The 138270-nt window shown below is 33.3% G+C and overlaps 9 protein-coding genes, 1 long non-coding RNA gene and 9 other non-coding genes across 32 annotated transcripts; 15 read left to right on the top strand and 4 right to left on the bottom strand.

The window, feature by feature from the left end:
• Window positions 1-24258: 24258 nt before the first annotated feature.
• On the top strand, window positions 24259-28054 carry LOC146940343 (protein neprosin-like). Its single transcript, XM_085754017.1, has 7 exons — window positions 24259-24706; window positions 24958-25044; window positions 25148-25360; window positions 25888-26052; window positions 26310-26363; window positions 26466-26612; window positions 27375-28054. The coding sequence occupies exons 1-7, from the start codon at window positions 24344-24346 to the stop codon at window positions 27747-27749; spliced, it is 1404 nt and encodes a 467-aa protein (XP_085610143.1). The 5' UTR covers window positions 24259-24343; the 3' UTR covers window positions 27750-28054.
• Window positions 28055-31170: 3116 nt separating this feature from the next.
• Window positions 31171-35017, bottom strand: LOC146940342 (2-oxoglutarate (2OG) and Fe(II)-dependent oxygenase superfamily protein). Of its 2 annotated transcripts, none has more exons than XM_085754026.1 (9): window positions 34710-35017; window positions 34246-34425; window positions 33505-33667; window positions 33262-33379; window positions 32858-32927; window positions 32688-32768; window positions 32457-32513; window positions 32242-32353; window positions 31171-31904 (listed from the first exon to the last, which is right to left on the bottom strand). In XM_085754026.1, the coding sequence occupies exons 1-9, from the start codon at window positions 34935-34937 to the stop codon at window positions 31429-31431; spliced, it is 1485 nt and encodes a 494-aa protein (XP_085610152.1). In that variant the 5' UTR covers window positions 34938-35017; the 3' UTR covers window positions 31171-31428. The 2 variants fall into 2 exon arrangements, with proteins under 2 accessions (XP_085610152.1, XP_085610153.1); XM_085754027.1 differs by having other exon boundaries at window positions 34246-34418.
• Window positions 35018-37553: 2536 nt separating this feature from the next.
• LOC146940341 (short-chain dehydrogenase TIC 32 B, chloroplastic-like) lies at window positions 37554-40823 on the bottom strand. 3 transcript variants are annotated; one of them, XM_085754024.1, is made up of 9 exons: window positions 40553-40823; window positions 40239-40377; window positions 39261-39492; window positions 39056-39135; window positions 38806-38959; window positions 38648-38726; window positions 38416-38503; window positions 38272-38318; window positions 37554-38036 (listed from the first exon to the last, which is right to left on the bottom strand). In XM_085754024.1, the coding sequence occupies exons 1-9, from the start codon at window positions 40598-40600 to the stop codon at window positions 37854-37856; spliced, it is 1050 nt and encodes a 349-aa protein (XP_085610150.1). In that variant the 5' UTR covers window positions 40601-40823; the 3' UTR covers window positions 37554-37853. The 3 variants fall into 3 exon arrangements, with proteins under 3 accessions (XP_085610150.1, XP_085610149.1, XP_085610151.1); XM_085754023.1 differs by having other exon boundaries at window positions 38800-38959; window positions 40553-40803; XM_085754025.1 differs by having other exon boundaries at window positions 38800-38959; window positions 40645-40749.
• An 8077-nt stretch (window positions 40824-48900) lies between these two features.
• On the top strand, window positions 48901-49070 carry LOC146940340 (small nucleolar RNA Z112). The gene has a single exon (XR_015033853.1). It is a non-coding gene; the product is annotated as a small nucleolar RNA Z112 (small nucleolar RNA).
• A 29-nt stretch (window positions 49071-49099) lies between these two features.
• Window positions 49100-49255, top strand: LOC146940339 (small nucleolar RNA snoR2/U65). The gene has a single exon (XR_015033882.1). It is a non-coding gene; the product is annotated as a small nucleolar RNA snoR2/U65 (small nucleolar RNA).
• A 38-nt stretch (window positions 49256-49293) lies between these two features.
• Window positions 49294-49384, top strand: LOC146940338 (small nucleolar RNA snoR77Y). The gene has a single exon (XR_015033648.1). It is a non-coding gene; the product is annotated as a small nucleolar RNA snoR77Y (small nucleolar RNA).
• Window positions 49385-51115: 1731 nt separating this feature from the next.
• Window positions 51116-51688, top strand: LOC146940337 (uncharacterized). Its single transcript, XM_085749868.1, has one exon. The coding sequence runs from the start codon at window positions 51116-51118 to the stop codon at window positions 51686-51688; it is 573 nt and encodes a 190-aa protein (XP_085605994.1).
• Window positions 51689-54317: 2629 nt separating this feature from the next.
• On the top strand, window positions 54318-56897 carry LOC146940331 (10 kDa chaperonin, mitochondrial-like). Of its 7 annotated transcripts, none has more exons than XM_085754015.1 (5): window positions 54318-54365; window positions 55162-55246; window positions 55603-55663; window positions 56022-56270; window positions 56386-56897. In XM_085754015.1, exons 4-5 carry the CDS (start codon window positions 56026-56028, stop codon window positions 56432-56434), a joined length of 294 nt encoding a protein of 97 aa, XP_085610141.1. In that variant the 5' UTR covers window positions 54318-54365; window positions 55162-55246; window positions 55603-55663; window positions 56022-56025; the 3' UTR covers window positions 56435-56897. The 7 variants fall into 7 exon arrangements, with proteins under 7 accessions (XP_085610141.1, XP_085610136.1, XP_085610142.1 ...); XM_085754010.1 differs by having other exon boundaries at window positions 55603-55701; XM_085754016.1 differs by lacking the exon at window positions 55162-55246.
• LOC146940336 (small nucleolar RNA Z112) lies at window positions 54572-54741 on the top strand. The gene has a single exon (XR_015033852.1). It is a non-coding gene; the product is annotated as a small nucleolar RNA Z112 (small nucleolar RNA).
• Window positions 54783-54943, top strand: LOC146940335 (small nucleolar RNA snoR2/U65). Its single transcript, XR_015033883.1, has one exon. It is a non-coding gene; the product is annotated as a small nucleolar RNA snoR2/U65 (small nucleolar RNA).
• Window positions 55029-55118, top strand: LOC146940334 (small nucleolar RNA snoR77Y). The gene has a single exon (XR_015033688.1). It is a non-coding gene; the product is annotated as a small nucleolar RNA snoR77Y (small nucleolar RNA).
• LOC146940333 (small nucleolar RNA snoR2/U65) lies at window positions 55340-55505 on the top strand. The gene has a single exon (XR_015033880.1). It is a non-coding gene; the product is annotated as a small nucleolar RNA snoR2/U65 (small nucleolar RNA).
• On the top strand, window positions 55605-55696 carry LOC146940332 (small nucleolar RNA snoR77Y). Its single transcript, XR_015033662.1, has one exon. It is a non-coding gene; the product is annotated as a small nucleolar RNA snoR77Y (small nucleolar RNA).
• LOC146940330 (small nucleolar RNA snoR77Y) lies at window positions 56835-56925 on the top strand. The gene has a single exon (XR_015033701.1). It is a non-coding gene; the product is annotated as a small nucleolar RNA snoR77Y (small nucleolar RNA).
• A 7382-nt stretch (window positions 56926-64307) lies between these two features.
• LOC146940329 (uncharacterized) lies at window positions 64308-66525 on the bottom strand. Its single transcript, XR_015033490.1, has 2 exons — window positions 66394-66525; window positions 64308-64561 (listed from the first exon to the last, which is right to left on the bottom strand). It is a non-coding gene; the product is annotated as an uncharacterized LOC146940329 (long non-coding RNA).
• A 7190-nt stretch (window positions 66526-73715) lies between these two features.
• On the top strand, window positions 73716-81269 carry LOC146940328 (FKBP12-interacting protein of 37 kDa-like). 2 transcript variants are annotated; one of them, XM_085754008.1, is made up of 15 exons: window positions 73716-73904; window positions 73988-74027; window positions 74104-74171; window positions 75571-75638; window positions 75738-75774; window positions 76171-76258; window positions 76397-76461; window positions 76555-76632; window positions 77387-77434; window positions 78072-78125; window positions 78874-79035; window positions 79243-79312; window positions 79829-79884; window positions 80747-80929; window positions 80960-81269. In XM_085754008.1, exons 1-15 carry the CDS (start codon window positions 73878-73880, stop codon window positions 81026-81028), a joined length of 1113 nt encoding a protein of 370 aa, XP_085610134.1. In that variant the 5' UTR covers window positions 73716-73877; the 3' UTR covers window positions 81029-81269. The 2 variants fall into 2 exon arrangements, with proteins under 2 accessions (XP_085610134.1, XP_085610133.1); XM_085754007.1 differs by having other exon boundaries at window positions 80747-81269.
• Window positions 81270-83069: 1800 nt separating this feature from the next.
• On the bottom strand, window positions 83070-87805 carry LOC146940327 (D111/G-patch domain-containing protein). 4 transcript variants are annotated; one of them, XM_085754002.1, is made up of 10 exons: window positions 87625-87805; window positions 87298-87403; window positions 86595-86754; window positions 86363-86420; window positions 86162-86283; window positions 85888-86076; window positions 85272-85544; window positions 84756-84976; window positions 84389-84604; window positions 83070-83543 (listed from the first exon to the last, which is right to left on the bottom strand). In XM_085754002.1, exons 1-10 carry the CDS (start codon window positions 87705-87707, stop codon window positions 83421-83423), a joined length of 1551 nt encoding a protein of 516 aa, XP_085610128.1. In that variant the 5' UTR covers window positions 87708-87805; the 3' UTR covers window positions 83070-83420. The 4 variants fall into 4 exon arrangements, with proteins under 4 accessions (XP_085610128.1, XP_085610131.1, XP_085610130.1 ...); XM_085754005.1 differs by having other exon boundaries at window positions 83070-83516; XM_085754004.1 differs by having other exon boundaries at window positions 84389-84601.
• A 6163-nt stretch (window positions 87806-93968) lies between these two features.
• LOC146940326 (galactinol--sucrose galactosyltransferase) lies at window positions 93969-98093 on the top strand. The gene is made up of 3 exons (XM_085754001.1): window positions 93969-95449; window positions 96651-97196; window positions 97461-98093. Exons 1-3 carry the CDS (start codon window positions 94187-94189, stop codon window positions 98022-98024), a joined length of 2373 nt encoding a protein of 790 aa, XP_085610127.1. The 5' UTR covers window positions 93969-94186; the 3' UTR covers window positions 98025-98093.
• A 16340-nt stretch (window positions 98094-114433) lies between these two features.
• On the top strand, window positions 114434-121298 carry LOC146940325 (tryptophan aminotransferase-related protein 2-like). Its single transcript, XM_085754000.1, has 5 exons — window positions 114434-114850; window positions 118339-118642; window positions 119644-119924; window positions 120381-120682; window positions 121022-121298. The coding sequence occupies exons 1-5, from the start codon at window positions 114600-114602 to the stop codon at window positions 121207-121209; spliced, it is 1326 nt and encodes a 441-aa protein (XP_085610126.1). The 5' UTR covers window positions 114434-114599; the 3' UTR covers window positions 121210-121298.
• The last annotated feature ends 16972 nt before the right edge of the window (window positions 121299-138270 follow it).

Below are 138270 nucleotides of genomic sequence, written 5' to 3'. Positions count from 1 at the left end.
TTTCTTTTAAAGAAAAAACATTTTGAGAGAATAAATCTATGCAATTACGCATATAATATCTGATTTTATACCCAAAAAAAATCGTGCACCCTGATTTTCTATTTTTTGAGAAAAAAAATACCATTTATTACTTAATTTTTAATCTTAAAGCGGTTATTTATTTTATAAAAAACAAAGTTTATTTTGTACATTCATAATGTCGGTATCAACACTTTTCACCAACTTTCATTAGTTATCAGATTTTATGTATGTTAAATAGTACATTAGGGCTATGACATAGCTTTTTTCGTTACAGGGCTATGACATAGCTTGTGACCAAGTAAATACTAAGATGGAAGGATAGGTGAGGTTAATTGTCTCTCCAAGAAAAAATGATGATCTTAAAAATGTGTGTATGAGTTTCGTCGCTGAATTCTTTCAAAGAATAATATTTTACAGAGATTAAATCTATGTAAATATGCTCATATCATATCTGATTTAACCAAAAGTAATGTTTTTCCGTAATTTTCTATTTTTTTATGAATAGACTTTTCCATTTTTCGAAAAAAAATACACTTTATTTCTTAAATATCTTAATTTGGTGATTTATTATTTAAAAACAATCTTCTTATATTCATAATGTTGGTCGCGTCATCGCTTTTCACCAACTTTCATTAATTATGAGATGCTATATTGGTCAAATGAAACATTTGGTATGAGAGGTGGCTTGTGACCAAGTAAAGATTAAGATGAATGGATCCATGATAGTAATGTCTTTAAAGGAAAAAATTAAAGATCTTAGAAACGTTTATTTGAGTTTGTTGCTGGGCTCTTTCAAAGAAAAAAACCATTGCATAGAGACTAAAAATATGTACTTGCGCCTTTGATATCTCGTATTATACAAAAAAATAACCAGTTACCCTGATTTTTCTATTTCTGTATGAATACATTTTTGTTACATTTTCAAATAGCAGGCCTAACTTTCATCGACGTTTCTAAGATCTTCAATTTTTCCCTCAATAAACTTCACCATCAATGATTCATCTATCTTAGTCTTTTCTCGACCACAAGCTTAGATCATAGCCCTAATGTGTCCTTTGACCGACATAAAAGCCGATAATCAATGAAAGTGGGGGGTGGGGGGGGGAGGGGTGGTGATGATACGACCAACATTTTGAATATACGAACGAAACTTAATTTTTTAATGATAAATCACCAAATTGAGATTTAAATTTAAGACTTCTTAAGAAAAAGATTTAAATTTAAGAAATAAAGTGTGTTTTTTAAAATACAAAAATGTATTCAGGGAGCGTGTGATTGTGTTGATGTCGAATGGAATAATATTTTCCTTGAAAGTGTGTTTCCAGTTTCCATGGACCACTTTGGGAATATTAAAAAAAAAGGTAGGGAAAAGAGAATTTTCATTATTAAATGGTACTAATGACCATTTTATAATTGTCTTTGTGAGAATTCGAGCTCAGCACATTCAGATTACAATGAAAGTTTTTTCCATTGCGGTAGCACCTCAAGTGTCATTTTGGGAGCATTTACTTATGAGTTTATCGATGAAGAAATGCATGTGTTTTGGATTTATTTACGGTGATATGTGTGTGGATAGTGGTCTCACACGTATATAACTCAATGGGGGGATGATGTATTGTTTGTTAAAGTTTGTGATGTGTCAAATTTAGAGGCACGATTTAATACGACATTATTTAATTTGTTTAAGGATTATTGCATCCATTTTTGTTTGTGGTATTTAAAATATATGCTTATGTTTTTTGTGTAACTAATAATGGTACGTGACTACATATAAATTATCAGATGTTTTTAGTTGATTTCCACCATTGCAAGCGTTTTGTGGACATGGAGAATAAAGAAAAATGACTCATTATCCAATTAGAGTGTAAAACTGATATTTAGATTTTTCATAAGGTTTTACTCGTTGTAAGTAGCATGTGGCATGATGCATTTAGATGAAACTATATGAATATGACAAATAAGATGTGAAAGGCGTAGCCAAGTCCAATGTAGAGATATAGTTGTTTCTACTCCACTTGTATCTTATTCTGACTTACTTATTGAGCCTGCTGAAAATTATGAAAAATAGGTAGGCCCAAATTAATGGATAAGTAGTGGAGTTGAGGTCCAAACTGGTTGAATTGATGTTTGTAACGCCCTCCTTTTTATTTAATTATTTTAATTAGTTTTAGAATATATTTATATATTTATATGATGTATATGAGGGATATATGATTTGTTGAGATTAGATGTCTTTTTATAATTTAGTTAATATATTTTGTTGAGTGATATTTTGTTATGTTATATGTTGGTATTTAATAGCATAATATATTTGTTAATTGTTATAGATATATATTTGTGATTTGGTGTATTATTATATATTTAGTAGAGAAATATTATTTATTAGAATGTGAGGATTATTATTGTGAGTGGATTTGGGGGTTAGAATAGAAAGAAGAGTAAGTTGTTGGGCCTAAATAGATTTGGGAAGAATATTTTAGTATTATAAATAGAGAAGCTTAGGTTAGAAAGAGTTTACCCTAAAACCGCTTTTTTGGAAAAGAGGTGAACAAGAAAGAAGAGAAGAGAAGAGAAAAGTCAAGAGAAGAGGAGAAGACCTTAGGAAAGAAGAACGCTGCTGCTGATTCAGGAATTAATCTAAGGTGAGGGTGAGACTATCTTGCATTAATATTAAGTTGTTAAATCATTAGATTGCATCTAACAAGTTGGGGAAGTTTGTGAGAATTTGAGAATTAGGGTTTTGAGAGAGATTTGATGATTAGATGATGAAAACTTGTTGAATTGATGTAGAAATTGTATACAGTCCTTAGATAACCCATATGATGATTATTGGATGTAGTTTTGAGGTTAGAACCATGGAATTGGATGAGATGTTGGTGAGTTTAAGAATTAGGGTTTAATAATTGTAATAGGTTGTTAATAGATTTGAGAACCCTTTGAATTTGCATACAGTAAGTTGATGAATAATTAGTGTTCTAATGATAGGGTAATCATAGGGTAATGATTAGGGTCAAGTTTGGAGAGTATTGGATCGAATACGAAGTGGAAAAGATTTCCCCAAAGCGAAATTGCAGCTGAACTGCGATTTTGCTGTCAATGGGCAAAACGCGTTTTTATTGTCTCAGTTTGACAAGTTTAAGTTCCGAACTGGGTTTAGGTGTAAACACGAAAGTTGTAGGTATGGATGTTAGCTTTCTAATGCCGTTGGTCTCACATCAATAGGATTTATATAACTTGAGTTATGGTCAAATTACTGCACGTAGGTCACAGTGAATTTTTATGGACTTTCAGTACAACTTTTCCGAATTTAAAATAAAAACTGGTACTGATCGATACATAATTGGTCTTAGGCGTAAACATGAAAGTTTTAGACAATTTTGTTAGCTTTACAGTGGCTTTGGTTTGACGTGAAAATGATGTTTGGTCTTTGAGTTATGATGAAAATACTATAGGGAGGTCTTAGCGAAATTGTACGGTGACAGCCTTCTCTGTTTCATGTTTTTGCGTTTTGTTCATATGTTTCTGTTTTGAATTGATCTTTGTTGTAAACATGAAAGTTGTTGATATTTGTGATATCTTTCCAATAGATTTGGTTTGACATGAAAATATGTTGTGGATAATTTATTATGTTTTTACAAAAATACATAGTGAATTATTGTTGATGTTTAAATACGATGTTATATGAAGTTGTTTATGATTGATGAATATGATATTCAAGCACTGTTATATGCTGTATTTGCCGCTGTTTGTTTATGTTGAACCTTGATTTAATGTTATAAGTAAAGTGACGTTGTTATAAATACATTAAGTAAATACTTGTGATGCTTAAAGTTAGTGTAATGCATTCAATGATGATAATAGGTTGTGAGCTGTCTATACGCTGTCTTTGTTGCTGTTGAGTTTTAGTGAAGATGTATAAGTCGGTCTAAGTTGTCATGATTTAAGAAGTTGTCCATTTTAATGGAATTGTATAAGATGTTCACGTTGTTGTCCAAGTTGTCGGAAGATTGTGTTGTTGCATAGTCAGCGATGGGGGCTTAATGCCCGACAGGTTCTTGATGACCATAGCGATGGGGGCTTAATGCCCGACAGGTCCATATATGACCTCAGCGAAGGGGGCTTAATGCCCTGGTGGTACCATATGCATATTGAAGTTGTCGAAGTTGTCTAAGTTGTTGTCTAAGTTGTTGTCGAAGTTGACTAAGTTGTTGTAGAAGTGGTCTAAGTTGTTGTTGAAGTTGTTGTTGCATTGTAGAGTCGTCATAACTTATATTTAATGATATGATTTGATAAGTGATGTTCGATGATGATGTTTGATTATGTTTTGATGATGATGTTGTTTATGATTGACGATGATAATAATATGATATTAAATGAATATTAATGCTGATGTTATGATGTCTTGAGTTGTTGAATATATGATGATACTTGGTTATGATTTAATGATGATGTTTGTTTAAGAAGTTGATTATGAACTTAATTATGAAGTTGTTTTTGATAAATGCTATGTTTTGATAATGATACTTATGTGAATTACATATTGATGCTTATGATTGATATTGATGCTATGTGATGATTGTTGGTGACTATTATTTGACGTTATATAATGATGTTTAAGATTAGTAATTGATGATATATGAAGATGTTCATGATTAGTGTTATGATAGTTTATGACTAATGTAGGAAGATTAATGATACTAGTTAAGGAAGTTTAAGTTGTTAGATATGATTAATGAGTTATAAGATGTTTAAGTTGTTGAATGTACTTTATATGATTTATATGTTTAATATTTTTGTTTTGAGAAATCTCACCCCTCTGCTTGGAAATGTTGCTCTTCGTATGGGTAACTTGCAGGTAATCAAGATTAGAGGCGTCGTGAGTGGACTCCTCACATGTGTGTCTAGGTGCTCTGATACGTAACGGGATGAGACTTTACTTCTATTCCTTACGTATTGTTTATGAACTTTTATGAATAAATATTAAACGTGCCAAAGACTTTTTATGTTGAATGAACTAATTCCGCTGCGAAGTTTTGAATTACTTATGTTAAATGATTTTGAAGAATAAATTGTTATTTATTCACTTTATGAATTTTTAAGAAGTGTAGCATTCCGTTTAAAGTTGAATTACTCTGATTTTTAATTATGAAATTTTTAGGTTGGGAAAACGGGGTGTTACAATTGGTATCAGAGCAGGTCGGTCCGTCCGGCCAAGTAGATGAGCGTTGTGTCGTGTCGTCATGTTTTCTAGTTAGTAGTTATGTTTTTTATGTGATCATGTTTAACTGACTAACTTGATGTGGTTTTTGTGTTTTGTTTGAAGAAGTAATGACTAAATTTATTTTCTATTGTGCTTGAATTTCGAGGACAAAATTCTTTTAAGTTGGGGAGAGTTGTAACGCCCTCCTTTTTATTTAATTATTTTAATTAGTTTTAGAATATATTTATATATTTATATGATGTATATGAGGGATATATGATTTGTTGAGATTAGATGTCTTTTTATAATTTAGTTAATATATTTTGTTGAGTGATATTTTGTTATGTTATATGTTGGTATTTAATAGCATAATATATTTGTTAATTGTTATAGATATATATTTGTGATTTGGTGTATTATTATATATTTAGTAGAGAAATATTATTTATTAGAATGTGAGGATTATTAGTGTGAGTGGATTTGGGGGTTAGAATAGAAAGAAGAGTAAGTTGTTGGGCCTAAATAGATTTGGGAAGAATATTTTAGTATTATAAATAGAGAAGCTTAGGTTAGAAAGAGTTTACCCTAAAACCGCTTTTTTGGAAAAGAGGAGAACAAGAAAGAAGAGAAGAGAAGAGAAAAGTCAAGAGAAGGGGAGAAGACCTTAGGAAAGAAGAACGCTGCTGCTGATTCAGGAATTAATCTAAGGTGAGGGTGAGACTATCTTGCATTAATATTAAGTTGTTAAATCATTAGATTGCATCTAACAAGTTGGGGAAAGTTTGTGAGAATTTGAGAATTAGGGTTTTGAGAGAGATTTGATGATTAGATGATGAAAACTTGTTGAATTGATGTAGAAATTGTATACAGTCCTTAGATAACCCATATGATGATTATTGGATGTAGTTTTGAGGTTAGAACCATGGAATTGGATGAGATGTTGGTGAGTTTAAGAATTAGGGTTTAATAATTGTAATAGGTTGTTAATAGATTTGAGAACCCTTTGAATTTGCATACAGTAAGTTGATGAATAATTAGTGTTCTAATGATAGGGTAATCATAGGGTAATGATTAGGGTCAAGTTTGGAGAGTATTGGATCGAATACGAAGTGGAAAAGATTTCCCCAAAGCGAAATTGCAGCTGAACTGCGATTTTGCTGTCAATGGGCAAAACGCGTTTTTATTGTCTCAGTTTGACAAGTTTAAGTTCCGAACTGGGTTTAGGTGTAAACACGAAAGTTGTAGGTATGGATGTTAGCTTTCTAATGCCGTTGGTCTCACATCAATAGGATTTATATAACTTGAGTTATGGTCAAATTACTGCACGTAGGTCACAGTGAATTTTTATGGACTTTCAGTACAACTTTTCCGAATTTAAAATAAAAACTGGTACTGATCGATACATAATTGGTCTAAGGCGTAAACATGAAAGTTTTAGACAATTTTGTTAGCTTTACAGTGGCTTTGGTTTGACGTGAAAATGATGTTTGGTCTTTGAGTTATGATGAAAATACTATAGGGAGGTCTTAGCGAAATTGTACGGTGACAGCCTTCTCTGTTTCATGTTTTTGCGTTTTGTTCATATGTTTCTGTTTTGAATTGATCTTTGTTGTAAACATGAAAGTTGTTGATATTTGTGATATCTTTCCAATAGATTTGGTTTGACATGAAAATATGTTGTGGATAATTTATTATGTTTTTACAAAAATACATAGTGAATTATTGTTGATGTTTAAATACGATGTTATATGAAGTTGTTTATGATTGATGAATATGATATTCAAGCACTGTTATATGCTGTATTTGCCGCTGTTTGTTTATGTTGAACCTTGATTTAATGTTATAAGTAAAGTGACGTTGTTATAAATACATTAAGTAAATACTTGTGATGCTTAAAGTTAGTGTAATGCATTCAATGATGATAATAGGTTGTGAGCTGTCTATACGCTGTCTTTGTTGCTGTTGAGTTTTAGTGAAGATGTATAAGTCGGTCTAAGTTGTCATGATTTAAGAAGTTGTCCATTTTAATGGAATTGTATAAGATGTTCACGTTGTTGTCCAAGTTGTCGGAAGATTGTGTTGTTGCATAGTCAGCGATGGGGGCTTAATGCCCGACAGGTTCTTGATGACCATAGCGATGGGGGCTTAATGCCCGACAGGTCCATATATGACCTCAGCGAAGGGGGCTTAATGCCCTGGTGGTACCATATGCATATTGAAGTTGTCGAAGTTGTCTAAGTTGTTGTCTAAGTTGTTGTCGAAGTTGACTAAGTTGTTGTAGAAGTGGTCTAAGTTGTTGTTGAAGTTGTTGTTGCATTGTAGAGTCGTCATAACTTATATTTAATGATATGATTTGATAAGTGATGTTCGATGATGATGTTTGATTATGTTTTGATGATGATGTTGTTTATGATTGACGATGATAATAATATGATATTAAATGAATATTAATGCTGATGTTATGATGTCTTGAGTTGTTGAATATATGATGATACTTGGTTATGATTTAATGATGATGTTTGTTTAAGAAGTTGATTATGAACTTAATTATGAAGTTGTTTTTGATAAATGCTATGTTTTGATAATGATACTTATGTGAATTACATATTGATGCTTATGATTGATATTGATGCTATGTGATGATTGTTGGTGACTATTATTTGACGTTATATAATGATGTTTAAGATTAGTAATTGATGATATATGAAGATGTTCATGATTAGTGTTATGATAGTTTATGACTAATGTAGGAAGATTAATGATACTAGTTAAGGAAGTTTAAGTTGTTAGATATGATTAATGAGTTATAAGATGTTTAAGTTGTTGAATGTACTTTATATGATTTATATGTTTAATATTTTTGTTTTGAGAAATCTCACCCCTCTGCTTGGAAATGTTGCTCTTCGTATGGGTAACTTGCAGGTAATCAAGATTAGAGGCGTCGTGAGTGGACTCCTCACATGTGTGTCTAGGTGCTCTGATACGTAACGGGATGAGACTTTACTTCTATTCCTTACGTATTGTTTATGAACTTTTATGAATAAATATTAAACGTGCCAAAGACTTTTTATGTTGAATGAACTAATTCCGCTGCGAAGTTTTGAATTACTTATGTTAAATGATTTTGAAGAATAAATTGTTATTTATTCACTTTATGAATTTTTAAGAAGTGTAGCATTCCGTTTAAAGTTGAATTACTCTGATTTTTAATTATGAAATTTTTAGGTTGGGAAAACGGGGTGTTACAATTGGTATCAGAGCAGGTCGGTCCGTCCGGCCAAGTAGATGAGCGTTGTGTCGTGTCGTCATGTTTTCTAGTTAGTAGTTATGTTTTTTATGTGATCATGTTTAACTGACTAACTTGATGTGGTTTTTGTGTTTTGTTTGAAGAAGTAATGACTAAATTTATTTTCTATTGTGCTTGAATTTCGAGGACAAAATTCTTTTAAGTTGGGGAGAGTTGTAACGCCCTCCTTTTTATTTAATTATTTTAATTAGTTTTAGAATATATTTATATATTTATATGATGTATATGAGGGATATATGATTTGTTGAGATTAGATGTCTTTTTATAATTTAGTTAATATATTTTGTTGAGTGATATTTTGTTATGTTATATGTTGGTATTTAATAGCATAATATATTTGTTAATTGTTATAGATATATATTTGTGATTTGGTGTATTATTATATATTTAGTAGAGAAATATTATTTATTAGAATGTGAGGATTATTAGTGTGAGTGGATTTGGGGGTTAGAATAGAAAGAAGAGTAAGTTGTTGGGCCTAAATAGATTTGGGAAGAATATTTTAGTATTATAAATAGAGAAGCTTAGGTTAGAAAGAGTTTACCCTAAAACCGCTTTTTTGGAAAAGAGGAGAACAAGAAAGAAGAGAAGAGAAGAGAAAAGTCAAGAGAAGGGGAGAAGACCTTAGGAAAGAAGAACGCTGCTGCTGATTCAGGAATTAATCTAAGGTGAGGGTGAGACTATCTTGCATTAATATTAAGTTGTTAAATCATTAGATTGCATCTAACAAGTTGGGGAAAGTTTGTGAGAATTTGAGAATTAGGGTTTTGAGAGAGATTTGATGATTAGATGATGAAAACTTGTTGAATTGATGTAGAAATTGTATACAGTCCTTAGATAACCCATATGATGATTATTGGATGTAGTTTTGAGGTTAGAACCATGGAATTGGATGAGATGTTGGTGAGTTTAAGAATTAGGGTTTAATAATTGTAATAGGTTGTTAATAGATTTGAGAACCCTTTGAATTTGCATACAGTAAGTTGATGAATAATTAGTGTTCTAATGATAGGGTAATCATAGGGTAATGATTAGGGTCAAGTTTGGAGAGTATTGGATCGAATACGAAGTGGAAAAGATTTCCCCAAAGCGAAATTGCAGCTGAACTGCGATTTTGCTGTCAATGGGCAAAACGCGTTTTTATTGTCTCAGTTTGACAAGTTTAAGTTCCGAACTGGGTTTAGGTGTAAACACGAAAGTTGTAGGTATGGATGTTAGCTTTCTAATGCCGTTGGTCTCACATCAATAGGATTTATATAACTTGAGTTATGGTCAAATTACTGCACGTAGGTCACAGTGAATTTTTATGGACTTTCAGTACAACTTTTCCGAATTTAAAATAAAAACTGGTACTGATCGATACATAATTGGTCTAAGGCGTAAACATGAAAGTTTTAGACAATTTTGTTAGCTTTACAGTGGCTTTGGTTTGACGTGAAAATGATGTTTGGTCTTTGAGTTATGATGAAAATACTATAGGGAGGTCTTAGCGAAATTGTACGGTGACAGCCTTCTCTGTTTCATGTTTTTGCGTTTTGTTCATATGTTTCTGTTTTGAATTGATCTTTGTTGTAAACATGAAAGTTGTTGATATTTGTGATATCTTTCCAATAGATTTGGTTTGACATGAAAATATGTTGTGGATAATTTATTATGTTTTTACAAAAATACATAGTGAATTATTGTTGATGTTTAAATACGATGTTATATGAAGTTGTTTATGATTGATGAATATGATATTCAAGCACTGTTATATGCTGTATTTGCCGCTGTTTGTTTATGTTGAACCTTGATTTAATGTTATAAGTAAAGTGACGTTGTTATAAATACATTAAGTAAATACTTGTGATGCTTAAAGTTAGTGTAATGCATTCAATGATGATAATAGGTTGTGAGCTGTCTATACGCTGTCTTTGTTGCTGTTGAGTTTTAGTGAAGATGTATAAGTCGGTCTAAGTTGTCATGATTTAAGAAGTTGTCCATTTTAATGGAATTGTATAAGATGTTCACGTTGTTGTCCAAGTTGTCGGAAGATTGTGTTGTTGCATAGTCAGCGATGGGGGCTTAATGCCCGACAGGTTCTTGATGACCATAGCGATGGGGGCTTAATGCCCGACAGGTCCATATATGACCTCAGCGAAGGGGGCTTAATGCCCTGGTGGTACCATATGCATATTGAAGTTGTCGAAGTTGTCTAAGTTGTTGTCTAAGTTGTTGTCGAAGTTGACTAAGTTGTTGTAGAAGTGGTCTAAGTTGTTGTTGAAGTTGTTGTTGCATTGTAGAGTCGTCATAACTTATATTTAATGATATGATTTGATAAGTGATGTTCGATGATGATGTTTGATTATGTTTTGATGATGATGTTGTTTATGATTGACGATGATAATAATATGATATTAAATGAATATTAATGCTGATGTTATGATGTCTTGAGTTGTTGAATATATGATGATACTTGGTTATGATTTAATGATGATGTTTGTTTAAGAAGTTGATTATGAACTTAATTATGAAGTTGTTTTTGATAAATGCTATGTTTTGATAATGATACTTATGTGAATTACATATTGATGCTTATGATTGATATTGATGCTATGTGATGATTGTTGGTGACTATTATTTGACGTTATATAATGATGTTTAAGATTAGTAATTGATGATATATGAAGATGTTTATGATTAGTGTTATGATAGTTTATGACTAATGTAGGAAGATTAATGATACTAGTTAAGGAAGTTTAAGTTGTTAGATATGATTAATGAGTTATAAGATGTTTAAGTTGTTGAATGTACTTTATATGATTTATATGTTTAATATTTTTGTTTTGAGAAATCTCACCCCTCTGCTTGGAAATGTTGCTCTTCGTATGGGTAACTTGCAGGTAATCAAGATTAGAGGCGTCGTGAGTGGACTCCTCACATGTGTGTCTAGGTGCTCTGATACGTAACGGGATGGGACTTTACTTTTATTCCTTACGTATTGTTTATGAACTTTTATGAATAAATATTGAACGTGCCAAAGACTTTTTATGTTGAATGAACTAATTCCGCTGCGAAGTTTTGAATTACTTATGTTAAATGATTTTGAAGAATAAATTGTTATTTATTCACTTTATGAATTTTTAAGAAGTGTAGCATTCCGTTTAAAGTTGAATTACTCTGATTTTTAATTATGAAATTTTTACGTTGGGAAAACGGGGTGTTACAATGTTAGTGTTGAATAGGGGGCGGACAAGTTGGGTCGACCCACCCGACCCGTGAGAGAAAAAAAAGGACAAACGTTTGGTACGAATTTGTTTGGGCGGTTGGGAGGGGAAGGAAACGGGTTCTACCGAGTAATCATGGATGGTAACGGGAGAAGTAGCACTGTTACAAACCAAAATCGACTCGTAACATCACTCCATCATTACAAAGTATCGGGCTAACCTAGTTTGGTGTTGCCTTAAGCCCAAATAATTTAGCTTTTCCCCAACTCAGCCTAACACAAAAAACCCTACTACTAGTACTAAAATTTTCTCAAACCCTAATACTTTATCTTCATCTTCATTTTGTTGCGCTGTTTCTTCTCTCTTGCCCATACCTTCATGTAAACAATTATCTAGCTTTCTGGATTTGTATATTCTCTTTCAAGTCTCCAAAGACAAAGACACAACCACAAACGTAGCTTCTCTCTGGCTAATGCTTTCTCTCTAGATAATAATTCATATTACTTCATGCTTCTCGATATCTAACCTCATCTTCTTTGCTCAAATCTTTGTTGTTTTTATATCCATTTCACCACAAAGCTTCTTCCTCCACCTCTATTTATTTTGCACTGTATTTTTTTTTTTTAAAGTTTTTGCATAAGATTTTGTTTGATCCACAACCGACACAGTCCTCCCGAACCACCCCCGAAACCGCCTAACCACCACCCGTTGAAACTGGAGACTCATATGGACGGAAATGAGTTGTGATATTGAACCCGTCAGTATTGGGAGGATTGACATTTTGAACCCGAACCCCGCCCGAAATTGGCCGTTGTCCACCCCTAGTGTTGAGGATTAAAGTGGTGTCCTTAAAGGTGATAGCCACAAGAAGATTATGACTAATTCTTCTAGCAACGATGACAATGCAATGAACTACATTTGTTGGAGACTCTAGTGATTAAGATGTGAGAATTATTAGTTTTATAAAAATTGTGGCCTATAATTAACTTTGTGATATACAACCTATTCCATTTAAAACACTTTATAGAGACTAAATTTACGTTCTTGTGCTCATAATATCCGATCTATAACAAAAAATAATATTTTATCCCAGTTTTCTTTTATTATTATTTTATGATTAAATTTAAAATTCGTCTTTTTTATAAAATAATACATTTTTCTCTTAATTTGTAATCACAATTTGTTGTTTTTTTATGAAAGAATTTCACATATTCATAACGCCGGTCTTCTTATCAGGGTGTTTTACAGCTCGAGAGTTTACCTCAACTCGTTTTGCCCAGGTAAACTCGACTCGAGAATGCGAACGAGTTTACCTAAAATTAGAATTAAATAAAATTTATTATTTGCATGACATGTGTAAACTAATGTAATTTTGTAAATAGTCCAATAATGCAAAATATGACTAAATTATAAAGGTTTTCAACCACCATAATAAAGCATTATGTTCAACTAAACATCAAAATACAAAATAAACTTGCAAAGTCACAAGTCTCTTAGGTCTTAACCATCCAAAAAGGCAAGTTTCACAAGTTCCTAAAGTTGTTAATAAAACTATTGATAAGTGCCAGGAAGTAGTACTTTTAATGTTTATTTATGGCACGTTTGTTACTTGTTTCACAAGTTATCCAGGGAAAAGCCGAGAGAAAAGTGAAATTTTGACCTTTTACGCTTTAGTCATCTTACTCTACCCATTTGTGCAGGAATTGAGTGTCCAAACATCAAGCAAGTGCAAAAACAACAAATTTGGGCAAAGGCCAGCTCGCCATGGCGAGCCAAAGGCGGGCTAAATGGCGAGGACTTCCAGAGAGCACCAGGCCACTTCGCCACTGAGATGGCCATGGCGAGAAATTTCGCCAGGCGAAGTTCTGGCGAGGTAAAAGGCGAAGAAAGGCGGTTTGATCTGATTTTTGGTGACGTGGCAGAATCCCATTGGTGAAGAAAACTGAGCTCGCCATGGCGAGCAATATTCTGCCAGGCGAAATTGGTTTTTGCAGATTTGTATAAAAGCTCATTTTCTCTCATTTCTAATTATTAAGTTAGTTTTTATCTTAGTTTTTCTCATAGTTTTCAGAGGTAGATATTTCTTAGGGAGAAATAAGGTAGATCATATAGAGTGAGAGTGATTTTGGAAGTTGGATCTTTATTTCTTTGTTGAGACATCACAAGTGTAATGAATCCTTCCTTTTCAATCCATCCTTGCAAGGCTTCCATGATGATGTGTAGCTAAATACCCTTTGTTGGGATGTGAGGTACTTGATCTTGCTAAACATGTAATCTTTTGATCTTGCAATATATGATTCTAGCAATTTATATTCAATATTGTTGTTATTCTTGTGTTAATGCTTTCAATAAGATTCAAGATGATTTGGACACAAACTCTTGAATCTAGAGCTAGGGTAGCAACATATCTTAGGTTAACTTCTTTGACAACTTTGTTAATCTTGTGATAATCACCTTAATCAAGAGTTTAATGCTTTCGGATGCTTAATCAGGCTGGACACGGTCGATTAAGTTATCCGATCGACTTTGTTATCGTTTAAGGAATTTGGACACGAATGTTTAAACGATAACTTAGAAATAATTATATCACTTTGGACACGAAGGATAGTTTAGAATTGATTGTGATAATGTTGTTTATAAAGCTAGAATTCGTATGGATCATTAGTTTACGTGTGACGCTTGGTTAAGGAACGCTACTCCTAACAAGTTTCAATCCTTATTAATCTCATCTTTTACTTTTTGCAATTAGTTTAGTTAGTTACCTTTCAATTCAAACAAACAAGTACTCTTAATACTTGGAATGATAGTCGATGTTAAACTGTCATTGATAACGCACTATTCCCTGTGGAGACGATACACAAATACTTATCTTGTTTTTGATACAAAATTACTTCATCAAAATGGCGCCGTTGCCGGGGAATGGTGTTTAGTTATCATAGATAGTACTATTGATTTATCGCTTTAAGTATTTGTATATAATCCGTAAATAGTTTTCTTTATTTGATAGTTGTTTGTACTTACCCCTTGTTGATAAACATAGAAAAGTTTCTTGTTAGTTGTTTCCGTTTTAGGATCACCACCTAGCCAAAATCATGGCTGATCATGGTTACTTCAACTTCTATACTCCACCCGAGTATGAATCCTATCCACAGTATCAGCAACAGTCTTATGAAGATGAAAGATATTCGGTGATTGAAAATACTTTGAACATCTTCATGCAACAATCCATGATAAACATGCAAGATACCAACCAAAGATTGAAGACTTTATCACTTCAAATTGGGTTGATTCAAGCACAAATCATGGATAACCAAGCCAACAATCAATCCACTCTTGGAGAACAAGAAAATAATCCAAACATGTTTGAGAGAGTCGGAGAGATTGTTGAAGAAGTTGTTGTTCAAAATGAGGTAGTTACAATTGTTGATATTGAAGAAGCAACGGTGGTTGAGAAAAAGGAACGGTTACTAATCAAGGAAGATTTAATGGTAACAAGAGGGAAGAAGATGAACAAGGTAGAAATCGATCGAGTCATTGATGAAATTAACGCCTTGTTCAAACCAAAGCTAGGGAGGTCATGGACTCCAAATCTTTTGTTTCTAAAGTTCATGGAATTCCTCCCAAAGCGTAGGGTTTCAAAGCATGATGTGCTATCCGTTTCATTTTGGCCACCCTAACGAAAAAGGCGTCGAGCTAACGACGTTAAACAAGCGCTAGTTGGGAGGTAACCCAATTTTGTAAGTCCATTTATTGTTTTATTGCATAAATAAGTTTAGAGTCATATGCATAACAAAGCTAATCCAAAGCAGAAGCAACTTAAAAATTTTGGTCTAAAAATGTCATTTTCGCCAGGCCAAGAATATTTCGCCTGGCGAAATTTACAGGTCATTTGACCTGCTTACCAGAAATCTCGCCATGGCGAGATCATCCTCCGCCTGGCGAAATTGCCAAAATGGCAGTTACGTTTTCCCATGCCACTAACTCACCATAACTCCTCCCAACCACCCATTAACCCTCATTATCTCAAAAATTTCGGTTTCTTTTTCCTCTCTCTCCACTAACCCATTTTCCTCTCTTCCAAACCCTAAACTTACAAAGAAATTGTCCACACAAATTCCATTCAAGTAATATCAAGTCAAGCTTTCAATTTTGCATCAAATCTGCATTTGATTTACTCTGAACAACAGGTTTGTGATTCATTTGTTTCATTGCTTATTGTAAATTGCATGTTCTAGAACAAACCCTAGGTTAGAAGACAAGAACAATGTTGATTCTCTCTTATTGTAGTTTTTAATCCTTAAGTAACAGAGATGAACGAAAATCAAAGTAATATCTGTGTTCATTTCATACTCAAATCACAACTTTGAATCTTTAACCCTAGTGTTGTAAATTTTCGCATAAAAAGGGTTGTTGTGACAAAACTTTGATTTAATTCATCTCTTAGTCATGATTAGGGTCGAAAATTGTTGATTTAAGTTAGAACAATCATGCAATAGGAAGAAACAAGGGAGAGCTGTTGATTTTTTTTGAGAAATAGGTTGAATTTCAAAATCTGGGTACGCTCGCCATTCACCTCGCCATGGCGAGGTGTTCTTAAAAAACCCAGAAAATTTTAACCAATTTCGCCATGGCGAGCTAAGCCTTCGCCTGGCGAAATTCACTGGACCCAGAATTTTTTTTATTCTGCTTTGACTGTAATTCTTTCTAATCTTTTGTTCTGTGAATTGTATGGGTTTCCTGGTTGTGTTTTCTTACAGGTATGGCTCCTAAAAATTCTCAAAAGGCATCATCTTCCGCTAAGGGAAAAAGGAAACAATCTGAAACTGTTGAAGCTTCAAGGCCATATGATGAGCACAGGTTCTTTAGTGCTGACCATCAGGAAAGGTTTCAGGAACTCTGCAGCCGAAAGATTTGGCATGACAAGCAGTTCCAAATCTCAGCTCAAGGGAAATACAAAGTGTTGGCTGCCATCATTCAGAGGAGAAAATGGGAGAAACTGGTTGCCCCACACCCTCAACTCAACACTGACATTGTGCGTGAGTTCTATGCAAACGCCATGCCTCTAGAAGGAGAGGGTTTTAGCTTTACAACCATGGTAAGGGGCAGGGTGATCACCTTTGATCGCGAAGGTATCAATGATTACCTTGGGAAACCGTACAAACTTAAGACCCCAGATGAACTGTGTCCCTTCCACCTCCAACAAAACAAAGGGGATTGGGATCACTCAGCCATTCAAGAAACAATTCTACAACCGGGGAAGGGGTATGAGAAGAGTGTGACTGGGAGGGATACCGTAAAGAAGTGTAACATGACCCCCATTGCTCAAACCCTCTTGAAACTGATCTTGTTCAATGTCAAACCCAAAAGTCACCTCTCTACTTGCACCATAGATATCCCACCCCTCTTGTACTACATTCTCACCGATCAACCGGTCGACATTGCCCGCATCATTGCTGAAGAACTTAAAGATGTTGCTTTAAGCAACAAGGATAGGGTCCCTTTAGCCTTTCCTGGATTGATAATGGGGTTGATCATTAGCCTCCGCATTAAAATCCCTAGCCATGTCCATGAGGAGCTGCAGAATCCAATCACTGATGCTATCATTGCAAGGCACAGTGACAAAGAGAAAAAGGGTAAGAAAGGTACCGGAGCTTCCTCATCGCACCAACCTCAAGCTCCAACTTCAGCTGATGATTTCTCACACATGGACCCAGCTCAGAGGCAGTGTTTTACTTACACTTGGGACTACCTGGATGCAAACAAGCGGGCTATGACATCATTGCATGACTCTATGTACCGGATGCAGCTACATGCCGGTTACCCACAGGTAGCAGACCATCAGGTTCCTTTTCCAGAGGCTTTTCAGGCTTATTGTGCTTGGCCTGGGGACAGGCCATTTGTCTATGGAGGGGGTGGTTCTTCAGATATGCATATTGATGATCCAGCTGATGATGATCAGGGTGGGGCAGATTTACATGATCCGGATGCGGTGGTGAGTGCAACAAATTCTAGTGAAGACACTCAGAGTTACGAAGAGGAGGAGTTTTAGGGAGCAGAACTTGAAAGCACATCTGAATTGAGAACATTTGAAGATGCTTTCAGTCAATTCCTTATTTCTAGAACTCATCTTTTATTGCTTTTTGTTAATTACTCTTTGAACTATTTGCTTCTGTTGATGTTTACTTTGTTATGTATGACTTTAGTACTTTGGGATATTTTGAATTATGTATTGTTCCATACTATGGGATTATGTATTGTGTTATTGTTTTAGACAATGTGTTTAATTACGGGTTGTTAGTATTGTTTTAGTAACGTATTGTGTTATTTTATTTTTGTGAATGTATTTCATTTTGAGCTATTTTTTAAAATTTGTGGAAGTTTATTTTGGTTATTACTATTGCTTGTTTGAAAGAAATTGAAAAAATGCTCAAAACTTCAAATTGCAATGTGCTTGAAAGATAGCCAAAGTGAGCATATCTCAGATGATTAATAATGATTCATTGTTGTGATTAAAGCGCATAGCCAAGGTACAAGTTTCCGGTTTTTCTAGATTTTTACTTGAATGTGAAACGGGTACTTTGCACAAATTTCACGTAATTTAGTTCTTTACAATAATTTATTTGTTTGTGAACCATGTAATACTAGCCTAAAGTGAGGAAACCTCAAATGTTTGTACATATGCAAGGAGACCGGTTTTCATTGTTTAACTCGGTTGTTTTATGTTAAATCCAATAATTGTTTTAAATTGTGTGAAGGCATGGAAGTGATCAAGGCACATTTTTGTTATTGAGTGAAACGTACTTGACCACAAATAGCCTACCTTGTGAGAAGAGCGAGTACTTGCTAACCCATTTGAGCCAAATGAATCGGAGTCATCAATTATGAACTGTCAATTCATAAGCACAATGCTTGATGAAGTTGCCTTTAAATTTTTCAAAATTCAGTTCATCTTTGACGCACTTTAGGACTCTGATATGTTTTTAATTGTTGAACCCTAAAATTTCAATGTTATTTGTCCCTTTTGCCTTAGAGTAGAGGAACATTCAATTAGGGTATTTGTTGATTCAAGTTGGGGAGAGAAGGTAGATGTAAATCTTATGTCAAGTACTATGGTGTAAATTTATCTTTGATCAAGACAACATGTTGTTGTAAATACAAAAAGGAAAGAAAAGCAATGTGTACATGAAAAGAAAAAGAGAAAGAGAAAAAGAAAGAAAAATCCAAAAAGAAAATAAGTTGTCAAGATCAAAGTGCTTCATGTTTAAGCACCAAGGGTTTGTAATGATTGGTAGGAAAGATTGTGAATTTTAATGGTTGATACAAGGAATGTTCCTCTTTGATAGGCTTTTTGATTTCAATTGCCCCACATATGACATTTCTTTTGTAGCCAAGCCAAGTTATAACTCTCAAAGACCTTTTGATCCATGTTTTTATGCCTTTTGAAACGATTTTTGGATGGACACATAACCTGATTGGAATGTTAGCTTGATTGCCGGATGTGTGTTCATAACCCTCATTCACTTGATTTCAATTGTTTATCTACTTTCATAGAAGTGTGTTAGGAGTGGTTCGTAAATAAATATATTATTGTTTTGAACTATTTGACATGTACTTTGTGTTTAGAACTCATTTCACATTTGCAGTGGATTGCCAGATAAGTCGGAAGCTTCAGACTTGCCCGCGCATATTTGTCAAATCATTCACCTGTAAAAGCTTTCAAAGTCTTTCTTACTTGTGTCTTGGCGTTGCTTGTTATGTTTTTGATATTTTGTTTGAGGACAAACAAAGAGTTAAGTTGGGGAGAGTTTGATAAGTGCCAGGAAGTAGTACTTTTAATGTTTATTTATGGCACGTTTGTTACTTGTTTCACAAGTTATCCAGGGAAAAGCCGAGAGAAAAGTGAAATTTTGACCTTTTACGCTTTAGTCATCTTACTCTACCCATTTGTGCAGGAATTGAGTGTCCAAACATCAAGCAAGTGCAAAAACAACAAATTTGGGCAAAGGCCAGCTCGCCATGGCGAGCCAAAGGCGAGCTAAATGGCGAGGACTTCCAGAGAGCACCAGGCCACTTCGCCACTGAGATGGCCATGGCGAGAAATTTCGCCAGGCGAAGTTCTGGCGAGGTAAAAGGCGAAGAAAGGCGGTTTGATCTGATTTTTGGTGACGTGGCAGAATCCCATTGGTGAAGAAAACTGAGCTCGCCATGGCGAGCAATATTCTGCCAGGCGAAATTGGTTTTTGCAGATTTGTATAAAAGCTCATTTTCTCTCATTTCTAATTATTAAGTTAGTTTTTATCTTAGTTTTTCTCATAGTTTTCAGAGGTAGATATTTCTTAGGGAGAAATAAGGTAGATCATATAGAGTGAGAGTGATTTTGGAAGTTGGATCTTTATTTCTTTGTTGAGACATCACAAGTGTAATGAATCCTTCCTTTTCAATCCATCCTTGCAAGGCTTCCATGATGATGTGTAGCTAAATACCCTTTGTTGGGATGTGAGGTACTTGATCTTGCTAAACATGTAATCTTTTGATCTTGCAATATATGATTCTAGCAATTTATATTCAATATTGTTGTTATTCTTGTGTTAATGCTTTCAATAAGATTCAAGATGATTTGGACACAAACTCTTGAATCTAGAGCTAGGGTAGCAACATATCTTAGGTTAACTTCTTTGACAACTTTGTTAATCTTGTGATAATCACCTTAATCAAGAGTTTAATGCTTTCGGATGCTTAATCAGGCTGGACACGGTCGATTAAGTTATCCGATCGACTTTGTTATCGTTTAAGGAATTTGGACACGAATGTTTAAACGATAACTTAGAAATAATTATATCACTTTGGACACGAAGGATAGTTTAGAATTGATTGTGATAATGTTGTTTATAAAGCTAGAATTCGTATGGATCATTAGTTTACGTGTGACGCTTGGTTAAGGAACGCTACTCCTAACAAGTTTCAATCCTTATTAATCTCATCTTTTACTTTTTGCAATTAGTTTAGTTAGTTACCTTTCAATTCAAACAAACAAGTACTCTTAATACTTGGAATGATAGTCGATGTTAAACTGTCATTGATAACGCACTATTCCCTGTGGAGACGATACACAAATACTTATCTTGTTTTTGATACAAAACTACTTCATCAACTATACAAAAAAGAAATTAGACTTACATTCAGATTTTACTCAAGTTTACACGATTTTACCCGAGTTTACCGAGTTTGACCGAGTTAACTCAAGTCAAACTCGTCATACATTCCGATTTTACCAGAAATCGCGTTTACCTCCGAGTTGACACGATTTTAGTACCTAAAAACGTAAACTCGGCGAGTTAACACTCGATTTGTGGAACATTTTCACCCACTTTATCGTTTCTCTGTTTTTGTGCATAAAATGATATATTTTGAGTAAACGATCAAATTGTTCATTGTTTTTGTAAGTCATTCTCAAATTAATGTGTGACTCTATTAATATTTCAAACAAGTCATTGTTTTTGTTAAAAGTTTATCAATTAAGTCTCTATCTTTATGTTTTTGTCATATGACTAGGAAGAGAAAGATTTATTGTGTATCTCTCTTCAATCCTCTTCTCATACTTCTCCCCCTCCCTTCTACTTCTACCCTTTATTCTCTCTACTATGTCTCATCTCCCTCTAAGAGGGGGGCAAACGGGGGAAAGGTACATGATAAAAATTAGGCTTATTAGATTCATGGGTCCTTTAAATAATTTCAAGTTTTCATTTTGGTCCCACAATTAATAAAACGTACGTTTAAGTCCCTCACTTTTTCCTCCGTTTGCCAAATAAAATCCCATCCGTCAAAACAATAGTCTTTCCGTTAGTAAGAGCCCACGTGGCAAATCCTAAGTGGCTACTGTAATTTTTCTTTTCTTCATCTTCTTCCTCACTCTAGTTCATCATGTTCAACATCACAGTCAACAACATCATACAAAACCCAGAAAAAATTCAAAAACAACCATCAACACCACTTCTAAAACACCACTGTACGATCATCATCAGTTTTGGTTCCCGTAAAGAAATCATCGCCACTATACCAACTTAAAAAAAATCCAGCAAATCATTTTCGGATGAATCTAGCAAAAAACTCAAAGAAAAATAAATGAATCATTACACCATCAATGGAGAAGGATTGAAACTAATCCAATTAGGAAGATGATACGGGAAATCAGAAAATAAAAAACCCAAATAAACTCAAATCAATCCCAAACAAACTCAAATCATTGTTTGATCCTTGCTTTGTGCATCTTTCTGGATTTTGACGGAAATAGGAAAACGCAACAACAACGCCAAAGACGAACTCAACGACGGCGACAGTTACCGCAACGACAACAACGACAACCGCACGGTGACAAAAATTTCAGATATGTAAAAAGGAGAGAAAACCGCACGGTTTCTGGATTTTGTATCATTGTTTGCAGCTTCAGTAACAGTTCCCATGAGTAGTAGCAACTACACTGATTTTTTGTTTGTTTTTTTTACTTTGGTATGGATGACGATTTTATGAATTTGAGTGGAGACAAGAACTGGATGAAACTCGCTTCTTTTTTATTTAATTTTTTGTGTTTTAATTTGTTTTTTCTTCTGGCAAGTGTACATCAATATAAAAGAAAAGTGAAATTAATTAGATGATGTTGTTTTTTTGTTTTTGTTTTCTGGGTATGTTGACGAAGATGGTGATGGTGTTGATGAATGTGATGATGAAGAAGCATAGGAAAGAAGATGAAGAAAGGGGAAATTAATTAGATGTTATTGATTTACTGTAATATAAAATAGACCCGCGTAATCCAACGATCCTCCTTCAAAAGAAAAAATCTAACGGTTTAAATTAAAATAATTAATAAGATCTATGGTAGACCACACTTAAGGTTGGTCCACCATAGACATTTATAGTTAAAGTTAACAGTCGGGATTTATTTGGCAAACGGAGGAAAACTTGAAGGACCAAAACGTACGTTTTATTAATTGTTGGACCAAAATGAAAACTTGAAATTATTTAAGGGACCAATGGATCTATTAAGCCTAAAAATTATCTCTCTCATGCCTCCTTCTCTTCTCTTTTCTATCATATCTACCATCTATCATCTCTCATATCGCTCCCTCTCATCTCTTCTCTCCTTGCTAGTGTCTCTTATCTTTCTATCTCTACCCTCTTCTAATGTCAATATATATTATAATGTAGGTTTCTAAATAATGAATTTTCAAAATTGTCTCTAAACTAAAAAAAAAATATCAAGGAAATATTATACTATTTTTTTTAAAAAAAATATCAAGGAAATATTATACTATTTTTTTTAATTAGGTCCCTTCATTGAATGTGGGTTAACGATTAACTATCATAAGTGTAACAAAAGTATCTAATAAAAAAAATATTATTTTAGGGACCTAGTTACACTTTATTTTAGTTTATGGATCTATTTAAAAATTACAAAATAAGTTAAGAACCTACAAAATAATTAACCTTTATAATAAACATTGGAATTTCGTTTGACTCCACTCTTATTATACAACTGTTTTTTTTTTGTAACTGTTTTTTTTTTGTAGTGGCCGGGGTTTGAACCTCGGACCTTGCATATTTTTATGCATTGTCCAACCAACTGAGCTAAGCTTACGAGGACTTATTATACAACTGTTGTTAAAACTTAAAAAGTACCCTTAAAAAAAAAGTGTTGTTAAAAGTAAAAGGCTAACACTAAAAAAAGAAAGTAAAAGGCTATTATTTTGGTTGTTGTCGTGCGTAAAGCCGTAAAATATGATTTTATTTTTTAAATGAGCAGTAAAATATGTTGTAAAACAGGTTTTTTCTAGGTTAACCCTTCATGATTGGGGTAACTTATCCCTTTTAAAGAAAATTTCTATTTTTTTCATCTTTATTCTTATAATTAGTTACTATTTCTATTTTAAAAATATCAAATTTTTTCATCTCATTCATTCAACATGTGATCTCTATCTCTTTCGTTCAAGAATGAAATCATACTTGTCATTATGGGTAACTTACCTTCAATTCATCATGAGATGACGTAAGCCTCATCGATATGTTTTTTTTCTTCTTACAATCAATTATTATTTTCATCTTAATAACATCAAACTTTTTCATCTCTTTCGACCACTAACGTATGCCTTACCTGTAAAACACGAATCACGAAAGCTCATACATTGTAGTATTTGAAGCCGTAAAATAAAAATTTATTTTATTTAAAAGAACCAGACATTTTGGAGTTCAATTCCTAAACATTTGTGCATAAACTATATTACTTTTTTTTTGACAAGATAAACTACATTACTTTGTTGGTTTCAACTATAAAATTTATTTATAACGACAATATTTATTAATATTTCAATCTATTTATGTTTAATTCTATAATAATGACATGTAAAATTGTATAAAAAATAATAATGACATGTAAAACACAGGCTAGAAGAGAACAGGAAACAAGAAAGTACAGCCCTACCTTAATAGTAGATTCTTACTCTATTTTATATGTTGGTGTGATGTATGATCATAAAATTCAAACCACTACTCTCTCTCTCTCTCTCTCTCTCACTCACTATCACTCACTTCTTGGTAATTGTTCTGTTTAGAATTAGAATGGAAGCAAAGGAATACTCAGTTTCCTTGAAAAGACATAGGAAAGAACCATATTGTGTAGCACACCACACAAAAAGACAACACCATACTGCCTCAAAACAAGCATGTACACAAAACCATTCTCTCATATTGTCCACTTCTCAAAACACTCCACCTATGCTACCTGTTTTTGTTTGTTTGTTGTTACTTCTTCTTACTTCAACTACACCAGCATTGTCTCACTCTCATCACTCCATTGTCTCAGATTCTAGCCACCCCTTGAAGACTAACCAGACTTATAAAGCAGGTTCAGAGTTGCGTAAGTTAATAAGAATCAGAACTCACCTCAAAAAAATCAGTAAGCCTGCTGTGAAGACAATTCAGGCATGCATTTTTCTTTTCTCTATAACCAGTGACATTGTTACTGACATTGAGTATGTTTGGATTCTATTATTTGAGTTTATATATTGTGAGAAGCATTTGTGAGACTAAACAGTTTATGACATGTTTATAAAAAAATTCTGAATAAACTTATTTCTATAAGCTCTCCATGATCGTTCATGAAAACAATTTATAGCTTATATTAACATTTAACATAGTTTGACTTTATTTTATCTTTTGTTATTTTGTATCAGAGTCCAGATGGTGATTTGATAGATTGTGTTTTATCTCATCAACAACCAGCTTTTGATCATCCTAAGCTTAAAGGGCATAAACCACTGGTAATAATTTCAATAACTACTCAACCATACAAAATTTATAAATCAGGCATTGAGATTTTTAGTTTATTTGAGAGACAGAAAGTAAGAGGATTAAGGTTTACAGGATCCACCAGAAAGGCCAAAGGGATGCTACAACAATGGAGAAAAGGTTAATGAGAAGTTTCAGCTGTGGACTGATTCCGGTGAAGAATGTCCAGAAGGAACTGTTCCAATCAGAAGAACAACAGAAGATGATATTCTAAGAGCAAGTTCTATCAAAAGATTTGGAAGGAAACCAAAACCTGTACGAAGAGATTCAACTAGCAGTGATCATGAGGTCAGTGCCTTAAAATTCAATATCAAAAAGTTTAAGATGTTTAGAAAAGAATAACTTCAATAGCATTTTTACAGTTTACACACAAGTTTGATGATAAATTTTGACAACAATTTGGATGGTTAACGCAATTCAAATATATGGTTAATTATGTTGTAAACTATGGTTAATTGTGTTCTTTATTTGCGTTAACAATCCAAATTGTGCATTCATTTATGAGGAAAATCTTTGATCTAATTTTTCTTTCATCAATAGGCTTTCTTTCATTCCCCACATTTCCTTTGCCAGAAAGAAAAGAAAAGAACAGCACTACCTTAACAGACAGTGAAGGGACATAACCACTTGTGTTTGTTTGTCTCTTGTTTGTTCATAAAAGTTATATCAAAGTCATAAATTACACGAGAAGGATCTTCTTGTACCTACATTGATTATTGGATGCCAAACATGTATAACTTTTCTAGCAAAAACTAAAAAAATGGACTATGCTGTCTATTAACAACTTGAAATGCATCTTATTAATCTTATTGCAGCATGCAATTCTTTTTGTAAATGGAAATCAATACTTTGGAGCCAAGGCAAACATAAATGTGTGGGCACCTCATGTAACAGATGGATATGAATTTAGCTTGTCACAGATATGGGTTATTGCTGGCTCCTTTGGTAATGATCTGAATACTCTAGAAGCTGGTTGGCAGGCATGTCCATATACTTTTTCCCCTCCCTAAATTATCACTAGTATGCAAATATTCCACTTCATGCTTCATTTAATAATCCTTTGTTTATTTTTAATATTTTTATTTTAAGATCAATTACGACTAATGGACCTGTTTCGATAAACAACTTAATTAAACTTAAGCGCTTGTCATATAAGTCTTATGTATAAGCTATTTCTAGAATCTAGTTAGTAGGAATGCATTGCTTCATTCTCATTGTAAGCTATATCTTTCTTCAGGTAAGTCCAGAACTGTATGGTGACAACTATCCAAGGTTCTTCACTTATTGGACTGTGAGTATAATATAGTAATAGTAATAACTTATGCATCTTTTTCCTTATTTCAACCTCTTTTCTTGTGCATTGATTTTCAAAAACATGTGCTATATTTAACAGACAGATGCATATCAAACAACTGGATGCTACAACTTATTGTGTTCAGGCTTTATCCAAACTAACAACAAGATAGCAATAGGGGCAACAATCTCCCCTACATCAGCTTATAACCGTGGACAGTTTGATATTGGCATAATGATTTGGAAGGTGAGTATTATTTACTTTACTCAATTCAACAATAATCAAGGAGAAAAAAATGCAATCAAATTTTCTTTTTGCTTAACTCACAAGGCTTATATAATGGTTATTATAATTTGAACTTTTTAGCCTTTCAATTTCATAGCAAAATTCTTTTGACAGATCAAATTATGATTACGAACTACAACATTGAATCTAATTAAAATAGCTATTGCATTATTTCTTATTTTACCTTTTTATGTTATATTAATATTAATATTTTTTTCTTCATTTTTTATGCCTTTGTTGAATTTTTTGGCGGGGGACCTTAGTGGAGTTTACTTTATTTATTGTCCTTACTGTTTCTTTTTTAAAGCAGTGGTTCACGCTTAACTTTTATGCTGGTCTTACTGTATATGGTTTGTTCATACTCAAAAGCTGAACTTCACCAATAACCATGATGTTTCTTTTTCTAATTTCTACTTTCATCCAATAGTTACAAAGAATGTTGAACAAGCAGTTCAAAGTAACAATTTAAATTACCGTGAAGCCTTTTTAACACATATTTCCAATCATAAAACTACTATTTTAAGACAATTAACCACAAGTGTATTTGCCATGATTAATCTTACTACTTTTGTGGTGGTGGTGTGGATTTTCCTAAAATGTCTTTTGGTCAATGTGTTGCTAGTGGTCCACTCAATGACCAATTTGAATATATAGTACTGAAGTATATATGCATGCTTAAATATTAGTACAATGCAAAGTATGCTGAAAAATCATTGTGAACAGGATCCAAAGCATGGACACTGGTGGTTAGAGTACGGAGGATTGTTAGTTGGATACTGGCCAGCAAACATGTTTAGTCACTTAAGGAGTCATGCAAGCATGGTACAATTTGGTGGAGAGATTGTGAATGCTCGTTCTAAGGGTTACCACACCGACACTCAAATGGGAAGTGGCCATTTTGCAGAAGAAGGATTTAAAAAAGCAGCTTATTTTAGAAACTTACAAGTCATTGATTGGGACAATAACTTACTTCCTCTTGCTATTATTCATCACTTGGCTGATCATTCCAATTGTTATAACATTAAGCAGGGTAATAACAATGTTTGGGGAACTTATTTTTATTATGGAGGCCCTGGAAGAAATGTGAAATGCCCATGAAGATAAATGGCACCAATTTAATTATTTTATAGGCTGCCTTGTTACACATGTGTCCTTTTTGTCCCACTTTCCTTTTTCACTTTAGGGATTTTGTTTTAGTTTTGGTCATATATATAATTATATGTATTTTTGCCATAGAGATTTTTATTTTCACTTTTGGGGTCATGTACATGTATATATCTAGGGTGGCTATTGTGTTTCTTCCCATTTATTTCATTACTAAAATTCATTGAGACCTTAAACATTGTGAAAGATGAAGTTGACGTCGACTAATGAACTTGGTGTATGCTTGAATTCGCATTGAATTATTTGTCAAAAATCACGGTGAGTCGTCATAATTTTGTAAAAACTACACTTTAGAGTTTCAACAAAACCACAATGTCACTGCAATTTTGTCAAACCCACTGTAATTTCCAACATACATTCTTCCAATGCTAACCACATATTTTACCGCCAATACATATAAAGTTCCACCATTTGTCCTTTCCATGTCTGGAACATATTTGAATTGCATACATTCACATAGTTATCAGGTCGATGGTTGTTGGATCTAGTAGATAATCCAAATTTTAAGCTCGTTGTTATAGGTTTTTTTTGAAATTGCTTTTTGTATTGTTTGATCTCGATACAATGATCATAAATATACCATCGACATGAATGTGTGAGATTGTGATTACAAGCAATCCAAATCCGCAACAAACATAAAACAAGTATCCTATAAACAAATCTAGAAGACTTTCCCGCAACCCCATAAAATAAAAATAAAATATTTTATTATGTCAGTAGAAGGACTTATAAATTTGGCACCGAGAAGGAAACGGTTTCAGTAAATAGGAAGCTTAACAATGCTAAATTAGGCAACACGACAGTTTATATATAATCTGAAAAAGAACATGTCTTGTTTTTACTATGAAAAATGATAATGTAACAATACACTGTTCCTCAAAGACACACAGCAAAAATAGTAAAATAACACTCTTTTCTAAAGACGAAAGTATCTTAGAAAGTCATAGAATCATTGTCTTGACTGCATCATTTACTCTGAAAAAGAAAAAAAAAAGAAGCTCCGATGAAGTCTTGGAATACAAACTCAGTTGGACCACATTCACATAACTACCATTCAGACCAGCAGCGGCGAAGCTAGGAAAAAATTTATGCAGGGACCAACTATAAAAAAAAATTAAAACCAATATATTAATTTTAAAGATAAAATATTATTTTAGTCCTATAAATTATAATTTTTTAGGTTTGGTCCTTACAAACAAATTTATTCAATTTTTGTCTCGATTTTTTAAAATTTTACACAAAAAAAAAATAGTGTTTTTAGTCTTGGATTTCATTTTTATAACAAAAAATTAAGGACGGAAATTAAACAAAATCTTAAGACTAAATCGCAAGTGTTGTAGAGACTAAAATCTAAATAATCCAAAAACTAACCAATGATAAAAATTGACAATAGCTATTTTAAAAAGTTGGACAAAATGTGTTTCAAGAAGCCAATTTTATCCATAAATGACTATTTACAAAATAGATTAATAATATATTTTTCAATGTAAACAAAATAGGTTATGTTTAATTATGACTATTGTCTAGGTAGTCTTTATTGTTGAAAAAGTTCTCTATTATTGTTATTGAGACGGGAAGTACCAAACCGATACAAATAAATTTATCAATCATGTAATAATTCTTTTACTTTCTTATTTATTCTAATTTTCAACAACTGACTTTGTTTGGGGTAGCTTAATATTTATTATTTGAGGTAGCTGGATACAAATAGATACCAACTACTACAAGAATTTTTATTTTTTTTTGAGGTAGCCAAGGCTACCCCTACCCATTGAAAGGATACGCCCCTGCAGACCAGTTGATGGAAAAGGAGAATTGACCATGCACTTGAAGTTGATATATGATATTGCTTCTAAAAAAAATTACTCAGACAAAAGCAATTCATTTTGTGGGCACAAAGAAAATGAAGGACTAACAACCAGAGCATACACAAAATTGAAAGGTTGAAATCAAAAGACGTATTGGTTTCTGAACTGCCAGATGAATAAGAAGAAAGTGAAAAATTCATTCAACAAAATGATATATGAAAAAGAGAATAGCGGTCTATGGTTCACTAGTAAAATAATGTTGCAACAAGCACAAGTTTGTTTTTTAGCATTACATCGATAAGTTTCATCATATTTCACTTGATCTAATTGTGAAATTTATTGATCCAATCGTGAAAATAAGTTTATGCATATTGATCTAATGGTGAAAATAAATTTATACAGCAATACTTATTTTGAATATGCTATATGATAATGTAACAATATACGTACTGTTCCTCAAAGACACAACAAAAAGAGTAGAGTATCGTTCTCTTCTCAAGATGAAAATATTTTAGAAAGTCGAAGAATCATTGACTTGACTGCACCATTTACTCTACTAGGAGGACATCCCGAATTCCCAAACTAGACAAAAAAGGGAAACAGACTCGTGTTTTTCCTCATTCATTAATCTAGAATGGACACTTGGACTTGGTATGTGCCTGCCATGTGCAGCACAAAGGATCAGACAGTAATCCCAAAGATGAGGTCTAAATTAAGGTGAAAATGAAAAGGTTGATCATATGATTGAGCTTATGAAGTGAGAGGGGAACACTAGAACACTTTCTTCTGAGATGTAAACAGTTGCAGCAATAGCAAGCAAAAGCTATTTTGAGTGCTTTCTTACTTTTCTACAAGAAAAACAGTGCAGTTCCAAAGAAAAACACTGCAAGTGTAGTCTTGGACACAATTTTTACTTTGTAGGTCTTCAATTGTGCATATCACGTTTTGTTATTATTAACAATAATTAAAAGAATTATTATTTTTTTAAATCAAACATGAATAACAGATCATTTTCATTCTTTGTTTCCCTTTTATACAGACCAGATGGTTGATAAGATAATCAGAGGGTATGATCTTGAAGCAATATGTGTCCCTCCTTATCTAAAACAATAATTTAATGAGCTTTGACCAATAATTGGTAAACAATACAACATTATGTTGGTAAATTACATAACAACATACAAGGCATCCAACCACTCAACTATCAAGTGCACAGTAGCATAAAAAAGGCTTCAATGAAGAGTCTTGGAATGAGAAACTCAGCGGACCACATTCAGCCTTTCACAAAACTACCATTCATACTCATTTGTTGCAAAAGAAGAATTGACCGTGACTGTCACCAATCCTTTATACGCCAACCAAACTCCTCTCACTAATGCACTTGAAGTTGTTATATGCTGTTGAAAAAATATGGTCAGACAAAAGTCATTCTTTTGTGGGCACAAAGAAAATGAAGGCCCAACAACTGGAACATACACAAAATTGAAAAGTTGAAATCAAAGAGGTTTCTGAACAGCCAGATGTACCAGAGGAAAGCAAGGAACTCATTAAAGAGAAGTATAAATGTGGAATTTGTAGCATAGAGATATGTTGTTAAAGATAAGTAGGAGAGGTCAATTAAAGATGGGGTGATGAGGAAAGTTTACTTAGACGATGACATGCACGAAATGGGTGGTAACTAGTAAGGTAACATTCTTGTCTCATAAGATCAGGTGGCAAGAGTTAAAATTTGTGAACTGCGGTAGCTGGTCCCAACTTCAAGTGCAGTCAGAATCAGTTGTCAAATATGAATTTCAATAGAACATTCAAGCAACGTGCAATACAGATGACTCCATGTTAAGGTCGCCCAGCTCTGCGACGGTATTGTCTATAAATTTGATGAGGTCTTCAGGTGTGTAAATCTGAGAAGAAGTGCACGCTTTCAAAACACCGAGTCCCACCAAATCAACCAATGAAGCACTCTCAAAATCAGAGGACAAATTGGATTGCTCATGTATCATTAAATATGCTTTTCCCACCTGCATGCAGAATTTAGAAAACCTAGGATCTTCAAATGTTTTTCTCATATCCACGATGCAATCATGAGTCCCTTCTAGAGCATGCACGTGTTTCATATCTGATGCAACCTTCCTAATAGACGCAATATTTAAAGATAAATGCTGAGCTACTCTTGACAAACTTTCAGTGGTGCTTCTATCTCTTCCATATATATAGCAAAGCAGCACCAAGTTGGCCAAGGCAAAGTATGAAATGAAAGTAAAGAAGTCAAAAAAATTCATCCCTGTTTCAAGACTAAAGTTAGTTCACCTTATGCAATCAGTCAAAGCATCTTCAATCTAATAAAGTATGTCAAGAAAATGTAGTTTCTATTAAACTTGCTACAAAAGTTGTTTTATGTGGTTAGGTCAATTGCTCTAGTAGGCATGCATACCTAAAAAATGTAACTGAGATGATATAAACTAGTGACATCAGTATTAAAAAAAAATACTGTGACCCCTATACATAGTTGATCATCTCAAAATCCTTAAATAATGAATATAAGATGACCAGTGATTATGTTATTGCCAATTAGTTTGCCGCAACAGCATATGAAAATTTCATAATACACAGTACTGCACCTGTGTTGGCAGCAAGGTTGCGCTGGCAGAGGCCTTCAAAATCATCACATATATCCTTGATGTCTTCAATGTATTCCTTGGCCTCATTGTAGTCGCTCAAAAGTAAATTCCACTGTCATAGCATGAAAAGTTATGTGATACACTTAGTACAGTTATGTTAGTCCTCGAGTCTAACTGAATCGCAAATATTTACTTGATTGCATTGCTCAATTTACCACCCAAGAAAGGTTATAGGCATTGAACCAATTGTGGTTTATAGATATTGTATCCTCCTGAAAGAACAAAAGAGATACGATCAAATCAAATCATATCAAATTCCTTGGTACAATCAATATTATATTTGGAACATCAAAATATTTTCTTCTATAAAGGGGCGTAGCCTGTAGGAAAGCCTTTGAAAATAAAGCATAAATATAACGGCAATCAATATCGGAACCAGAACTTACCAAATTATGAACTTGATGATACCATCCACTGGGAACAAATATGATTTCCCCTGCTTCTTGTGTGCATTCTAACCAAATAGTCTGCATAAGTTACAAATTCACTGAAGGCTGAAGCAGGAAATGTTATTGGAACCATTAGAATTATCAGAAGATGGAAGCTATAATTTTACCTTTTCAAAACCAGGGTATTTTGAGTCAGATACTTCATCAAAGATATTATATACAGAGCTTTTCGCATTCCTGAATCAACGATTATAGAAAATTAGCTCTGCAGAAAGCAAAAAGACAATACATCAAAGCACTTCCATCCTCACCCTTTACCTCTGAAAAACACACAAAAATTTGGAGAGATAAGCCCAAAACAAAGAAATAAAATGGGAGGTATGAGGGAATATCATCTATAGAAATTTTGGTCAAGGTGGACGTCAATACCATAGAAATGCAGAGTACATAAGTAATTTGAATAACAAATATGTATTGATAATCCAATCTATCTTTTTGTACCACAATGCCCAACATCTATTTTTTATTTTTAAAAAAGTCATTAATTTCAATTAGGAAAATGCATTCATGCCTGTCAAACACGAAATGGCACTGGGAAGGATCTAGAAAAAACCATCTCTTCTTTCCACAGACATTTGCTGACCAGCTGTACGACCTGAAAACATCAGCATGTAGAGGAGTCCAAGATCCTGCCAGAACAAGTGAAAGTAAAAAATTACCGTTGCGTTGTTCATGTCTTTGTATATAAAGTGCAGAATCATTTGAAATTGAAATTCATTGCAACTTGAAGATTTCATTACAACTAAAATTACACCTTTAACTCCCATATAAACAAAACGATAGTCAGAGCAGCAGATTTCCTTATTTTGCTGGTCACTGTCAGAACTAGTATTCATTCTGAAGTTGTCAAGATACAAGTTAAGCCAATCATCACAAAAGTACGTTGGAGTTATGTATGCTACATATTCTGGATACTCCTGCAATAGTTAGAAAAAATATATTGGCAAATCATCATTTGTACAGACAATAATATAACATACCATGGCTCTGATGAAACAAAATGATTCTCTATGTTGAAAAGGACAAACTTTGTGGTAAATTATTAAATTCCATTTGAACAGGGTAACGGTGTGTGATTAACTAAAGATTCTCTTTGTTCAATGATTGATAACACAGGGAGCTTGCTTACTAACAAATAGAAAAACAAACGTCTGAAAATACAGAATGGAAACTCAAGCAAATCAATAGTATCAATGCAAATTCATTTGCACAATAGCTTTGACCAAGAACCAAAAGTGAATGGGAATTGGGAAAAATAAATGAATTTTGTAATCCAAAATGCATGACGCGTGTCACCCCTGCGTTTTAAGTTCATGCATCATCAAGCTTGATGATATGAACAATGACATCAATAAAAAGTAGACAACATAAAACCTCAACTTTGATAGTAAGTTTGGCACCCCCTTAAATTGAAATTTTTACAACTATACTTCATAAACATAGAACAGACACTACAAATCTACAACAATCAACTATGAAAAGGTAAACACCATACCTTGACAAAATGCCAATCCTTCAAATACGGTACAGACACAGAGTCACCATTACTTGAACCATTTTCATTACTGCACTGAACTGCAGAACCCTCAACTTCAAGGCAACGTTCAACGAAATCAGAGACCAACATCTCCTCTCTTTTTTGATCAGTGAAATCTCTAGTATCACAATCTGCAACCTTTCCATTACAAAAAATTTCAATCACCATATATATAGACACCCATATTTTCCATTTTCAATCAGCTTAAAGGAATCTCAATCTTACATAGTATAAGTACAATCACCCATAAAGAACCACAAAAAATTTCTACCCAAAACAACCAAATTTTCAAAAGCCCACAATAGAATCATGTCATTATTACCACCCCTTTTTCCTAATCAATTATAATCATTCAAAAGATTCCAACTTGCATCATTCTATAGCTCTAATTATAATATGTTTAGAAGTAGAAATTTTGATACCTGAACTTTGGAAGCACCAAAATGATTGAAGAAAAATTGAAGATTAGGTTTTCCATTAGGTGTAACCCAATCAGTGGAAGCTCTCCAATGATGATCCATTAATCCAGTTAACACCACTGGTTTGTTCTTGTCCATATATCTATCAACAAATTCACTGTAACTCAATTCCTTCCCGTTCACCTTCTCAATTTCTCCCTTTATTTTGATGTTGTTGATGATGATACCCATTAGTATTAGTTTTGGTATTATTCCCTTTCACAAAAATTCACCATTCATAAACCTTGCTTTCTCTCAAGTTTCTCTGCTACGAAAAAGAGAGAAAGAAAGAGCGAGAGATTTCAGAATGTTCAGGAGGTATTGGGCCTCATTTGTCACTGGGCTTAAATCACCATTGAGTTCACTAAATGTTACTACTATTTGCACCCCCTTTTTTACCGTTCATAAACTTCTTAAGTCATGCACTTGGTGTATTGAAGAAAGTTTTGTTGAAAAAAGGGGTTAGGCTAACAAATACCATGTCGCAATTTTACGATGTGCACTATTCACGTAACTTACTTTCGTAAATAGGACTGGAGGGAGTAATTTATAAATACAAATGTTAGCATGTAAGATGTTGTTTGATTTGTCTTGATGAATATTTTCAAAATATCAAATTTTTATAATTTTTTATTATATATAATTAAAGATATTAATGGTCAAAACTATGTATTGGCATGTGTGCAATGGTTGACTGCGACATGTATTTTGGAACGGAGGGAGTATTGGATTTGACAATATTTTAACTTAGGCTTAAATATTGCATTGGTCCCTGTAAATATGGCCCGGTCGAGTTTTGGTCCTTGTAAAATAAAAATTCAAAAATCAGTCCCTGCAAAATTTTCTGTCTTTTAAAAATACCCCTGGGCCCACTGAAGCTGCATGGTGGCACTCCGATGCTGACGTGGCACATGCTGACTGTGCATAATTGGCCACGTGGCATCTGACGTGGCATATAAATTAATTTAAAATCCGAAAAAATCTGAAAATTATAAAAAATCTGAAAAATTAATTTAAATTTGAAAATTATAAAAAAAATTCGAAAAAACTAAAAATAAATTAAAAAATGATAAAAAATTTCCGGAAAAAATCTGAAAATAAATTTAAAAATCATAAAAAATTTCTGAAAAAATTTGAAAATTATAAAAAATTTCCGAAAAATCTGAAAATAAATTTAAAAATCATAAAAAATTTCTGAAAATAAAAATTTTCGAATATTAAATTTTAAAAAAAATATTTTAAAAATTCTGAAAATTGTTTTTAAAATAAATATATTTTTTTGAATATTATATATTCTGAAATTTTTGAAAAAAATATTTTTTTTTTAAAATTAGAATCCACCAGTGTTGTTTTGATTTTTTTGTATCACCCGATTGGGTTGGCATACACTTTGTGTAGATTAACTGGGTTAGGTTTATGTCCCCCCAGTTTTTTTTTTGTATTTATTTTTTCCTTTTTTTTAATATATATATATATATATATATATATATATATATATATGTGAGCACCTGACATAGACTGGAATCTGCAAGACACTACAACTCTATTGGACTGTCTTCTATTCCTTTTTTATGTCGTTGGACTCTTGGCTTATCAAAAAAAAAATTAGAATTTTCATAAAAGAACAAGAAATTAGATTTTTTTTAAAAATTTAAAAAATAGGAAATTTATCTTCAGATTTTTCTTTCAAAATTTAAAACTATTAATTTATTTTTTAAAAAAATTTAAAATACATTTTCCAAAATCTGGAAAAAAATTCAGGATTACAAAAATCGAAAAATAAAATATATTTTCCAAATATTAGAAAAAAATAATTTTTCATTTGTTTTTTTAAATTAAAAATATTTTTCGTTTTGCAATATATTTTTTATGATTTTTAAATTTATTTTCAGATTTTTCGGAAATTTTTTATAATTTTCAGAAATTTTTTATGATTTTTAAATTTATTTTTAGATTTTTCGAATTTTTTTATAATTTTCAGATTTTTTACGTAATTTTTATATGATTTTTAAATTTATTTTCAGATTTATTTTTTTTAGATTTTTCAAATTTTTTTTTATAATTTTCGGTTTTTTTCAGATTTTTTATAATTTTCAGATTTTTTTCGGATTTTAAATTAATTTTTCAGATTTTTTACATTTTTTAATTAATTTATATGCCACGTCAGATGCCACGTGGCAATTATGCACAGTCAGCATGTGCCACGTCAGCATCAGAGTGCCACCATGCAGCTTCAGTGGGCCCAGGGACTTTTTTAAAAGACAGAAAATTTTGCAGGGACTGATTTCTGAATTTTTATTTTAGCATGTAAGATGTTGTTTGATTTGTCTTGATGAATATTTTCAAAATATCAAATTTTTATAATTTTTTATTATATATAATTAAAGATATTAATGGTCAAAACTATGTATTGGCATGTGTGCAATGGTTGACTGCGACATGTATTTTGGAACGGAGGGAGTATTGGATTTAACAATATTTTAACTTATAAAAATTTAAATTCATCACTTTTCACCAATTTTCAATACAATATTTCTATTTTAATTCTCTTAACCAATGTCTTTAAGGCACTATTTAGCATTTAAAAAAGAAATAAGACCTTTTTCTTCGTATTTTTAATCTATTGTTTTTTTTTTCTTTTTCAATCACTTGTATCAATACAAGCAAATTTCGATAAACTTCTTACCGGTGACTTTTATTAATGTGCATGAGTTTGAAAATACCAATAAAAAAGAATTTGATGATATGTGTACCCGTGCAATGGCTTTTTCCAATATGCCATTGTCGTTTAGTACATGCTAGCATATGTACATGTAACATGTCTGCTGTTGAGACTTGGATACTACTAGTAATGGTAATAGTAATTGATTACAATGTACATATATGCTTTAATTTTTATACGGTGATCTCTTATTTGTACAACAAATCAAATTGGCCAACTACACATAGGGAGGGGGTTACTAAAACAGTAAAGTCCCTTGAATGTCATTTTAAGCTGCCTTTTAAGACTCTGCCTTTTTTTTACAGCTCAAAATGAATATTTAATCCAATATACATTATCTTATCTTATAGACTATTAAGTCTAGAAAATTAAGGGGAAGAAAAACTTCATATTGTTGCTTGGTGGAGTCGTTTGTGAATCAAGGCATGAGTATTGTTCCATAACTTTTGAGCTTCTGATTCATCATTTGCTAAGCGAGAACACTTACTCTCATTACAATCTGTAAAGTATTTCCCACTCACCCCTTCTGTTTTTGGACTCAAAGCCACATAACATGCAGTTGATGCACCCTGAGGACCACCACATATAATTGTGAGATATATATTACAATTACATAGTAATTTACTATAGGAGGGACATTATTATTTTAAGTCCACAACAATGTAATTGTACTATGCGTATATAGTTGCTTGAGGTTGTTCCCCATATTTATGTTTACATCAATCCATCAATCAAAGTCATTGCAACTTTGCAGGGTTTGGTACCCTATGCTTAACAAAATTTAACAGAATGATGTTTACCAACCTGTGATGTCGATTTCAGTAACTTTGATGCTATGAAAAATAAGGAATCTGCATGGAATTTTCAAATGTCATATTCAACTTTTGATGAAATGAAATTTAGATTCAAATTATCAAACTAATGTAACTTTTTTATATGCTTAATTACCTGTTATTAACCCCTTGTGAGATTTAATAATTCCTGTCTTTACAATACCTGGATGAACTGCATTGATAGTTACTCTTGCTTTCCTTGCCTATAATTATATATGAATATGAATACTTTAGTGGGACCAACATGCATAGAAAGTTTTGTTTCCACTTTCTTGTAGCAATGTGATGATTATATATTCACATATGAGACAATAAAGATTTTAGTTTTTTTTTTTAATTAATCTAACCTTGAGTTGTCTAGCTATTTCTTTGGCATGCAAAATATTGGCCAATTTTGATTTAGCATAAGCACGTGTTCCATTGTAGCTGCAAAAACCATTATGAGTATTTAAATTTAATGTAATTGAAATTGTTCATGCTTTTACACAGAAGAAAGTACTTGTACTTTTTTCCATTGAGTATGTCTTTGAAACAAAAACCATGTCTCTTCACCCAGCTATGTATGACAGAAGAAACGTTTATTATTCTTCCTTGAATATCTGTCTTCTTGGACGTTTCTATCATTTTGTCCAATAACATTTCTGTTAGCAAAAAATGTCCTGCAATTCAATTCAATAAAATATCAACACTTTCATTTTGTCCCACTAAATGAACTCACTATGATACCAAATATGCATTAAGAATTAGAAATGTACCTAAGTAATTTGTGGCAAATGTCATCTCAATTTTCTCTGCTGAGAACTCCAAATCTTGAGAGAATATACCAGCATTGTTTCTGTAAAATTTATTTATTCTAACCATTAGTGTACATATCATAAAATCATTACTTTTTTCCATTTTATTTCACTATGCTAATTATTATAAAATGAAAAAGTGGAACAATATGATGAGAGAACTTACATTAGAATATTAAGTGGAAGATCTAAAGCTAAAAAATCATAACAAAATCTTTGTACAGAAGAAAAAGAGCTAAGATCAATCTCCAACAGAATAACCTCAGCATTTGGACTCTCTTTTTGTATATTGTCTCTCACTTTCATTGCCTTCTTCAAGTCCCTTGCACCAATCACAATTCTCACTCCTCTCTTTGCTAACACTCTAGCTGTTTCAGCTCCAATACCAGAAGTCCCACCTTCCAAGTAAAACAACGATAACAACTTCATTAATTAATAGTTGGTCCATGAATGATGAAAAAAATACTTAAAAATATATACAATACTCAAGTTTTTTGGGATTTATTTTTCATTGTTAAATTATGATGATCAATAAAATGAGCAAGGTGTATTTTTGGGGTAGAAAATGAGATTATGAGTGTAAATGGGAATAATTAATGAGACCAAAATCCAACAAAAAGGCATGTGTATAGAAGACACAAAACACTGCAATTCGATAAGTAAGAAACAACCATGCAATTTTTGCCAAGTGAAAGCTTAACAAGTAAATTAATTATTGTATAAAATTTAATTAGCAGAGATAGGATGAAGATTAAACTAAACAAACAAAAGAACATGGAGACTTTACAAGTAGAAATATCAATATGCTCATTTCCAAAAAAAAAAAAAAAATAGAAATATTCATACAAGTACTACAGAAAAAAATATGAATACAAGAATCTTCAAATTAACCAAGTACTACAATTTAGCACAGCCATGCTTGCTCACTCTCACGTCCTTTATGAGAAAGAATGACTCACAAAACAAAGTAATTTGAAAGATCAGTAGATTATAGGATAAACCATACATAACCAACTTGGTCAAGAAAGCGTGTGTGTGCATGCGCGCGTGTGTGTATGAGATTTTTTTTGGTGAACAGATGTATATCCGTGCACAACTGCGAAGACTGAATTCTCAAGGTCAAGAGGACTGGTATGAGACTTACCGGTGATTAGAGCGGTTAGACCGGAAGGAAGGAAAGAAGAACAATTTTGAGTAACTTGCTCTGCTGTTGAATTTGAGCCAAAACCACTAGGCCCTGCAATTCCTGCTAAGTATCTCAGTGTTGCCTTCATGGGCTTTACCTGTTTTACAATATTATTATTATTATTGCAAGGACAAAAATAGCATTTGAGAATATATTGAGGGTGGGTGGGACTCAAACCAAACCATATACTTATATACACATGTACATATTTTTTTTTTTTTTTGGTTCACACATGTACATATTTTTTATCATGATCAAATCAAATTCGTTACCCTAGAGTTTAATGTTGTACACCAAGTAGTGCACATATAGCTATACATATTTACTGTGTAAAATTATTGTTTAATCCTTTGTACCAACCTACCTAGCTAATGTGTGCCTAACAAGTGAAACTTGTTTCACTCAGAAGCTTAGAACTAATGAAAATGTTTTACCAACATCATTGGTAGAGAGACCTATGACGAATGGTCCACAATCTACTATAACCAACTAAAACGGTTTGGCAAAAATCTTTGTAAAATTCTTGTCTTGTAATTTAATGATTTTTCAGTATTTAATTATTTCTCATATTTAACCTATGTGGCTTGCATTTTTCAGTTGTCTTTATGTGGACATTGATTTGATACTCTGGCTATAAAATTTCAGTGGCATAATTATGATTATGTACTGATAAAAAAGTGATTAATAATGCTTAATTAAGTATCCACAAATGATTATATGAAGATTACAACTGAAGTTAAAACTAAATGCAATGCCCTCCTTTTCATTTTATCTTTTTAATTTCACTTTTTTGGTTGTAATCAATTTGTGTGGATCCAATTTGTTGCACTTTCTAACTTCAATATAAAAACATCATCATCTTATCCCATTTCTCATCTTTTCACAGAATTGAAGAAAAGTCTATCATCTTATCCCTTTTGTCTTTATCACCTGTATTTTTGCCTAGCTAATTGTTTGTTTATTTGTGTTGATTATAAATGAATAAAATGGTGAATGTACAATATAAGTGATCCATATACGTAAGAGTGGTGCTATATCCCGAGAGATTTTGTAGTGAAGGGCTCGCAAACTACAGTATGGCCAATTAAAATCACGCCTGACCGGAAAATTGGGTCTTTATCCAATTTGTTGATTTCGCTCTATCTAGCATTATAGTATACATAATAAGTAAGTTTTAAAGTGGAGGTATGATGTCTTTCTCTCTTATAATTTTAAAGCATTGACTCGCTCGCGTTAAAACTTTCAAGGCCATTTGAGGTTTAGATTTTCAACAAAAGTATTTTTGGATTCAGCGGAGTATAAATGAAATTTTCCATTCAAATACTTTACTCCAACTCACTTTTGTTTTCTACAGTGAATTGCAATTTCCTCCCGACGGAAAACATAGCGAAACAATCACGATGGATTTGTTATAGTGAAAATGGATCGATGACATAACTCCTTAATTAGTGGAAATCATGTGGCCAATATCCTAAGTAAACTAAAATACACTCATCGTGATCCATTCGTAAAATAATTGTCGCTATACATAGCATTATTGTATTGTTTATAAGCACAAACTATATTATAGAATCCCATCTAATGTGTGTATATAGTTAGGAAAATGCTAACGGGTTTAAAAAATGTAAGAATAAAAGGTAGACTTAATCTTACATGATGAAAGTAGCGTAACTTTATAGCCACACTCGAAATAATATTGTGCCAAAGTGGATACTCATTATAGTTTCTTGTCGAGTACTTAAAAGAAAAAAAGAGGTAGAGAGTTATTATAAATATGAAGAGGTATATATTGAATTTTCTTTACCATATCTTTTTGGAGTATTGGACCTTGGTTAGTTGTGTGTCCTGAGAGAGTTCGCAATCCGTGCAAAAATTGGACTTGAGAGGCTTTGTAATATTTATGTGGATTTGCGCTTTTATCCTTGTAAAATTTGCAATTGTGTGAGAGTATGAGATGATTTGCAATTTTATCCTTTTTATTGTGAGTAATTTTTGTTTATTATTGTTTTTTGTGTGGAGATTTTTGTCGGTTGCTTTCCCAACATGCAAATAATGATTTTAGCTGATCTATGTATTATGTGAAAGATATTTTAACAAAGACCCAAAATCATAGATACAAATTCTGGCATATTGAAGAAATAGAATAGATGTGTATCTGATTTAATTGGTTGGTGATTGACTATTAAAATCCTGTTAGAGATGCCATTAGAGGAGGTTAGGGTTGAGACATGCTTCTGCCGCTTTACTGATGAGTGTTCTTTCGTGTTTTTTAGTGTGCCTAACCTCATGAGATAGTTAGATTATATACTCATCAGTGGAGGCAGGGATCTCTCAAATGGGCTGACTAATAAGAACGGTTCAACCCATCACAGTCCGTTCACAATAAACCCAATATAAATACCAAGTACAATAACATTAAATATTTAATACTATATTTTTCATTTATATTTTCATAATTTATTAAAGTAAATCCAAAATATTCAACATTATGTGCTACACATGAACTTAAAATAGCAAACAATTTACCAAACCTAAATAAAATGTAAAATAAGATTTCAAAAGACTGCTTTTCACATAAAGAAAACGTATTTTTACCAGCTCAGTTGCTACAATGGCATAAAACTCAAATGGTAGTAAGTTTTTGTTTTTGACCCCTTGATGATCTCCTGGTGAATAGGGAAAAAGGGTATAAGCATGAATGTACCCTAACACGTGTGCATCTAGAAAGAATAAAAAAAAATAGAATCTAGCATGCAATGTAAGTTTTGATAATTCAAATTTTCACAAAGGAAATCAAAACAAAGAAAGATGCACATTATGTGTTAGTGTGTTACAGACAAACATATGAGAGAGGTTCGATTTTTCGTTAGTACATCCATATGAGAAATGATGAGATGTGTTGGAGAATTATGGGCTACAAGATAGGCATTGAGGTTGACCCTTCAACAAGGGAGTGGTGAAATACAAACTATGGGTTGTGTAGGGTCCAATTATGTTTCCCAACATGCAAACATCATTTGTCTCTCCCATCGACCAACCCTTTCAAGCACTACTTTTGTTGTTTCATGCATGTGTAGCATCTTTAAAGTCAGAAGTATCAAACAATATAAACACAAATTAAGTGTATACAATCTAGATGAAGTGTAGTCTAATTAGTTTGTTCCTTATGCATATGCTTTGCCTTTGACCACTAAAGTTTTGAGTTAAATATGTAAATACTCCTCCCATTAAGCCTATGCTAAAAAAGGAGTACATGTATCAACATGGCTGGTTCCATTATGTGTGGTATCTTTGTCCTATTAAGCCTATGCTATAAGACCAGTTCTCCTAAAATGAAAGGTTAAGACAGAAAAATATTAAGTAATGAAACAGGAGGATTTGATTGGGGACCATAGATATACCTCCTTCTGAGAAACACAACAATAAAATACTACTAATTAAAGAACAACAATGTGTTTTTTAAACTGTTGATTACGTGTTTTGTACCTTGAAAACACCGATTAATGGTGGGCAAAAGGAAACGGGAGAATTCAGAACAAAATTATTCAAGAGTATTATTTTGCCCTTCTTGGGAGGTGGACTGCACTGTGGAGGGAGTGGTCAAGAATGTGTATGTATAAACATTTTTTTTAGAGGGAGTGTGTATAAATATAAGTATATAAAGTTTCTTTCGAAAAAAAAATATAAGTATATAAGTGTACAAGCAATTAGGAGTATATATTTCTATCAAAAAAAGCAACTAGGAGTATAAACTATTTGGAGGGATTTTGGGTTTATTTAAATGTTTGTTTGCATAGGACACTTTCTTGCTTCTTTATTTATTTATTTGTTTATTTATTTTTAAAAATGTAAAACACTTCTTGCTTCTTATGAAGAGCATCTGAGCAAGATTATTATTCTCTTTGGAAGAACTTTATAATTTCTGTGCATCTTACTAAAAAATAGCACCTCCATATAAAACATATGCACTATAATAACTAAAAAAATAGAACGTTGAGTTTCAGTTTTATTTTTGTCAAAGTTTTTTTTTTTTGGTCTATATTTTTGTCAAAGTTATGTTTTTTTTTTAGTTAAACCACTCTTCTTACTTCGTGAATTTACCAAATATTAGATAAAAAAACCATTAAAATAATTAAACATATAAAAAAAAATAGATTTGAAAAAAATAGTAAAAGGTACTGCATCGATTTGACACCACATATTTGCAAATGTGGCATGAGGTATCAGTGAAGACATAACAATCTTCATCCCATACCAATAAATATGGTTAGCAATAAACTGAGAACCAACTTGAACATCATTTCAAATGTAAGTTGATAATTAATTTGTTGAACTTCATTCATAAATCAAACTTGAGTTTAAAATTAAGTTTGTTGACTAAATGAACTAAACTTAAACTATATACAATTTGTCTGGTTTGTTTTATTAGATAACTCAATTATGTGTGTGTGTGAGATACTTAAAAAATTGTTTTAAAATTCATAAGGTAATTGATGAGGGTGACCATGGACGCAAGGGATGGGGGAAGGCACCCTTTGTTGACAAGAGAAACTGCCACGTTGAATCCGACTTAAGGGAAACCAAATGATACCCTTGATCCCACGCAACTTGAAGAGTAGAAGAAATGGCAAAAAAATCCAACCATTAATAACGAACAAGACCCCATGTTGTGAACCAATCCACAAATCTTTATCTATGTATTGGAAAGGAGTAAATGGAGGTAAGTTGGACTCAAATCCAAGAGATATTCTCATTAATAACCCCTCCAAAGACTGATTTATGATTACTTATAAGGGGTCTTGCTATCTTGTGATGTAATGGCACATGTTAAGAATTCAAAAGTAGAAATATAGTATTGAAAAAACACCTTTTAAATTTGTATAATAGTATTAAAACAAAAAGAATAATGTTTCATAGACGCCATTTCTCCATACCACCAATATACATTCCCATGTGGCATTAGGGGCATTTAAATAATTTCACTTACCAATCTCTTTTTCGTATTCCCTATTCTTTCTCTTGACCGTACACATCTCTCTCTCTCTCTCATCTCCCTCCCCCATCAACCGCAACCTCCACCCTCCCTCACCACCACCATCCCCGCCTCATCCTTGCGCTCGGCCCCACCCTCTCTTCATCTCGCACCACGAGCCACCACACACACTCCCTCTACCACTTTCTTTTGTCATTAACTACTCTCCAACCTCCACCGCTCTCTTTACCTAACCTGCGACGGCAGAAATAGAGAAGTGAGTTATTATTTTTGACATGTTGAAGGGTGTATATGAAAGGTATGTCCCTTAAGGATGTTCATGTATCACCACACTTAAAAAAAGAGAAATGATATTTGTACATCCCCTTTTTGACAATTTTTTGACAACTTTCTCTCTTATACTCACATTATATTCTTATTCTCTCTCTTCCTTTTTCTCTCTCCATTGTTTTGGACCAATGAAAAGAAAGAAAATGAAAGTTGTCATTAAAGTTGTCCAAAATGGTTGTACATATATCACTACTCTTAAAAAAACAGTTTTAAATTTTTAAAAAACTGAATGCATGTATTTTAGGGTCTTGTTAACGAGTGCCCCCGAGACACTCGTTAAACATTCCAGAATATAAATATTTACCACTTATGGTTCTTGAAGAGTGTCACAGAGGCACTCGTTAACATTTCTCTATCTTTTAAGACAAAATTACAGAGTAATTTTGAGTTTTTAGGACATAAATTTGCATTTTCCTACTCATAGTAATGGATCCATCGGTATTGCATTTAACCTAATCCTTTTATAGTTTCTGCTAGATAATCACAATCGAAGAGAATTCTCATGCATACATGTGCAGTTAATGTCTGCCTGCCACGATTGACTAAATTTGGCCATTAACACATCTAGCTTCAAAAACTTACTACTAGCAAAAACATGTCATTCCTGTGAAGCCATATAGTCAAGGCAAACTATGCCAAATACTCCCTCTGTCCCTATATGTAACCACCATTTCCCTCTAATAAAAGGGTGTTTACATATAGGGACGGAGGGAGTAAAATATAATTGTCACAGATTTTGCCCCTACGAAGGCTTGAGAAAACTAGTTCATTCAAATACTCAAATCATGATCCCTTACCTAAGAAAAATCAAACTTCATATGTTTGTCTAGACTGATTTAGTCTTCTCATAATCGTGAAGAATATAAAGGGGAGATTTGGTTTGGTTTGAGCACAATGGGCTGAGATCATTCGAGCCTAGTTCACTGCACATAGCTCATTCCTTTTTAATTTGGTTACAAACTCTATTAGGGAGAAGAGTTATATGCATGATATAGCAGGGAGGGCTGCCAACCCAGACTGACTTAGGGTGAATCTTCCTGTAAATAATAAACGTTTGGATGGGAAATGTCTGAATTCACATATTTTTAGGTGAATTCTATTATTTAGATAATAATATGTAGAATTTTTAAAATTTTGAGAATTTCAAATGAAACATAAAAGTTAATAATTTCAAATTTCTTCTTTCTTATAATTTGTCAAATCTTGTATTTTGGTCCTCGCATTTTTCAAAATTTTAAAATTTGCCCAAATAAATTTCCAAAAAATCGTAAATTGACCACCTATTTAAAAAAAAATAAAATTTGTCCCCTCAAAATTTTCGATATTTACAAATTGAACCATAATTTCCATTTCCAAATTTGGCCCAAAAAATTTAAATTTATAAAACTTGCCCAAAACTTATGATAATGAATTTTTTTATTAACAGTCTTGGATACTACGACTACAAGCCTCAACTATTTAAACCTGGGTTTTTATCTAATTTAACATTATATCACTTGCTTTTGGATTCGGCTTCTCTATAGCAAGTAACCCACTCTTTAGAGTGTAAGGAATATCAACTATTATAGATATCGTAGATACATCACAATAAATCTTGAGTTTTTTTTAAAAAGAATAATTTTTTTTGTTTTCTCACTTTACACCTTATTCACTTTAGATAATCAAAACTCTTTGTCTTTAACCTTTGCTCTTCTTTTTTTCCCAAGTGTTGGAACAACAACATAGAATTTTGTATGTTAATTATATTTTCTTGAGGATTATGCAAAGTTTAAGACCATTTTTGTGTGTTGATTGTTAAATTATTAGTTTAAAAGGTCAAAGATCTATATAAATTTATGGAAAATGCTTACAGATGGGGCATTAATTAAGGAAACCAAATATAGTATAAATATATTGAAATTTATGTAGTTAAAGTTTTAAAAATGTATAAAATGATATTTTCAATTCAATTATTATTTTTTTCTTTAACTAGTGCCTCAGGGATACTAGTTAATAACACCCAAAATTTAATAAAATTGACTTTCGAGCTAAATTAATTTTTATTGAATCAAGTTGAGTCCAAGTTTGATTCAACTCGACTTATTTTCACTCTTATTAATGAATAACTCTACCATCGTTGAAACCCACAATAACTTTTTTCTATCATTTAAAAAATAAAATTATTAAAATTATACGATTATTTGTTTAATGGTAATTTTAATAATATGGTTGTCAGAGGCGGCACTAATCACCTGTCCGAGAGGTGATTAGGGGGGTGATTGGTAGTGGTTGGAGAGATGTTGGAGGTCAATGGCGATGGCATGTTAGCGTTGACACAAAGAAAATAATTATAAAATCTATTTTCTATAGTTTTGAGATTTTAAGTGGGATTTTGAGGTTCGGACTCCAACTCTACATATTGCAATGCATGATATATCTTTTTTTATAGAAAAAGAAAATTATTTTATTTTTTTGACGATAGAAAGGAAAAATATTAATAATTACTTGTTAGGTTCGGTAGGCCACTCAAATTGCTCACATTTTATAAAAAAAAAAAAAAAAGATAATAAGAGTTTACACACAAAAAAGCCGATCGATTGAGAGGTTTTTGAACAATCCAATGACTCTTTTGAACAATCATCTTTCTCTCATTTCCTTGAGTTTGAACTCAAAACCTATAACTCTTTTAACCTTTTGTTAACTAGTTTAGATACTCCACGTCTTTTGTCTTTTATATGAATATGAATAAATTTTTTTTTTTTTTTTATGAAACATGAATATGAATCAAATATGTTAGTTCAAAGTTTACAAGTCACACATAGTGCATCAACCAAGTTTTCTTTTGTCTAGTATCGCTTCTAAAGAGAAAACTTAATTTCAAAAACGTTAAAGTTTTTACAATTACTTTCATAAATGAATTTATAGTACACTTTCATACCACAGAAAAAAACAGCCCTCTAAAAACAAATTTTAAAATCGACCTTTTGGGGAAAAGTGAATGGGTGCATTTAGAAAAAAGATTTAAATTGAGGTATAAAGAGCAACTATCAAGGAATTATGTACTCCGCATGGTTTTCATTCAGTTAATAGCCTGTCGCAGAAAGCCCAAAAACAAATGTAACAACCTAACCCTAAATAAGCCTATAAAAATCTCATCCCACGAAACAACAATCTCATTCACTCACCATTACTATTAGCCGCAGCTCTTCATTTCTGTCTCGTTTTTATGTTGTTGATTTCTCTTATATGGTGCTTTAATCTTTCTTGTTTGATTTAGTTCAGTGTTATGATTTAGAATTTATTTTTTATATTTTATGTTACCCAGTGAGGAGGATCTCCCAATAATTGATAGGAAGTGCCGTATGACACTCTAAACAGCAGCTCCGTTTCAGAGAATGATCTCATCCGCCGATGTCATTTGTTGGTATCGGTCGAGATCATTCTCTGCGGAGCTGTGTGTGAGATTTGAAACGGGTCTCCTGAGGGTTTTTATTTTGTTTTAAATTGTTTGTAGTTGGGTCTGATGCCACGTTTCTGGTAGCTATATGCTCTGACCAGAAATGCTATGATTAGACCAAAATCAAGAGTGTTTTCATTTGTTTCGCATTTTTGATAGGAATCTGCTTATCTTATATTCTATGATTTTGCAGAGCCGATTTGTGCGATTACATTTCTATAAATTTTTCTATGAATTTTTATAATTTTTCTATGAAGCCGATGATGATGAAACTTGAACTGGAATTACCGTCTGAATAGTTTATTCTTTGATGTAAATATCTTGGCTGTGGTACTGAGGCTTCTAAAAATTTAATCCGTTTTCAATTCAGTTAATCTTGAAAGTAATGTCTCAATTACAATTCTGTAGATTAATTTGAGATGTCTTTATGAATTTCTTATCTTATCTTTAGTAATTTCGTTTCCGTATTTCTTTGATGATGATGTCGAAGATTATAAACGTTGCTTTTTGTGTGGTCATCATTTACAACCGATAATAATGTTAGATCCAACTCAAATTTGTGGTTCTTAAAATTGTTGCATCAATGCGATAAACAATTCAGTGATATCCGTAACAATTTCCTTTTTTAAAAATAAAATCAGATATTGTATGAAAATATGCACTACAAGTTGCTACAAGTTTGATCATACTGCTACAAGTTGCGTGGATGATACCAAACCCCAAATTGAACTTTTTAATACGTTGAGATACAATTAAACTTTTAAGATTAAGTTGTGGATCAAAATTGTTCAATTTTAAATATAAACAATAAAAATGGGCTCTGACCTCTTTTTTTACCATATATATATATAAACTATTGAATAAATTATCGACTAAAAACGCCTCAGTAGTCACTTTACTTACATGGACAAAGATTAACATCATCTTGCACGAGGGTAGATAGCTTAGAATAAATTTCTTCATACGGGCTTTGGTTTCGGGAAATAGAGGCCATTTGTTTTCAATAGTTATTCTTTAAAGAACAAAGAAAAATGACAATGAAGAGGTAGTCAAGAAACTGCTTGTCGGAAAGAAAACAGCAAGAGGAGAATGGCAACAAATTACAAGGACTAAATTAAAAATTCCTTCAAAAAAAAAGGACTATATTAAAAATGTTTACAAACTTAAAGGACTTTGTGACCAAGAACCCTTAGTGTAATTTAACCAATTACTTAACTAATGTAGTTTATAGAATTAATCTATCTAATGATTTGGAGATATCCCTCAATCAGCTGAGGAGAAGGTTATTGTTGGCCTAATCCAATAGGCACAAGTTAACAAGTTTTGCCCATTCGGCTTTTTGTTCTACGGTGCAAATGATGACATTATTCGTGCTTGGTAATTGTTGTTTACGTCACATCAACAATCTTATAGATAACCTACAATGTATTTGTTTACACATAAATAAATTACTTGTTAGTAGAGATCGGCAGACAAACAATTTAGGTTTAGGAAAATTTCCTTTGGCTGATTACAAGTAGGCGAGAGAAAAAAACATGAACGCAGGAGAGTAAAATCTTTCTCATGTCTAATAAAATATGAAGGAGAATGTTAACCAGTGCCCCGGGGTATTGGTTAAGCAGCTAAAATGTCAACAATCTCATGTCTAGTAAAATCCATGTTTAATGTTTATAGCGTCGCTAACTGAATAAAACTAAGAACAAGGAGCTATGTTCTAACCTTAAAAAAAAAAAAAAAGAGCTATGTTCTAAGAAAGCAAAGCACGTGTGGATCCGCAAAATAGAGGAATCAATCCTATTATGCAGCGCCATGCTCTCCACTGGTGGGAGGAAGGCTGATTTTCGTAGGAATTTTGCTCTCCACCCAGCACATTTTGCTCGCACCCTGCAGCCATGCCAATTATGCCCTTGCGCAAGTTAACTCACGCTGCGCAAGTTAACTCACGCTACGCAAGTTAACTCCCGCTGCGCAAGTTAACTCACGTAATGTTCCTGTTTTTGAACAAAACCCATCAGTCCGAACTCCAACCACCATTTTCTTTCCCTCCACCTTCAAAAACCCAAAAAGTGTGACTACATGCCGATATATGACACGGAGGAGCGTTATAACATAATCTTGAATGGTTTATACCCTCCTAAACGTACAATTGGTGTTGCGCCTCCAGATAAGTGGATGACCACTCCGGATATGGGTCACATTATTGCTTCTTGCTACAAAAGACCCGTTGTTCTATTGACTTTGTCCGAAACGACGGGTGGTGTATGTGAGACATATTTCCCAATCCGAAGTGCTCCTCCACTTAATCCACATTCCAACATCATGTGTCTTTGCTTTATTCCCGATCACTATCTTCATGTGATTTTGAAGGAAGGTTGTCCGTTACCACCGAGTTGTAAGGAGTGGATGAACAACAAGATTGGTGAGGTGGAGAATTGGCATTTTGCGTTTTTGGATAGACAAAACGCTTTCAATGAACTCATGTCTAAGGAGCCTAAGCCGCCAAAGAAACCAACAAATGAGCACAATCCAATTGTTTGTGCTGATACCCCCACCCCGCAAAAAAAGGAACAAGAATTTGAATGGACGGAGGACATGGAAGAGGACGGCAATTTAGGAATGTCACTAGACCTCTTAGATAGGTTATTATAGGTTAGGAAAGTTATAGGTCGGTCGGTGTTCGTCCTGTTTTTTGGTGGTATTACACCCCGACATATTTTTTGGTGGCCGGTTATGTAATTTGTATATTTGTGGCCAATATGTAACTAATATTATATATATTAAATGAAATGAATTATTTTTTTGGTGGCCGGTTATGTCACACCAATTATTGCTTGCATTACTTACTTTGTCTCTAATTATTCAACTATTTATTTTATCTCATTTATCTCATATTTGTTTTTCATTATATTTTTGTGAAGTTTGTGAGGTGAAACATGTCTGAAGATGTACAAGATCCGGTTAAACTTGAAGTCCGTTATGTAGATGTGAAAAAGAGGGTTTGGTTCACTGTAAACCTCACCGACAAGTTGGACGAGTTGAAGGCAAAGCTTGACGACTTCTTTAAGTGTAATAGTGTAATGTTTGACTGTTTATGTGAGACTATGTAATTTTATAAATTTATGGACAAATTTGTGTAATTTGGATCGTTTACGTGTCATTAAGTGTGTTTAAATGATTACGGGTCATTACCGGCGAATTTGTGTAATTTGGACCGTTTGGATCGTTATGTGTGATTATGTGATTGTGAAAAAAACGATGTTTTGGTGTAATTTTGATCGATTGTGTCGTATTATCCAATAATATTGTTAAACTGGCGTAATTAGGTTCAATTACGAGCATATTAGGGTTTGGACCCAAACTGCATTCAATGCACATCAGTACAGCATTTAATGCTGTTCTGATATATCAGTAGTGCGTGAGTTAACTCGCGCAAGTGTAATACATTGCGTGAGTTAACTCACGTAGTGCTTTAATACATACATGACTATGCGTGAGTTAACATGCGCATAGTTTTACTCTTGCGCATCTTAAGTCATGCAACGTTACTTAACTAACGCGTAGTATTACACTTGCGTTAGTTAACATGCGCAAGGGCAAAATTGGCATGGCTGCAGGGTGCGAGCAAAACGTGCTGGGTGGAGAGCAAAATTCTTTTCGTAGGCCACGCCGTTTGAGAAAGTAGGACTAGTGTTTGCCTATAAAGGCTTGTAAGATTACAACACACACAATCAAAGCCCAAAAATGCCACATTTAACACTAAATTTTCTGTTTGCATCTTTCATTTTATGCATTTCTTAGTTTAGTTGCTCAAAGCCTAAAAGTGCCATACTTAACACTCTTTAGAGTAGTTACAAAAACTATAACCTAATTTCTTGAAGAACGAGAGTCGTTGTTGAGAGCTATTAGTCGATACCTTAATAACTTTCAAGTTTAACAACATTGTCAAACTAAAAACATTTGATTTTTTGTCTCATTTATTCCATAATCGAATCCTAGTTATCATTATGGATAAATTACCCCTAATTCATCGGGAGGTAATGTAGACCTCACCATTAAATTCCTATTGTCAAACTAAAAAGATCAATGGTTTGGAATTTTGATATACACATTTGTGAAAATAATATCCGTAGAAATAAGATTTTAAGGAAAGCTAATGTCGGAAATAAACCTTGAAACCATGAAACAAGTAAAGCCATTGAGTTTTTAGGAATTCTCGCAAACTCATTTTTAAAGTGGTTGCAACAACTTTTATTTTTTCTTTTTGAATTGATGAGCTATTTTTATTAGGGATGACAAAACACGCCAACTCACTTTGTCCCATCAATATTCCGTTTAAAAAGAGGTGGAGCAGGACGGATCAATTCGAGATGTAGGGTCGAAAAGCTCGCCCTACCCTATTTCATGGCGGACGGGCGGGGTTGATCTGTCATTTTTTTTTATAAATTATTAATTAAAAACTTAACAAAAACAATGTAAAAATATATGAAAGGAAAACTAAATATATAACTAATGACTCCACTAAAAATATGAAAAATTATCATTCAAACATATAAATTACATCATCTAAAAATCTATAATAAATCAATAAGACATCAAAATAAATTTTTTATGAGTTACCAATTGACTAACGGTTTATGAAAAGTGATAAATTAAACGAAGTTTTATGAAAATTGATTGTGACTTATAAATAAAAAGTAGTGAAAAAGAGTGATTTTTTATTTCAATTTAACGGGCCAACCCACCTCGTGCACCATCCCGTTTTTAGCGGGTTAGACGAGGCGGACACCCTAGTTGTACACAAGTTCAAAATCTCAACCCATCCCACTAAAAAATGGGTTATACATGTTAACAAGACAGATCCAACCCATTTGATCATCCCTAACTTTTGCGATCAGAAATGTGAAAAACAAAACAAGGTTACAAACAATCTTGGGTGAAAGTTAACATGTTGAACTATATTTATTGGTTCGTCAGAGTGAACTGAGAAATAACTATGGATTAATAATATAAAAATGCAACATTCAAGTTGTTGATTTTTTATTATTATTAAATAATGGTACTCCAATTTTTAGTTCCAAACGATGGATCGATCAATACGATGTGAGGGTATATTTACAGATTTAGTACAATTTGGGGGGTAAGAATAATATGTTTCCGAACCTAGAGCTTATAAAGTATAAAGAGCACTTTTCGGCCCAAAACAAATGTGATGCCCTAAGCCTAGTAGCTCACAATCAGTAAACACTATATAATTGCAATCCCAAATGCTACAAAGATCATCGTGTCTGCAGCTGCACAGCGGAGCAGTGTCTCGTGTTTTTGAGTTGTGAGTTTTATTACTTCAATTTTTCACATTTTCAGCTGTAGGGTTTTGCTAGGGTTTTAGGTTTTAAATTTTAGAGTTATGAATTATGATTGCTTATGTTTTGTGCATTTAAATTGTTCTATGTTGTTTTGATGAATTAGTTCGGTTTTGTGATATAGGGTTATGTTTGTATTCCTTTGATACTAAGATAAATAGTGTATGTATAGTACCCAGTGATGAGGATCTCCCAATAATTGATAGGAAGTGCCGTATGACACTCTAAACAGCAGCTCCGTTTCAGAGAATGATCTCATCCGCCGATATCATTTGTTGGTATCGGCCGAGATCATTCTCTGCAGAGCTGTGTGTGAGATTTGAAACGGGTCTCCTGAGGGTTTTCAAATCAATTTTTTCTTTTTAATTTTATTGTTCTAATTTGGTCCGATGCCACGTCTCTGGTAGCTAAACATGAGCTCTGACCAAAGATGCTATGATTGGACCAATATCAGGAGTGCTTGTCATTTATTTTGCATTTTTGATAGGAATCTGCTGATCTTATATTCCATGATTCTGCAGAGCCGATTTGTGCGATTACATTTCTATATATTTATAATAATTTCTGAACTTTTTTTATCTTTCGTATTTTTTTTCTTTCTTGAGGTCATTAATTGTGTTGTTTTTGTGAAGCCTTTGATGATAAAACATATCTGGAATTACCGCCTGAATAGTTTATTCTTTGATGTAAATTTCTTGGCTGTGGTACTGAGGCTTCATATTTTTTTATTCATTTTCATTCTTCACACGTATTCTTTGACAGAAATACGGATCCAAAGAACAATCTCATCTGCGGATACCATTTATTCTTGTTGGTTGAGATCATTCATTGCGAAGCTGTGTTTGAGGTTTAAAATGAGTCTCTTGAGATTTTTTTCTTATGCATCATTCATAATTTCATATCAGCATTTTTTTCCTAAATAATTTCATTTTTGTTATTGGGTCTGATGCCACGTCTCTGGTAGCTATATATATATTTGAGCTCTGATCAAAGATGCTATGATTGGACCAAAATCAAGAGTGTTAATCATTTGTTTCGCATTCTGATAGGAATCTGCTGATCTTATATATAATGATCCTGCAGAGCCGATTTGTGCGATTACATTTCTATATATTATAATATTTTGAATTTTTTTCCTTCAATTTTTGTTGATTTTTGGGGTTGTTGTTGCTGTGGTGGTTATTGTTGTCGTTGTTGTTTTAGAGAAGCCGATGATGATGAAACTCGAACTGGAATTACCGTCTGAATAGATTTATTCTTTGATGTAAATTTCTTGGCTGTGGTACTGAGGCTTCGAATTTGGTATCTTCGTTTTTTTTTTATTTTTTATTTTTTATTTTTCACTCACTTTTTAAACATGGAAAATGCTATTTCTCTAGAAAAATAACATCAAGAATTTTTCAAGACACAATTGATAAGTTTTAATTGCATGATTTATTTGTTCACTTGCTATTTTTCAGCCACACCTCCTTGAATTGTGACAAATAGTGCATTGTGATTGGCTGCTCTTTATTCTTGAAGAATTCTTATGTTATTTTTCTAGAGATATAGCATTGCTCTTTAAACATCATATTAGATTAGTCTTTCGACACGTCATTAATTAATTCCTTGGACGCTTACAGGTAAATGGCTAAGCGTTTGATTCCAACCTTCAACCGCATCCTCGTCGAAAAAATTGTCCCTCCTTCCAAGACCTCTGCCGGTATTCTCCTCCCAGAGAAGACTTCCCAGCTTAATTCTGGAAAGGTGGTAGCTGTTGGTCCCGGGTCGCGAGACAAATCTGGGAATTTGATTCCATTGTCTGTCAAGGAAGGTGATCACGTTCTCTTGCCGGAATATGGTGGCTCCCAAATTAAGCTTGATGACAAAGAGTATGTCATAGGGAACATTGTTTTCTTCCTTGAATGTGTTTCTTTTTATGTGGACTGCTAACTTGGAAATGCAATTATATTTACAATTTGGATTTTCTTTGTTTTATATTTGCAGGTTCCATTTGTTTAGGGATGAGGACATTTTGGGCATTCTGCGTGATTGACGGAGTACCATTTCTTTGGAAATGGAAATTTTGATTGGGTTTTGATTAACTTAAATTTAGTGTCAAACATTTGAGAGGGATTTTCATATTCCTGAAATATTGTGATGAAATATGCCGACGAGAATAGTGTTTTTTATTTCTTGATTATTCTTAATTTCATATTAATAATGTTTCAACTAGCGCAATACACTGATTAGGACAAGAGTTGATATGATACTATGATTGGAAAAAAAATCAAGAAGGCCAGTCCTTTGTTTCTCATTCTGATAGGAATCTGTTGAGCTTCACTAAAAATCTAGAGTTGATATGATACGTTTTCCACTCTCATACCCTGTCGGGATCAACAGAAATGTTGTTGTACTTGTACATAATATCTTGTTTGGGTGGTTTTGTTCTAGTGAAGCTAATGATGATAAAATAGAACTGGAATTACCATTTGAATCTATTTACTCTTTGATGTGAATTTCTTGGCTGTGGTACTGAGGCTTCAACTTACTTTATTTTTTGTTTTTGTTTTTGTTTTTTGTTTCACTTCATAATCATTGTGATTATATTGTGAATGTTATAATAGTTGACGTCTTCAATAATAATATAAAAATAGGATTTTTTTTACCTGGCAGAATATATAGTATAGGTTTGATTGACAAAGCTTTGGTTTTGTTTTGGAGTATGGAGGGGAAGAGACGGAAACAGTGTTTCATATCTTTCTTCATATATTAGAGATTAAAAAGAATTATTTGAGATATGATGTTCGAAATGTGGGTTAACTAAATCAGATTAGAATTATCATCTGACTAGCTTTGTTTTGATGTTAATTTTCTGGATGTTTCTTGGGATTTTTATTTTTGAAGTCACCTTAAATTAGTTTGTTTTCTAATGGTGTACTATTGTCATTTTCATTTATATATGGAGTTTTCCTAGTGTCTCTGGGAGATTCGTGGAGAGCGTTTTGGGAAAAAAAGGATGAAGTCGAAGATGAGAGATAGAAGAAGAAAGGGTAGAGCATGATAGTATTATGAGCATCATTTAAAAAAGGGTTAAATATGTTTTTAGTCCCTCTAAAATTTTAGTCCCTCAAAAATTTTCTATCTTCACTTTTGGTCTCTCTTTTAAAGTAAAGTAGAATACATATTTTTGAATAAAAGTTTGCAGAAAAATTCATAATATTATAAGAATCCCTCCCAAAAAAAATTAGAATTTTTTAACAAAACATGAATTTAATATGAATTTTTATATGCTTGATGGTTAAAAATTCATAATTAATTTATGTTTTGTTAAAAAATTCTAATTTTTTTGGTTTTTTACAATATTCTACACATTTCTGCACAATTTCATTAAAAAAATACAAAAATTAACCTAAAAATAGGGACCAAAAGTAGTGATTGAAAATTTTATAGGGCTAAAAATTGAAGGAAAATTTTAGAGGGACTAAAACGAAAAGTTGGTATATTTATAGGGACCAAAAACATATTTAACCCTTTAAATTTTTTGGTTTTTTACAATATTCTACACATTTCTGCACAATTTCATTAAAAAAATACAAAAATTAACCTAAAAATAGGGACCAAAAGTAGTGATTGAAAATTTTATAGGGCTAAAAATTGAAGGAAAATTTTAGAGGGACTAAAACGAAAAGTTGGTATATTTATAGGGACCAAAAACATATTTAACCCTTTAATTTTTTTGGTTTTTTACAATATTCTACACATTTCTGCACAATTTCATTAAAAAAATACAAAAATTAACCTAAAAATAGGGACCAAAAGTAGTGATTGAAAATTTTATAGGGCTAAAAATTGAAGGAAAATTTTAGAGGGACTAAAACGAAAAGTTGGTATATTTATAGGGACCAAAAACATATTTAACCCTTTAAAAAATTGCTACCCAAAATTGCACTAAATAAGAGATATCAATCTAAAGTTTCCGTGACAGTTTTCTTTTAGTTTTATTTTATTTGAAATGTCATGAAATATTACTAAAAATTTATGTGATACCGTATATAAATCTTTTCTTTTGATACCTTATATAAAAATACAATTTTGTCTCATCTTAATCTTTTGACATCTCATTCTATATTTATCTTTCTTTTATAACAAACAATCTTAGATCATAGAGAAAATAACCTTCAAAAAATTATTGTGATTTTGTAACGGAAACCAATGATTGAAGGCCGTGGTAGGTGGAGACAAGAGGAGCCAACCCAGAACCAGTGAAAACACCACCATAATTCAGCGATCGACCCACCACTGAGAAATCTGCATAACCTTCAAAAAATTATTGTGATTTTGTAACGGAAACCAATGATTGAAGGCCGTGGTAGGTGGAGACAAGAGGAGCCAACCCAGAACAACGGAAAACACCACCATAATTCAGCGATCGACCCACCATTGAGAAATCTGCCAACCACTAGGAAACATATTCAAATAAGTGTGACGTTTTTGATAAGCAAAACTTATCTAAAAAATCTCATATTACGTTTTTGTTTTGTCAATTAGTCTAGTAGAGAAGTGGGGTGTAACACCCCGTTTTCCCAACATAAAAATTTCATTTAAAATCAGAGTATTTAATTCATAACGGAATGCCACACACTACTTTAACATCTCAAAACAGATAAAAATAATTATCCTTCAAAATCAACATCATGAAAAATCTTAAACTGTTGCAGCGGAAAATAGTTCAACATTTAAAAGTCTTGGCACGCAGGCCTTATTGGAAATTCTCATAAATTGGTTCATAAAAGAAACACGTAAGGAATAGAAGTAAAAGCAAACCCCCATCCCGTTACGTATCAAAGCACCTAGACACCAACTGAGAGTCCACTCATGAACGCCTCTAATCTTTATTACCTGCACATTACCCACGGTCGAGGCAACATATACGCAGAAGGGGTGAGATTTCATAATCAATACATTAAGAATATAATCCAATAAAATGCATTTAACAACTTAAACATTAATAACATATCAACAATTAGCATATTTTTCATTTCATAACAAATACAATCATCAAATACCAATACTAATTTTCATCACAAATCATAATCAACTTACACTTAACTTGACGACACAACTCATCTTTGACCATGCAACTCTATCAACTCAACAACAACTTAACAACACAACTCTTCTTTGACCATGCAACTCTATCAACTCAACCACAACTTGACAACTTAAACATCATGAACTTCTTGATATGCAAATGCATGTGGTACCAATCAACAACAAAATGAGCATAATGGCTCTTCAACGTGTGAGCACAAAGGCTGCCGGGCCTAAAGCCCCCAACTTTAATGAGCACAAAGGCTGCCGGGCCTAAAGCCCCCAACTTTAATGAGCACAAAGGCTGCCGGGCCTAAAGCCCCCAACTTTAATGAGTATGCAATGAACTCAACTTCCAACAACTTAGACAACAAAATAAACAACTCATACGACTCATAATCATGGACCACTCCTTGAATTCTACAACATAGACCGACTCATGCAACTTCAAGACGCTAACAGTCAAAAGCAGGGAACAGCATCAAGATACAACATTTAATAACATTTGAATGCGTTAACATCATCTAAGGTATGAATTACATCAACATAAATACCATAAAGCATCATTATAACATTCATGCAACCACACTTCTAATCTCAGTCACCTGAACAGACTGCAGGGTCTATAAAAACATCCTAAACAGCTCTCTTACTTAATTCTCAGGTCAACTCAAGACTACACGTGCGAAGGGATCGCATCGGGACAATTTTGGGCAACTAACAGCCTAACTCGCAGTGGCGAGTAACTCTGCTCGCAATGGCGAGCAAAGCGTGCATTCTGGGTTCCTAAGTCCTTACTCGCAGTGGCGAGTTATTCTGCTCGCAATGGCGAGCTTACTGGTCACTCGCAGTTGCGAGTTGCATTGCTCGCAGTTGCGAGCTCTGGGTTCTAGCTCGCAGTTGCGAGTGTTCTTGCTCGCAGATGCGAGCGATGAATGTCAGTACGTCCAGAAACCTAAAAATCACAACTTTTCACCTATATACCTGATTCCTTCATCCAAATAGCATCTAATTATCATCTTAAGTAATATCTAAGGTCTGTACACTAATTTTGCATCAATCTAACATCTGTTCATGATTCAATCGTCAAAATTGGTCTTAAACCTAATTCTCAATTCTCACCAAAACTTAATCTAATCATGCTAAATTCATCCTATAGACTTATACCCTTAATAATATTGAAAATTAGTCTCACCCTTACCTGATAATAGCAGAATCGCAGCCCTCCTTTGGTTCTTTTCTCTTTCTGACTTTTCTCCCTTTTTCTCCAAAAACGTACGTACTACTTTTCCTAACTTATGTCTGTCTATTTATCTCTCCTTTTTACTCTTCTCACTACTAATTGCTCATCTCACCACGCAGCCCAATCTTTAATATTTTTATTTTATTTCTCATATCTTATTTTATTTAATAATAAAATAAGTCACACCAACATAACAACTTCACAACATCAATATACTTCACGTCATTCTAGAAAATCACATAATTTATCTATAAATCATGCAAACTATTTAAATTCTTAAATCATATAAATATATATATAAATAAATATATAAATCCTCATTAAATTAAGTAAATAATTAAGACGGGCGTTAAAACTCTCCCCAACTTATAGAATTTTCGTCCTCGAAAATTTACCTCAAGCAAACAACTCTGGGTAAGACTCCATCATCTTACTCTCCAGCTCCCACGTCAAGCTTTCACCAGTAGTGCCGCTCCAAACAACTCTCACTAGAGGTATTTCTTTGCCTCTCAACGTCTTCATTTTGCGATCATCAATCCTCAAGGGTAAGGTCTCCACCGTAAGGTTGTCTCTAACTTGCACATCATCACTCTGAATCACATGGGACGGGTCTGTGACATACTTCCTCAACTTTGACACATGAAATACATCATGCAAATTTGATAAATGCGGTGGTAAGCCAACTCTATAAGCCACCGTGCCAATTCTCTCAGATATCTGATAAGGACCAATAAACTTCGGAGTCAACTTTTTAGACTTCAATGCACGACCAACACCGGTCATCAGAGTAACTCTCAAGAACACGTGGTCCCCTTCTTGAAACTCAAGGTCTTTCTTACGCTTATCATGGTAACTCTTTTGTCGACTCTGCGACGCTTTCATATTTTCTTGAATCATTTTCACTTTCTCAGTAGTCTGCTGAACAATTTCTGGTCCTAAAACTACACTTTCACCTGTTTCAAACCAACACAACGGAGTCCTACACCTCCGACCATACAAAGCCTTGAAAGGTGCCATCCCAATACTTGAATGATAGCTGTTATTATAAGTGAACTCTATCAACGGAAGATGACTATCCCAAGGTCCACCTTGCTCAAGTACACAAACTCTCAACAAGTCTTCGAGTGACTGAATTGTTCTTTCCGACTGACCATCTGTCTGAGGATGATAAGCCGAACTCAATCTCAACTTAGAGCCTAAAGCCTCTTGCAAACTCTTCCAAAATCTAGAAGTAAATCGTGGATCTCTATCTGACACGATGCTTGAAGGAACACCATGCAGCTTCACAATGTCTCGAATATAAATATCTGCCAACTGAGCCACAGGAAAACTAATATTAATCGGAAGGAAGTGTGCCGACTTCGTCAATCTGTCAACAATCACCCAGATCGCGTCATTCCCTATAGGAGTATTTGGCAAACTCGTCACAAAATCCATGGATATACTATCCCATTTCCATTCTGGTACATCTAACGATGTCATTAACCCCGCAGGTTTCTGATGTTCTACTTTCGACTTCTGACAAATCAAACAAGAATACACAAATTGTGCAACATCACGTTTCAATCCTGACCACCAAAACAACTTCTTCAAGTCATGATACATCTTTGTAGCTCCCGGATGAATACTTAAGCTACTCCTATGACTCTCTTCAAGAATCATCTTCTTTATCTCATCATTGTCTGGAATACAAATCCTACCTCGAAACCTCAACACACCCTGATCATCAACCTTAAAGTCACTATCTTCAGTTTGATTACTAGCAACCAACAAGTCCACGAACTTAACATCAGCTTTCTGCGCATCCTTGATATCTTTTAAGAAATCATTATCAATTTTCAGCATTCCTAACTTAACGCTCCGAGACGACATTTCACAAACTAAGCTCATATCTCTAAATTGTTCAAGCAATTCAAATTCCTTTACCATCATAGCAGACATATGTAAACTCTTCCTACTTAAGGCATCCGCAACAACATTAGCTTTACCCGGATGGTAATTCAAACTAAAGTCATAATCCTTCAACAATTCGAGCCACCGTCGCTGTCGCATATTTAATTCTTTCTGATCAAACAAGTACTTCAAGCTCTTGTGATCACTAAACACCTCAAATCTCGAACCATACAAGTAATGTCTCCAGATCTTAAGGACAAATACGACTGCAGCTAATTCAAGGTCATGAGTAGGATAATTTCGTTCATGAGTTCTCAACTGTCTTGATGCATAAGCAACAACTTTACCATCTTGCATCAGCACACCGCCTAAGCCCAATTTGGATGCATCACAATACACCGCAAAAGGTTCATCAGGTTTTGGCAAAATCAAAACTGGAGCCGTCGTCAAACGCTTCTTCAATTCATTAAAACTGTTCTCACAATGAACATCCCACACAAAGGTTTTACTTTTACACGTCAACTGAGTTAACGGAAGTGCCAACTTAGAAAATCCTTCTATAAATCTTCGATAGTATCCTGCCAAACCCAAAAAGCTTCTAATCTCTGTAATTGACTTAGGAGTCTCCCATTGTGATACTGCTTCAACTTTAGATGGATCGACTGTAATACCACTACCAGAAATAACATGGCCCAGAAAACTTACCTCGTTCAACCAGAATTCACACTTAGACAATTTAGCATACAACTTCTTCTCTTTCAGCACTCTCAAAACGATTTTCAAATGTTCTGCATGTTCTTCTTCTGTCTTAGAGTAAATCAAAATATCATCGATGAACACAACCACAAAGCGATCAAAAAATGCATGGAAAATGCGATTCATATACTCCATAAACACGCCAGGCGCATTACTCACACCAAAAGGCATCACCTTATATTCATAATGACCATATCGCGTCCTAAAGGCCGTCTTCTGCATGTCTTCATCTTTTACTTTAATCTGATGATAACCCGACCTTAAATCAATCTTGCTGAACACACGTGCACCCACCAGCTGGTCCATCAAATCATCAATTCTAGGAAGTGGATATCTATTCTTTAAAGTTACTTTATTCAGTTGTCGATAATCAATGCACAACCTCATACTTCCATCTTTCTTCTTAACCAACAATATCGGTGCTCCCCAAGGTGAAACACTCGGTCTTATGAACTTCTTATCTAGCAAATCTTCCAACTGTTTCTTCAACTCAGCCAACTCAGAAGCTGACATACGATAAGGTGTCATAGACACAGGCTTCGTTCCCACTTGTAACTTATCAATTACTGCTTGATTCTCTAAAGATAAGGATGCCATCAACGAAAACATTAAGATTTCATCGCGTACTAACTGCTTCAGCTGCTTAGTAGACAAAAACTCTGCTCCACTTTCCTCTTCAGCAGAAGAGAAACTCACTGACTTACTAAAACAATTAATGAGAACATGGTTGTACTCCAACCAGTTCATACTAAGGGTTAAACAACAAACAACAAACAGGACAACTCAATGACGGTATCTCAACCGTCAACGACACTACTCGACTCATCTATTTGGCCGGACGGACTGACCTGCTCTGATACCAATTGTAACACCCCGTTTTCCCAACATAAAAATTTCATTTAAAATCAGAGTATTTAATTCATAACGGAATGCCACACACTACTTTAACATCTCAAAACAGATAAAAATAATTATCCTTCAAAATCAACATCATGAAAAATCTTAAACTGTTGCAGCGGAAAATAGTTCAACATTTAAAAGTCTTGGCACGCAGGCCTTATTGGAAATTCTCATAAATTGGTTCATAAAAGAAACACATAAGGAATAGAAGTAAAAGCAAGCCCCCATCCCGTTACGTATCAGAGCACCTAGACACCAACTGAGAGTCCACTCATGAACGCCTCTAATCTTTATTACCTGCACATTACCCACGGTCGAGGCAACATATACGCAGAAGGGGTGAGATTTCATAATCAATACATTAAGAATTTAATCCAATAAAATGCATTTAACAACTTAAACATTAATAACATATCAACAATTAACATATTTTTCATTTCATAACAAATACAATCATCAAATACCAATACTAATTTTCATCACAAATCATAATCAACTTACACTTAACTTGACGACACAACTCATCTTTGACCATGCAACTCTATCAACTCAACAACAACTTAACAACACAACTCTTCTTTGACCATGCAACTCTATCAACTCAACAACAACTTGACAACTTAAACATCATGAACTTCTTGATATGCAAATGCATGTGGTACCAATCAACAACAAAATGAGCATAATGGCTCTTCAACGTGTGAGCACAAAGGCTGCCGGGCCTAAAGCCCCCAGCTTTAATGAGCACAAAGGCTGCCGGGCCTAAAGCCCCCAGCTTTAATGAGCACAAAGGCTGCCGGGCCTAAAGCCCCCAACTTTAATGAGTATGCAATGAACTCAACTTCCAACAACTTAGACAACAAAATAAACAACTCATACGACTCATAATCATGGACCACTCCTTGAATTCTACAACATAGACCGACTCATGCAACTTCAAGACGCTAACAGTCAAAAGCAGGGAACAGCATCAAGATACAACATTTAATAACATTTGAATGCGTTAACATCATCTAAGGTATGAATTACATCAACATAAATACCATAAAGCATCATTATAACATTCATGCAACCACACTTCTAATCTCAGTCACCTGAACAGACTGCAGGGTCTATAAAAACATCCTAAACAGCTCTCTTACTTAATTCTAAGGTCAACTCAAGACTACACGTGCGAAGGGATCGCATCGGGACAATTTTGGGCAACTAACAGCCTAACTCGCAGTGGCGAGTAACTCTGCTCGCAATGGCGAGCAAAGCGTGCATTCTGGGTTCCTAAGTCCTTACTCGCAGTGGCGAGTTATTCTGCTCGCAATGGCGAGCTTACTGGTCACTCGCAGTTGCGAGTTGCATTGCTCGCAGTTGCGAGCTCTGGGTTCTAGCTCGCAGTTGCGAGTGTTCTTGCTCGCAGATGCGAGCGATGAATGTCAGTACGTCCAGAAACCTAAAAATCACAACTTTTCACCTATATACCTGATTCCTTCATCCAAATAGCATCTAATTATCATCTTAAGTAATATCTAAGGTCTGTACACTAATTTTGCATCAATCTAACATCTGTTCATGATTCAATCGTCAAAATTGATCTTAAACCTAATTCTCAATTCTCACCAAAACTTAATCTAATCATGCTAAATTCATCCTATAGACTTATACCCTTAATAATATTGAAAATTAGTCTCACCCTTACCTGATAATAGCAGAATCGCAGCCCTCCTTTGGTTCTTTTCTCTTTCTGACTTTTCTCCCTTTTTCTCCAAAAACGTACGTACTACTTTTCCTAACTTATGTCTGTCTATTTATCTCTCCTTTTTACTCTTCTCACTACTAATTGCTCATCTCACCACGCAACCCAATCTTTAATATTTTTATTTTATTTCTCATATCTTATTTTATTTAATAATAAAATAAGTCACACCAACATAACAACTTCACAACATCAATATACTTCACGTCATTCTAGAAAATCACATAATTTATCTATAAATCATGCAAACTATTTAAATTCTTAAATCATATAAATATATATATATAAATAAATATATAAATCCTCATTAAATTAAGTAAATAATTAAGACGGGCGTTACAACTCTCCCCAACTTATAGAATTTTCGTCCTCGAAAATTTACCTCAAGCAAACAACTCTGGGTAAGACTCCATCATCTTACTCTCCAGCTCCCACGTCAAGCTTTCACCAGTAGTGCCGCTCCAAACAACTCTCACTAGAGGTATTTCTTTGCCTCTCAACGTCTTCATTTTGCGATCATCAATCCTCAAGGGTAAGGTCTCCACCGTAAGGTTGTCTCTAACTTGCACATCATCACTCTGAATCACATGGGACGGGTCTGGGACATACTTCCTCAACTGCGACACATGAAATACATCATGCAAATTTGATAAATGCGGTGGTAAGCCAACTCTATAAGCCACCGTGCCAATTCTCTCAGATATCTGATAAGGACCAATAAACTTCGGAGTCAACTTCTTAGACTTCAATGCACGACCAACACCGGTCATCGGAGTAACTCTCAAGAACATGTGGTCCCCTTCTTGAAACTCAAGGTCTTTCTTACGCTTATCATGGTAACTCTTTTGTCGACTCTGCGACGCTTTCATATTTTCTTGAATCATTTTCACTTTCTCAGTAGTCTGCTGAACAATTTCTGGTCCTAAAACTACACTTTCACCTGTTTCAAACCAACACAACGGAGTCCTACACCTTCGACCATACAAAGCCTCGAAAGGTGCCATCCCAATACTTGAATGATAGCTGTTATTATAAGTGAACTCTATCAACGGAAGATGACTATCCCAAGTTCCACCTTGCTCAAGTACACAAACTCTCAACAAGTCTTCGAGTGACTGAATTGTTCTTTCCGACTGACCATCTGTCTGAGGATGATAAGCCGAACTCAATCTCAACTTAGAGCCTAAAACCTCTTGCAAACTCTTCCAAAATCTAGAAGTAAATCGTGGATCTCTATCTGACACGATGCTTGAAGGAACACCATGCAGCTTCACAATGTCTCGAATATAAATATCTGCCAACTGAGCCACAGGAAAACTAATATTAATCGGAAGGAAGTGTGCCGACTTCGTCAATCTGTCAACAATCACCCAGATCGCGTCATTCCCTATAGGAGTATTTGGCAAACTCGTCACAAAATCCATGGATATACTATCCCATTTCCATTCTGGTACATCTAACGGTGTCATTAACCCCGCAGGTTTCTGATGTTCTACTTTCGACTTCTGACAAATCAAACAAGAATACACAAATTGTGCAACATCACGTTTCAATCCTGACCACCAAAACAACTTCTTCAAGTCATGATACATCTTTGTAGCTCCCGGATGAATACTTAAGCTACTCCTATGACTCTCTTCAAGAATCATCTTCTTTATCTCATCATTGTCTGGAATACAAATCCTACCTCGAAACCTCAACACACCCTGATCATCGACCTTAAAGTCACTATCTTCAGTTTGATTACTAGCAACCAACAAGTCCACGAACTTAACATCAGCTTTCTGCGCATCCTTGATATCTTTTAAGAAATCATTATCAATTTTCAGCATTCCTAACTTAACGCTCCGAGACGACATTTCACAAACTAAGCTCATATCTCTAAATTGTTCAAGCAATTCAAATTCCTTTACCATCATAGCAGACATATGTAAACTCTTCCTACTTAAGGCATCCGCAACAACATTAGCTTTACCCGGATGGTAATTCAAACTAAAGTCATAATCCTTCAACAATTCGAGCCACCGCCGCTGTCGCATATTCAATTCTTTCTGATCAAACAAGTACTTCAAGCTCTTGTGATCACTAAACACCTCAAATCTCGAACCATACAAGTAATGTCTCCAGATCTTAAGGACAAATACGACTGCAGCTAATTCAAGGTCATGAGTAGGATAATTTCGTTCATGAGTTCTCAACTGTCTTGATGCATAAGCAACAACTTTACCATCTTGCATCAGCACACCGCCTAAGCCCAATTTGGATGCATCACAATACACCGCAAAAGGTTCATCAGGTTTTGGCAAAATCAAAACTGGAGCCGTCGTCAAACGCTTCTTCAATTCATTAAAACTGTTCTCACAATGAACATCCCACACAAAGGTTTTACTTTTACACGTCAACTGAGTTAACGGAAGTGCCAACTTAGAAAATCCTTCTATAAATCTTCGATAGTATCCTGCCAAACCCAAAAAGCTTCTAATCTCTGTAATTGACTTAGGAGTCTCCCATTGTGATACTGCTTCAACTTTAGATGGATCGACTGCAATACCACTACCAGAAATAACATGGCCCAGAAAACTTACCTCGTTCAACCAGAATTCACACTTAGACAATTTAGCATACAACTTCTTCTCTTTCAGCACTTGCAAAACGATTTTCAAATGTTCTGCATGTTCTTCTTCTGTCTTAGAGTAAATCAAAATATCATCGATGAACACAACCACAAAGCGATCAAAAAATGCATGGAAAATGCGATTCATATACTCCATAAACACGCCAGGCGCATTACTCACACCAAAAGGCATCACCTTATATTCATAATGACCATATCGCGTCCTAAAGGCCGTCTTCTGCATGTCTTCATCTTTTACTTTAATCTGATGATAACCCGACCTTAAATCAATCTTGCTGAACACACGTGCACCCACCAGCTGGTCCATCAAATCATCAATTCTAGGAAGTGGATATCTATTCTTTAAAGTTACTTTATTCAGTTGTCGATAATCAATGCACAACCTCATACTTCCATCTTTCTTCTTAACCAACAATATCGGCGCTCCCTAAGGTGAAACACTCGGTCTTATGAACTTCTTATCTAGCAAATCTTCCAACTGTTTCTTCAACTCAGCCAACTCAGAAGCTGACATACGATAAGGTGTCATAGACACAGGCTTCGTTCCCACTTGTAACTTATCAATTACTGCTTGATTCTCCAAAGATAAGGATGCCATCAACGAAAACATTAAGATTTCATCGCGTACTAACTGCTTCAGCTGCTTAGTAGACAAAAACTCTGCTCCACTTTCCTCTTCAGCAGAAGAGAAACTCACTGACTTACTAAAACAATTAATGAGAACATGGTTGTACTCCAACCAGTTCATACTAAGGGTTAAACAACAAACAACAAACAGGACAACTCAATGACGGTATCTCAACCGTCAACGACACTACTCGACTCATCTATTTGGCCGGACGGACTGACCTGCTCTGATACCAATTGTAACACCCCGTTTTCCCAACATAAAAATTTCATTTAAAATCAGAGTATTTAATTCATAACGGAATGCCACACACTACTTTAACATCTCAAAACAGATAAAAATAATTATCCTTCAAAATCAACATCATGAAAAATCTTAAACTGTTGCAGCGGAAAATAGTTCAACATTTAAAAGTCTTGGCACGCAGGCCTTATTTGGAAATTCTCATAAATTGGTTCATAAAAGAAACACGTAAGGAATAGAAGTAAAAGCAAGCCCCCATCCCGTTACGTATCAGAGCACCTAGACACCAACTGAGAGTCCACTCATGAACGCCTCTAATCTTTATTACCTGCACATTACCCACGGTCGAGGCAACATATACGCAGAAGGGGTGAGATTTCATAATCAATACATTAAGAATATAATCCAATAAAATGCATTTAACAACTTAAACATTAATAACATAATCAATACACAAAGGCTGCCGGGCCTAAAGCCCCCAACTTTAATGAGCACAAAGGCTGCCGGGCCTAAAGCCCCCAACTTTAATGAGCACAAAGGCTGCCGGGCCTAAAGCCCCTAACTTTAATGAGTATGCAATGAACTCAACTTCCAACAACTTAGACAACAACATAAACAACTCATACGACTCATAATCATGGACCACTCCTTGAATTCTACAACATAGACCGACTCATGCAACTTCAAGACGCTAACAGTCAAAAGCAGGGAACAGCAGCAAGATACAACATTTAATAACATTTGAATGCGTTAACATCATCTAAGGTATGAATTACATCAACATAAATACCATAAAGCATCATTATAACATTCATGCAACCACACTTCTAATCTCAGTCACCTGAACAGACTGCAGGGTCTATAAAAACATCCTAAACAGCTCTCTTACTTAATTCTAAGGTCAACTCAAGACTACACGTGCGAAGGGATCGCATCGGGACAATTTTGGGCAACTAACAGCCTAACTCGCAGTGGCGAGTAACTCTGCTCGCAATGGCGAGCAAAGCGTGCATTCTGGGTTCCTAAGTCCTTACTCGCAGTGGCGAGTTATTCTGCTCGCAATGGCGAGCTTACTGGTCACTCGCAGTTGCGAGTTGCATTGCTCGCAGTTGCGAGCTCTGGGTTCTAGCTCGCAGTTGCGAGTGTTCTTGCTCGCAGATGCGAGCGATGAATGTTAGTACGGCCAGAAACCTAAAAATCACAACTTTTCACCTATATACCTGATTCCTTCATCCAAATAGCATCTAATTATCATCTTAAGTAATATCTAAGGTCTGTACACTAATTTTGCATCAATCTAACATCTGTTCATGATTCAATCGTCAAAATTGATCTTAAACCTAATTCTCAATTCTCACCAAAACTTAATCTAATCATGCTAAATTCATCCTATAGATTTATACCCTTAATAATATTGAAAATTAGTCTCACCCTTACCTGATAATAGCAGAATCGCAGCCCTCCTTTGGTTCTTTTCTCTTTCTGACTTTTCTCCCTTTTTCTCCAAAAACGTACGTACTACTTTTCCTAACTTATGTCTGTCTATTTATCTCTCCTTTTTACTCTTCTCACTACTAATTGCTCATCTCACCACGCAGCCCAATCTTTAATATTTTTATTTTATTTCTCATATCTTATTTTATTTAATAATAAAATAAGCCACACCAACGTAACAACTTCACAACATCAATATACTTCACGTCATTCTAGAAAATCACATAATTTATCTATAAATCATGCAAACTATTTAAATTCTTAAATCATATAAATATATATATATATATATAAATAAATATATAAATCCTCATTAAATTAAGTAAATAATTAAGACGGGCGTTACATGGGGTGTCAGAGGTTCAAACCCCTGTCCTTGCAAATATTATGCATTGTTCCTACTGATTGAGCTAAACTCACGGAAATAATTAATTAGCTTTACACCGTCATTCTATAAAAACTCGTAATATTGTTGGATATATATATATATATATATATATATATATATATATATATATATATATATATATATATATATATAGACACACACACACAAGAATATTGACAAATACATTGTCAAGTAGAAATGTAAATAATGCACACAAATGTGTATGACTAGTAAGTTATAGTTGTAACCAAAAAAAAGACTAGTAAGTTATTAGTGTATAAACTTGTTGGCACAGTTTTCACAAGCATATCATCAGTAGAAGGCTGCAACTTCTTGTCTGAATTGTTTGAGCAGGTTTTCAATATTCACAATGCTATGGTCCGTCTTACCCCCGACTTGTACCCTTACCTGAAACAATGAAACAAATCTTAGGAATAAACAGACTCATCAAAAGATAGCCACAATATTATACAAGGCTTAACATATCAGAAAGAAAGTAATTCCACCGCTAATGATAATGATTTTGGAATCAGAAACTACTGCAACCTTCAAGATAATGATTTGAATAGAAAGCAAGATATAGATGATACATGGGCATTTGTACGTGATAATATATGGGTATTAACTTATTTTTTTAAAGAAATTCAGTAAAACAAAAAAAATGTTATTTGTGGATACATGCAAATATACATGAATAGCTCAATCCACGGTCCATGGATTGCCTGCTTAGCGGATTCTTGCGCGGATATAGGGTGGACGCGGATATCATATTTATCTAACGGAAGGGCACATGTATCATACTATCCATGTCTTTGAATACTCATTGCCATACAAACCTTAGGTCTAGCACAAATATAAAGTCATGTTAACAAGGAAAGGGAAGAGACCGATCGGAGGTTTTGGTAACAACCCTAAAATTGAAACCAATTAAATTATCACATAGTGCAAATAGGAAGAACCTGTCCGGTATTAGCTTCTTCTCCAACAAGTCAACAACCAAGATATAATTGTATTGTGCTAAATGAGCTTCTAGTACCTACAGAATCACATGACTTCTTGTTAATACAATAACTTCATGACCAAAAAGCCTGCATGAATAAGAAGAAAAAAGTGACTCAGTGTGCTATATCATCAGGAAAATAAAATTAATTATACAATAAGTCTGTCACATCATCAGAAAAAGGTGACTCATCGTACTACATCAACCAATATGCACAGTCAGATGTCCTAGGGGTATGTTGAAACAAAAAAAAATTACATGGACCGAAACAAATTTTGATTTCCACAGGAAGCAAACCCGAAAATAACCAATATTACATGTGGTAAAACACTATTAACCCTACAAAGAACACAAGATAAATATTTGTCATTGGTAAATTAAAAAAACACGACACAAACTTTTTCACCGACAAATATTGAAACAACATTCCCTTTTCACACAAGCAACCAAGCCATGTTATCTACATAAAAAAAATACAGAGGAAATTTTTGTCATTAATTAATATAAAAGGAAAAATGTTTAATATTACAAATGGTTGAGCAACAAAACGCAAGAATATGTGAAACCGTGGATTTTGAAAATTACATGGACATGATTTTTTGGTGGTGGCTGGGATTCGAACCCCGGACCTTGCATATATTATGCATTGTCCATATCAACTGAGTTAAGCTCACGAGGACACATGGACATGATTTACGTTAAGGGATAAAATTTTAAATTTGGGTTTCTATAAAGTGGCGTGCTTTGTTGTTCTTGTCATTCCTGTGTCATTAATCAATGACAGACGAATGACAAGAACAACAAATATTTGCCCATTATCCTTCGTAACACATATGTAATTTTCATGTAAAAAACACATGACAACTATTTGTCATTGATCTTGTCAAAAAAAAAATTTGTCATTGTATAATTATATAAAAATATCCGAGACAAATATATATTTTCTTTTATAGAAACACGAGACAAATATTTGTTACTAATACATAAAAAACATGAGATAAATATTTGTCAATAATTTTTAATAATTTAAGAAAAAAAATATAGAATAAATATTTGTCGCTAATAAATAAAAAAACACAGCTCAACGATTAACATTTTGTTTTTTGGTCCACAGGTTCGAATCCCGACTTTTTGCATATAATGTCTCTGATAGCTGTTAACTGAACTACGTTTACATGACAAAAAATATTTCTTTACAATGTAAAAAAAAAAACATTTTTTTATAAAAAGAAAATCCTAAAAAAATACATTTACCACCAAACTTTAAAAAAAAAAAAAAAGTGTTTTTTATTTTCTTTCTAGTGAGTTCATCTCTCAAAGTCTTGTTTCTGAGAACAGAACACATAAAGGGGTTATGGTGAATTAGAAGAACTCAGAACAATCGTTCCGAATCAGAAGTCACGTGCTTCGTCCGTGACTTTGCCTCCAAAACCCCGTTCTTTTCCGATTTCTTCAATACCTAGGGTTTCTTCAACTCCATGGCTTCCCCTACTCGTTTCGACGATGTAAGTGCTGTTAAACGTTAACACTTCTCTTCATTGTTTTCTATGATTCTCTTTGACCTTATGTTTGATTGTTTTGATTGTAGGATTTCGATTTCGGAGGTGAAATTGGTGGAAGGCATTCAGGTTTTTGATCTTGATACTCAAATTGTGTTTTGTTGAATTCGTTGGGTGATTTGTTAATTCTGTTTGATTAATACAGGTAATAAGAGACCATCGCCGGATTACGACGACGAAGATTATGATAACGATCCTTTTGCACCGAAGAAGGTAATTGATTGATTACTCGAATCTGTTATGTGATGCTTGTATTTTAGATTATGATAATGAAGGTTATGGTATTCTATCTTTCATTGACTGTGTTGGGGACTTGGAGTAGTAATAGTTTATGAGTTAAGTATTCAGATATAGGAAAATGAAGCAACTTGAAAGATGTTACTTTGTTCTAGCATTAGTGCAATTTAAACATTTTTGGATGGGGAGGGTGATGGTTGAGCTAGAAGCCTAGAAGGAGTTGTGAAGTGTAAACCATCAATCAAGTGGGGGTGTTTGAAATGGAGGAGAGCCTCAAATATTTTATGTGATACAAAAGTACCACTGAGGTTGGAGGGGAAATTTTATCGTACAACTTTAAGACTGACAATGTTGTATGCTGCTGAGTGTTGGGAGGTAAAGAACCAATACGAGAATAAAATAAGCGTAGCAGAGATGAGGATGTTGCGTTGGATTCGTGATAGGATAAGACAAGATATGATAACATAGAGTTGGGGTAGCACCTATCGTATAAAAGATGGTGGAAACTCAACTTAGGTGTTTTGAACATATAGAGAGAAGACCTGTTGATTTTGTAGTAAGGAGAGTAGATCAGACAGTGGGTAGTTAAATCACTAGAGGCATAGGAAGACCTAGAAAAACTATAAAAGAAACTAATAAGACAAATCTAGAAATTAATGCTTTGTATTCAGATACGATATATGATAGAGCATTATGGCGTCGTTTGATCCATTTGGCCTACCCCACTTAGGGGGATAAGGCTTGGTTGTTGTTGATAGGGTGATGGTTGAGCTTTAGTGTCTTGCATGCCCTGTCTCTGTGGCTCATAAAGTTCAAGTACATTAATGATTAGTTATGCTGGTTTGCTTGGGGGTGTTTATTTGTTGATGTATTGGTGACCAATGAAAGTTGGCTTTGCCGAAGTGGATGCTTTGTTTATAATAAGCGTACCAATAATATACTTAGCATAGTCAAAACATCAAAACAAGAATTTACTAATGTTTATAATAAGCTTACCAATAATATACTTAGCTTAGTCAAAACATTAAAATAAGAATTTATCAAGGGAGTACATCTACTTGAGCTTTTGAGAGCTCCCATAGGTCCTATTGTAGGTTATATTTCCATTGTAATTAACTTTGTTTATAATAAGCTTACCAATAATATACTTAGCTTAGTCAAAACATTAAAATAAGAATTTATTAAGGGAGTACATCTACTCGAGCTTATGAGAGCTCCCATAGGTCCTATCTATTGTAGGTTAGATTTCCATTGTAACTAACTGAACTTCCGTTCCCTTTGTAACATAAAATGCAATGTACGCATTGCAATTGTTTAGCAATTCAATTTTCAGTTACAGTTTCTCTTAGATTCTTTACCACCATTTGTGATGTAGGCCAAATCTAAAGTTGAAGAAACTGCCTCTGGTGTAACAACAGGAATGATCTTGTCACTTCGTGAGAGGTATTTCTCAGCATAACTACTGTGAATCATATTGTGCTGTGCCTAGATTAGATTACTATATTTAGATGTAATTTTACTTTGTAAACATGTTTTTTGCAGCCTCCAGAGCTGTAAGGATCGGCTTGCTACATGCCAAGTACGTTTTCCTCGTAATAATTCACATTGTTTTCTCCTTTATGTTGGCCTGTATCTTTTTCATTTTTTTTTTCTTTTCAATTCAATAATCTTTTTTTACATACAATAATTTGAACTTTCGTTACTGAAGGAAATGTTCTTTGGTTATAAATAACATGATTTAACGCTTAGACACTCATGATTGGTTCACAATGAAAAGGCTTCAACCTTCATGTATAGTTTTTGGATGGAAATGATATCATTCAGACAGAATGTTCTTGCATCCTTCCTTCATTCCTATTATTGACCCTAATCAGTTAGAGTTGAGGGTTGTTTTGTCTTGTTGCACACATGATTGTCGTCATATATATTACGTCTTTCTTTCTTAGAAGATTTGATCAAATAACTGTATTTCCAGAGTGAGCTTGAGGCTGCAAAGTCTGAGATTCATAGTTGGCATTCTTCAATTCAAAATGAGCCTGTTGTATGTGCTGGGGCTACTCCAGGTTTGTTTGCACTGAGTATTTTGCAAGAAGTATATACTTTATACCTGTTTTAACTGCTCACAATTTAGTTCATTCTACTACTATTTTCTGTATTTTAAATGTACACCTGAACAATTGTTTAATCTTTCCCATTGTTAGAGCCAAAAATGTTGATGAATTATCTTCAGGCCCTGAAATCATCCGAAGAGTCATTGAGAGAGCAGGTTTAGAATCATAGTTTCATTTTTTCATCAAAATAATACATTATCTATGGAATGGGTTCGTTGACTCTTTATAACTTCTCTACTGGTTGTCAGCTTGAAAAGGCAAAGAAAAAAGAATCGGCATTCATTAAAACATTTGCAAAACGGGAGCAAGAGATAGCGGAGTTGAAAGTAATATTCTTAACACAAGATTCTTGTTTTCTTGTTTTGTTTAGCAATTAGATTGACCGAGTGTATGTTTTTCCTTTTGGCATCTAGCTCCACCACCTAAGTATGTTCCCTTTGTTTGTCTTCAAAAAAGTATAGTATGAATGGAGTAGAAATAATTGTGAAGGACAGTCTTTCTTGGTCTCAAACTCTCATGTACATCTGACAACAAAGAACATCAAACTATTTTGTTTTGAGGTTTTACAATATTGTGCTTAATAATTCTCAACGAAGTGTCCTTTTCTTAATTGATAGCTGGCTTTTAATGACACCAAGACATAGAATGATCATGGAATCGTTTCAATATGGTTTTTGCTGCTAAAGCTCCAGATTTGATATATTTCTATTAGGTTTTTATATTGGGCCTAACTCATCATTTAAAAACCGATTTGTAAGGGGAGGGGTGCCATTCTTTCCAATGTGGGACTTGGTTCCAATACACCCCCTCACGGCTGACATTATTAGGCTTTGTACATGAATACTCTGGCGGGTGGCCGAATGGATAGACTCTGATACCATATTTGGTTTTTTTATTAGGCCTAACTCATCCTTACAAACCAACTTGTAAGGATACAAGTGCGACTCTTTATAAACTTTTTTCAGACCTAATCTCTTTTCAATGTGGGACTTGAGTTTTTCCAATAATTATTATTGTTGTTGTGCTTCTTCTTATTAGTATTATTTTTTAATTTTGATTATGGCTGTCTGAAACTTTCAGTCTGCTGTGCGGGATCTGAAAGTACAACTCAAGCCGCCATCAATGCAGGTATGCTTATAGCGTATGTTTAATTGTACCTATAGAAATGATTAATTTTTCAAATATCTTGTAACATCAAATATAAATAATGAGCAGTATATGTATCTATTACCAATGTCTGGTTACTGGTTATGCTACTTAAAAAAAGAAACACCCAGAAACAAAATTTAAGCATTTTTCATGCCTCCCTTGCCATACACTACACACAACTTGAAGTGGTACATGTTTCATGCATTACAAGGGCAAAAAACACCCATCTAACAAGTAAAAACAGAGTGGGGTCTTGTTTTGAAGTTCCTCATTGCCTCGAAATTATACTAGCTCACCAATAATGGTCTATCTAGTATCTACGCATTGTTTAATCCATGTGTTTGACTCCACTTAGTGGAGAAGTGCTTAGTTGTGTACCTTTTAACTTAACTTATATCGATAGCCGTGACAAAGGAGTAATGGCATTGAATTTGTTGTTGAAGTGGTTCTTCTGTGCTTACATCATTATTGTATGTTCTATTGTATAACTGTGGCATCTCTGTTAGCTGACTGACTGTATCGAGTTGGCTGTATCTTGTATTCCATTCTTGTTTTCTATTTTAGTAATTCTCCTCAGACAGAAATACCTTGATGTTCTTTGGGATGTATTTTTCAGGCAAGGAGGTTGTTACTAGATCCGGCTGTTCATGAAGAGTTCACACGTTTGAAGGTTTGTAATTTAATTTAATACTCACATTTATTGAATAAAGTTTGGTCTACCACTTTCTCCTTTTCAAGGACATACATAGAGATATTGGGGAAAAATTAGATGTCATAACTCTTGCTGCACTAGGAGAAGGTTGGTTCAAGTTGCCACTCATATTTTTTCACCTAGAAATAAATTGAACAGCTCGTTGACATCATGAGCAGTGTTGTTATAAAGCATCGGTACTCTATCACATGACAGCTGGGGGAATTTATTAAGAAATTTTTGTTCTTTGGAAGTCCCACAATGAGATGGAATAAGCCTAACACTATAGAAAAGCATAGCCAAGCATGTACTAGATGGAATAAGCCTAACACTATAGAAAAGCATAGCCAAGCATGTACTTTGGGTATGCGATGCAGACAGTGTTTGCAAAGTGATGCAAAGTTGATAACTTTTATGATGGAGGGTGGTTTTTGAATGTCTAATTAGGGGTTTCTGATGGCATATTAGAATAGAGAAGCACCTTTAAATTGCAGAAATGAATCCAGGGTGTTCTATGTATTGTGTTGTTTGCTTTTTCTTGTTGCTCAAGATAGTTGATTTCATGTTTCTTTAGTTTCATTTATACATTTCTGTTCTCATTTCAACATTTTCTCACACACGCGCACGCACACACAAACAAACACACACCACACAGACCCAAACACACCCACACACACACAAAATCACACCTTTTTAGTAGTTCTGACAAGAGTTCTCATCCTATCAGAATTTAGTGGAGGAGAAGGACAAAAAAATAAAGGATTTGCAAGATAACATTACGGCCATAACATTTACTTCCCAAAGCAAGATGGGGAAGATGCTGATGGCTAAATGTAGAACCCTGCAAGAAGAAAACGAGGAGATTGGAAATCAAGCTTCTGAAGGAAAGGTGCTACCATTGCATTGCTTTATACCCTTAATTGTCATGTTTTCCCTTTCCATTCATGTGTTGTACTTGTAGCAGGATTAAATTTTACACTTGCATGTGTTCACACACCAATAAATTAGAAGCTTAATGCGCCCAATATATTTTTCGGTATTCATGGCTGCTAAATTAATGTTTGTATTGTCCTTTCCCATTTCTTTTGGTGTGCAGATACATGAACTGACGATGAAACTTGCATTGCAGAAGTCTCAGAATACACAACTCAGAAGTCAATTTGAAGGTTTTTTAGCTGAATGAAATTAATTTTATTATGTTCTAGCTTTTTCAATCCTTTTACACTTTCCAGCAACTAAGTAACTGCTGTCACCTTTCATATGAGACTGATATGTGCACTTGTATTTGCAGTCATGTTAATTTTCATATCAAACATTGCGTAAAATAATGTTATTTTGTGACTTTAAAACTTTTCATTTGAATCATAATAAAGTGCTAGAAATATTGTTGTAATTTACGATCTTAACATGCTAGTTGTTTGTTAGGAGTAGTTGCCTCATGTTCTCTCGCCTATAAAATTGCAGACTTTTGGGGCTGCAATGTGATATATATATATATATATATATATATATATATATATATATATATATATATATATATATATATATTTTTTTTTTTTTTTTTTTTTTTACTTAAGAGACATGAAAGTTGTCTATATGTTGATCTATCTAATATCTATAATTATATGGCCAGCCACATACTTGCAATTTATGTAAATGTTAATCCTTAACATTGACTACAGGGTTGCAGAAGCATATGGAAGGACTGACAAATGATGTGGAGAGATCAAATGAAACGGTTTTCACTTCTCCCCCTTTCTATTTATATATTATATGATATGAAAGTTGAAATGCATGTTCAGTTCTAAAACGCTTAATTGGATTTGGTTTATGAATTAATTTGAGAAGAAAAGGGAAAAGTATTGTTGGAAGACTCTTCTACATAATATGCAAGGTTGAAGGAACTCAACTGTTGCATTTGGAAAACTGCTTACATTGCATCAATTAATGTTTTGATGTGAATTGAATAAATAAGTAGACGAAACAAAACTTTTATTTTTCTTGACTAAAAAATTTGACCTGTATTAAGTTTTAAAAAACTAATAACATCATTTCCTCTTAGATAGATAAATTATTTGAATCTCAAAGTTAAGAGAATGACATTTTTATTTTCATTAATGCAAAAAGATGAAATATTGGAATATCTTATGTCTTCTAATTTGTTATGTCATTTTATTCTTTTAAATTTTTAATAGGACTGTAGAACTTAACGTGTTGATTGAAATTATGGAATTTAACCGCCCCCCGCACAAGTAAAAACTGCCTTAAAACCTTACAAGAAAATTAATAACATGTTTGGGATCTTAAATTTTAAATTAATTGTAATGTATTTTAAGAATGATATGATATCATTATGTACCTAAAGTTATATAGAATTTGCTTTTATTTTGGACCATCAAAATTTAAAAATTTGTTGATTGTATTTAAGGTTGGAGGGAGTATAAACATGTAATATCCCATCCCAATAGAATGTTTGTGTGCTTTGTAACAGTGGTTTACCATGCATGTTTGTGTTCTAAAGATCTGACACCAAACACCATTTTGAAATTAATAACTAACCAACTATATTGTGAAAACCCTACTTATGGATTTTTCTGCAGGTTCTTATGTTGCAAGAGAAGCTAGACGAGAAAGGTCAGGAGATTCAAAGACTGAAACATGAACTCCAGCAAAAGAACTTAGCGGAGGATGGAAGGTCTGATGCACCACATAGTAAGAGTGACAGTGATAAGACGGTGGCTGAGGAGGATAAGACGGAGACTGAGGAGGATAAGGAGGATAAGGCGGTGACTGAGGAGGATAAGGAGGATAAGGCGGTGACTGAGGAGGATAAGGCGGTGACTGAGGAGGATAAGACAGTGACTGAGGAGGCTGCGAATTAATTTCGGATTAATTTTTTTGTAGGAAACATTTTTTTTAATTAATTTTCTACCGGTGGTTGTATATTATATTGATCTTGATTGATTCAATTTGATAGACCTCTTTTTTCTAAGCAAACAAGCATTGTGATAGAAATAATTTTGATCTTGCTGTAAATGGAATATAATCCTCATTGGAGATGGTGCTACTTTGTAACATTTTGTTGGTTCCAAGCGAGATAGGAAACAAGTTTAATAATTAAAATCAACATGTTGACACTATAAATAGCTCAACCTGTTAAATGAAATTATCCCCTTAAACTATGACACTGCTCGATTCTCCATAGAATTGATTTTGATTAAATAAATTAATTTCAGCAGGTAAATTGATTCATATTTATTTTTGGTCTAGTATAATGGTTAGAAGTTTACCCGAGAATTTGGGGTTTGAATTCTTTTTTTTTTTTTTGAGGGATTGGGGTTTGAATTCTAATCCCTGCAATTAATGGTGTTCAAATCTAAATCGATCAAGAAAAACCTAAAATTGTACAAAATTAAATATTATTGGATGTGTTTGGACGTAGTTTTGTGAAAGCTGCTTGGATTTTATCGGGTTTTGGATTGATTATTCAAAACTGAATCAAACCAAACTGTGTACATATGTTTTAATACATATTTCCATTTTGTTTTATTTTTATAAATTTGACTCTATTATTAGGCTATTATTTTTTTTCTTTTTAATTATTTCAATACTACAGTTACTATTTCATATGTTTGAAAGATAATCAATCACTGTTCTTATTATGTACTATTAATTTTTAATAAATCACATGTTATATTATGTGTCAGACCTAATATTTTACTATATTTTTATAATATTATTATTAATAAAAGTATTACAATTTGTAATTTGGATATCCTAAAATATTAAAACACATTGAATTAGATCGGATCGGTTTTTAAAATTAATCATCTAAAGCCAAACCTAATTGCATATAATGTTATCTTTAGATCGGACGAATTTTTGTCTCAAAATCGATTCAAACTGCACCGCGAACACCTCTTGTAACGTTCCTACCAATGAGTTATGCTTAGGAGACAAATTGATTCCTTTTTAGATACATTAATGTATTTTTTTTAATATAATACGTCAATGTATTAATTCACATTCTTTGCATAGTTAGTGTTTTTACTTTTTAGATGTGTAATTTTAAAAAAAATAATAATAATGTTGTATATTAGATATATTTTCTAGTCACTAAAACTAAATTTCATTTCCGAGATAATAGTTTAAATTTATGTCAGTGATATATATCTATATGAGATAGGATCAAATGACACCAAGGTGTCAAAGTTAATTTGACATCAAATCATTACCGTTAATTTCATTTAATCTAAAGGCTCACATCTATTCACTTCATGAATCACATGATAATTTTAATATCCTAAATAATGACAGAGAAATTTTGTACAACTTGAATAAAGGGCAGAGTCAATACAAATAGAGACCAAGCTAGTTTCAAAAAAAGCAATAATGCTCCCTCCGGTCCTATTTATAAGAAACATTTGACTTTTTTGATTCATTGCATAAATGATGTATTTTGTCTATATTTTATACAAGATGCATCAATTACTTAATGAATCTAAAAAGTTATACTCCCTCCGGTCCTATTTACAAGAGAAAGTTGACTTTTTGGATACATTGAATAATGTATGTATCTAATCAAGAACATAAACCAAATACATAAATTATTTAATGTATTTAAAAAGTAAATTGTCTCTTGTAAATAGGACCGGAGGGAGTATGATATGATTTATTATATATATAATTTGATTTATTATCATCATTTTTTATTTATTATACTCTTATATTAAAATGAAATAGAAAAGAAAAAATTAACCAAAATGTTTATATGTTGATGTTAAATAATACTGTAGTCATTATATTACAAAACACATGCATATAGGTCATGTTAAGATTATTAAGGATGACATTATTTGTCCTTCAGTGCCTCTCTCTTTCTCTGCAAATTAAACAAACCCTAAAACACATTATAGACCAATATCACGTAGAACTGATTTGTATTCAATTCCACCATAGAAACTACAAATTGTGTTGAGTGGAATCAAATTTTAGAAATAAGAATTGCTTCTTTCTAAAAGCACCCGAACACCAATAGCACAATCAAATGCGATTTAACTGGATTACCGTGTATTTAGGGGAGTGTGATGTACAACAATACATAGGATACATTACCACCGAGATCTAACGCAAGTGGCTGGTGTGTAGGGTGTGTGAGTGTTGCAAATTCAAAGGTATCAGATTCTAATCCTAATCATAATAAAAACACATGCTACATTGGTCTGGTGGTTGAAGGTAAGTTTTTGTGTGGCGCTGACACATAGTCAGCCTTGTTCATCGACGAGGCCACCCCAAGCCTGCACTGCCAATGTTTCCAACTGGCTGAATAGGTTCCACCAAGCCTTTTGTTGAACTGCCAAGTCCTTCTCCCTGCACAAGGGCGGGAACAGAAAATATCTGTGAAGTGCCATTAAAAAAAAAATAATTAAATTATAGAATGGTAATTGCCGATAAAAATTGTGAATTTTGCTCATCTAAAGTGAGTAAAATGTAAAATAAATAAAAAAAAAGTGTAAAGTAACATAACCAAAGTTTGTCATTATAAAAAATTCACATTGTTTTATGTTGGAAATTCCGCCTTTATTGCGATCTGCCCCTAGTCGCCTAATTGCGACATTTGAGTTGCCTCGTGTTGGCTTTTAGTCCCACATCAGTTAGATAGGACTCTCGATAAAAGTTTATAAAAGAGGAGGCACTCCCCACTTTACAAGCCAGTTTTGTAAGGATGAGTTAGCCTCCAAATTTCTACATTTTCTATTTGGATAAGCAGCGTAAATTAACTGCTGCTAATACTTTACATTATTGTATTATTGTACATGGTTTTTCTTTTTTGGTAGTGGGCAGAATTTGAACCCCGGACCTTGCATATTTTATGCATTGTCCCAACCAACTGAGCTAAGCTCACGAGGACTGTACATGGTTTAATAATAGTAAGAAATTGTTTTTTTTTTTTTTTGACAAATATAGTAAGAAAGTGTTAATGCGTATACATTGGTATAGTTCATATAGATATAGGGTATGTGTTATCTGAAATTTGAGGACCAGATCTTTTAATATTATCACACACCCCGCCCTGGTGATGATGACCTGATGCAATTCTGTTATATATAAGCTAATTGGCAATGTCAATGGTATAGTTTTTAAATAGGAAAGACTTAAACTATATAATAGTCCTAAGAATTTTAATTTTGAATTCAATAAAGAAAAATGAAATATTTTGCACCAGAGAACTCAGTCCATACCTCCTTCCAGCCCATGCCTTCTAGAAGATTTCTGGCATAACTACCTGGTCCAAATGACATCTTTAACGCCTCTTCTGTAGCTTCTTCTGGACAAGCATCAGGCAATGATGTTGTATCATCACCGACACCAAGATTCTTCTGCCCTGGACCAACACCAAAGCCACCATGCAAGATTCTTCTTTCAGCCGCGCGATCTCTATATTGACATTTTATCTGCTGGCATTGCAAAACAGTAAATGAGCTGAAAGCTAACAGATTCTGAAAATATCTTTTTGATGTACTGAATTACATGAAGGGTGATCATGGGAGAAGGGGAAAAAGTAGCAACTAGCAACTAACTGATAGATTTCAATTTCCAAGTACAAACCTTGGATACAGAAAGCTGACTTGGCAACGTGGGTAAATCTTTCGCTGTAGGAATTTCAGTTGAAGTGGAAGGAGTACTTTGACTTGACTTAGAGACATGATTGCTATTTATATTAGATGATAACTGAGGAAAATCCCAATCTTTTGTTGGATCGGCAGAATCATAACTTGATAATGAAGCCACATATCTCGCACTTGGGTTTCGCAATCTATACACTTGTCCTGATAAAAGAGCATGACAATAAGCCGTGTTCATTCCAAGAAGTACTTCTAGCACTAATATTGAAAAATCCCAATACAGCTTTATTTTGAAACTCCATGTAAGCCACACTATCCCTATTGCTTATAAATTGTAACTTGTCCATGATTCTAAAATGAAATTTACGTATAATAACAAGGCTTAAAACAAAAAAATAAAAAATCAAATTATACATGGTTGCCTCTCATGTGACTTCATAATAGCTATATCCTGTTTTAGACGTGTACCAGTAAGCAAATACAAGAGTAAAATGCAAACCTGTTTTGACGCGTACCAGATTGAGATGTACTTCGCAGATAGGAGCAGATCTAAATTTCTTTTCAACAGAGGAGATAGATGGGTGCCGCTTTGCAGATTGTTTGACCAGTCTTCCAACCAACCTTGCCACCCTATCTTTTCCATCTTTTTTGGATGCTCTGACCATTTCCCAGTCCCACAAGTCCACAACTGGAAACTCTAAAACCAGATCTTTCCTTGATTCAATGACTTGACCATACTGAGCTCGCCATTTTTCTTCTTCGAACAAGATGCCTGTAATGGTATAAATCAAACATATGAACAAAATAGGCATGCAATCTCACTCATGGTGTGGAAACAGTGTTATAAAGTCCATGCAGAGACACAAAAGCATTTAGCAGGGGACTCGAGGCAAACTAGATTACTGAATAAACAAGGAAACAAGCCCTTCTTAGTTACTTGAACCTTCAAGGAAACAACCCATTTATTTTTGCAGTATACCCATAGTGCACATCATAATAATTTTTTGGCAAACTACTTCCAAGTACATAGAGATAGAATGAAATAGCACATGCCAGTTAGTAGTAGACACAAGCTTACAGATGATTCCTTAGACTTGCGAGCAAAGTGGAAATACCTTCATCTATGGAACTTCCATCAGCTAAGTGATTTTCATCCTCTGGATCTGGAATCCACTCACCTTCTTCTACTTGATAAGCATCGCTGTAAGCTACAATTTCATCTACAGTTTTTTCATTATCAGTCATGCCATTTTCATCTGCTGGGCCTGTGGTCCAGTCACCTCCCATTTCAGTATTTCTGTAAGCTATACATTGAGAAACACATTCATTTAAGAGCGATCTCAGTTATCACTTTTGTTAACAGAAAAGTTACATAAGTTAGGAACAAACCGTCAGCTTCTAATGAGAAGTTATATCCATCGGTTTCCACGGGGTCTGTCACTGTATCAGCTGCACTAACTGCTATGTTGTTGTAGCCAGATAAGTATAGATCAATAAGTGTGTCTTCTAACCTGTTGGTTAGCTTAATTTTAAGAATTTTTTGAACATATAATCATCAATAGAAAAAGGATGTGGAAGGAAGGAGGATACCATTCCGACGGCGGTGGAGGGTTTCCACAAGTTGGACTGTTCGTGGAGTTCATTGCATCTATTACAAAGACATCTACTTAGAAGGCTTAAGCTACTCATATTAATACTGCTGCTTGACTGAAACACCAAAATGTTGATGCTCAAAGCAAAGGAGAGAATCAAGTGTCCTCAAAGCATAGGAGTATTCAATAAAATACGGTAATAAAGTTTGAAGGTTAACATTATTACTTACCATCCCCTGCTTCCTCGGTCAAGGTTCCTATCTGTTGGTTAGTTTCAATTTCGTTTCCGAGGAAGGAAGAACAATCCTCCTCATTGTTAATGTCTTGTATTTGTTGAGTTCTTTCAGGTTTGGTTTCTTTGCACACATATATTTCTTCAACATCATCATCCTGAAACACAAGCAATAAAACTTCAATCACCAACTTGAAATTACTATTTTTGATAAGTTTATTTTAGAAAATAAGAGATGTAAATGACTTAGGGCCTGTTTGGATTGACTTATTTTTGAGCTTATGCAAAACAACTTACGTAAATATATAAGCTTTTATGTATTATTCATAAGCTTGTTAAGGTAGTTTATAAAAAAACAGCTAACGAAGATACAATTTAACATACGAATTAACATAAAAGCTTATTTATTTGCATAAGTTATTTTTCATAAGCTTGAAAATAAGCCAATCCAAACGACCCTTAGACCCTTTTTGGATAAGCAACTTAATTTTAAGCTTATAACATAAGCGCTTATGTATAAGCAATTTCTATAACAAAAGATAGAAAACATAAATTTCTCTAGTATAAGTTGAAAACAACATATGGACATGTCACAAGTTGTTTTCAAAAGTTCTCTCAAACAGTCTCACAAGTGCTTATGCCAGTGGATAGATAAGTTCAAATAAACCAATCCAAACAGATGCTTAGAAGGCCAAACCTACCTTATTGCAATCTAAAGGTACATAATTTCCATCCTCAAATTTGTAATAAACACCATCACTGGTGCTATAGTACCAGCCAGCATTAGGATCATGATAAAATCCACTACTGCACAAAGTTAATAAACAAATAACAAATAAGTTAATAACCACAAATGCATAAACCTATGCAACAAAACCAGAAATTTAGCACAAGCTTGTCATTATATTCATGATTCACATGTAATGAATATCATTGCAAATTAAATCAGAAAAATCATAGTTTCATGTAAAACATACAAGTTGAATAATTGAAATTCAAACGTTGTCAAAATGAAGGTGGAAAAGAACCTGGCGTGGAAGTAAAGTTGCGAGTTTTCGTCCCAAACAAAGGTAGAATCGTTATTTTCCGAAATTTGAGGTTCTGGGTCCATAGTTTAAGAGATTTTGTAGGTGAATTAAGTGTCGTCACAGTTCGATTTAAATTAAATTAACCGAAACAACATATCAGAACATCAAGTTGTGAAAACTCGATTCTATACTCCCTCCCTCCCTCCCTTTAACATGAACATATGAGTATTTTACTAATAATAAAAGTTACAGAAATAATAAATAAATTTGTCTGGACATATATAATTATTACCAGGGTTAATTTAATAGTTTTTTTTTTTTTATTTTTAAAATACTTAACTAGTAAATAAAATTTTGTTCCTTATAAATATAGTCAATTTTGTTTTTAGTTGTCGTAAAAAAGTGACATACTTTTGGTTCCTACAAAATCTCTCAGCACATAGTTTTAGATTTTTAGTTATGCTAAAATTAAAATTTGTTTAATTATGCTTAAAATTTAAATTTTTTAACGATTGTTTGCATGTTGTTTAAGACATTATAAAATGTTCCTCCGAAATAAGTTGACTCAAAATTTCATTAATTTATCTGTAAAAGAATTATTCAAAAATGTAAGCATAATTAAACAGAGACTCTTTCTAGTCTCACCCCATATAATTCTAGTTACACTCAAATTTACTTAAAATTTTACAGTAATACCGAAATTGTCTTCTCTATGTAAATTTCTAAAAATCAGTTTTTCATGATCATTTTGAACCGTCACCCCTTTCATCACAAAACACCATAGATGTGCAACCAAGATCAAAGATTGAATCAACATCTTTTTCATTGATCGGTACTCTATTCATAAAGGTTAGTGAATTTCATTATCGAATAGTTTCTATTTATTTCTTGTTCGTTGCATGTTTTCTTGTTTTGTTATGAGAGATGCCGACATGTAAGGTCGACTCAACCTCCACCTCCACCAGTCTCAACTCCACCTCTCCCAATTGGAACTACTCTCTGGGTTGTTTTGGCTGTAAGTTTGTTTGTGTTGGTTGTGACTGTAACATGTATATTGGTTAAAAAAGACTCTACAATGTGCAGCAAGTGAAAGATGTGTTACTAGTAGCGGAGAAAGAGTTCATTGATGAGAAGCATAAAGTTGTTGTGCATCTCAAAGAATGATGTGAAGAGTAACATAGGAAGACTAGAGTCCATTGATCAGATTAGATTTCATCACATAACTTCTAGTTGTGCATTACTAAAATGTAAAGTATAATCACATAAGCTTATTTTTGTGGGAATAAGTTTTATCACATAATAATTTGGGTATGGTTTTTTGCGTTCTCCTCTAAATAAGTTTCACGGGAGAAGTATAAACAATTTTTATTGATTATTGGTTATGAAGAAAATCGGAGGGAGTGTAAATTGAATACAATTTGTATTTAATTTTATCATAATAAGTAGAAAACAATTGAGAAAGGTATTATTTTTAAACAATATGATTAAATAGGGTAAAAAATTGTCTTTTTTTTTGCTTATAATTTTAAGACAAAGAAAATAATTGTTTTTATAATTTAGGATGGAAGGAGGATAAAGGGCTCGTTTGGATTAGCTTATTTTAGAACTTATACAAAACAACTTATGCAAATAAATAAGTTTTTATGTATTATTTATAAGTTTGTTAAGATATTTTATGAAAAAATAATTTACGAAGATACAATTTTCGTTAGTGAGAGCTTATAAATTAAAATAAAAACTAATTTATTTACATAAGTTATTTTTCATAAGCTCAATCCAAACGGGGCCAAAGTTATGAACTCATATGAAATCTTTTTAAAAAGAAATGAAACTATTAAAATATTAAGTAATACAAACGCGCACGCACACACACATTTATATATGGATTAATGGTAAAGGCTTCTCATATGACTTGTAAAAATTGTGTTCGATCTAAAGTGTCTCATTTTTACTTCAGCGTATATTTAATTATTAATAAGAAACTATTATAATAAGAAAATAATATAAAAGGAATATATCCTTAAAAAAATATATAAAAGAAACGTAAGTGCCTTAAGATATGAAAAACCAAAAGAAAAAGTATCAAAAGCAAGTCATTAAACTGAGTCACATGTCATTTATATGAGCTGAGAAAAACTTAGGCTATAAATGCAAAATCTTCAGAGTAGATGCAATAGAAATTTTTTAAAAGGTTCAAATAGAAATAAAATTGAGCAGCATGGTATAAATTTTGAAAATCCAGGATAAGATTAGATGTTTTTGCTTTTTCTTTGTTTTAGGATAACACTTATCCTCCAAATTTATATACTAATTATATTTCTCATTAATCAATTGAATTCTTCTTTTTCCGTAATTTAATTTTAAGCATTTTGTTTTGAAATCTTAAAATCATCTTTTGAAATGGGCAAATCCTCTGTATTAGGAACATTTTTTGTTGGATCTAAAGATGAACATATATCATAGAAACTCATGATTTGTTTTTCAGTTAATGAGAGCTCCTCCTCTGTGTCAACTAGCTCAGTGTAGTCTGGCAGCAAAGTGAATTTCATGTATGCTGACATCGATGGTTTTAGATCCACAATGATCTTGCAAAATTCCTTATACGGTAAGAATGCTAGGTTTTGATTCAATTTTCTGTGGTAGTAATTGTTCAATAGCACGACTTTATGCATCTACATCATAATCAGATAATTAAATACTTGTGGATCTTTAAATTTAATATCAAATAGAAACAATTCGAATAGTTTTTAATTAATCTTTGGATTAGCATACCTAAAAGAAACTGCAAGTAGAGGTCAAAGTCAGAAATTTTAAATTGGGTACCATGATTGAAGAATAATTTCAGTTTTGATGTCTATTAATTCTTAATATTTTTTATATCAAATCATATCTTTTTTAAAACAAATTCAAAAGTGAAATTTTTTATCAATTGGAATGCCACTATTGACCAATTCATAACCATCTTTGAGGGGATTAAAAAAGAGAGTTTTGCTTTTCTGACCCCCTTAGCTGCTCTTCATGATGAAAAAAAAAGAGGTTAAAGTGAATAATGAAAATAAGAAGTAAAAGCATATATATCTTTTATTTTTAATAATACAAACATTTATCAATAAAAAAAAATATAACCCATCACGAGAGAATCCAAATATAAAAGATACACACACGCACGCACATAAACATAACCTATCATGAGCAGTCGACCATCATGTAAATTAAAAAAAAGAGGTTAAAGTGAATAATGAAAAAAAAAAACTACCATTACCTAATAATCAAGCTGGCGGCGCGGGCTGCATCTCGATGGTTGGCTCAGGTGCCATCATTCCTGATTGCCACCACTGAATGAAGGTTGGATATATCACCCAATTGACAATGAGTGCAATGGACACCAATATAAAAAGTACGCCGAGAACAATCAGGAGAACCTGCGTCCACAGTGGCACTCGGTGGAGGCCACTGTAGTCATGGTGGTCTCTAAAATCTCCGTGGGGAGGACATTCGACCTTGGGCTCTTCATAATAGCAAGAAACATGCGACGAGGATTGAATCAATGTTCGAAATTGGTTTTACATTTCAAAGTTAAAAATATTACTAATTTGTTGTTTTTTCATTTTAGCATTTCAATTTTTTTTTTTCCCTTTCGTTTCTACCTCTAATCCCAACTTGATTATCTCTCTGCTCAGAGTTGGCACATAATATACTCTTTGTTGAGGCAATGACCTATGAATTTAATGTAGTCAACTTGGATGAGATGGTAAAGTTCTATATAGTTTAACCACAAGTTTTGAAATTGAATTCGTCTATGAAATTACAATTGTGTTAAATCATCAACTTGTTGAAAGCAATAAAAAAGGTAAGATATCACCCGATTTTCTATGATTCCAATAGGGATATTTTAGCAAGAAATTCCGTTTTTACTGCAAAAAGCTCCCTATGCAGCTTTGTATTTTACACACAAATTATAAGCTACTTTTGTACTCCCTCCGTCCCGTTTTATCTGAGCCAGTTTGGTTTTTCACACAGATTAAGAAAAATGTATAAATAAAGGGAAAGTGGAATATATTGTATTGGGAATGATGAAAGTTGTATTGAAAATTGTAATGACTCAGTTATTTTGGGACACTTTTTTTTAGAAAATGGGTCAGATATTCCGGGATGAAGGGAGTATTATTAAGAGCGTTTTAGAAAGAGCAATTGGCTTGAGAGAGTGACGTAGCCAAAAACTTAGGTCAGATGCTTAGACTTTTAACTTTATTAGAGATACCAAAGTTTCTCGCAGTTATTTTTTCTTTTAACTTTACCATTTTTTCTAATCAAAATAACTAAATACAATATATATCACATGACAGTTTTGTTTTTTGAGTAAATATATCACATGAAAGTTAAAATTTGAAAGATCAATACCAAAAATAATAAGAAATATTAAGTTAGAATTTGAAAGATGAATACCAAAGTTTCACCGAGAAATGAAACTATATGAAATATTAAGTAATACACGTACGCACGTGTGAACGCTCACGCGCGCACACATATATGGGTTAAATATATTTTTAGCCCTTATAAATACACAAACTTTTCGTTTTAGTCCTTCTAAAATTTTCCTTCAACTTTTAGTCCCAATCAAATTTTCAATCACTACTTTTAGTCCCTGTTTGAAGTTAATTTTTGTAATTTTTAATGAAATTGTGCAGAAATATGTAGAATATTGTAAAAATCTCTCCCAAAAAAACTTATTTTTTTAACTAAACATAAATTAAATATGAATTTTTAACCATAAAAAATGTGAAAATTCATATTTGATTCATGTTTTGTTAAAAAATTCTAATTTTTTGAAAGAGATTATTATAATATATAAAATAAGATGAAAAACTTTTGGGGACAAAAAGTTGAAGAAAAATCTTAAAGGGACTAAAACGAAAAGTTGACATATTTATAGGGACCAAAAACATATTTAACCTTATATATATTAGGTTTAATGGTAAATGCTTCTCAAATGACTTATAAAAATTGTGTTCGATCGTGTATATTTACATCTTAATCTTAAGAAATTTCTCCTCTTCATGTCTAAGGCATCATCATGGAGCAGATTTAAATAAGCGGTGATGATTTGTTTAAAATATCATCTGATGCATTGATGGATCAAAATATTCATCATGGAGTATTGAATACTGAAAGTAGAAAAGAAGAGTAACTGAGGCAAAATTGATTAGATGAAAAGAGAAGTTTTTGTGGTAGGAACAAATGAGAAGCAAAGGGTAACAACAGCTGTAAATAACGTGAAAGGAAATCCAATAACCTTTTAGAGAAATAATGAAGGGCAAAACAGTCAACAAATGTTATGCGAAGGAAATTGATTTTGCCCATATCAAAAAGCTACTGCCCTATGAGTAATTATGTTGGGACAACATCGGATTCCTCGGTTATTTATTTTAAAGGCGAAATTCTAGTTGTTAGACAAATTAACAATAAATAAATACTTGTTTCACATGAACATGAGTTTAAACACATCAACTATTGCGGACTTAAACATGTCAAATGCGAGGCAAGAGTAGCGAGACAAATGCCTAGTGTCTTCCATCACAAAAACCAAACAAAGTCTAAAGTTTGTAAATTGTCATTTCTTCTCTCAATTTTACCTTTGTTTTCTAGATTGAAAAAAAAGTTAAATACTATTAATTAAACATATATATATTTTACTTAATTTCGTATATAAGCGAGCTAAATCGATACTTTTAACAAACACTACACATTTAATCTGTTATAAGCTTTCTTCTTAATTTTAACAAGTGTCCTAAGAACCTTTGTTAGCATTTAGCTATAAATAATACACATCGACAGGTTGGTAAATGGTGATGAGACTTTGCCCGTTGCATTTTTGTGACTTCATTTAAGCACGCAGATCGCAACTCGCAAGCGCATGAAACATCTAGAAAAGCAATGAAATAACAGTGTTATTTTACGTATTTATAAAATAAAACTCCAGAGCAACCGTTGACCCACCAAGAAAAAGAAAAAGAACAATTTGCGGACCCCAATTGAACCTAGTCCACACAATTTTCCTAGCGGTTGACGGTTATACTTATACTCTTATTCCAGAAACGTCCTTTGCTTTTCATGCAACTTGTTCTTGCATTACTTTTTGATAATTTACTTTCACAATTTTTTAAAATATGACTGTTTTGGTTTTAAAAATTAGTCATGTTATTTGTTTTAAATGACCGTGGTTCATAATCCGATAATGAAAATGATTAATATCGATAAAATGGTAATTAAGAAAATTCTCTTCTAAACTCAATTCGTAAGTTAAGGCACCAAAGTAGTATATTTTTTATTAATACAAAACTAAATGATTAGTTAAAAACTAAATCTATACTTATACCTACACCTATAGTATGTAAAGTAACACAACCTTCTAGCAATAACTATGTAGGCTTTCTTTTTTCTCTATATAAACCCACACTCTGGCCACCAATTTTCAACCATAGAGCCAAGTTAGCCATCAAAGTTAAGCTCGTTTTTGGCTACCTTAGAGTATTCCTACAAGCTCAATCTCTCATCAATCACCATGGCACCACCAAGCATAACCAAAACAGCTACACCCATAGATGTAATAGGCCTCGTCGATATAACTAACCCACCCTTATCCATCACCTTAAACGACTCATGTTTTCTTGCAAATGGCCACCCTTTTCTCACTCAAGTCCCACCCAACATAACAACCACCACCCCTTCCCTTTTTCTCCATAATTCCAAATCCAACAAAAACACCAACTACAATACCACGTTGCAACATGGTTGCTTCGTTGGTTTCAACACCACCGAACCCAAAAGCCACCACGTGGTTCCACTTGGCAAACTCAAAGGAATCCGGTTCATGAGCATTTTCCGGTTTAAGGTTTGGTGGACAACTCATTGGACCGGAGACAACGGACATGAGTTAGAACATGAAACACAAATGTTAATCCTTGACCAAAATAAATCCCTTGGACGCCCCTATGTTTTACTTCTCCCAATCATCGAAAACTCCTTCAGAACCTCTCTCCAACCAGGTGTCCATGATTACGTGGACATCTGTGCTGAGAGCGGTTCAACACATGTCCTTGAGTCCCACTTCAAATCATGTCTTTACATCCACGTCAGCAATGACCCCTACCGTTTGGTAAAAGAAGCAACGAAAGTAATCCGGGCCCACTTAGGAACATTCAAGTTACTTCAAGAAAAAACACCACCAAATATCATCGACAAATTCGGCTGGTGTACATGGGATGCATTTTATTTAAAAGTGCATCCCAAAGGTGTATGGGAAGGTGTTAAGGGTCTTACTGAGGGTGGGTGTCCTCCAGGTCTAGTCTTAATAGATGATGGTTGGCAATCCATCTGTCATGATGATGATCCAATTACGGACCAAGAAGGTATGAACCGAACCTCAGCTGGGGAACAAATGCCATGTAGGCTAATAAAATATGAAGAAAATTATAAATTTAGAGAATATAAAAGTGCTAAAAATGAATGTAACAAGGGTATGGGTGGTTTTATTAGGGACTTGAAGGAAGAGTTTAAGAGTGTTGAGAATGTATATGTTTGGCATGCACTTTGTGGGTATTGGGGTGGGGTTAGACCTAAAGTGAAGGGCATGCCCGAAGCTAAGGTTGTTACTCCGAAGCTTTCTCCGGGGCTGAAAATGACCATGGAGGATTTAGCGGTGGATAAGATTGTTAATAATGCCGTGGGACTAGTGCCACCAAATTTAGCCCAAGAAATGTTTGAAGGGCTTCACTCTCATTTGGAAGCGGCGGGAATTGACGGTGTTAAGGTTGACGTTATTCATGTAAGTCTTCAAAAATTCTCTCTTGTCTTGTTACATTTTGTTTGTTTTGTTTTGTTTGTCAATTATGATTATTATTTTTTTAAATTGATTCGGTAGTATATGACATTTATTTTTGTGGTCCTAACTGATCTTATACCGAGTAGGTTTATTTCTGTTTGTTTGTACAAAATATACCCACTCTTTCATATTTGACAAGGCAAATACGAAGACGATTACTTCTTATTAGCGGTGGTTCACTTCATGGTCATTTGATTTGAGTAGTAGTCTTTGTCATAAATAAGATATATATATATATATTTTTTTAAACGTCATGCTCAACATTTTATACCTAAAAAATACAAAACATGCTTAACAACATTTTCTTGGCATTCACGTGAATCATGTGTTAGTCTAATTGATAAAGGACTACGAACACTATACATGCACCAACTATTGCGGTATTTCAGGGTTGAAACTTGAAAGCCACTTCTCTCGAGTAGAAATGGTTCTCTCTCCCTTGACACTTGTACCCTTCCTAAGATTACACATGGTAAGTATACGTGGACCATGCCAAGTTGGTATCCGAGTTTTTTAGTCAATAGAATTTGGCAATGTTAAGTACAAAGATGCATTTTAGAAGTTGACAAATATTAAGCTACATACAAAAATCAAATAATCAAATGACACATTGAAAAATAGCATAGTACTAACTAAGCTCATGCATAACTAACCCGAGCATGTTTGTTGACACGGTACAATAGTGATTCTCGCGTCCGTAAGCCACTCTACGATGATTTTCACTAATTGAAAGTAGAGAGGTTCTGGTGAACTGCAAGACCTAACTCCTTTAAACTTTTGTTGGAATACTGAAATATATATAAAAAATAAAATAAAGAGATGTGTGAATGTACGTCAAGGAGACAAATTGTACACTTAGGTCACAGTACAAATTGTATATATAAAAAACACACAAAGTACATATTTAGATTGAGAGATCACAATGAGACACTATGATCTTAGCAAACGCTATACACTTTAGAGTTTCACAAAATCATGATGTCAATGTGATTTTGTCGAACTTAAAGTCGATCCAAATATGCTAATTTTTAATCAAATCAAGAAACAAGCACAACATAACAAGGTTTGAAACAGAGGAGTTATATATAATTGTTTAGATGATTTCAAAGCTCAACATAACATTTGGTTTATTTTCCTTTTGCAGTTGCTCGAGCTGCTATCAGAGGAATATGGTGGACGTGTTGAGCTTGCTAAAGCCTATTACAAAGCACTAACCTCTTCAGTAAAGAAACATTTCAAAGGCAATGGAGTGATTGCCAGCATGGAGCATTGCAACGACTTCTTTCTCCTCGGCACAGAAGCCATATCCCTCGGACGTGTAGGAGATGATTTTTGGTGTTCTGATCCATCTGGTGATCCAAATGGTACATATTGGCTCCAAGGTTGTCACATGGTACATTGTGCCTATAACAGTTTATGGATGGGAAATTTCATTCACCCGGATTGGGACATGTTTCAATCCACTCACCCTTGTGCTGAATTTCATGCTGCCTCTAGAGCCATCTCCGGTGGACCAATTTATGTTAGTGACTGTGTCGGTAATCACAATTTCAAGTTGCTTAAAACTCTTGTTTTGCCTGATGGCTCTATCTTACGTTGTCAACATTATGCACTCCCTACACGAGATTGCTTGTTTGAAGATCCTTTACATGATGGGAAAACAATGCTCAAAATTTGGAATCTCAACAAAGTGAGTCACAACAAAACCCTCTCTTTTAATTTTTAACAAATTTTAATTGATAGACCAATAAAAGTAGATAGACGAGCCCGTTATGAACATATACACGATATAGTAGTGTGTGCGTGTGTGTGTGTGTGTGTGTGTGTGTGTATATATATATATATATATATATATATATATATATATATAAGGTTGATCAAATTCTTTAGCAGTTTAATTTAAATTTAAGATGATTTTATTTATACCATGTTTTTGTTTTGTTCATCATTATAGTACACGGGTGTTTTGGGCCTATTCAATTGCCAAGGAGGTGGGTGGTGTCCTGAGACACGACGAAACAAGAGCGCGTCTGAATTTTCACACTTGGTTACATGTTATGCTGGTCCTGAAGATATTGAGTGGTGCAATGGGAAAAGCCCAATGTGCATCAAAGGTGTGGATGTGTTTGCTGTGTATTTCTTCAAGGAGAAGAAACTGAAGCTCATGAAGTGTTCTGATAAATTGGAAGTTTCACTCGAGCCATTTAGTTTTGAGCTAATGACAATGTCTCCAGTGAGAGTGTTTTCAAAAGGGTTGATTCAGTTTGCTCCAATTGGGTTAGTGAACATGCTTAACTCTGGTGGTGCTGTTCAGTCTCTGGAGTTTGATGATCATGCTAGTTTGGTTAAAATTGAGGTGAGGGGTTGTGGGGAAATGAGTGTGTTTGCGTCTGAGAAACCAGTTTGTTGCAAAATAGACGGGGTGGCTGTGAAATTTGATTATGTGGACAAAATGGTGAGGGCCCAAATTCCATGGCCTAGTTCTTCAACTTTGTCTTTGGTTGAGTTTTTATTTTGATCCCTCACAAGGTTAGTTTGGGATCCTATGTATGTCTCTCTATTTTAAGGTATAAATAAATGAAGCAATGTTCATCTATTATTTTTCTAATATGCTTTTACTCATCATTGTTGTATACCAATGGTTATTATTATTATTATTATAAAGATAGAGATAATAATAATAATAACAAAAAAAATTTGAATTATGAAATTTGAGACTTTTACTGTATTTTGTTATGTGGAATTTATTTTTATTATATGGTACCATATGAATTTCATTCAATAAAAAAGTAAACGTTATAGAGTGTTAGAAAGAGAGTGTTAATGTTCCCGTGAGCTTAGCTCAATTGGCAGGGACATTCATTGTTATATGTAGTGGTCGGGGTTCGAACACCCCACTTATCCACAATCAATAACACTCATCTTCTAATGAAGTTCTTCGATAGGCACAAATTCAAATCATTTAGGCACACACACCAATACACATTGACCAATGTTTTTAATAATAATAACAATAATCTAATGAAGTTCTTATATAGGCACAAATTCAAATCATTTAGGCACACACACCAATACACATTAACAAATGTTTTTAATAATAATAACAACAATAAATTGATTTTTTTCTCTTTTACATATTTTTTATTTGTATGTCTGCGTGTGCCTAAACCAATTAGATTTGTGGTTGTGACCACTGATAGATCTCTGGCAAGTGCACCAAATACTATCGAAGTAGTAAAAATATCGATCCCACGAGGACTGTTTTTAACTTCAATAATTCAATTTCGTTATATAATTAGGATGTGTAAAGTTTATTTTTAGTTTGCCACTAGGCAGAAGATTTGGTTTGATTTTATGAAATCAAATAAAAGAAATTAGATTTGATTAAGAAAATATGAGAGAAAGATGAGATCAGATCCGTCGAATCCTCTAAGTTCCTCTAATTGGTCTACTGCACCTATTTGTTATGAACCCTCTTCTAGTTTACGATGATTAACAAATTAGCCCTAATCAATCCCTTGAGTTAGGACCCTCTTCTTAAACTACAGCCCCTAATTCCTTAGGTGGTCTAATAATTCTTGAAGGTTTTACCGAACGTTAACCTATTATCACTAACAAACGATTATCTATTCCTAGACTAACCCTGTTTATTAGAACAATTCAATTAGGTCTAAGTTGAAAGCCATGGTCAGTGGTCATTCATTCTCACGAAATCAAGTTATATGTGATCAAGATATAAAAAGCATTAAGAACAATTGAATTGAATAAACTAGAATTGAATTCATAAACAAAATAGAGTTTCACAGCAACATGGTTACAAAGATTCATCTCGGATCTAATCTCTAAGAGATTTAGCTACTCATAATCGAGTTTACAAATAGCATAATCAATGAAATAATTAAAACATACATGAATTGGTAAAAGGTTGAAGAAATCGCCCTTCTAGCCGTCTCCGATGTCTCAAAATCGCACTTTTCTCTCCAAAATCGTAACCCTTGTTCTTCAGATTGAGTGCAGTATTTATAGAAGTCATGGGCCTGACCCATCAAAATCGCGCCGCGCCTTGTATAATGGCGTGCCGCGATTTCCTCTTTACAGGAAGTGTGTAATTTTGCTTCAAAAATCGCAGCACGGCTTGAAATTGGCGTGGCGCGATTTCCTTCGAACAGACTTCAAATTTTAAGCTTTTTGCACTCCAGAACAGTATAAATTGCATGAGAACTCTATCAAAATGTCACAATAAGTCCCTAATATTACGTAATGACAGGATGTCATCACAACCCCAAACTTAAACCATTCCTTGTCCTCAAGGAATTTGCTTGCTACAGTGACAAACGACAGTAAAATAACAGTTACCTGACAAAACGATAGTACCCAAAAGTTCATTCTCCTTCTAGCTAAAGATGAGCTAGTTTGACTTGTTCACATCCACCGGTTCACAACTCCACGCATCAAATTGAAACAGGGTTCTACCAGTCGACATGCAGGTCTACATATTACCATACGCTTGAAAAGTTTCTAAACATCAATCAAAGTCAATATCATTACACACTTTTGAGGTCTTTAGGGTTATAACGGGGCTTAGGTGAAGGTGGGATATATTTGGATAAGTAGGCTACACAAAATTTGAGTTAGGCATTCCTACGGAAGTTAAAGCACAAAATTCAATCCTTCATTCATTCACCTTGTGGAAATACAATCAATGCAAAGGTACTAGAGAATATTTTTAACATTTAGGGACAATCGAGTTTGAAGTTACTCGGATTTTCAATGTTTTGTCCCTTTTTCATCATTCAATTTCTCTTTTTTTTTTTTTTTGATGCACCATTTTTGTGTGTATTTTGCATGTCAATTTCATATTTTTGTTCTCTTATTCTCTAGTACCCCCACCCCAAACTTAGTTGGTTGCAAATTCCAATAGCAACCCCAAACTTAATCTTTAGCAACATTCTACAATGCCTTAACTCAGAAAATACATTAAGGGACAAGTCCTAAAAGTCTCTAGGCTTGTAATGTAGTTTGTCACCGAACAAAAAGTTCTAATCCTACCGGCTCACAATTGGTTAAGAAAGGATAAATTCAACAAATTAAAACAGGGTAGGCTTCAAAAAGGCTCACAGGACCAAGCACTTTTGCCTCAGTGTGTAATTGACAAAGACCAATCAATAATAGAGAAACAATGCAAGTTCTAGAAATGTAGTTGCATGGAAACTAATCTAAATATAAGTAAATTGAAAAACAAATTTGGCAATGAACCTTATGGCTGAGATTTCTGGGAGTATGTGACTACCTAGCAACGCCGTACTCTTCGCCTTTGAATCAAGTCACCCCTCCTTTAGAACTTTTGGAATATCGTTTCATCAAACAACTGTTACTAAACTGGAATAGGTCACATGAAACAAAGCAAATTCATTAATAATAAACAAGTGCAGGAGCAATTACAATAGGGAAATAAGTTCAATGGACTTCGACATAAAAAGAAAATAAAGAAAGTACATCAAAAGAAAAATGACTGAAAATAAAATACAAAGCAGAAAATGCTAATCCATCAGTAGATCAGCCCATGTTCACATCATCATCCGAGTGTCCAGCCCCCGGTGTCCTTAATCCTTCAAAGATGCCATCCCCTTGATCTTGCTCGGTGACATTGAAATCATCAGTGATTTCCCTCCTCATGCGCAGACCATACTCTTCTTGATGTGTAAAATATTGCTCCATGCGCTCACGGGAGCCTCCAAACCTCTCATAAGATCCACTAATCGGACCCATATGCAATTGAGCCTCCGCAGCAAACGTAGCTGAGAACCTAGGACGGTTCACCCACAGCTGGTCCGAAGTCTCATTCATCCAATTAGCTTGCACATGCATGAATTCCTCAAGCTTTGGGTGAAGAGGAGCATAACCCCTTTGGCTACTACTCCCTCCTTGCTCCATTTGTTGTTGCCTTGCTGCCTCCCTCTCTCTCTCCTTCATATAGCCTTCATATTTCTTCATAAATCCATCCATTACCGAGTCCGTGATTGGCTTTTGGAAAATCGCGCTGCGGCCATATATAGGCGCGGCGCGATTTTGAACAAACAGGGGGTTTTCTTTGCTTCCTCAGGCCAAAAATTTTGTTTTCTTGAAAAATTGCCTGAGTTCCTTGTATTTTTGAAAAAATTTTGAGGAGAGAATCATGCAAGACATCAGTACCTTGCATGATTTTCTTGGCAAGAGGTATCCTTGAACAAATTTTTAAAACTTTCCTGCCTTGTATTAAAAGAAACGAAAAAATATTTTTGTGTTTTTGTTTTCGAAAGCAATAAAATCATACCTGAAAAATAAATAGTGGGTTGCCTCCCACCCAGCGCTTTCTTTTACGTCATTGAGCTTGACGCTTCAACCACTGTTAGGGTGGAAAATATGTCAGAAAGAACACATCATCCTTCTTTTTCCTCTTGTTTAGTAGGAATTCCATGAATTTGTAACAAATAAGTAGATGCTCCCATGAACTCACAGTTAGACCTTTGGAATTTAAGCTCTCCCACCTTAGAGAAGGACATGCAACCATCTGCACATGAGTGATTTCCTTAACCACTGTTTGTTCAGACTTCGGGAAAATGTCAGCACTCCTCACTTTTGGATTTTCTTCCACCACAACCTTGTGACACTCAATCTCCATCTGAACCAGCTTCCTCTGAGACTCATGTGCTTTCTCAACAAGATCACCACACTGAACATCAAACTTTTCAAATAAAACTTGATTTGACACCAAGAAATCATCTAAAATATTCTGAAGTTGAGTATCGTAATCGATGTTGATCACCTCTTTCTTCCCTTCACCATCACTACCTGGTTGATTCGCCTCATAATGACCACAACTTGAGATTTTGTTGTCCAAAATTCTGATCTTAAAAGATAGCATATATTTTTCATACTGCAACTTAGCAATCTCTTCTGTGTCATAGAGGAGTACCCTGTCTATCATAGCTGCAAAACTTGGATAAACTTTTCAGTAGCACAGTACAATGAGAAGAAAACAAAGAACATAATATATTTTTTTTATAAATATATATATACAAAAATATAAAAGACAGAAATCCTAAATAATAACGTAATTGCCTTGTTGAAATAATTCAACAGTCCCCGGCAACGGCGCCAAAAACTTGATAGATCTCTGGCAAGTGCACCAAATACTATCGAAGTAGTAAAAATATCGATCCCACGAGAACTGTTTTTAACTTCAATAATTCAATTTCGTTATATAATTAGGATGTGTAAAGTTTATTTTTAGTTTGCCATTAGGCAGAAGATTTGGTTTGATTTTATGAAATCAAATAAAAGAAATTAGATTTGATTAAGAAAATATGAGAGAAAGATGAGATCAGATCCGTCGAATCCTCTAAGTTCCCCTAATTGGTCTACTGCACCTATTTGTTATGAACCCTCTTCTAGTTTACGATGATTAACAAATTAGCCCTAATCAATCCCTTGAGTTAGGACCCTCTTCTTAAACTACTGCCCCTAATTCCTTAGGTGGTCTAATAATTCTTGAAGGTTTTACCGAACGTTAACCTATTATCACTAACAAACGATTATCTATTCCTAGACTAACCCTGTTTATTAGAACAATTCAATTAGGTCTAAGTTGAAAGCCATGGTCAGTGGTCATTCATTCTCACGAAATCAAGTTATATGTGATCAAGATATAAAAAGCATTAAGAACAATTGAATTGAATAAACTAGAATTGAATTCATAAACAAAATAGAGTTTCACAGCAACATGTGTCAATTAGGGTTACAAAGATTCATCTCGGATCTAATCTCTAAGAGATTTAGCTACTCATAATCGAGTTTACAAATAGCATAATCAATGAAATAATTAAAACATACATGAATTGGTAAAAGGTTGAAGAAATCGCCCTTCTAACCGTCTCTGATGTCTCAAAATCGCACTTTGCTCTCCAAAATCGTAACCCTTGTTCTTCAGATTGAGTGCAGTATTTATAGAAGTCATGGGTCTGACCCATCAAAATCGCGCCGCGCCTTGTATAATGGCGTGCCGCGATTTCCTCTTTACGGAAGTGTGTAATTTTGCTTCAAAAATCGCAGAACGGCTTGAAATTGGCGTGGCGCGATTTCCTTCGAACATACTTCAAATTTTAAGCTTTTTGCACTCCAGAACAGTATAAATTGCATGAGAACTCTATCAAAATGTCACAATAAGTCCCTAATATTACGTAATGACAGGATGTCATCACAACCCCAAACTTAAACCATTCCTTGTCCTCAAGGAATTTGCTTGCAACAGTGACAAACGACAGTAAAATAACAGTTACCTGACAAAACGATAGTACCCAAAAGTTCATTCTCCTTCTAGCTAAAGATGAGCTAGTTTGACTTGTTCGCATCCACCAATTCACAACTCCTCGCACCAAATTGAAACAGGGTTCTACCAGTCGACATGCAGGTCTACATATTACCATACGCTTGAAAAGTTTCTAAACATCAATCAAAGTCAATATCATTACACACTTTTGAGGTCTTTAGGGTTATAACGGGGCTTAGGTGAAGGTGGGATATATTTGGATAAGTAGGCTACACAAAATTTGAGTTAGGCATTCCTACGAAAGTTAAAGCACAAAATTCAATCCTTCATTCATTCACCTTGTGGAAATACAATCAATGCAAAGGTACTAGAGAATATTTTTAACATTTAGGGACAATCGAGTTTGAAGTTACTCGGATTTTCAATGTTTTGTCCCTTTTTCATCATTCAATTTCTCTTTTTTTTTTTGATACACCATTTTTGTGTGTATTTTGCATGTCAATTTCATATTTTTGTTCTCTTATTCTCTAGTACCCCCACCCCAAACTTAGTTGGTTGCAAATTCCAATAGCAACCCCAAACTTAATCTTTAGCAACATTCTACAATGCCTTAACTCAGAAAATACATTAAGGGACAAGTCCTAAAGTCTCTAGGCTTGTAATGTAGTTTGTCACCGAACAAAAAGTTCTAATCCTACCGGCTCACAATTGGTTAAGAAAGGATAAATTCAACAAATTAAAACAGGGTAGACTTCAAAAAGGCTCACAGGACCAAGCACTTTTGCCTCAGTGTGTAATTGACAAAGACCAATCAATAATAGAGAAACAATGCAAGTTCTAGAAATGTAGTTGCATGGAAAACTAATCTAAATATAAGTAAATTGAAAAACAAAATTTGGCAATGAACCTTATGGCTGAGATTTCTGGGAGTATGTGACTACCTAGCAACGCCGTACTCTTCGCCTTTGAATCAAGTCACCCCTCCTTTAGAACTTTTGGAATATCGTTTCATCAAACAACTGTTACTAAACTGGAATAGGTCACATGAAGCAAAGCAAATTCATTAATAATAAACAAGTGCAGGAGCAATTACAATAGGGAAATAAGTTCAATGGACTTCGACATAAAAAGAAAATAAAGAAAGTACATCAAAAGAAAAATGACTGAAAATAAAATACAAAGCAGAAAATGCTAATCCATCAGTAGATCAGCCCATGTTTACATCATCATCCGAGTGTCCAGCCCCCGGTGTCCTCAATCCTTCAAAGATGCTATCCCCTTGATCTTGCTTGGTGACATTGAAATCATCAGTGATTTCCCTCCTCATGCGCAGACCATACTCTTCTTGATGTGTAAAATATTGCTCCATGCGCTCACGGGAGGATGTAATTTTGCTTCAAAAATCGCAGCACGGCTTGAAATTGGCGTGGCGCGATTTCCTTCGAACAGACTTCAATATTTAAGCTTTTTGCACTCCAGAACAGTATAAATTGCATGAGAACTCTATCAAAATGTCACAATAAGTCCCTAATATTACGTAATGACAGGATGTCATCACAAGCAAAATCGCGCCACGCCTTGTTAATAGGCGCGCCGCGATTTCCTCTTTACAGGAAGTGTGTATTTGTTGATTCAAAATCGCGGCAAGGCTCCATTTTGGCGTGGCGCGATTTGGTCTGGCAGAACTTCAGTTTTTCATCTTTTTGTACCCCGGAATAGTGAAAATTGCATGAGAACTCTAACAAAATGTCACAATAAGTCCTAAAAATTACGTAATGACAACATGTCATCACAACCCCAAACTTAAACCAAATACTATCTAATCCAAAATCCAAGCATGACTAGTGTTCAGCTTAAACAAAAACTTAAACCTAATTGAATTGATTTCGTGAGAATGAATGACCACTGACCATGGCTTTCAACTTAGACCTAATTGAATTGTTCTAATAAACAAGGTTAGTCTAGGAATAGATAATCGTTTGTTAGTGATAATAGGTTAACGTTCGGTAAAACCTTCAAGAATTATCTGTGGTCCCCGGCAACGGTGCCAAAAACTTGATAGATCTCTGGCAAGTGCACCAAATACTATCGAAGTAGTAAAAATATCGATCCCACGAGGACTGTTTTTAACTTCAATAATTCAATTTCGTTATATAATTAGGATGTGTAAAATTTATTTTGTTTTGCCACTAGGCAGTAGATTTGGTTTGATTTTATGAAATCAAATAAAAGAGAATAAATTTGATTAAGAAAATATGAGAGAAAGATGAGATCAGATCCGTCGAATCCTCTAAGTTCCCCTAATTGGTCTACTGCACCTATTTGTTATGAACCCTCTTCTAGTTTACGATGATTAACAAAATAGCCCTAATCAATCCCTTGAGTTAGGACCCTCTTCTTAAACTACAGCCCCTAATTCCTTAGGTGGTCTAATAATTCTTGAAGGTTTTACCGAACGTTAACCTATTATCACTAACAAACGATTATCTATTAATAGACTAACCCTGTTTATTAGAACAATTCAATTAGGTCTAAGTTGAAAGCCATGGTCAGCGGTCATTCATTCTCACGAAATCAAGTTATATGTGATCAAGATATAAAAAGCATTAAGAACAATTGAATTGAATAAACTAGAATTGAATTCATAAACAAAATAGAGTTTCACAGCAACATGTGTCAATTAGGGTTACAAAGATTCATCTCGGATCTAATCTCTAAGAGATTTAGCTACTCATAATCGAGTTTACAAATAGCATAATCAATGAAATAATTAAAACATACATGAATTGGTAAAAGGTTGAAGAAATCGCCCTTCTAGCCGTCTCCGATGTCTCAAAATCGCACTTTGCTCTCCAAAATCGTAACCCTTGTTCTTCAGATTGAGTGCAGTATTTATAAAAGTCATGGGCTTGACCCATCAAAATCGCGCCGCGCCTTGTATAATGGCGTGCCGCGATTTCCTCTTTACAGGAAGTGTGTAATTTTGCTTCAAAAATCGCAGCACGGCTTGAAATTGGAGTGGCGCGATTTCCTTCGAACAGACTTCAAATTTTAAGCTTTTTGCACCCCAGAACAGTATAAATTGCATGAGAACTCTATCAAAATGTCACAATAAGTCCCTAATATTACGTAATGACAGGATGTCATCAACCACACAAGAATTGCTCCATTTTCTAATGAAATTTGCTCTCCACCCAGCAACTTTTACTCGCACCCTGCAGCCATGCCGAAAATGCCCATGCGCTAGTTAACTTGCGCAAGTGTAAGTTTCTGCGCAAGTTAACTTACGCAACGCAAGTTAAGTGGCGCAAGGATACTTTTTCAAATTATTTTTATTAACTTATTCGAAATTATTTTGTTTATTTTAACTTTATTCAAATTATGTTATTTTCTTAACTTTATTAACTTTATTCAAAATTATTTTATTAACTTTATTTTGAAATTATTTTGTTTACATTAATCTAAATTATTTTCTTAATTTTATTCTAAATTATTGATTCAATATTATTCTTTATATTAATACAAATATAAATAAAGGTAAATACAATACAAATATAAATAAAGGTAAATACAACAAATATAAAACAAAGGAACAAAATTGAGGCATAAATAATCTCTCATTTTATTAATAATTCATAAATTACATTACAATAATTCATATGATAAAAAGTAATCTACTTATTCACTAAATCTACTTATTTTATCCTTCTTGGGGTAAAAAGTGAACAATCTTCGTGGGGTAAAATAGTGAGCAGCCTTCTTGGGGAAAATACATCATCAACCCTTGGGCTAAATTTAAAGCTGTTTTTTTTACCACACGAAGTTCTTTTTACCCACGGTAAAAAGTTTATGCGGTTAAAAAAATAGGTTTAAAATTATCCCAAGGGTCGATCATTTCCCCAAGTCGGCTACTTACTATTTTAGCCCGACGAAAATTGATCACATTTTACCCCAAAGAGAATATTGAAAAGAAAAAGAAGAAAGAAGAGAAATAGAGGGAGAGAGTGATGAGGGGGAGAAAGTGAGATGGTGTGAGGAATTAGGGAAATATGTAGATGTATTTATAGGTAGAAATGGTAGTATATGTGGTAAATACCATTAATGTGGTCAAAAAACGTGTAAAATTTGGTAGAAAACGTGTGGATTGAATGTTGAAACATTGACCACAGACCAAAAAAACGTTTGTTCTTCAGTTCTGACCACCGGCCAACGTGCGTGACTTAACTCACGCATGGCTTACAACGTGCGTGACTTAAGTCACGCATTGCTTACAACGTGTGTGACTTAAGTCACACATTGCTTACAACGCGCGTTAGTTAAGTCACGCTGCGTGACTTAACTAACACAAGGGTATATTTGGAAGCAGTGCAGGGTGGATCCAACACATTGAAGTCCATATGATGTCATATGTGTACAACACATTGAAAATGGATCCAACATAATGTGGTGGACAATTGCTATTTTCACATCTATTGTTTCTTAGAAACACATGAAAATGACCGAAAAATCCCAGCGCTATAAACAGAAACCCGACGGTAGTTAACTACCGCGAAGTTTTTTGGTCATTTCCATGTGTTTTTAGGAAACAATGGATGCGAGAACAACAACTTTCAATGAGGTGAGTCCCACATAAGTTTCATCAACTAGGGGAATGCATGTTAGATTTCGTGCTAGAAAGAGAATGTTAATAGCATTTCTCCTCTAAAAAGAGAAGTGCTATAAACACTCTCTTTCTAACACACACTATTTTATTGGATGAAATTCATATGAGTACTGTTTTATCTTGGTTTTCGGGTGTCAAACATTGATTACGTTTGAACTTTTTTAACCGGTGATATCTTATTTTTTCTTGGGAAGGGAAAAAGTAAGCAAAACCCTTGAGAATCGAGGTACGGGAGTTGTTTTCGCTACGGGAAGGTGTTAGGCACCCATAACGACTATAGTATCCTATAGGAACCGTCTTTAATTTCTACGCGCGCGCTTTATTTTTAAATGCTATTTTGAAAGATGATATTAAGCCTAAAAGTATTCTAAGTGAAGAATTGGAGGGAGAAGAAAGTGTTTGAATTTTTATTTTATTTGAATTGAAGGAATTTTGTTCCTTGCCTACGTACCCGTTTAAGGGATCAAATCCACCGTAGTTCTCTTCCAAAAATATTTTTGTTTTTGTTGGTTGATTTTAAGTTTGAAAATTGGATTTTGAAGAATGGAGATTGAGAGGCCTTAAAGGCATGAGATTGTGAAATTGTGAGGTTGAATTAGTTATTTTGCAAAAGAACTCTAAGTGGGATTAATTTTTCATTAACGTTTGATTAAGAAAATAAAGGGAAAATTCAATGGGATTTTGATCCCAAGGTTTCTTTGGAAAAATATTTGAGTGATGTTGTTCATATTTTTTGGGAAATTGATTTTTCTAAGTGTAAAGCCTAAACATTCATCTAAACATACAATCCTAAACATACATCTAAACATGCATATCCTAAGCATATATCTAAAGTGAGGTGTGTGCATGTGTCGGTGTACATCATTAGAGTCCATTGTCCTTTACATCATTGGCCTAGATACATTCTATGGTCTTGCAAGAATTTAAAGGCATAGGAAAACATTACAAGATTCCTAATTTTTTTACATTCTAAGTATTGCATGAATTTTAAAGTGTAGGAAAATAAAGGATGAAGATATGAGATGGAAGATTAAATGCTCATGATGTATGAAACAAAATGGAGGAAATTGTTAGTAATATGGGGCATAAAGAGATAGAGATATAGGTAAGTAGGATAGCACTAAAAAAGTGACAAAACCTAGCAAACAAGTAGCAAAATATGCCTAAAAGTTCACCACAATAACAAGGCAAACATATGACCCATAATCCTCATATCATGACCACTTTACAAAGTATTTTAGTTCAGTTTTCAACACAAGAATTATGAGGAAATATCAAGCCAAGCCTTGTAGCACATTTTAGGCATATTTTACACTTTATTTTCACAAGAATACTATCATTACTTGCAAAACAAGGAATTGACAAATCCCATTCACAATCAGTAAACACAAAGATGCAAATTAGTGACAAGCACATCACAAGGTTATACAACAAGCACGTGCATCAATTGGACACAAAATAATGCCAAAACGTAGCAAAAACTTGCAAGAATTTAACAAGAAAGACATCCAAAACCCAAGCCACATCATATACATCTTTTATCAATTTTAACATGTAAAATACTCACAAAAATATCAAGAAACACACTAAAAACACTCAAGAATTTTTTAGATGTTTTTATAAAAGGTTTTTGAGTCAAAAGAGGTGCAAGAAGCAAGGACAACGTACGAAATAGCAAGAAAACATGAAAGGGAAACAATCTGCACAGAATTCAAGCCCAGGCCCAAGGGAATATGGATTCTGGATCACAGGTGAGGTTCAGGAGCCGTCAGATTGATCCATATGGATCAAAGCAAGATCTGACGGTTGAGATAGGAAGAGAGTGGACCGAATCTGAACCGGACCGGTCTAAGTGTCTATAAAAGACTAGAGACACCGGTCCAATTCATTTCCTTCCTCTCTTTCTCTCTCTAGCCTCACTCTCTCTAAAAGCTCTGCAAAGGACTTCGCCGGAGAGGATGAATGTCGGTCGGAAACTTCATCTTCTCCGACGCTATCTCCAGATTCCGATGAACACGAACCCTAAGCGTTTTTTGATGAAAAGAAACACCATGACACTCGTTTTTTCGTTCTCTTTCTGAATCTTTCCTTATTTCTTTCAAAAAACTTGTAGATCTTTCTAGATCTACACTTTTAGGGTTCGGTTATGTTGAAAATTTCAGAGAACGAGTTGAAACGAGGCCATGGCGCTTGTTCTACGGTGTAAATCCTCTTCTCTTCCTCTATTTACAAACGTTTTTAAGGAAAAACGAGGAAAGAGATGAAGATTCACGCTGTATCGCTCTTTCACATACGTGGTTCGAACATGAAGAAAAGGATAAGCTATACTGGAGAGAAGAGGTGAAATCTTTACCTTGCTGAATTCAGATGATGATGAAGAGCCGAAACCTTTACGAAACTCGTTCTTGAAGCTTCAGGTAAGCGAGAACGAATTGAAAATTGCAAGGTATATTCCTTCTTCTTCTTCACCGGTCCTGTTTCTGATTCGAACTCTCTTCTTCTCTCTCTTGATGCTTTCTTTGTGATCGTGTTGAGTTCGTCATAGTTATTGACGGATTCACGCTTGAATTGCAATGAATCAATGTTCAATGATGAGGATTCTTGATGACATCCTGTCATTACGTAATATTAGGGACTTATTGTGACATTTTGATAGAGTTCTCATGCAATTTATACTGTTCTGGAGTGCAAAAAGCTTAAAATTTGAAGTCTGTTCGAAGGAAATCGCGCCACGTCAATTTCAAGCCGTGCTGCGATTTTTGAAGCAAAATTACATCCTCCCTGTTTGAGGGAAATCGCGGCACGCCAATTAACAAGGCGCGGCGCGATTTTGATGGGTCAGGCCCATGACTTCTATAAATACTGCACTCAAGCTGAAGAACGAGGGTTACGATTTTGGAGAACGAAAGTGCGATTTTAACACCCAGAAGGCTGCAGCGGAGAGGATTTCATCATCTCTAATCCAGTTTATGTATGTTTTAATTCTTTCATTGATTATGCTATTTGTAAACTCAATTATGAGTAGCTAAATCTCTTAGAGATTAGGTCGGAGATGAACCTATGTAACCCTAATTGATCATATGTTGCTGTGAAACTCTATTACTTATTAATGATATTCTAGTTTTCATTCAATTCAATTGTTCTTACTGCTTTTTATATCCTGATCAAATATAAACATGATTTTGTGAGATCGAATGACTACTGACCATAGCTTTCGACTTAGACCTAATTGAATTGTTCTAACAAACATGGTTAGTCTAGGAATGGATAATCGTTTGTTAGTGATATTAGGTTAACGTGCTTAAACCTTTGATGATTATTAGACCACCTAAGGAATTAGGGGCTGTAGTTTAAAAAGAGGGTCCTAACTCAAGGGATTGATTAGGGCTAATTTGTTAACTATCGTGAAACTAGAGAATCATTAGTAATAATAGGTGCGGTAACCAATTAGGGGAAACATAGAGGATTCGACAGACCTGATCTCATCTCTCTCCATATTTTCTTAATCAAACCTATTTCTTTTATTTGATTTCTTAAAATCAAACCAAATCTACTGCCTAGTGGCAAACTAAAATAAACTTTTATACATCCTATTCTTATAACGCGATTGAATTATTGAAGTTAAAACAGTCCTCGTGGGATCGATATTTTTACTACTTCGATAGTATTTGGTGCACTTGACAAACGTCTATCAATTCTCACAGAGAGCCACTGAGAACTTCAATTAATTCGCAAAAATTCTGTTGAATTGAACATGCTCTTTTGCTTTGATTCTCTGGCAATTTGTGTTGATTCTAGTGTTTTTGATGAGAAATGTAATGGAGGATTGGTGCAGTGGTGAATCTGAGAGCTTGTGGTGGTGAAATTCTGTTATGATGGTGGTGGAATTCTGTTACGGTGGTGATAGGGTTCTGGAGAAGAGAGAGAAAGTTGTTAGGACCTTCTCTGTGATGATGTGTCGTTTTTGGAATGGTGATGATGCCGCTTTGACTTGAGTTGGCAATGCTTTATAGGTGCCAAGTGTGCCCTCTGCCCAACAGAATATTGCCACGTGCCCTTGGACTGAACTTGGACCAAAATGAATTAAGGACTGACCTGCAATTTTTAAGACTTTGGGACCAGGCTGCAATTTTGATAATTTGGACTAGTACGCAATTTTAAGACTTAAGTGGACTGAAATGTAATTTGACCAAAAAGACTTAAGAAGTTTGACCTAAAAAAATTCGAATCAAAAAAGGACCTAAAAGAAAATAAAGTGACTCAAGGGACTAAAATGCAATTTTTGGGAACCTTAGGACTAAAATGAAAAGAAAAGTTAATAAAATTGAATAAAAAACGTAATTTGGAATAAACGTAAAGTGAAACCAATAAAAAACACAAAACGGACTAAAATGAACCAACTACTCTAAATGAGGTACTTTAAAAATATCGATGCAAATTTTAAAATGGATTTTTAACAGGGAATTGAAGCAAGAGCTTATACAAGCAAAATTAAAAGACTCAGAGACAATTTTAGAGTTTAAACAGGGTTTTGACACATGAAAAGACAAAAATGCCCCCTAGGGGCTAAACTGACTCAAAATGACTTCAAATACAATCTTTGAAATGGATTTTGACATAGAATTGAAATGAAGACTTATTCAAACAATTTGAAAGGACTCAAGCAATTTTCAAGGACTAAAATGAATTTGAATGCAGGAAATGACTAAAATACCCTTTTTCATGAAATAAAATGCAGAGAAAGATGCAATTGATCAGAGATATATTCAAGTGACTTGAAATGCAAGAAAAGAATGAAGCTAGTATTTTTAGGTCCAAAATTAGGGTATAACAAGTACCACACATTGAAAATGAATCTCACATAAAATTGTGAGACACATATATGAGTTTCATCTAATAAAAAAATGACTATTAAAGAGTGTTTATAACATTTCTCGTGTTAGAAAAAGTGTCCATACCACTCTTGTTTTTAGGGATATGTGTTGCTTCACAAAAATAACAGCAACTTATAATAGGTGCTTAAATGATTACTTTTAGATTCAGAAATTAGAGCACATGTAACATGTCAAAGTACCAAAAATGAAAATTATGTATTGAAAATTGTGCTAATAAATACTTAATTACTGTCATATCAATCCTTGTATGAATAAAGTTAATGTTAGCGTTGAGAGACTATTCCAATGCAAAGACTATTTTAACCAACGAAGTGCACAATCAAAGACTATTTAAAATTTTGATACATTGAGGAACTATTGTGTCTACTTGTTAAACATTCAAGACCAAAGTAACTATTATCCAAAAAAAACCTTTAAGAATCAAGCGTATCGATCTTAAAAATCGTGGGGCTAACACAACCCCACAAAATCGATTGTGAGGTAAGGATTGCCTCCACTTATAAACATATTGTATCTATTTTAGAAATCGTGGTTGGGGCCAACACAACTCCACAAAATCGCCTTTTGAGGTGAGGATTGCCCCCACTTATAAACACATTGTTAGACAATCTCTTATATGATGTGAGACTTTTAACACACCCCCACGTCCACGACTGAACATTTGGAGCGTGAACATAAATGGTGGGTGACCCAATACCGAAAACCTGATAGCAGGTGGCCCAACGAATCTTGGAGGAGGCTCTGATACCATGGTTATGGTTTGTTGGGCTGGTCCATTGGCTGAAATATGCTAGCTTGCCCGCTTCAAGCTGAAAGTTGTGTTACGAGACATGAGCGAAAGCCTATGTCTCTTGGTTCCTAGACGAGAGGAACTCTGTGACAAAGCTAACTTTTGGATGAGATCCAATCTTATTAAACAATCGATGCATTTCAATTTGCATTCATAGGATAGAACCTCCCTCCATACTTGTGAATTAAAAAATACTGTAAAAAAAAGGTCACATGTGACCACGACGCCCAAGGCACGTTTGTAGCAAACATGCTTCTAGCCTCCCAAAACCAAAAGGTCCACTAGAAACACACTTTATAATGTGGGGGTGCGCAATGCAATAAAGAAAGCAATTTAGTGTAGAGGTCCAAAAGCTTTTCCCAAACGAGACCCTCCCTCCTTTTTTTCCCCCTAACTACATCTTCTTTCCCTTTGTTCTGTTTTGCTTTTGTTAGAATATGGCTAAGATTCCCAATACTGTATTCTCCTTGAGACACTTTTTGGTGCTATCCCTCGCTTTGAATGTGAGTTTCATACTGCGAATGTTTTATGATGGTGAAGTAGGCCATAACAACTCTTCTTTGAATAGAGCTAAAGCTAATAATAATGTTCACAAATCACGTGTGGTTATGTCATCCATTTCTTCTTTGAAGAATTCTACTTGCAAAGATCTTACAGGAAGCAGGAACAGAATCATAAATCTAGACCAGTAAGTTCAACATAACTTTCATTATTTTCTTCCCTTCATTTTTATTTAAGGTTGCTAGCTTGTCATAGTTTCTTTGTTATGATCGATAAAGTTTTGATAATTCAACTTAGTTCATATTTAGACGAGCACTGAGTTTGTCAAAATTATACCGATACCAAGATTTTGTAAAAGCTCGAAAATATAGTTTTTCCTTTGTCAAAATCGTGGTGGCGCGATTTTCGCAATTTCATCGTCAATCTAGACATGCAGTTAATTTTTAGGTGGCTAAAATTGTCATTTTAATTATATCTGTTATTATCAATGCTTTTGCTTATTATTTGAGCCAATACTATTGCCTACTGGCTCTCTGTTTCTACTAGCTAGGACATGAGAATCTACCCTTTCTTACTTGGTGTTCTGACCTTGATACCAGAGAAGACAGGGATAAGTCATTGTCTTTAACGTGGTTTTCTTCTCTTGCCAAAAATTGTCAGACATAAAAGACAAAAACAGAATGAATTGTGTTTGATTGCATATGCTTAGCTTAAAATACCCGAACATATGAATTATATTATGACAATTGCTGTTTTAACATCACAAACTTTCTAAAAGGGTTAATAGTCAATTTGGTCCCTGAAATTGTAATGAGTAGTCAAAATAGTCCTTCAATGTATCAAAACTTCAAAGTAGTCCCTAATTGTGCATTTTGTCAGTCAAAATAGTCCTTAACGTTAAAATATTTCATTAATATTGTCAGATTAGTCCTCCAATATACTTACTTATTGTCATATTAGTCCTTATAAGTACATGTTTATTGTCATTGTAGTCCCTATATGAAAAGAGTTATTGTGAACATTGAGAGGTTATTTTAGTGTCAAGGACTATTTTGACTAACATAATGCGCAATCAGGGACTATTTTGAAATTTTGATACAATGAAGGACTAAAATGAATAATCATTACATATTCAGGGACCAAAGTGACTATTACCCCCTTTCTAAAAACACAAGTAAAATATTCCAGCGGTAGTTAACTACCGCTGACTTATAACTAAAAAACCCGGCAGCATTTAACTGCCGTTGGGTTTTTTAGTCTTTTACTTGTGTTTCCAAGACATATTGGATGTCAGAAAAGCAACAATCTTATATTATAATATTACATTATAATGTTGCTCATTTGTTAAAGTAACGTTGAACAAACATAATCATAATTTCTACCCTCAATTAGTTTGATGATTAAGCTCTGCATGTTCAAAGTTTGGAGGGAGGGGATGTTATAATTTCAAAAGTTAGTTGGTGAAGTAGAGCCTAAAGCCTTCAACTTAGAGGTAGACCATGTAGGGGAGTGTAACACTAATTAACTAGCTAGAAGCCTAGAACAGCTATACCACCAGCACTATGAGCGGGGTCCTCAATTGACATTGGTTATATCAAAATCATTATGTACATTATTAGGCCAAACTCTGACTTATAGACTTCTAATATCCCACTTGAATTTGCCAAAAAATTATACATATTTATAGTGAGTGTTTTAACTTTTTTAAAGTACAAGCACTTATCAGTAAAATAAGGAAAACGTTTATTGCAAATGAATACACCATCCGGTCACTATTATAAGCAAAAATCTACTTTTGACATCATTCAATTATTGATGTATGTGGTCTATAATATATACCACATACATCATTTAATGAATGAATCCAAAATGTAGATTTTTGCTTATAATAGTGACCAGATGATGTATGCTAGGAAAACATGTTCATTTTCTAATTTCTAATTGAATTTAAATAGATTATTGATTTTTTTTTTGAGGGAAAATAGATCATTGTTATAATAGTTAAACTACAAAACTAATAGTACATCACTAGGAAAAAAAAATCGGTGCATGGTTGATAGTTACGAGAATCAAGAAGTTGGTAGGGTCATATGTCCAATAGAAATTGGAGAAACTCTTGTGTGAACCAGGACCAAGAAATTTGGTTTGGTCACACATAGAGTTTTTGCCTTCTCCCTCTCTCTTCACAAATAAACAAATACTTTCCATTTTCTCTCTCTTCTCTCTTCTCTCTCTTCTTTCTTTGGTTGTGACCAAAGAAAATTTCTTGGTCCTGGACCACCTAAGAATTTCTCTAGAAATTGATTCTCTACGCATGATGCATTTACCAATATTGATCGTTTGATAAAAATCAAATGACAATATTGCTTAACTGCATAAAATTGTCTATCAAATCTAAACCGTTCAGTCTCAAATTAATGGTCAAGATCGATTATTTCATGCGTCCCTTAATGCAAACTCCGTATGAATTAAGATACCTTTCATGACTGAGATAAGACTATCATGGAAGTGTACCTTTCGGGTGTCTAATTGCCATTAGATTTTCATTAGTATAACTTTTGGCCACCCCCTATCGCAAGACACTTATATAAACTTTTTCTATTTTTGAGTACTTTTGGCCGCCCAAATGGTGAATCACTCAGTTGTATAAGCTTTTTACGCGCCTTTTAATTTATTGTTTTTAAATTTTAATTATTCAACTTTTTTATTTTTCCATTTTCTTTTTTTTTTGAGGGTATTTTTCCATTTTCTTATGGGCTCTCTAGAATCTGGATCTATAAGTATAACAACTGCATAGTGGGTCCTGCATAAATAGAAATCCACCTTCAACGTCTTTTGTCGTATTCATTCTTTTGCCATGCATGGCTCTTAATTGATCTCAATGAACATGATGTAATTGTAAATGCATTATACATTACCCATCTTTCTATCATTCTTTGGCTCATGCATGTGGACACTGATCAGTTTTTTTTTCTTCTTCCATAACCTAACACATGAAGATGCACCCCTTCTTAGTTACAAACTCAACCCCCTCATCTTGGATATGTCCATTGCTCCTTTACCTAATCGATCGATCCAAATAGATCTTAATATGTACTATAAACAAAATTAATCATTATTCGTCCTTTACTTGCAAAGATTTGGGGACAGGGCGAGGTGATTTGTTCTCCCAGATAAGGATACATATATTTTGCAAAAGGTTATATGTTCTTTTTTGAAAAAAAATAGTATGTAGTTCAATATCTCAAAAAATAACTCAAGAACTCAAAAAATACTATCTTAATTCTAAATTTACATATAAAACTTTTATTTATCTACCAAAAGATTTGTTGTAAGAGTTTTTCTATCATGTGCAAGAAGTTCAATTAAGTTTGTATTAGAACATGTGCATTTAAGATTAAATATGTATATGTTTAATAAATAATCGTTGTTTTTCAATTTCTTTAACATGTGCAATATTGTACATGTTAGACAAACTCTTGTTGTAATCCTCTCTTCTAATTTCTCATATTGAAAAGTGATTATGTGTGAAAAAGTTACATTCTTGTGATCAATTAGTAAACAAATGCTTGTTTGGTATGGAACAAAATTAATAATGATATATTTTTTGAATTGTGATCAATTTGACTTCAATTAAATTAATCAAGGATATCATATTGATGCTATTATATGCAGTGGGGATCCGACAGTATATGAAAGATTTTGGAGACAAACGGGTGACAAGAGCACGATCATAATACCAGGATGGCAATCCATGAGCTATTTTTCGGATGTGTCGAACATATGTTGGTTTCTTGAGGCAGAGTTTGCAAAGGAGGTAGTGAGGTTGCACAGAGTGGTCGGGAATGCAGTCACAGAAGGACGTCACATTGTTGTAGGGACAGGTTCCTCTCAACTTTTTCTTGCTGCACTCTATGCTCTCTCCCCAAATCATGCATCTCAACCAATCAACGTTGTCTGTGCCTCACCCTACTACTCTGTCAGTACCTCCTTAACTTGTTTTCTTTCTTTTGGAACTATGATATGTTCTTGAAACAGTTTGGTCCATGTTTGGTATGAAAGTGAATTTGTAAGATTGACAGAGAGCCTCTACGCAAAGTCACAATGGCTCATCGTGATTCTGACATACTTACTGTGATACAAAACATATACCTAGCATAGCTCACTTATTGTATGTTTGAATTTGCGGTGAGTTTGACAAAATTACAAGAATTTGCCGTATTTTTTCAAAAACTACATGTTTGGAGCTTCGGCAAAGTTAAATTGTAACTTTAATTTTGTCAAGTCCACCGTAATTTCAAACATGCATCCAATCATATAATTATACAAGAAGGTTTGACGTCTAAATTTGATTCTTTTCTCTATTTTTACGCCATGTGAGATTCTTCTGAAAGGGTCATTAATTATCACATTCAATGTATTCCTACCATTTTCTTATTTATTTTGTATTTTTTTTAGTATCCTGCAATTAATTTTCTGTCTCATAATATGTAGTAGTATTAGTTTTTAAACCTTCTCTTTGTTTGTCTTCATATATGCATTCATACTTCTGCAAGTCTGCACCTGATCACATGGTAGTTGTTATACCCTTGATAACGGTCACATGTGCTGAACTGACAGTAAATTATAGCTCTCATAATTATTGATTTTTTAATTTGTTTGGTTTAGTGGCGAATTCGACAAAGTTATGGTATCTCCGTAGTTGTGTCAAACTCACTCTGATACTAAACAAATATTTAGTTGTCACGTGATCTTACCAAGTGTATGTTTGATGTTACCGTTTGTTTGTCAAATGTACACTTTGTAATTTTTGCAAAATCACAACTGCTCACTATAATTCTGGAATATTTGAAGTTAATTTTGCACAATTGAATCACATTAGTGTCTTAGGGTTAATTTGTATAATTCATACTGATATATATACATGCAATTGAAGAGTGATAAATAATAAATAAATAATTTGCATTGCTTTGCATGCAGTCATATCCATCAATGACAGATTACCTAAAGTCTGGGCTATACAAATGGGCCGGTGATGCAGATAGTTATGAGAAAGATGGTCCCTACATTGAGCTGGTAACTTCACCAAATAATCCTGACGGACATGTGAGAAAGTCTAAGGTCAATAGAAGTCAGGGACTTCTGGTTCATGATCTTGCCTATTACTGGCCACAATATACTCCTATATCATCGCCTGCTGATCATGATCTAACCCTTTTTACTGTCTCCAAAAGCACTGGTCATGCTGGAATGCGCATAGGGTAAGTTAGATACTATAACATGAGTAATAATCATTTTGGTCTCTGAATGCGTATAAGATAAGTTAAGTATTATACTATGCTCCATAAAACCTGAACTACATGCCTCACATTAAGAATAAATACACGATTTAATCACACAAAAGTATTATCAATATTCTCAATGATCACAAGAATCGTAAAATGTTAATAAGTTTGTTCCTTCGGTTAAGAATCTATCGTCAAATATATCCATGATATTACCTACTTGATGTTATTTTAGTCCTTGCAAATATCAACCGAGGGATGATTTTAAATAAAATTTTGCAATTTCATGAATAATTTTAAAATATGAATAACATGCTAGACTAAATTGATATAATATTACAATTTCGACTAATTTTGATATTTACTCCCACATTAATTAGAAACTAAAAATGAAAAACTAAAGAAATGCTTCAACTTTGTATGTACTTTTAGGTGGGCACTAGTGAAAGACAAAGAGGTAGCAAAGAAAATGACCAAGTTCATAGAGCTGAACACAATAGGAGTCTCAAAGGATTCACAGCTAAGGGCTGCTAAAGTTTTAAGTGCAGTTTCTGACAGCTGTGAACAAGAAAACTCCCTAGAGAATGAGTCATTTTTCAAGTTCAGCCACAATGTCATGGCCAATAGATGGAAGCAGCTAAGACAAGTAGTGCATCATAGTGAATTGTTCAGCTTATCACAATTTACCCCTGCATTTTGCAACTTTTTCAATCGGGTGTTGGAACCTCAGCCAGGTATTATACTATACTATACTATAGTTAATTTAATATCAATTGACAAATTTGATAGGTATGAATTTATTTTTGTTCCACAAATTTACAATTTTTTACCTTTAGTTTGTGTATAAATATCTCAAGTGTTGGAACTTATATTGGAATACGTAGAATATTTGATTTTAATCTTTCAAAATAAAGAATAAAATAAATATCATTAGGATCAATTTTAATATGAATAAATTTTGATATAAAGTTATACCTGCATGGACTAAAAACATGATTAAACTAATTAGATAATACAACTCCCAATGTAGATTTCTTGTCGGAACGTTAATGTATGTATTCATTTATTTGCAGCTTTTGTGTGGTTGAAGTGTGAGGGAAATGTGGAAGACTGTGAAAGCTTCCTTAGAGCACACAACATCATAACGAGAAGTGGAAAACACTTTGGGGTTAGCCCAAAATATGTAAGAATTAGCTTGTTGGATACTGATGAAAATTTTACTCAATTTCTAGACAGATTATCTACCATACAGTCTTTGTAATGAAAATTTGTTGCTGCTGGTAATAATATAAATTCGATAAAATTTAGTTGTGTTTTGGAAAGTGAACGGCTTCAACACAATTTTGATCATTCATGTGTAGATGCATAAGATGTATGGATATCAGGTCATCCTTTGTCACAATATATATATATATATATATATATATATATATATATATATATATATATATATATATATATATATATATATATAGGACATTTCAAATAAGAGGGCTTTTTAAATGAGAGGGTGAGAGGCTTAAATCACAACCCTTAAATTAATATAAACGGTTCAGATGAAATCTATAGCTTTATGGTCTCTTAATTTAAACGTTCTCATGACTAACATTGATATCTATAATATTGATACTCTTAATCTACATTCTCACCCTCTATAGCTATAGATTAAGAGTATCACATATGAACCGTTTATATCTATAGATTAAGAGTATCACACTATAACATTCTCATGACTAACATTGATACATATGAGAGGGTGAGAATGTTCTTTCATTATTTGAAGATGAATCTGACAAAGTGAAGAAATGTGAGGTTTTGGATATGAGAGGATATGTCATGTCAAAGTGGATATTCATCCAAGTTCCATATCAGATTGTGAGAGAGAAAAAAGGTAGAAGGTTATTATTTTTTTTGACAAAAACAAAACGATATTCATTCATTCAAATTGATAGAGTACATCAGATACAAACATCGCTAAAAACGCAAAGGATGAATCTGCGAACAAACTCACAGCACCCAAGTTAATAGCATACAACGGCAAAATGCCTACAAATAATATGATAAACCCTAAGTCACTGAAATACCCATGCTTCCGGATCTGCAACGTTGATGTCCAAATCATTGGTTGATTTTGTAATTGACTGATGTCGATCTTTCAATAGGAATTAAACGAACACCGCGACAAGACGCGAAAACAAACGCCGCACAAGACGACGAACAACACAACGTCGCACTTAGACGACGAAATCACAAAAAACACAACAGGAAAAACTTGATATATGTGAAAATCACTTATTTAAATTGAAAGAAAAGGAAAAAAAAGATGTAGAGGGGCGATTCTAGGTCAAAAAATGACCTAAAACCACCCCTCCTCGATGAACGAAAGAGAAAGAAAGCTTAGAGAGAAGAAATAAATTGATCATAAAACCTAAATAAAATAAAATAAATTGATCATGAACTCAAATGCAAATGCCTTACATCCACCAACAGTCAAACACAAGACCTTGACACTTTTTCATATACACTCAACTTTCATCTTCCAACAAAAGTTTCAAGCTTTTTACAAAATTTGTGTATCAATTCAGCATAAAGCTAATAATAAAGAGTTTTTACACTCACTTGACATCAAAGAACAAGTAATGCATCTTTTAAACCGAATACATTGTTGTTTTGTTGATTTTTTTTTTTTTTTTATCATGAACTAACACTAATCGGGGAGTTATGACTTGATCCAGGATTAGGGGCTAACTCCCAAATCATTTAACACATGTTGTTACAACCCATATAGTTGCATATTGTCAACGCTTTTTAAAGTTTTTTGTTATGGGCCAATTAGTTGCACATTTTTATGTTATTTATAAAGTAGTTTATTTATTTATAGTTATGGTTGAATAACCCGTTGATCCAAAATCAAATAATGTTGGAACTTTCGTTGATTTGAAATTAAACATTGTTGAAAGTTCTGTTGATTTGAAAGCAAACATTACTGAGGCTCAGTTGATTAGAAATCAAACATTGTCAAAGCTGCAAGAATGTTTGTTCAAACGACAAGTGTCAAAAGTTAAGTAGAGTTTGGTTAAGTTGTATTGTCAACTTGCTTTACATTTTTCAATTAGCAAAATGTTTGTTCTATATCTATCATTAATGAATTATTATTATTATTATTAAGCTTAATAGTAGTTTTCGCCCCCTAAGAAAAAAACTACAAAACCGCCCCCTAAGTTTTGCAACTGTAGCAGTTTTGACCCCCAGGGCCAATTTAAAATAAAAAAATAACACGTGGCACCTCACTTAAGGTGCCACGTCAACGTAGACTGAGTCAAAATTGGCCTTGGGGGCCAAAACTGCTACAGTTGCAAAACTTAAGGGACGGTTTTGTAATTTTTTTTCTTAGGGGGCCAAAATCGCAACTTTGAGAAAGATAGGGGGCTAAAACTGCTATTAAGCCTTATTATTATTGCTATTGAATTATGAGTGTCGTTTAACGTTATTGTTGTTGAATTATTTGTGTTGGTTATTATTGTTGAATTACGAGTGATTGTTGAATAATGATTGTTTTTTCTAAGGGAAATGTTAACTTGTGCCCTTAGGAACGTACATATCTAATAATTATGTTTCTGTCTGATGCAGGAACGTACATACATATCGGATTGTAACCACCAAACTGTTCAGGTTGTAACCCCAAAACCTTAGCATCGGGAGCTAACCACCTGTAAGGGGCATTTTTAGATATTTTAAGGGTCTACGAGCATTTAAAGAGGTATTTTGAGCAAATTATTGGGTTATTGCGATAGGGTGGGATTTGGGCCATTTGGCAACCAAAGCCTGGTCCTTTATTGCGAAAACATGCTTCAAAATTGTAGAAAACTGCTAGTTTCCCTTTCATTTTTGCTCATTTCCACACCGAATTTCCAAAATTAACCCAACGCAAGTTAACTCATGTTGAACATCAAACGTGAGTTAACTTGCGTCGCTTACAACTAGCGGTGGCAGTTAATTGTCGTTGAAAAAAAAAAAAACCTCCACGGGACTCCGCTGATTTGGTTTTGCTTTCTTAAATTTGAGATAAAGAGAGCAGTTCTATTTTTTTATTTCTTCCTTCAATATCAACTCAGGGTCTTAAATACCCCACTATTTTGCTTAAAATTGCTATACATTCACATTAAAAAGCACACAAAAAATTTGTAATAGTGAAAATATCGTAGCTAAAATTAGCATTCTACCTAAATCATAAACTCATCCAATTCTATCACTTCCATATTATTTTCTGTCATGAATTTGGTAAGTAAAAGGTAATGATTCTTGTTTGTTGAGGCTTCTTATTCTCTGTATCTATCTATTTCCATTTTCTTTATATAGTACCTTAAGAATAAACTTTTTTTTTGTGCAAACAATTTTTGAGTTATTATTGTCAATTATGTTTTTAATGGATATATATTAATTATAAGTTGATGCATCTTTGTCTAATGAATGTGATAGTAACGGAAAAGAACATAGAGCAAAACAAACGCTAGCTAGCAGCAGGACTTAAGTCCTGTGGTGATATTTTTTTTAGCGGTAGTTAACTGTCGCTAGTTGTAGGCGGCATGAGTTAACTCACGTTCGATAGCCAACGTGAGTGAGTTAACTTGCGTTGGGGTTTATTTTGAAAATTCAGGATGAGAATAAGCAAAAATGAAAGGGAAAATGGCAGTTTTCAAAATTGTATATGCAACATTAAGACGATCCAAATTAAGATGGAAATTACTTTTCTCACTTTTAAAATTGCTTAAAAACATACTCATGTGGCAGTTAATAACCGTCGTTCAACTTTATAGCGACAATTAATTTCCGTTAAACACACTTTAGAGCGGTTCAATCACCTTTCAAATCAGCTTAACCGATAAGTTCTCAACGATACTTAACTACCGTTGAAAAGCCGAACTCAGTATAAGTAGTAGGGGCTTCATAGCTACTTTCATTCTAAAGGAAACCGAAGAACCAACCTTTAGTCAATAGGAGCCCTACTTCCCTCTTTGCGACCTCATCACTTCAAAGCGCAAACCCATTTCTTTCTGAGTCACCGGGCGGAGCGCACCTTTGGTACTTCAGTAGGGCGAGCTTTTTGATAGTGACTTCTTTCGTTTGGTAGGGCGACGAAAGAAAGGCTACTTCAATCTAGGAAACTCGAGAGGGTCGCCTTAGGAAGCGTTTGCCGGTAACCAAAGCGTCACTCCTTCCTTTTTTTTGTTTTATTATGTCGTGACGCTGACTAAATCCAATCCATAAACCCGGAAACGAAACTCAGTTCGTTCCCTTTCGTCGTTAACTTTCGCAAGGCCAATAATTGAAAAAAGAGCCATTTGAGAATGAATAAGAATAATTTTCAATTAAGATTCTCAAATTGGAAGTTGGAACAACATAAGCATAGCATTATCATATCTTAAAATTATATTCTTATCATGATTCTTTTACAATATCCATGTATAAGAAATTGCATGCGTTTTAAACAACGGCTATTTATATTTTGAAAGGCAAAATAATACATATAAAGCTTTCAACAATATTCAAAAGCAAATTAAAGAGAGCTAAATGAAAAGCATATGTTTGATTCATTCAATTATAAAAGGGGCAGGGAAAGAATGAAATCTGTGTATCTCTGTGACTCATAATCATAGGTTCGTTTAGAACAAGTAGTGGCAGCCATCATGGGCATGATCATTGGAAATCTTATTGACGAACAACTTTTAGCATTAAATATAATTGTATTAAGGGTCATAAAGAAGATGCAGATAAAAGCAAGCGATGCTCTTCGGACACATAATTTAAATGTTTCTAGAACTTGTGCATGTGGCAAGCAAAGCATATTTCTGAATCCATTTTTTCTTTGAGTTCTGAATCCTTTCAATTAGCAAGGTCTATGGGTTCTTTTTATTTTTAAATATAATATACTAATAGGGGGAAAAGAAAAAAAAAAACTAGATTCGAGCAATCATGATTCCGCGGCGTCAAATGTATTACTTGGTGCGTATGGCTGCTAACCAAACATTCCCATTTTATGTTAGATTCGTTGCAATAACATACGCATGGTTGCTTGGTTATAAGAGGCAGTGTACTCGTGTCCCATATAATAAATAAATAATTAATTTAGAATGATTAGAAAAGAATGAACTAGTCATGATCTCATTTTGTAAGGGATAATGCATAATTTATGTAGAGGTCGGGTCCGAACCTTGAACATCCCACTGATTCACTTTTAAGGTGAATTTCTCTAGCCGCTATGCTACTTGACAAAAAAAGAAAAGAAAAGAATGAACTAATACCGACAAAGATTTAGTTTAATAGAAGGACTTACACAGCGACAAATCAATGTTTAAATTTTAGTTTGTTTAAACACACTTTAGATAGGCTGACAATGCGACATTGAAAGAATCGAACCTGAAACTTTAAAGAGATGAAGATTGTGAGTTTGGCGTCCTTAACGTACATATTCAGCGACGTGGGTATTTCAGACACTTTAAGTTCATTATATTTGTAGGTCTTTTGCCATTGTGTGCTATTAATCCTAATGATGTAAATTTATTTACAAATTCATCATTTTTCATTTTAACTATTTTGAATTTGTAGTTCTTTATCGATATATTATACCAATTTGAATGAATGGATTTCGTTTTTTTAAAGGAAAAAAAAATATAAAAATGGCGAGAATAAATATTTGTACATTTTTTTGAAGTCCATATTTAAAGCACCTCATTTCTTCAAATTAATATGATCTCATTAGTTTTGTTGGGATTTAAGTACAACATATTTCGTTTTTTCTACTCAGTTTTGCCATTCAAAAGTTTAGAAGCATGTATAATGTTGCTTAGTGTTTAAATATACTCCCTCTCTAATCAAACTGGGCTGGTCTACTTGGTTTAGTTCTTGCTTGCATACCATCTTAGCCTAAACCTTATAGTTGGTTTGTTTATTTTCTAGGTTTTTTTTTTTTTTAAATAAGCAAATTGTATTAATGAGTGGTTAAGGAGCACTCCAACCGGTCACAACCAAAATAGACTATCCAATTTTAAGGCAACCCATTGGATTACAAAACCAAAAATTTCATAAAATAACTTCCATTTTTAGGTATTCACATTTTTCTTCTTTGATTATGTTATTTCAATTTAAAATTTCATAAAATAACTACCAACAATCTAACAGATAAGGTCAAACCGATTTTCTATCTTTGTGTGTGTTCAATTAGGTATTACTAGGTATATAACCCGTGCGTTGCACGGGTTGGATTATAACTTGTACTTGAGAAATAAAAGTTGTGATAACTATAATCACATATATTTTAATAATTTATAATATTAGTGATATGATTATTTTAATATTAATTTATACTAAAATAGGAGTATTGTTTAAAACATATGAGAATTTATATTGATTTATATAGTAGATTTGTATAAATATTTTAAGGATAAATAATAGTTTTTGGTAAATCCTATAATATTTAATAAGTTTAAAAACATATATCATAGTTTATCTTAATGCAATCATATAAGAAAATTCAGTTATCGTATCGTAGTGTTGTAATAATTTTTTTTATCTTAGAATCTCACATTCTATTAGAGTTAGAGTCATTCATGCTTGATGTCAATATTACTCATAAGAAAGGTTGCAATGAGTTCAAGTTAGGATATGTCTTTTCATCTTTTGACCATGTTATTCGAAATTACGAAACGTGGCCTAACTGCTTATTTCTTATTTAAGGTCTCCTATATATTTATTGAAAATATTATTATTATCATTTTGGTGATAAATTAGCTTATTTTGAACTTTCCTATCAAACCGCCATTTCTAAAATTTTATTCTAACTTTTATTGGTCCAAAATATTTTAGCCAACTGTAAGGAAGAAAACTATTCAAATAAATTAATAAATATAAAAGTACGTCTAAAAATTCATAAGACATAGCTAAGAGAAACCTCACTTACATAAAAAATTTACACCATTAGTAATCACACCTCTATATTGTTATGGATAAAACCTAAAAATAAAACTGCATTAGTCTAAGAAAATAATGTGTTCTCTGTATATAATCTTCTATGCTATCTATGTGGCATATATGAACTTCTCCTTGAGAAAACAAATGAGCCAATTTATGAACCGAAAATGTAAATCCAAACACAAAAAATAAAGGAAAGGAAAGTAAAAGGAGAACCACATCACTTTAGCAAAGTAGAAAAGCATAAATGATCAAAGTAGTAGAGCTGAGAATCATGCATATATAAAATAAGCTGGGGCGAGATTTAATTGGAAAATTCAAAACATTATTTTTTAGAGTTTCCAATCTAATGAATAGAACTTATTTGGATAGCATAATCATTCTATTGTTCTTGTAATATTAGGACTAACTTTTCATTAATTTTTTGACAATTTGATTAGTCTGTAAATTTTTTTACTGTGGATATATGAATTTAATTATAGCATAAATATTTTTCTGAGATATCATAGTAACTTCCAAAGCAACTCATTGTTTTTTCCTTTCATTCTGTGCGGCAGCAGAGTTGGAGAGTTCCATTTTTTCAATAGTGGAGAAAATTATTCAATTAGATATTTATTTCATTCTTTAATTATAGATAATAGTAAAGTCAAGTTCTTTAATTCTTTAATTCTTTCAACAAAAAAAAAAGTAAAGTCAAGTTGTAAATAGTGTGAGAAGAATTTTTTAGATATTTTGTAATAGTAAATTCTTTAACAAAAATCACATAAAATTAAATGATTTTCTTTAAAAAAAAAGTGAAGATGAACCAAAATGTATACCACAAACTTTTAGCACCGAATTGCAAATCACAGATTTATACAAATAATCATCATGTGTAGAATATTATCACTAATAAAAACTAAAGACAAAGCCACATTTGAGATAATAAATTTCATGTAGAGACCATGAATAAACTAATTCAAAAAAGGGAAATGCTTTATCTCACGAATTCATTATTCCCGTAAAACTCACGAATACTTTTAACTATAGAATAAAAAACTGGCTAGCATGCTTTTAACTTTAATTTGCTCACTTTTACTCCTCCAAATTTGATTTATATTAACAATTTAGAACATTCATTTACAACAGAGATGCAGGAGACATGGAGACACGTCTAGTAGGAAACCCAAGTGGTGTGGTTGTGGCAAACAGACAATTACCAGTTACCTTTTGATTCTAATATAGCAAATAAGCTCCCAGTACTTCTTTCAAAACAAAAACAAAAAACTTTTAGTACTTAAAATACATAGGTAAAATATGTTCGTGAAATAGTACTATAATGTTAGATATGAAAAGGAAGAAAACTACTAAAATAAATTATTAGATATGAAATAGTACATCTTAAGAATACATAAGACATGCCTTCAAAAAAAAAAATCATGCATTTCTCTTTCTAGTGTTATGGATAAAACCTGAAAACAAAATAACAAAAACACAAAATTGCATTAGTCTAAGAAAATAACGTGTTCTCTAGATATGATCTTCTAGACTATATATGTGGCATATATCAACTTGTTTTTGAGAGAATATATCAACCAATTTATGGATTCAAAATATAAATTCCAACACATAAATAAAAGGAAGGGAGGAAAAAGAAGAACCACCTCGCCTTAGCAAAGGAAAAAAAACATAAATGATCATGGATGTAGAGGTTTGCAATCATGCATATATAACATGGGGTAAAATTTAATTAGAAAAAATAAAACGTCTATTTTTAGAGTTTCCAATCTTATGAATGAAATTTATTTGGGTAGCACATTAATCATTTTTAGTGTTATGGAAATGTTAGGAGTGTCTTTTCATTTTATTGTTTTCCAAGACATTTAATGTTGTCGCCTATACTATATCATATTAGATAGATATAGAATTTGATTAGTTTGCTAAAAAAAAAAAAGAATTTGATTAGTCTATAGAACCAAACAAAAAATAATTTAATTAGTGTAAAAGTCTTTATGTGAACATATGGAATTATTATAGGATATCAAAAGCATCTTTAGTGTATAAGTCTTTTATGTGAACATATGGAATTATTATAGCATATCAAAAGCATTTTAAATTAGAGGATAGTAGAGTAACTGTAAAATCAACCTTTTGGCCTACATATTAAATTAGTGCGGTAAAATGTTACATTTTATATATATAATGTGAGAAGTTATCCTTTATATTCATGTAACTGAAGTTTAATTGCACATTATTGAAACTTTACTGTAATTCAACTATTAGATAGATTATTAGATTAGATAGAATAAGAGAGTAGAAATCAAGCTTCTTTAGAGATGCCACATAGGCAAAATCCAAGCATTAGAATGAAGCAAGTTTCAAATTCAAAGATATACTAGGTATATAACCCGTGCGTTGCACGGGTTGGATTATAATTTGTATTTGAGAAAATAAAAATTGTGATAAGTATAATCACGTATATTTTATTGATTTATAATATTTTTTAAATGTAATTATATGATTATTTTAATATTAATTTATACTAAAATAGGAGTATTGTTTAAAACATATTAGAATGTATATTGATTTTTATCGTAGATTTATTTTAAGGAAAAATAATGTAGTTTTTGGTGGAACCTATAATATTTAATAAGTTGAAAGACTTATATCATAGTTTATCTTAATAATTCAATCATATAAGAAAATTCTTTTCTGCGATCGTAGTGGTGTAATAATATGTTGTTTGTTTATTTTTTTTTTATCTCGGAATCTCACATTCTTTTCTATTAGAGTTAGAGTCATTCATGTTTGATGTCAATATTACTCATAAGAAAGGTTACAATAAGTTCAAGTTAGGATATGATTAATCTTTGGTGGTTTTGTCTTTTTATTTTTTGACCGTGTTCTTGAAAATTATGCAATGTGACCTAACTGCTTACTTTTACGTTCATATTTCTTATTTAAAGTCTCGTGTATTTATTGAATTATCATCGTCGTGGTGTAATAATATGTTGTTTGTTTATTTTTTTTATCTCGGAATCTCACATTCTTTTCTATTAGAGTTAGAGTCATTCATGTTTGATGTCAATATTACTCATAAGAAAGGTTACAATAAGTTCAAGTTAGGATATGATTAATCTTTGGTGGATTTGTCTTTTTATTTTTTGACCGTGTTCTTGAAAATTATGCAATGTGACCTAACTGCTTACTTTTACGTTCATATTTCTTATTTAAAGTCTCGTGTATTTATTGAAATGATAATTTTTATGCTGGTAAATTAGGTTTTTTTTTTTAACTTTTCTATCAAAACTCCATTTATGAAATTTTATTCCAACTTTTATTGGTCCAAATTATTTTAGACAACAATTTAGTTTAGCTTCTTGTCAATTACTTAATTTATATTTTTGTTTGTCCTTTTTTTTCCTTCTTCAATTGATGTTTACGTTCCCATCTTTATTTAATCATATATAGACACTATAGAATAATAAAAGGTGGTATCTTTTTGTAACTTGTGCTTAATTAGATTAATATTAGTGATTATTAGATAGAGTAAGAGTGAAGGATTTTTCTAAGAACTGCAACACATCATCACAATTCTAATTTAAAATTAGATAGTATATAAAAGAGAGCGATACTTTTTTTTTTCTAAATAGTGTCATATCAACACAGTTCAAGTTAAAAAAAAATCCAAGCTTTTGAAATTCTAAAGACACATTCCGATATTAATATGCTTTAAAGGTCATAAATCCGTGCTCAACCTAAGACACTAACCAAAATGAATGCTTTTTAGTAACATTTCAATGAGATAAAAAATAATAGCAAAAAATCAAATTAACATCTTGTTTCATTTTTTTTCTTCTTTTAATTCTATAAAAGCTCAAGTTTATTATACTTTGTTAAGAAAAAAAATGATATTCTTGGATAATACTAATGATATAATAACTCAAGCCTATTATATCAAGGCAGGACCAATCTTGTTGAATTTTAATATAGCGGACAAATTTCGTGAGTAAAAATAAAGAGATCAAAACTATAATCAATCCTTTTTTTTTTATAATATGTACTCCAAAAATAAAAATTTATTTACTTGTCATATCATGATTTTAGCTTTATTCCCAACTAATTATTGAAATATGCATACATTTTTTTTCTTATCAAAACAAATATTGAACCATTAACATTATGGTGAAAAATTAGGGGAAATTTGACCAACTATTTTTTTTTAATTGAATTGACTGAATATCACATTCAAAGACGGAATTGATAATTTATACTTCTAACAAATAATTGCGCAAATTCCACAACCCTCGTAGTATATATTATACGTACAATGTATCTTTTACACATGAATAGACATAGCTTTTGAGATTCATGAAAATGTGAATAGACATAGCTTTTAAGATTCATGAAAACTTCAATTTATTTAAGTTTGAGATGAAAATGGGAATTCTCATAGAATATAATACATGTACATAGTTTAGCAAGACATATGATTGCCTTAAACAAATTGGTAAGCTATACCAAACTAAGTTCCTCTAAACATAAATCAAAATATCTTATGATATTCGAGAAAACTTCAATTTAACTGAGTTTGAGATGAAATTACATGCAATATACAATCTTCTTCAATATTAATGTTGGAATCTTTCACATGCATTGAAAATTTTCTTCTCCATGGAAGAAAAATGCTCTAGTGAAATTTTAATCTCTGTATCAACATTAAAAATGACACTCAAATAAGAAAGAAAGAAAAAGAGAGTCACATGATCAGTGTTGTTGAAATTCTAAATGAGATTTTCTATTTTGAGAGGGCTGGTGCAATTAAAGAGTGAATGCTATAGTCATCATAAGCACTTAAAGTTTTTGGGTGATTCAATATGAAGAAAATATATGTTATTTATATTTTCAAATATATCTTTAATGGAAAGATATAAGTGTATGAGAAAATATAGGAGTATAAGCAAAATTGAATTCATACAATTATAGGATAAACTTTTCAATAACAAAAATTGACTATAAGAAAAACCTTTTCAATAAAACTACAAATTTGCACGAATCAAAACCTCACAATCTAAAGTATAGAAAAAATCAATCACGCAAACAATAAAAACAAAGTAAAATTCCTTGTCTTTTGAAATAGTTGCTCCAATAACAAAACATATAAAATATTATCACGTAATCAAACAAAAAAAAATTATTTATAAATATTAATCATAATTCTTAAAAAAGATTCCATCATGAATTAGATAAAAAAAATAAACCTAACTAAAATACGTTTCATGAAAATGTGAGATGACCAAATATCCAAATCAATATTTAAAAGTATTTTAAAAGAAACTAAATTTGAGAGAACAACTTTGATGTAAAGACCATGAACAAAGTAATTCCAAAAATATATCGCACTTCCGAAAAATTCAACTATTTCTAAAAGGATTTTCAATAATAAATCAGGAGAAATTTTTTTATTCAACTAACAAAAAGGCCATCAACAAATAGTTGTGAAAAGGTAGAAAACTATTAAAATAAATTAATAGATATAAAAGTACATCTTATAAATTAATAAGACATAATTTCAAAAAAATAAATTAATAAGACATATAGCTTAGAGAAACCTTTCTCACATAGAAAACTGACACCATTAGTAATCACACATCTCTCTATTGTTATAGATGAAACCTGTAAATAAATCTGCATTAGTCTAAGAAAATAATGTGCTCTCTATATACAATCTTCTACGCTATATATGTAGTTTGTATGAACTTCTTTTTGAGAAAACATATCAACCAATTTATGGACAGAAAGTGCAAATCCAAACACAAAAAAATAAAGGAAAGGAAGGTAAAAAGAGAAACACATCACCTTAACAAAGCATAAATGATCATAGTAGTAGAGTTGAGCAATCATACATATATATCTATAAGATAAGATGAGGCAAAATAATCATTTTAATGTTCTTGCAATGTTAGGACTGACTTTTCATTCTTTAAAAATAAAACTGACTTTTCATTATTTTCTTTTGATAATTTGATTGGTGCATACATTTATTTTTATGTGGACATGTATGGATTTAATTATAGCATACATACTTTTCTTTGAGGTTCTTTAAAAAAAAAAACTTCGAGCTATTATAGTAGCTGCCAAAGAAACTCTTTGTTTTTTCCATAGATTTAATTATAGCATACATATTTTTCTTTGAGGTATTATAGTAAATTAGTAACTGCCAAAGAAATTTAGTGGAAAGCTAAGACAAATAATGGAAAGGCATGCATATACCATCTCTCATAATGAACATATTCTTATTTATCCATTCATATTTCACTAAACATTAAATTGATTTAGTGGGGGTTAAATAATGAATGAATTATTAGAGTTAGAGTAATAGTTAAAAGAGAGTGGTAAAGTATCAATAGAGAATGAAAAATTAGAGCTCATTTAGACATGCCACATCATCAAAACTCTTGCATAAGAATAGTTCAAGTTTCAAATTCAAAGATAATATATAGATAGATATAGATAGATAGATAGATGATGCTTACATGAACTTCTTATATTTTACTTTTAGTATTTAAATAAATACAATCATTTATTTTTTAATTGGATTTTTAGACGAACCGATCAACCAAACATCCAACCAAACTAAACCGTATATCATCGATTTGGTTTGGTTCAGTTCCACTTCTAAAAACCGCTGAAATCTGAATCAAACTAAATCGACATGAATTTGGTCGGTTTCTATATTTTTTTTAAATGAAACCGAACTAATACATGCCTATTTTTTTTTTTCATTGATCACCTAACCTTGTGTTTTTATGAAATTTTTATAATTGGATCACTATGGTCCATTAGGCCATATAATTAGACTCTAATACCGTGTTGGATTTTCAGCACAAACCAATTAGTGAGAGTGTGCACAATATAAATTAGTGTACAGGCATAGGATTTGTGTTCATTCTCTGATAAGTTAGCACATACAAGACTTTATAGTTTTCCATTCAACATCAAAATACTCCAACCAAATAGTTGGTCTTGATGGTGGCCATTTTGCTTTCATTCTCTGATGTTATCGATTGAATATATGTCATACTGTCTCAGTTTGCTCTGCATCTTACAAACGTTGGCTGCAGGTTTGGAAAAGAAAATTATACTTCATTTGGTGTGTAATTGATTTATTTTCTTTAATTGCTTTTGCTATGTTGTGATAAGTTTTGGGTCTAAGACAAATGCTTGTATATGCAGATCAATTATTTTGTGCAGTCAGCTTTAGTGTAACTGCTAGTCATTAGCCCAATTTGTGCTTAACAATAAAGTACCCTTTTTCCTGTTAGTTGATACAAAATTTATTTTCTTTTGTGTAGTACGTACATATGCACATTAGAAGAAATGGATTTGGTGTTGACATGAATGGTGAGAGTGACATCAAATTGAACTGGATTTGGATTTGGATTTGGATTATTCACAATATAAAAGGTGAAGTTTAGGAGTAATTGTGAAGTTGAATTTGATAAGTATATAATTAGGTATATGAAATATAGAAGTGGGAATATTTTGGGTACACTAAAATGAAGTTGACATATCAAAGAAACACGTATACGTGTCTGAATGAGTGTCTGTAAAAACTATTAACATGACAATAGACTTGTTTGTCTCTCTTGACTGCATAAAGACCAAGTACATATGATATACTATATACATATATGTTTGTGTGTGTGAGAGTGCATGATGATGATGATGAACATTGATGAATCAATAGAAACATGAAAATGATACAAGTCGTGGTCCCCTTTGTTAGGTCCACGAGGACATAAAGAATTTGTTGTGGGGAGCTTAAATAGTTAGGACCCCCCCACCCCACATGATGTTATCTAATAACATTACCCTGTCAATTTTCACCTGCTCTTTGCTTCTTTTCCACGTCTTGCAGGTTAGGAAGAGAAGATTGATGGATTCTGAAATTATTAGTATAACTATAGTAATAGCATTACAACAAGTTCAGAATCCCATACTCACTTTTTCTCTGACTTCCACAACAGTAGTTTCCTTCCTTTAATTGCAATTATAATTAATCTAAAATGTTTTTATTATTCCAATATATTATATGCCAATAGTATACCAGATTAATAGGGACATGACGGATATAAGGTAGATATTCTGAGGTAAAGTTGATCAGCAATTAGATTTGGTTCTCTTAAAATTCCAGAAAAGTTAAAGTCGAGGCTTTTGGTGATCTCGAGAAACAAAACAGGGTCAGGGGAGAGAGAAAGATGAATATTGGAGGACTATTAGTATAGGTAATTACTATATACAAGAAGATAAAATTGTACCGTCAGACCCTCGTCTCCTCCCACAAATTATCACTGGTTGCAATTTGAGATATGAGTGAGGAAGATATTGTGATTTAAATAGATATTTACAGCTTGATAGTAAGGTTTCAAATTGTGGACCACATCATCTGATGTCATACGATTGTTGCAATGTTTTCAACCGCATCGGCCGCTACAAGACTAACTATGTAGTGCTTGGATTTGGATTTGGATTCTCTCCATTGAAAATCCTCTCAAGTTTTCTTATGTGGAATCTCAACCATGAAACATGAAAGTGATAATTAAACTATAAAGAAAAGTGATTGTTGTATTTTAAGGGTGGAGACTAAAAATGGAAAAAACTTTGAGAGGATTTTCAATGGAGAGAATCCAAATCATTTAAAAGTGATTCACAGATGATGAGAAAATATATTTGATGTTGATAAAAATAAATTCATATTGTAAAAACTCCATTATGCACTGCAATTTAAAAACTATGCCTTAGAGGAGAGTCATCTAATTATAGTTTACGATCAAGAAAACAAGAAAAAAACAATATGTTAAGAGTCTCCTTTAGATGAGAGATGACCTCAAAATATGTTTATAATTCGAGTAATTCTCACATTATAAGTCGATTTTGTGGGCTTGTGTTAGACCATATCATAAATCATGTGATGGTATGAGAGTGTATCCAAGATCCGTTGGACCATCTACTATGAGATTTCTGCAATTGAGTCACGCACCATTTATTTTCACTCACCAAATCAAATAGTGTTGGACGTGTCCAAAAATATATTTAATTGAAGACAATTCTCACCTTACAAACCTTTCAACCCAATATTGTTAGATTATGTTGGGTCTAACCATAAATTCTAAGAGAATACAAGTCTATTTTCTATGTCAATTGGACCAGCATCTCATTTGTGAAGACGAGTAATACAACAACTTTCTTCTTATCGGAAACATCACCGGTCACTACTTTTACATTTTAAAATTATTTTTAAATATTGATTTTTTGCTAGGGAAATTTCATATATATATATTGATTGATATATAGACCATGGAACATACTGTGATGGTCTGGATTTCTAAATTATGTATGTAAACAGTGTATGTGCTGTGTGTGGCAGCTGAGAAAAGTGATGACTGACAAAAGTGAAAGGGATCAAGAGAAAGAAACAGAAGACGCTGTGAGCATTTAGCTCTCTCTACTGTTTCACTCTCAGATTATAAACAAAAGAGTACATGACATGAATGTTCATATACAAGACTCATCAAATCATCGTAGAAAATAAGGATTATTTCATGATGTGATCGATGAGTATATATCTACATCTTTATTCAATTGCACACAAGTTAAACAGTTTAACTTGAAGATTCATAAGTCATAAAACTACGTATAGTTCCATCAAAATAACGGCTTAGCTTTTTGTTGTTCTGTTTTCATGAAAATGAAAGGCTAGCTTCACTGTTAGTATTTTCTCTTCTGGAAACATGGAGAGCAAATGCAGCTGAACATGTAGCTTAGAAAACACTGCTATAGCTTCTTCTTTTTTTGTTTTTTTATTTTTATTCTATAGTATATATAATTAATATCATAGATAAAACAACCCTAACTCTCCTATTAGTATTATTATTTTCTCGGATTTCGAAATATTTGTCTACCATTCTGACCTCATCAGGATCGGTTCAGAATTTTATCTCTGTCGATTTGTTCAGGAATCAACATTTTTATGATTTTTTTCCCTATAGGTTTATTTAATCAAGCCACAAAGCATTTTTTCTTTTAATATTTTTTAAAGTCAAAATTTTATTTGTTAGTTAGAGGACAAAATCTGTGATCAGCATTAGAGATGGATCTAATGTTGGACCTAAACTCCTTAATACTTTTTTTAGCATATCAACTCATATTATTAATTTTAAATAAATTAGTGAAAGGGGATAATTATTATTATTATTATAATATGAATATTAATGACTAATTTACAATTTTTTTAGGATAATTTCTGCATGGAATTTGAACTTTGTTACAAAGTTAAATTCTTAAAATTCATGTGACATCTCATATATGGACT

This window comes from Medicago sativa, chromosome 3 (assembly GCF_051527215.1).
Source record: "Medicago sativa cultivar Bolivia chromosome 3, Bolivia_mono, whole genome shotgun sequence".
Taxonomy (NCBI): Eukaryota; Viridiplantae; Streptophyta; class Magnoliopsida; order Fabales; family Fabaceae; genus Medicago; species Medicago sativa.
The sequence above is the reverse complement of the archived record's forward strand: the minus strand, read 5'-3'. Positions and strand labels throughout refer to the sequence as shown.

Coding starts and splice junctions, on each gene's coding strand:
- LOC146940343 (XM_085754017.1), top strand. CDS start 24,344: ATGGAAGCAAAGGAATACTCAGTTTCCTTGAAAAGACATAGGAAAGAA. Junction 25,045..25,147: donor TTAAAGGGCATAAACCACTG/GTAATAATTTCA, acceptor TAAGGTTTACAG/GATCCACCAGAAAGGCCAAA. Junction 25,361..25,887: donor CAACTAGCAGTGATCATGAG/GTCAGTGCCTTA, acceptor ATCTTATTGCAG/CATGCAATTCTTTTTGTAAA.
- LOC146940342 (XM_085754026.1), bottom strand. CDS start 34,937: ATGGGTATCATCATCAACAACATCAAAATAAAGGGAGAAATTGAGAAG. Junction 33,380..33,504: donor TGTTTATATGGGAGTTAAAG/GTGTAATTTTAG, acceptor TTGTTCTGGCAG/GATCTTGGACTCCTCTACAT. Junction 32,769..32,857: donor AATACCCTGGTTTTGAAAAG/GTAAAATTATAG, acceptor TAACTTATGCAG/ACTATTTGGTTAGAATGCAC.
- LOC146940341 (XM_085754023.1), bottom strand. CDS start 40,600: ATGTATAGCTATATGTGCACTACTTGGTGTACAACATTAAACTCTAGG. Junction 38,960..39,055: donor ATTTGCCACAAATTACTTAG/GTACATTTCTAA, acceptor ATTGAATTGCAG/GACATTTTTTGCTAACAGAA. Junction 38,037..38,271: donor TACTGAAATCGACATCACAG/GTTGGTAAACAT, acceptor GGTGGTCCTCAG/GGTGCATCAACTGCATGTTA.
- LOC146940337 (XM_085749868.1), top strand. CDS start 51,116: ATGCCGATATATGACACGGAGGAGCGTTATAACATAATCTTGAATGGT.
- LOC146940331 (XM_085754011.1), top strand. CDS start 56,026: ATGGCTAAGCGTTTGATTCCAACCTTCAACCGCATCCTCGTCGAAAAA. Junction 56,271..56,385: donor ATTAAGCTTGATGACAAAGA/GTATGTCATAGG, acceptor TTATATTTGCAG/GTTCCATTTGTTTAGGGATG.
- LOC146940328 (XM_085754007.1), top strand. CDS start 73,878: ATGGCTTCCCCTACTCGTTTCGACGAT. Junction 75,639..75,737: donor ATCTTGTCACTTCGTGAGAG/GTATTTCTCAGC, acceptor TGTTTTTTGCAG/CCTCCAGAGCTGTAAGGATC. Junction 76,462..76,554: donor AAGAGTCATTGAGAGAGCAG/GTTTAGAATCAT, acceptor ACTGGTTGTCAG/CTTGAAAAGGCAAAGAAAAA.
- LOC146940327 (XM_085754002.1), bottom strand. CDS start 87,707: ATGGACCCAGAACCTCAAATTTCGGAAAATAACGATTCTACCTTTGTT. Junction 84,977..85,271: donor TCTGGTACGCGTCAAAACAG/GTTTGCATTTTA, acceptor CTCTTTTATCAG/GACAAGTGTATAGATTGCGA. Junction 83,544..84,388: donor AAGGCATGGGCTGGAAGGAG/GTATGGACTGAG, acceptor GGCACTTCACAG/ATATTTTCTGTTCCCGCCCT.
- LOC146940326 (XM_085754001.1), top strand. CDS start 94,187: ATGGCACCACCAAGCATAACCAAAACAGCTACACCCATAGATGTAATA. Junction 95,450..96,650: donor TTAAGGTTGACGTTATTCAT/GTAAGTCTTCAA, acceptor TTCCTTTTGCAG/TTGCTCGAGCTGCTATCAGA. Junction 97,197..97,460: donor AAATTTGGAATCTCAACAAA/GTGAGTCACAAC, acceptor TCATCATTATAG/TACACGGGTGTTTTGGGCCT.
- LOC146940325 (XM_085754000.1), top strand. CDS start 114,600: ATGGCTAAGATTCCCAATACTGTATTCTCCTTGAGACACTTTTTGGTG. Junction 119,925..120,380: donor CATGCTGGAATGCGCATAGG/GTAAGTTAGATA, acceptor ATGTACTTTTAG/GTGGGCACTAGTGAAAGACA. Junction 120,683..121,021: donor GGTGTTGGAACCTCAGCCAG/GTATTATACTAT, acceptor ATTTATTTGCAG/CTTTTGTGTGGTTGAAGTGT.